The sequence below is a fragment of the Uloborus diversus genome, chromosome 3 (genome assembly GCF_026930045.1).
Source record: "Uloborus diversus isolate 005 chromosome 3, Udiv.v.3.1, whole genome shotgun sequence".
NCBI classification, from domain to species: Eukaryota; Metazoa; Arthropoda; class Arachnida; order Araneae; family Uloboridae; genus Uloborus; species Uloborus diversus.
In genome coordinates, this window is record NC_072733.1 from 127578571 (window position 1) to 127686220 (window position 107650).

At 32.7% G+C, this 107650-nt stretch overlaps 1 protein-coding gene across 1 annotated transcript; it reads left to right on the forward strand.

Moving 5' to 3' along the window:
• Window positions 1-48552: 48552 nt before the first annotated feature.
• LOC129218106 (MFS-type transporter SLC18B1-like) lies at window positions 48553-103835 on the forward strand. Its single transcript, XM_054852303.1, has 14 exons — window positions 48553-48646; window positions 72593-72839; window positions 74076-74171; window positions 85360-85433; window positions 87969-88116; window positions 88226-88294; window positions 88397-88484; window positions 89285-89424; window positions 91226-91324; window positions 93296-93387; window positions 94941-95036; window positions 95954-96028; window positions 97384-97477; window positions 100300-103835. The coding sequence occupies exons 2-14, from the start codon at window positions 72612-72614 to the stop codon at window positions 100627-100629; spliced, it is 1629 nt and encodes a 542-aa protein (XP_054708278.1). The 5' UTR covers window positions 48553-48646; window positions 72593-72611; the 3' UTR covers window positions 100630-103835.
• The last annotated feature ends 3815 nt before the right edge of the window (window positions 103836-107650 follow it).

A 107650-nucleotide genomic window follows, 5' to 3' on the forward strand; every position in this document is an offset into this window, starting at 1 on the left:
CACATCGAAAATCAGAATTCGAGAATTTAAAAAAATAAAATATCCTTTTATACATACCAGATATGGAAGAAAGTAAATATGATTTACGAAAAATTATTTAAACACCTTAAGAACAGACTGTTCTACTTCCAGCATCGAAAACTAACATCACTTAAAGTTTTAATAAAAATCATCTAATGATAAATTGAAAGAATCAGTTTAAAAATGGTAGAGAAGATGTAGTACAGTAAAAATAGGGGTCGGATCTAAACATCAAAAAAAAAAAAAAAGCTAAACCTAGTGTAAATTGTTTATTACCCTCCCAATAAGAACACGTAAAAAGTCCCACCCCATTGTGCGTCGGGTTTTGGAATGGGGGGGCATCTAAAAATTGCTGTTTGGGGTATTTTTCCAGAATTTTTAGAGTAAATTTAAAGTGAGAATATTATGTTTTACTAAATTTAAAAGCATGAAATTAGAGGTGTTTGACCCCCATGAGGGATGACATAACCCACCAATGCTACAGAGCCCCCCTATCCCCGTAAAACGAAGCAGTACCCCCGTAGCAGGTTCAGATCATAAATATATACCAGACAAACATGTATAAAAAGTTTTACGGAAATATATAAGAAACTTTCTGAGATATTATGCGCGCAAAACGAGAAAACCGAAGAAACCGGTACCTGAGAAAAAGAGGCTTGAACAGCTGCTATTAACATAAATCTCTATGGGAAAATTTTACGCATTTTTACGATAACTTGAAAAGTTTTTGGCGTATGGTAAAAAATAAGGTATCAAATTGTTCAGAATCAAATTATGCATAACATATATTTTTTCCAGAAAGTCGAAAATTTTGAAGGTTAAGGGTCCTTAGACCCCTTAAACGCGTTTTATTCAAAACTTGAAAATGTCCACTTACATCCCTTTGCTTCTCACTGCCTCATATATGACACCAGCTGTTTGTTCTGTGATGGTGGATGAACCTTTTGCTTCAGATAACAGCACTTTAACTATACAAGATTTCTTTCTCTCTGAAACCAGATTCATCGAATACTGATGGAGGATCAGCGCATAACTCGTACCAGAAGTTTTTAACAATTTGTTATTCCATCTTTACTCTTCATACCATTCGGTGTCAAAGATAGTTTCGGCTTACACATCTTTACAGATAGTAACTACTCTCGTAACAGAAGCTAAAGACATAACTGTTTACCTCCTTTACAAAGAAATGCCACAAAATTGTTTGCCTTCAATATCCTTTGATGTTACTACCCGATCGTTAAAGGTTTCATCGCAACTCACCTTATCATCAGCGAGGGAACCGGACATAACGTCCAGATCCATAACGTCCACGGACATAACATCCATGACCAAAACGTCCAACGGACAAAACATCCGAGGGACAAAACGTCCGACGGACATAACGTCCAACGGACATAACGTCCAACGGACACAATGTCCGACGGACAAAAGGTCCAAGGACAGAACGTCCACATTTTTGGACAGCTAGGACATAACGTCCAGTTTTCTGAGCAGACTGGACAAAACGTCCGGATTTTAAAGTTTTTCCTTTGTCTCAACCAATTTTAATGAATTTATTTGTGTTTGTGTGATATGTGATGCAATCACCAGCAAAAAACGAGTTTTTAATATAGAATGAGTCTGTATAGGCCCCCCAAGAGGGAAGAAACTTCTGGGGGCTTTAGAAACGGATTGTGATTTCCAAACTAGTAGACAAAAAGGTGTAAATATTTAGCATTCTATTGTTGTATTGCTCATTGCTCTCATCATGACTTGTTCTAACGTTGAATCACTACAGGTTCTAGACCACCTGAATTTGTCACTGCGTTAGATCGTTGGATAGCTGATGTTTTAGCTGATGTTTGATGTGATCAAATTTTTTTTTATCGCATAATGTACTCAAAAATTTGAGATAGTGTTGAAAGTATATGTCCGCATATTTAGCATAATTCACGTAACCAGCTGAATAAAAGAGAGATAGCTCGGTGTTTGCAAATGAGAACCCCCACCGACTTAGAGGGTGCAGAATTGCAGAATTGCCCGTTTCACTATTGGCAATTTCGGTTTGTCCCCCCTTACGGTGATGGCAAAAGATTGTAGAATAGTTGAAGTTTGTTAATCAAGAAGTAGGGAAACTTTGGTCAATTTGGACTTTTTTTTTATGCTGCACAGGAATTTTGTTTTCCAGCGCTCTAAACAGTTTAATAACTCTAGTCACACAAATAATTTGGTTACTGAGCTCGCTTAGATCTTTTAGAATTATCATTCTGACATTACCATATCATTGTGTGGCATTTTGTACTTCGGAAAAGTTTAAATCGGGGAAATTGTTTCGTGAACTTCACTGCAATTTTTGATTTTAGAATGTAAATTCAGGGTCCTCCCCCCTAAAAAGCGATGGCGCACCCCTTAAGTGTGACGGAGTATCCATCAAGAATAAAAGCCCTCAAAGAAGAAAGAAATACCCCTTGAAAAAACTGCCTTAAAAATTCCAATGACGCAAAGCTGCTCCATGACCCCCCCCCATCCTCCCCCCCGCCTGTGTACCCCTGTTAATTAGAATTTTTTTCTGTGAGAGTTTGTTATTTTGCTATTATAGAGTGGTTTCTGCGAGGTTTGAGAATTTTTTTCTAAGTAATAGAAATTATTTTTATTTAAATAGAGGATTATTTCGTCCCCTCCCTTCCCCCCAAAACCCGACGCGCAAAGTGCTGGACTTTTTACCCCTTTTTGCTGGGAGGGTAAGAAGTAATTTGCAACAGGTTTCACCTTTTTTTTGGATGTTTGGGTTTGCCCATTTTTTGGCCTAATTTTACTGTACTAATGGGAGTAAAGTGAAATGAGAGAGCGAGAGAAATACTTCATAAGCTTAAGCTAGTTATAGTGATGCGTGTGTTCAAATAATAACATTGTGTCAAAGTATACGTATCATTTTTATTCCACTTATATATCAAAAATCTTATACTATAGAATAACATTCATATGTATGCTCAACGGCATGTTTGGTCATATAGGCTCGTGAATAATTGCGGTATGATTAAAGGTAATTGCATAACCTAGGCGATTGGATGAATGATGGAGCACCCGTTCAAAATCAACAACTCACCATGATCCATGGACACTCGAACACAACGCCTGACACCCAATTCTCAGTGGGGCATTTCAGAATTCTTCACATTGACGAACGGACTCGTCCCGGGTCCATATTTGAACAACATCATTGACGACGCAAGATCCGAGATCCGCATGCAACTGCGACTGCAAGAAATATGCCAATTAGGCGACGAAAACAATCTTTAAATACACCACATGGCAACCTAGCACAACCTCCACAATGAAACGGAACAGGTCCAGAGTCGCAATGAGCAGAACTCCTTCACCATTCGATAAACCTGCCAAAAGCTCGCCAAGGAAAACGGCGCCAAGAGCATGAAAGTTTAACGGAAACGTATGATGAAAACAAAGATAAACATAATTAAAACACCGCCGGGAAAAACAGAATAACAGCCCATCGAACGGGAACGATAAAATAGACCTTAGGCACAAAATAGAACAACGTGCCGGGATGGGAACATAACTAAAATGCGAAATATTACGGATATTCGAAAACACGTGGTCCATACGTAAAAATCTAGATTAACAAATATTGCACATAATTACATACACAAAACATAAACTAAAACATGCACAGATACATTGTTAACGTTCCACAATCAAAATTATACACTTGTATGCAATTTTAGTAGAAAAAAATAACATAAGAACACAAATTCAAAGCATTCCGTTACACGGACACAACAGTTAAACAAGGGCAAAAACTAAGTTCCCGGACGGTGAAAAGCGCAAATAGGGTATCAAAATATAGAATACAATGTGCAGTTTACGAAAACACCACTAATAAATCAATAAAATACAGACAAACCCATTAAAATTCCAGGCGAAGATCAAACATAAGCAAACGCCACAGGAGTGACGTGTTGCCAAACATAAACGCTGGAGCGGAAACTTTTGAAATATGAGGCAAGGAGAAGTAACAAACGTGGAGTTGCGCGCCATGTGTTGCGACGGAAGAGTGCCCTGGCGTGCAAATCGGCAAACACCAGAAGACTGTAAAAGGAGAACGTCAAGCGTTGTGCGGCGGCACAACATTCGATGCGTGTGTGTTTAAATAATAACATTGTGTCAAAGTATACGTATCATTTTTATTCCATTTGTATATCAAAAATCTTATATAAGATAACATTCATATCTATGCTCAACAGCATGTTTGGTCGTATAGGCTCGTGAATAATTGCGGTATGATTAGAGGTCGTTGCATAACCCAGGCGATTGGATGAATGATGGAGCACCCGTTCAAAATCAACAACTCACCATGATCCATGGACACTCGAACGCAACGCCTGACACCCAATTCTCAGTGGGGCATTTCACCACTCTTCACATTGACGAACGGACACGTCCCGGGTCCATATTTGAACAACATCATTGACGACGCAAGATCCGAGATCCGCATGCAACTGCGACTGCAAGAAATATGCCAATTAGGCGACGAAAACAATCTTTAAATACACCACATGGCAACCTAGCACAACCTCCACAATGAAACGGAACAGGTCCAGAGTCGCAATGAGCAGAACTCCTTCACCATTCGATAAACCTGCCAAAAGCTCGCCAAGGAAAACGGCGCCAAGAGCATGAAAGTTTAACGGAAACGTATGATGAAAACAAAGATAAACATAATTAAAACACCGCCGGGAAAAACAGAATAACAGCCCATCGAACGGGAACGATAAAATAGACCTTAGGCACAAAATAGAACAACGTGCCGGGATGGGAACATAACTAAAATGCGAAATATTACGGATATTCGAAAACACGTGGTCCATACGTAAAAATCTAGATTAACAAATATTGCACATAATTACATACACAAAACATAAACTAAAACATGCACAGATACATTGTTAACGTTCCACAATCAAAATTATACACTTGTATGCAATTTTAGTAGAAAAAAATAACATAAGAACACAAATTCAAAGCATTCCGTTACACGGACACAACAGTTAAACAAGGGCAAAAACTAAGTTCCCGGACGGTGAAAAGCGCAAATAGGGTATCAAAATATAGAATACAATGTGCAGTTTACGAAAACACCACTAGTAAATCAATAAAATACAGACAAACCCATTAAAATTCCAGGCGAAGATCAAACATAAGCAAACGCCACAGGAGTGACGTGTTGCCAAACATAAACGCTGGAGCGGAAACTTTTGAAATATGAGGCAAGGAGAAGTAACAAACGTGGAGTTGCGCGCCATGTGTTGCGACGGAAGAGTGCCCTGGCGTGCAAATCGGCAAACACCAGAAGACTGTAAAAGGAGAACGTCAAGCGTTGTGCGGCGGCACAACATTCGATGCGTGTGTGTTTAAATAATAACATTGTGTCAAAGTATACGTATCATTTTTATTCCATTTGTATATCAAAAATCTTATATAAGATAACATTCATATTTATGCTCAACAGCATGTTTGGTCGTATAGGCTCGTGAATAATTGCGGTATGATTAGAGGTCGTTGCATAACCCAGGCGATTGGATGAATGATGGAGCACCCGTTCAAAATCAACAACTCACCATGATCCATGGACACTCGAACGCAACGCCTGACACCCAATTCTCAGTGGGGCATTTCACCACTCTTCACATTGACGAACGGACACGTCCCGGGTCCATATTTGAACAACATCATTGACGACGCAAGATCCGAGATCCGCATACAACTGCGACCATTAAAATTCCAGGCGAAGATCAAACATAAGCAAACGCCACAGGAGTGACGTGTTGCCAAACGTAAACGCTGGAGCGGAAACTTTTGAAATATGAGGCAAGGAGAAGTAACAAACGTGGAGTTGCGCGCCATGTGTTGCGACGGAAGAGTGCCCTGGCGTGCAAATCGGCAAACACCAGAAGACTGTAAAAGGAGAACGTCAAGCGTTGTGCGGCGGCACATGTACAGTATTTGTTTGCCTTCCCATGTTTAAAAAATTTGATCAACTGTTTTGAGGATATGTGTCAAATAAATCAGTAAGGTGTCATGGACTTAACATAATATAAATATGAATTAAACAAGGGTGTAATAATATCATATACAATGATATCTTACACTGAAGATCTTGCATTTCAATAGCATAAAACAAAACATTGTAATATTACCATAAGGGATAGTAAATTACTGATTTTTCAATTTCAATAAAATTTTCTTCGCATTCCTTCAAATGTCCAATATATTATTTCATAAAATTTTGGAATCAACAATATTCATAAAATTAAAAGAGTGAGTGCTCCATCCTTATTTTCTTAATGCTCAAGGCACTGGTCGACGGCACCACATATAGTGATGCGTGTGTTCAAATAATAACATTGTGTCAAAGTATACGTATCATTTTTATTCCACTTATATATCAAAAATCTTATACTATAGAATAACATTCATATGTATGCTCAACGGCATGTTTGGTCATATAGGCTCGTGAATAATTGCGGTATGATTAAAGGTAATTGCATAACCTAGGCGATTGGATGAATGATGGAGCACCCGTTCAAAATCAACAACTCACCATGATCCATGGACACTCGAACACAACGCCTGACACCCAATTCTCAGTGGGGCATTTCAGAATTCTTCACATTGACGAACGGACTCGTCCCGGGTCCATATTTGAACAACATCATTGACGACGCAAGATCCGAGATCCGCATGCAACTGCGACTGCAAGAAATATGCCAATTAGGCGACGAAAACAATCTTTAAATACACCACATGGCAACCTAGCACAACCTCCACAATGAAACGGAACAGGTCCAGAGTCGCAATGAGCAGAACTCCTTCACCATTCGATAAACCTGCCAAAAGCTCGCCAAGGAAAACGGCGCCAAGAGCATGAAAGTTTAACGGAAACGTATGATGAAAACAAAGATAAACATAATTAAAACACCGCCGGGAAAAACAGAATAACAGCCCATCGAACGGGAACGATAAAATAGACCTTAGGCACAAAATAGAACAACGTGCCGGGATGGGAACATAACTAAAATGCGAAATATTACGGATATTCGAAAACACGTGGTCCATACGTAAAAATCTAGATTAACAAATATTGCACATAATTACATACACAAAACATAAACTAAAACATGCACAGATACATTGTTAACGTTCCACAATCAAAATTATACACTTGTATGCAATTTTAGTAGAAAAAAATAACATAAGAACACAAATTCAAAGCATTCCGTTACACGGACACAACAGTTAAACAAGGGCAAAAACTAAGTTCCCGGACGGTGAAAAGCGCAAATAGGGTATCAAAATATAGAATACAATGTGCAGTTTACGAAAACACCACTAATAAATCAATAAAATACAGACAAACCCATTAAAATTCCAGGCGAAGATCAAACATAAGCAAACGCCACAGGAGTGACGTGTTGCCAAACATAAACGCTGGAGCGGAAACTTTTGAAATATGAGGCAAGGAGAAGTAACAAACGTGGAGTTGCGCGCCATGTGTTGCGACGGAAGAGTGCCCTGGCGTGCAAATCGGCAAACACCAGAAGACTGTAAAAGGAGAACGTCAAGCGTTGTGCGGCGGCACAACACTAGTTAATGAAGAAAATATATTAATTGTCGATTAGAGGGATAAAAAATAAATTCGCAAACTTCAAAACTGGTTCTTAACGATTGTCAAGGTGCGAATGAATCAATGAAAGACTAGAGCATACTGATCAGAATTATTACAAACACCAAAACATTTTTGTCCTCTCTCCCTCTGATCACTGTCACACGTATGCATCATGCAAAATTGTGCTACTTCCAGAAAATTTATAAAAAATTGAAAAGAAATCAAATCGTCTAATCCAGCGCGATGTTCCCTTCATGGGGGGGGGGGAAGGGGGTTACGCTTTTGGAGACCCCTTAATTGTTTCAAACGCATGTTTCAATATGCAGAGAGAAAGAGAGATGATTTGGCTTATGGTTTAGTAGGGATAGTCATATTGTTAGACCTTAGTACTAGCAATATAACTTTAAAATATTCAATCAGAATTAGGGGCTGTCGGAGGGCTACCTTCTTGCATTATTTCAAAATTGAAGACATAAAAACGCAGATTTGGACTATATTTTAAGTTTGGGAGGAAGGCTAGAGGAGGTCCAGGATAGCATCTCCCGATAATTTTTCCAAACTTAAGTTCCCATTACAATCGTACGTTACATTTAATTATGTTCAGAAGAGGGGCTCCGGGGGCTCTCCCCCGGGAATTTTCAAGATAGTTATTCGAAAAACACAGTTTTAGACCATCTATGGTGATGTTAAGGGAGGAAGAGACTCTGGGTCTTCGTTCCATAATTTTTCAAAATGCAAACTTCAAGCACGCATTCTCAATTGTGAATTATTTCTGATTGTGACACGTAAAGGGGTCCGGGGGAAAAATTTGAAAATTGTAGTTCGAAAAATGCAGTTTTAGACGATCTATGGTAATATTAAGGGAAATAGAAATTTAGAAGCTACCCTCCTCCAACATTTTTTGAAATTTTGAAGCTTTAAAAACGTGATTGTAGACTGTTTTTCGTTAAAATTTAGTACACCGTCAGTTTCTTGAAATTAAAGCTCCAAAAACGTAATTTAAGCCACCCTTCGATGAAAGGGGGGAGGGAGGGAGTTTTGAAGGGGCTCGCGACCTGAAATGAAAAAGACATTTTTCGATGATGTTGGCAAAAGAGAGAGGGGGGGGGGGGGCATTCTCTCGAAAAACTTTCGATTTGTAGAAACCGCAATTTCAGAAGATTTTTGGTAATGTTAATGGGTGGAGATACTTGGAGTCCTCCCCTGGCAAATTTTTAAAATTGAAATTCAATTAAAGCAATCGTAGACAATTTTCAATATTGTTGAGTACACTGTTAAAAAAAACCTGAAAGTTCAGGTAGTTTTCTGACTGATTTTAACAGAATATTTCCGTAATGCTTCAAAACGTATTTTTTCCTTCCAAAAACAGAAATATCACGAAAGGAAGTAACGAAAACAGAATTTTTCCATTTCTAGGGTTGCCGCTGTGCTGTACTTTGTTAGTATCCTGATTAGCCTTCAAGTTATGATAAACATCGCTTTTTGATAGTGCTTATTAAATCGCACTGTTATATTTTTTAATTAAAAGCTTATTTAGAATAACAACTCAGATGTCGAAGACAAAATAGATAGCTTGCTATTTCATGCCTGGAAAGTAATATACTCGTATGTCGAAATTGTTTTTACGCCTTTGGATTTTGTAAGTTTTGAAAAATGTTTGCGCCATTTTCAGACAGGCAGCTGTGTTTTGATCGCCCTGGTGATTTGATGTGAGTTTTACTGAGTCAGTATTAGAATATTATTGCGGTGTATTATTTTGCTCAATACTTCGAACAATTCTGTTCGTTAGTCATAGTGTGTGTTCTAGCGGTGAGAATAGTTTCAGAATCTCGTGTTATCCATTTAAAATAAAGGCTATTGGATTACTTTTGTACAGACGCAATGGAGACACTTAAACTTAGCACCGCTGGTCACATGTAAGTATTGTAGAATATCTTTGAACATGTTAATATACAAATGTATTTTTCTTGTTAATATGCATTTGATAGAATTCCGATGGTAGCTGATTTAGAATTTATAGAACTATTATAAAGTTACTGTTTTTGCTCTAACGCGGAAATCACCGGGGGGGGGGGGGGGTATACATCATCTGAGCAAAAAATTCTTCACGTGTATGTCAATGATTCTGTTTTTAAACACAGTAAATTGGTATGCGGTACCCTCCATCAGGTATATTATTCCAAGATAAAGTCAACCGGTTTTTAATGGTATTTTATTTGACTCATTCTGCAAAAAAAAATTCTATTTTTCATGTATGCTTTTCCATGCCATGCCAGAATATGTACGAGGAGATGTGGAAGAAAATATCGAGCAGTATCAGCATCAAAAATTGGTGTTATATTCAAATCCACTAATTTCCTTGCTGGTACTTTTCGATTATTTTTATTCATCTGAAGGTGCAAATTTCAAGATAGATGCTTGAAAGGTAAGTTATCAAGCAAAAATTTCACTTAAAATATATTTAAGTAATAAATACAAATTAAAAAATAATAGTTTTTGAATGGTTAACTATTTTTATAATATATATTATTTTAAACATAGGATAGAAAAACGAGAGTGAAATTTCAGTAAAATATGTAAAAATGAGAAACGAAAAAATAGCGCAACGAAAAATCAAGAACTGAAAGTTCTGTAAAGATACAGAAAATTTAAAAACGGAAAAATAGATGAACGAAAAATTTAAAAACGGAAAAATAGATCAACGGAAAGAAGAGAAATGGAATTTTCGTTAAATCACGGAAAATTTATAAATGGAAGAACAGAACTAAACGGAGAAATGAGAAATGGAACTTCTGTTAATTCACGGAAAATAATTTAACGGAAACGTAATATTTACGGCAACTTTGCTGCCGGTACTTTATTCGTTATTTTCAGGAAATTTTTTTAACAGTGTACATTAAATGCAGCAGACGAATTCATAACCTCCTTTGAAGTCGGTTGAAAAAAAAAAAAGAATCGTCAGCAAATTTTTCTTAATAAGGAATTTTTTGGGAGAGTACTGTGACCTCCCATCGGAATGCCTCTGAAGTTGAAACGTCATCATTTCTGAATAAACTTGACAGTTTAAATTTCTGGAACAACTTTTTTTTTTTGAGTCAAGGAAATTTTGCTTCTTTTTTTTTGGGGGGGGGGGGGGGAAGTGCCCCTGGGTAGATTTCAAATCAGTTTTCTGAATTGAAGCCTTAACAGTGAAATTTGAGGATCTTTGGTAATATTTGGAGGACGACAGTTTTGGGACACCTCAGGGTTTTCTCTTTATAGTAAATAAAAGTAAGGTTTCAAAGAAATTCTGGAGGGAAGTCTGTGGTGGACGTGCGTCCAGGACGCCCCATAGCATCTACAGCCTTGAAATTTTGTATAAAATTACTTCGAGCCCCGGGGGTGTGCACCTGCGATTTTATTTTTTAAAATTCGAATTAGTTTTTTTGTAATTAAATTTTTAAACTCAAATTTCGCGTAAATTTCCTTTGCACATATTAATATTATATATCGTTCGAAAGGGTAAAATTTTCTGCGTTCTACGTAATTTGTTTTAATGCTCAAACTTGAATACGGCGAGAGTTATTTGCGTTTTTATCTCGAACTTTTAGGCACTGTATTCTTCATTAAATTTATAAGTAAAAAGCGAAGGTATTGTCCTGCAGTTTTCTTTTTGACACCAATGGAAATAGCGGCTTTTTTTTACTTCAGATCTAACTCGACCAATGGTCGAAAAACTGAGCTTCTATCTCCAAAGGGAGCTTCTATCTCTTGCTATACAAGCGTTTGCTGCCTTAGAAAAAGGACTTTTAACATTTTGAACGGATGTGGTAATTTTCTGCGATACCTTAGGTCTCTATTCCACTTCATTTTATTTTAAATATGTTACCTGCATCTCTTGATCAAGCTTTGATTTACTTACGATTTTTACATTCTAACATTTAGAACTTTTGATTATCTTTGCATTTAACTGTTTTTTTTTTAATTTCTATTTCAAATTTATTTTGGCAACCCATATATTTTTCTCCAATTAGCAATGATTTTCAAAACAATATTTTTCATCAAAAGAAAAAATAATTATTGTTTCGGCCACCCCTATTCTTTGGGCTGTTCTAATGAAGCTGTCCTATTTATTTATGTATTTTTTTTTTCAAACTGAAGAACCATGAAGCATGGTTTTGTATAACCAGCCGAGAGACAAGGCGTGCACCATGTTAGTTTTGTCGTCAGTCCTCCCTCCCATTATGATAATTTTACTCTATGCACAATAGGGTGTCCCGAAAATTTTTTTTTTTCCGTTTTTCTTAATGCAAGACTTCTCAAAATTTGCGAAATCGTTCGTAAATTACAAAAATAATTTAAAAAATAGAATAAAACTATATCTTCAGGGCTCTACCGATCGTCAAAGTTTTGAAAAATTGTCACTTTTATGGCAACTGAAAAAGAAGTACTGTGAATAAAGTTATAAATTTACTGTGAAATAAAAGCTCGACAGCTGAAATAAAAAGATCGTCATTCGTAATATCAACACGAACAGAAAAAAAAAAAAAAAAAACATATGGTGATTACTACTGTAAATGCCTATATGGGAATAACCCCCATTTCCGCAGTAGAATCGTCCACGAAGCTTGGCGCCACGTCTCGATTTACTTGCAACGATATGTTACTGACGACTTCGACTTTGTTTGGTTTCAACTTGCTAATTCCTTTTACTTGTTTCGAGGGCTTTCTTGGCTTGACTCACGGGTGTTTTCTTCGTAGCCAAAGTAATTTTAATGCTATAAAAGTACAGTTGCAATTGTTAGTGTTATATGCCGATTCTGTTAGTTTTAAGTAATGAGTTCGAGACGTAGTGAGACTACTTGTGCTATACTGGGACCCTACAAGGAACTTGATGATCGGCAGCTACCTACTGTAAAAGACGTCATAAAATTTATTTTATTTGTCAGGAGCGAACAGAAATGTATGCATAATGGAAAGGACCCTTCCAGTTCAGATATATATACAATTGTTTCTGAAAAAATCAACAGTATTTGGTCAAAAGCTTCAATTCCAATCGTAACTAAGGAACGAGTAATTCAATTATTAAAATTCTATTTCGAAAAGTACGTCAATTTGAAACGATACCCCAGAAGCAAACGAAGTGATAGTTTTGAAAATAAACTGAAGTGCTTTTTAGAGTCATCTGAGAAGCTCTTCGACGTTGCGACTTGTAAGTGCCCTGTATTTGAGTCTTGTTCGTGTTTAAAACCTAAAAAAGTTCCCATCAATGAGAGAAGTTTCTTGTTGGATCAAAGAAATGACAGGAAAATGGTGATAAGAGGTGTCGATAAGAAAGAAACAGCTAGATTAATGAAACAACAGCAGAGAAAACTTGAAAGGGCAGGAAAAAAAATCTTCTACTGAAAATAACGATTCTGTCTCATCAAATTTTGATGACGATTCGATGCGTGAATTTTCTCCAGAAACGTATCCCATAACAGAGACGAATACGGCCTCTACAGGGACACCATCAACTTCAACGACAAATAGGAATACACTGATCTTGCCAACAGTTGCTAAGGTCTGTGATAGATACGGTTTGTCGACGCGATCTGCTGCTGCTGTTGCTTCTGCAGTTTTAGCTGATGTCGGCCTGGTTTCAAAAACAGATTTAACTCTAGTTGTTGATAAAAACAAAATCCACAGAGCTTTAGCTAAAGCTCGGAAAGAAGCTTCCAAAGATATTGGAAGTATTTTTATAAAAAGCATTTACTTTGATGGACGTAAAGACAAGACTCTGATAAATGAGAAAATAGGAGCTCGTTACCATCGCAAAGAAATTTTAGAAGAGCACATCTCAATTTTAGCAGAACCCGGATCAATTTATTTGGGACACACAACGCCAAGTCGTGGCACTGCAAAGGTTATTCTAACTTCGATTACAGCTCTATTAGAAGGTCAATGCTTGAATTTAGAAGAGTGATTTGCGTTGGATGTGACGGAACTGCAATAAACACCGGTTGGAAGGGTGGCGTGATTCAATATTTAGAGGAGTATTTGGAAAGACCAATGGTGTGTGTGTATGTTTCATGCCAACGAATTACCCCTTCGTCATGACATTGTCTTTTTGCTCGGTGGATGGTAATTTGCCTAATTTGCCGAAAAATGTGGTTGATGAACTAAGCACGGATCAAAAATATCTTTATGAGATTTGTCAAGCTGTATCAACTGGTTTCTGTAGTCCTGAGCTGGCAAATAGCCAACCTGGAAAAATGGCGCACTCGAGATGGCTTACTTCTGCTAATCGTATACTCAGACTTTATGTAAGTACTCTTAATCCAACAGAAAATTTGCGATTACTTGTTAACTACGTGGTTAAAGTGTACGCTCCAGTTTGGTTCTTAATCAAGCAAAAGTCATCTTTTAAGGAAGCAGCCAAACATCTTTTTCAAATGATTGTGTGCTCTCGATTTTTACCCGAAAACTTGAAATCTGTTGTGTATTCTGTTATCGAAAGAAATGCTTTTTTTGCGCACCCAGAAAACCTGCTGGTCAGTATGTTTGATGATAGGGAGCCCATTCGGGAGTTAGCATTACGAAGAATAAAAAAAGCTAGAGAGGCTGAAAGTAGCACTAAACGCAGAATATTTAAAACACCAAAAATTAACTTCTCTGCTAAAGATTATACGGAAATAATTGTCTGGCAAGAGTGTCAGGTTACAGCACCACCGGTTCTTCGACATATTTCTAACGAGAACCTTCAAATTATGGCAAAAGATAATAGCTTGGAAATCGTTGACTTTCCTTGCCACTCACAATCTGTGGAAAGATGTGTTAAACTAATAACACAGGCTTCACAAAGTGTTACTAACGCTACTTCTAGAGATGGCTTTGTTAGAACCAGGTTGCAATCTCGCGCAGAAATGCCAAATTTTGGACACAAAAATAAGTTTAAATTCTAAACTTTTGTCATTATTTATAAACTGTAGTTTGTTTATTTTGTTTTATTGTGCTTTGTTTCATTAGTTTCTTAAATAAAATGCTTTCTAAACTTTATTTTTGTATTTTTTAAATCATATCGTTTAGGTCTGTCAAAAATGTAAAATATGCAAAACTTCAAAGAGCGGTAGAGCCCTCAAGATGACACGCAATTCCATTTTTTTTAACCTTTTTCGTGATCTGTGAAAAATTTCGCAAATTTTGACACCTCTTGTGATAGTGTAGCTCAATTTTTTTTTTCTCATATATGGACGGGACACCCTAATGCACAAGCCTTTAATTTGAGCCGAACCCATAGTTTCCGACAAGGCAGACATACCCACTCTGTGGCCTAGTGAAGAGTGTACTGTACTGAATACTTTTTTCTGCGTTAATAAAAATGCTTGAAGCGTAAATTTCCGCTGCCCTTACTTAGATACTTTAAATAAAAGAGCACCATGAATGTTCGTAAATTGCATTTCAAGATTACAATTTCTATTCAAATTTTACAGAAAAAATACTTTTTGTCGCTATTATTTTAATTGTTCATATATAATAACTATTTTATTTTTTTAAAACAACGAAGAGTTTCCTTTTTTCTTCGTTAGTTGCATCGCTAAAATGTAATTTTCGGTCCCACTTCTGAAAAACGGGGGGGGGGGGGGGTTAATTTTTTTTTTCAAAATTGAAAAAAAAATTAATGATTTAATGAAAAAAAAAACTTTCTGGAAAAAAAATCCCCCCCCAAAACTTTTGGTGGCACAACTTGCGCCATAATCCCCCTGTGGGCACCCCTGTCGCCAAGGAACGATGTCGCAGTCCCTAAAACCTACGGAACCATCCCCCAAGTGCCCGAGTTAGATGTCCCTCCTCTAAAAATTCAGTGGGCAAACTGCACAATACCTCCCCCCCCCAGAGAGCTAATGAGACATATGGGCCTGGGGCACCGCTGATTAAACACAAACATACGTTTATACATGACCAATATCGGTTACAGCGTTTGGAGGCATTTATTTCTCCTGCTCTTCCGTAGAGGGCAGCACCAGTATTCGTCTGATAGTGGTTTTTTTTTTAAATTCTGTTCCTTTAGTAGATAAGAATTAAAGGGAAACGAAACATGATTTTCTAAAAGAGCGTTCTTTGAATCGCGTATCTTTAAATTCATTACCTATTGAGCATTGAGAGACATTTATCAAAATACTAGCTTACTACCCGGCGTTGCCCGGGTGCTTCTCAATGCAACATATCTTTTGGATAATCAAATGAATGAATTCTATCTAAATAAGCGTAACAAATTACATTCACACCGCTTTCTAGGCTCAAATCTTCAAAATACTTTAAATAACGCAAAAAATCAAGCATTTGCCGAAAAGGTAGCATCAACTTAACGCAAAAAAGTATGAGGAATACTGTTTCGGCTTTGTAGTGTCCACTGGTACGTTGTCTGAGGTTAAATCAGACGGGCGGTACGTAAATTGTCTTAATGCAAAGACAAATGATTGTCTTTTGCACATCTTGTGGGACAATCTTTTACGTGATGCTTCCAAAGAAAAGCGTTGTGCCGCCTTTGTAGGTTTTGTTTTCCCCAATACATCAAAAAATGCAACAGTACTTTTCACATACATTTTATTCGGGAATAAATCATTGAATGTTTCCTTAGAAAGAGTCGTGAGCTTACCAAAAAATAAAAGTCAATCCCTATTATCAGGCACAAATATCTACAAAATAGTCTTCTTGGACACAGTTACAATATTTTCAGATTAATTTAAAATCATCCTCAATGTCCAAAAGCTAAACAGATAACCCATCGTACAGAAAATAAAAAATTTAGTCTGTGTTGTTAATAAACAATAACACTCGGTGTTACGGATTTTTTGGCAGTGTTTTTCGAATGAAGGTTTCAAGTGATAGGTTATTTTGTATGCTTTCAGGCAAACACATTTCGCAGAAAAAGTTTGCTAAATATAAAAAAAAACTTTACCAAATGTGTCTGCTCGCTCTTGCCATGGTGATTTAGTGGCATGCCATAGAGTAAAATTGGATAAGTGTAACTTGCCTAAAAAGACGCACGTCAGCTACTTTTTTTTTTATTGACGTCGAATTTCTATTTTGTAGGTAAAAATGATAGTTAAACAGTAATATTAATGTCTTGTAACGATTTGAAATTTGTCAAGATTTAAGTTCTAGTTCAAATTTTTAAAACCTAATATTTGCCGTAAATGTTATGCATGATATTTTACACTGATGCAGGTAGAGAGAGCACGTATTTAAGTTTTGTTGCTTTAGACAGAGTATTCCTTAGAGAGCACCAAAATTTTAATTTATAGAGAGACAGTGGTCGTGAGAGGTGGAAGTGGGTCCACTGACTACATTACAGTCATTATTTTAAGGTATGTAAAACATTAAAAATGGAAGTAGTTGGACGTGAAGTTATTGAACGAACTATTTAAAAACCGTGAATTAAACTGCGTTATAAGAGAAAAAAGTAGGCGTGTGCATTTTGGTCACTATCCGTGTTATATTTTGTTTTTTAATTATATGCAGGCCGTGAAATGTTTTGAAAAATAAATGTCTTGTTTGTACTTACAACTGTATAATAGACAAATATTTTGTTTACAGTTTACAGAATCATGATGCATATTTTGTTCCCCTGATCCACAGCTTAAAAGCAAACGAAATGTATTTCACGTTTCGAAACATAGTTTAAAAACTACAAACTTAAATGATTCAAATTTTTCTAATCCATAAATTTAATTCAAAACTTTCTCCCAAATATTGTTTTTAGTCCCCCTCCCAGTAGCAAGATGAAATTACAATTGTGAGTGAAACCAACCTTGAGCTAGTAACATTAAGCTATTTATATTCGAAAATAGTTATATCTCACATACATTTACAGCACTTAATCGTTCAATGTGGTTACATGAGATACAAAGCGTTTCACCTTATCCCTATACTGTTTAAAAGAATTTAAGCTATTTTAGTGAAAATTTTCCATTCATACCTCACAGCACTTCTTCAATGACGGTTGAAATGCTTAATGGTAGCTACAAACTTCCAATATTTTTCAAATGTTTACAATAGCAGTTTTTGAACTTAGCTTTTTAATTGGGAATGCAGCTTTTTTCAACTTATTTCACGATGAAGAAAAAACTTCATATTATGGAGTAATATTTCATCATGCCTTTAATTAGTAATATCTGTGTGTCAAAAGTTGCATCATACCTGCTATACAGATATAAAATTATTGCTAGTCGGCGAAGATGCTTCATCAGATGTACTATTACTCGAGCGTTAAGGTAATATAAAATTTCAAATGGAAAAGTTTGTTTATATAAAAAACGTAGCACTCTTTTGCAGTTTAAAACAGTTTAAGTATAAATTAATATTTATTTGCATTTTTTCCAAACTTAAAACTCCAACCCTCCCAAAGTGTATGAATTCCGCCAAATTTTATTTCCGTGTAGTTTTGCGGGTAAAAATGTGCACAACCTTAAATTTTAGCACACATTGGCAATCCTAGTATGGTAGCTTATGTGCATGTAAGAAACGTCATGCCATCCCCCTCCCCCTTGAAAAACAAATTCCAGATACGCTACTATGCACAAATATGATTATTTTGCAATTTATTTGCGAAATTAGTATTTTTTACTCTTGCTCTTTGATAGCCTTCAGCGGTTAAACTTAGTTGAACCGAATTAGGTAAAGATTCGACGTAAATCATGGAATAGAGTAAAGAACATATGCAGATTGGTTTTGAGGACCATCCAACATTAAATTTATTCAAACTTGTACATGGATAATGAATGAATTATTGATACCGAGCTGGTTTTGATATTTTCTGGGCTGTTCATGTGGGAAATACTGATCTATAATTTCGTTCTACCATTACTGCAACGGAAATACCAAAAGAAATCATACAAAATAAGTAAAACCGTCGAAGACTGCAATGCATTCCTGCTTTACAAGATGCTTTTCAAAAAACCCTTAATAGGAGCATTTTGATTTCGTTCGGTTTCCTTGCCAAACATGCTTTACTGTAGTCGCGAGTCGGCATTAACGGCCAACGTTGAGAATACCTTTAGTTTTGATTGCATTTAAAATATTTCCTGGTGGTTATAAGTTACAAATCATTTTTATTATCTTGGAATCAAAGTTCCTAAATTTAATGATAGTAGTTAATCTGTGAAGAAACTTCATCTAGGGCAGTTTATTACAGTCTTTTCATTAAGACTGAATTAATAACTATACACAAATTCGTTCGTGTAGAAAAGAGCAGTTTTATGACTCAAAATAAGAATTTAGACCATTTTGGGTCTTTTTAAAATTTCAAAAACCCGTCTATATGAACTCCTGAGCAACAATTTACCTTTGTGCTAAATTTGGAAGAAATCCGACAAAAACTGGATTTGTAGAAGGAACATACACTCCCACACACCCACAAACATACATATTCTTTGATAGCCTGGAGCGACTTCTATTTAACCTAATTAGGTTGTTAGTTATAGTTGAACTGAATTACTTTAAGAATCTACGTAAATCAAGGAATAGTGTACAGAAAAGTTACACATTGCAAATTGATTTGGTAAGGATCATATGAAGGAAATAGATGTGGTTTTAATAAAAGTATTCTAATGCTGAAACAGTCGAAGATAGTACGTCAAACTTAAATGTAATATTAATATCTTACTAATGTTTGTATTTTCTCTGCTATTAACGTGGAAAGCACTGATAAAAATTTACACGCAACCCTTACTGTTGTGGATTTTTTAATTGAACATAATAAAAAATTACAATTTAACAGTAGCATTCAAATTAAGTAGAACCATGGGTAGCATCAATGGATCCCTGGGGCTACGAAACGATGTGCAGCATTGTTTCGTATATCTACGGCTCTTTTACCAAACATGCGTTTTTCTTGCCGCTGAAAGACATAAACGGCCGTTGTTTATGATACTTTTTGTGTTGATTGTGTTTAAAATATTTCCTGGTGGTTATAAGTTGCAAATCATTTTTATTAGCTTAGAATCAAAGTTCCTAAATTTAACGATTAAAGTTAATCTTTGAAGAAACTTCATCTAGGGCAGTTTTTTACGGGCTTTTCATTTAGACTAAATTCATAGCTGTACAAAAATTTGTTCGTGTCGAAAAGAGCAATTTATGATTAAAAATATAAACTTGAACCTCTTCCGATCTTTTTTAAATTCCAAAAACCCGCCTATATAAATTCCTGAGTAACAATTTACCTCTGTGCCAAATTTGGAAGAAATCCGACGAAAACTGTGGATTTGCATAAGGAACATACACACAAACCCACACACCCACAAACATACATCCATTTTTATATATATAGATAATTTCAAAAAAAAAATTTGTTCTGAATATTTTTGAACTAAAAAATGGCAATTCTTCTCTTCAGCATTTATTAGATACATAGCTGGTTTATATAAATTTAATAAATAACTTACACACACACACACACACATACACACACACACACATATATATATATATATATATATATATATATATATATATATATATATATATATATATATATATATATATATATATATATATATATATATATATATATATATATATATATATATATATATATATATATATATATATATATATATATATATATATATATATATTTATTTATTTATTTATTTATTTATTTTTAACCTTTCTTTAAGTGAAGTTTTCTAAAACTAATACAATTCTTTTTATTCTAAACAGCTGATAATGATATATTTCAATTGTAAAATTTTTGGATCTAAACATTCATGAAGTTAAAGAAAGTATTTTCAATTTTAAAAATATTTATGGTCATTTAAAATTCATATTCTTCTGTCTTTAGAAACATGAAACTAAACAACTTTTCTTCATAAAGGGGCATTTAGCTTAAATTATGAGTGAAATAAGATTATTTATATTACAAGCAGTATTTCAACTTATTATTTTTATACACTAGAATTTATTGAAGAGGAATTCCCACTCTTCTTGCTCACATGCTTGTCGTCAATCAAATTGGAAATTGAAGTGAAAGAACAAAGAGAATTGAACTGACAATATTCATTACAAACAATTTTATCATTCCACACAGTGATACAGTTTTACAGGATGGTCAGCCAATTTGGCCTTTCTCCCGAATAGCGGCCAAGATATATTCCATAAAATTGTTATCCTGCTATTCGTTCAGGAGTACTCGTCCTCTTTAGACGATTGCCTATAGCCTTATGACCTCAGGCGCTCTCTGGCATCTGCGCAGTAGGCATTCGCAGAAAGCCCCATTATGCAATTATAGAAATCCCAGTTATAAATCATGGAATCCCTTGTAAGCGTTACGCAATCTAACCTAAGTTTCTTACTGTTTTTCTGTTTAAAAATGTAAATTATTTTTAACGCTATTTTCAACTTTTTATGGTTATTTTTCTTTCGATGTTACGAAAGAGTTAGTAAAAAACGGAGAAGTTCATCTCTAGAAAAGTTTGAGTTCTAGATTTTATTCTTTATTATTTTTATACACACAGACATTTTCAACGTCTCTAAACGTATTTAAGAAATTGAAAATCGGATACATGCCTTAAAAATTTAGTCGAAGCGTATTTTTCAATCCTTAATAAGTGTTAAATAAAAACCTCCTTCTCAACAAAATAAGTAATTTAATTTCTTATTCCTAACATCAATCAGAAAATTTTTCCCTTAAAAGTTCTTTAATTTATCAATATATCTTTCCTGAAACTTTATACGTTGCTTTTAAAGTTTTTTTTCTTCGATAGTTCATAAAAATCGAAATATTCCAAAGAAGACCGAAAGTGCTACAAATCTGAAGAAATCTCTTCTTCTCTATTGAAGATGCTCTTTTGTCTACCTTTTGCTTATCGGCTATCAAAATAACTTTTGAAATTATTCCTACATGTTTCGGGAGAAGAGCTATCAGTTTTCCTTGTATCAATCTGTGCTTTTTAGATCTAATGACTGGTTATTTCTTTCAATCTTTTTAACTATAAAATCAGACTGGCAGTGGAAGTATGTAAATACAGTTGAACCCGTCTTTCTTGAATTTCACGGGACAAAAGGAAAATTCGAGATATGGAGGTTCCGAGATTGAGAGGTTTTGCTAAGAGTTACAAAAATAAGCAATTTCTTTCAATGATTGTGGTTCAAAAATATTGAGATTTTTACTTTTTCCTCAATCAAAATAATTTAAACATTAGAAGGGGATAAACCCAGAAAACATAAAATAACTTCTTCATGACGCGAAAGAAAAACTCGGGAAGCTTTTCACCTCTTCAACAATGCTTCTCCACTTTCCGAATGGATGAAATTCCAAGAAAACCTGCACCTTATACTTAGTGGCGTACCTAGCATGGGTCACACCCGGGGCCGTAACTTGTGGTGTCAACTCCTCCCCTTTCTCAAAAGGAAAAAAAAAGTTTTAATTTTTATACATAAAAAAAATGAAATTCTTAAATCCATTTTTGTTTCTGCCCCCTCCAAAGGGGGTCTCCCAACGCAAGCGCGTTTGATAAAGTAAATATAGTTTTTAAAAAGGTGGGGGGGGATTCTGAATTTAAGCATTTATATTTCTCAAAAGTTAGCAATTCCACTTAGGGTGTCACCGGGGCCACCGTGAAATAACTCTTTCGCGGCGGCCCCGGTGACACACAGGGCGGACCGCCCCTCCGCCCTCTGGTAGTGACGCCACTGCCTTATAAATATATTTTCCTTGGGCTACGTAACTCATAAGACTTGAAGGGCTCTATGACTGCTGTGTAAAATATAAAGAATCCTTTTATTTCCAAGTTATAATATTGATGAAGATTGCTCTGAAGTTAAAAAAATTTCGACAAAGAGAGTATTTCGGGATAGGCAGGTTCGAGCGAAACAGTTTCGATACAACTTCATGCTCACATTCACTTTTTGAAATAGCAGATAAAATTGAGTCACAGAATAATGATTTAAGACTAAGTGCCCAAAAGCTGACACTCAAAGACAAATTTAAAGCTGGTATCTTTCAGCAAAACAAATATTTTAAGCATCATCAATTTTCTAAAGTAATTCAGAACGAGTTTTTCTTCTTTCTTCAAATATAAAAACTCGTTCAAAGCTACTTTTTAAAATCTGGCAATGCTTTAAAAATTTGTTTTATTTAAAGATGTCAGCAATAGAAACTTTGCATAAGGCGTCATCTGTGGGACACTTTTACTGCAATAGTTTTGCTAATGCAGAAAAGTTATTGAAATCACCTAAACCAGTGATTCTCAACCTGTGGGGCGCGAGCACTCTCAAGGGTGGGGGGGAGCGAAAATATCAAAGAGAAAATATAATTTAAAAGAATTGATTAACTGACCGAAAGGAAAAGCTGACATACAAATAGAAAAGAAAATGCATTTCAACATATTTAATAACTATCTTATTAAAGTAAACAACTTCTGAATCAAAATTTACTTAATAAAAACATACCGTAAATAAAGAAAATTTCGTAATTATTAGTGACTTCCTTGGGCCTGTCTAGAAGAACAAAGTTTTTCGAAGATTAGAAATAGCGACTCTCAGTTCTGTTTCTATATTTAACTGAGATCTATATTTTGTGTTCAATGGTAATAGAATGCGAAATGCCGTTGTTTTTAGTGCGGAAAAAGAATCCTCTACTCCTGACCAAAATTCAAATAGTGATTTATTATTAAATTGTCTTTTGGTTTTCCCACTTGTAGTAAAGTCTATGAATTTTTCTTCCTCATCAATGGAGAGTCCTTCGGGAATATTATGAAATGGATCTCTAACCCACTCGTAACTTGCTATCCGTTTGTCGTCAGTAAGAAAATACTTTTAAATTGCTTTGCCAGCATGGCTAAATGATTTTCTATGGTTACAAAAAGAACTTTTACGTGTTCTTCTCCAGTTTTGTAAATTTTAGTAATGTTAGAGGTTGATAATCAACCTCATCTGGGTCCAAGATTGCTTCCAATTTATTTGCATTCAGTTCTTTAATTTCCTGTGTTCTTATAAGACTGCTCAAAACAAAGTTATGCGTAGTATGTAATATTAAATTTGTTTACGAAATTATCAATAGTTGTATTTAATAACCTGCTTCAGCTATCCCAACTAGCTTCAGTTTCAAATTTTGACTGTGCCCTCGTATTGACGAATAGGGAGGGGGAGGGTGAACTCCCGTCAGCAAGGTCCGACTAACTAAAAGTGAGGCCCAAAGCCCACAATAATTTGGAGGCTCCCTGAAGGCTATTATTTTAAAAATGTGTGTATTTTTTTGTATAGTTGTAATGCTATGCATAATTTTTTAAGTAATTTGGGGCCCCTTAGGAAGAAGGGGCCCCAGGCCCAGTCCTAGTAGACCTGTGCGGTAATCAGGCCCTGCCCGTCAGTGTTCAAAGGGGGGCCCAGAGCCTAAAAGGTGTAGAACCCCTGACCTAAACGATGGAGAAGAGAAAAGTTACTTAAACTAATGCCATAAATGTTCTAATAGGGTTGAGCTTAAAAGCTGTGAAATTTTTTTTCTTCTGATTTTTGCATGTTTTACCCTTTTATTTGGTTCTATTTACTATAGAAATGATATATGAGAAGTTTGAGCACTGTACTAAAATATTAAGAAGTAGCTCAAGGGCCTCAAAATTTAGAAAATATAGCAAAAATTACGATTTTTTGAAACTTAACAAATGCTTTGAAACTAACAAAAGTTTTTTACATTTTTGTACACATTTATTTTAACTTTTGAAATTACGAATGTATCATCATTGCAAAAACTAAGACTTCTGTTCGTGCTACGTAGTAGGATACCTTGACTTTCAATAGCTTGAACCAGGGCAACGCACTATGAGCACCGCTGTCTTCTTTAAGAGCAGTTTCACATTTGGTATGATCATTTACTACTTGTACGACTTAAATTGTAACCTTTATCTGTTTAAAGCCACCCTTCCATCCAATTTTTTTTTCATAAAAAGGTACCAAATTAGGGAGTGAGAAGATCATATTTTCATACTTCAAAAACAAGCTAATGTTCTAAGTGAATCTGTGTGACGTATTTATTATTATCTTGGGAGTAAGGTTGAAAATAAGCTATTTTTATGCAATGTTGAAAGAAATCATTTCATAAGAAAGTAATTGTTCTACAAAATTATCAGGCGCTCACGTATGCGATAAAAGCCATTTTCTACCCGACAAATTAGTGTTCTTGCCATCTATCGCTTTCTTCTGAGCTTTGATCGAGATTCTGCTGGGCGATAAATATTTGTTTACGCGCGTGTCTCATTCATGATTTCACTGGTTAGGGGCCGAACTTACTGCACGTAATCAATCTGATTTTCATAGACACACGTGGATCTGCTGGTGTGTTTATTTTGCTTTCATTGGCCGTGTTTAAGCTGTACAGAGCAAGCAAATAAAATTGTGAGTAAAATTGGTTAAATAGTATTCTGCTCTCATTGCTGCGTAATTGTAAAGAGTGTTCAACGCAAGCCTTAAAAAAATGTGAGTACAATTTTGTATACAATTTGTTTAATTTTATTTCGTTGCTGCAGTAACCGTTGAGAGTTTTCAACACTAGCCTGAAGAAAAAACAAATCGGAGTAAAATTTGATATGCTGTCTTTAAGTTCATTTTTAAATTGTTCAATTGCTTCTTGGCTGTGAACTTCTGTAAGTGCAAAAAATAGTCTGATCATGAGCTAGTATCAATCCACTGCTAGAGGATGACCTTAACTTATTTTTTTTGCAACGATCAACTGGTTTTAATTTTGACAACAATGAATGTCCTTAGTCTTTCGGACCTTTGACAATTTCGGACACTTTGAACGCTTTCTGGAGTTATTGATGAAGAGAGAGAAAAGAAAAAAAAAGTAATGTGTGTGTGTGTGTGCGTTTGGATATGTATGTATACATAAACACCGACAAAAATTGTAATCGTTTTGAAGCTAGGAAAAAAAAAAAAAAAAAAAAAAAAAGGCGCCAGGCAAACTATTTCTCAGAGTTTACAGGACAACTCACTGTATCTTGGCTTCTGAAAGAACTAGTCACCAAGATAATTTTTCAACCTCCCGAGTGATCTGGCACCCGGAATTTGTCGGACTCAGTGAGTTATATACAGCGTGTCACCCTTTTAACTGCAAGACCTCTATTCTCTTAGCCGTTAGTCCTAGATTCATACTTCAATCGCAAAAATGTTCAAAATAAGATGCTGAGTTAAGATATTGAAAGCTTGAAGCGATAAAAAAAAAAATGTAAAGCAAATACGAAATCTGACTTATCATATAGCCCCGGATCCCTAAAATTGCATTTAGGAAAATCATATGCGTTAAAAATAATCTACATAAATGAAACAAAGTACATATATGTATGTGTGTATGTTCCCTATACAAATCCATTAGTTTACGTCGGATCTCTACCAAATTTGGCAGGTAGGTACTTGACCGGCACCCGAGAAGTAACGTTGGGGGTTTTCGAACGCCAAAAATGTACCGAACCGTTCGAACTTTATTTTTAGGAAATTAAATAGCATTAAGTGGCTCTTTCTTACCGAAATAATTTTGCGATTTTCTTGATTTCGGCCTCATCCAAAAGCCCGCGAAAAATTCTTTCGGAGTAGATTTTCTTCTTTCGGATTTCCAAACCACCAAGGCTGTAAAACCACCAGGTGAATAAAAATAAATAAAGAAGAAAAATCTGTTCCCGGTTTTTTCTCAACTGTGAAAAAATAAAATTTTTGCTTTTGTTTTGAAGCTTTTCCTGTGATCGTGGGGGATTTTAAAATTTTCCTTTTCGGTTATTTTTCCGCGATCTGTTGCGAAATTTAACAGATTATTTTTTGTTCAAGCCACAAGCCTGATTGTTGAAGATGCGTCACTTGACGTAACTTTTATTTTCGAGGTAGACTGTGCAAAGCCAAGCGACACAGCTAGTTGAAAAAAAAAAGACATTAGTACAATCAACATTCATCGAGATATGAAACGCTGCGTTTTAACTTATACAACTTTACACTTCCAGTTTTAAGGGCCCATACAGTAGCTTAATATATATATTTCCCCAAACTGTATGAAATTTTGTAGTTTTTTTTTCACGTATTAAAGTGTAGCATTTCTTTTTATTTTTCGTTAGCAATGAAAGGAAAGGGATAAATACATACCTTTTTTTTTGCTTCAATCATTATAATCTGTGTTCTTTAGGTAGGGCAATATATTTCAATCTCATTTTCAGCTTTAGAATTTTGAACTTGAATTTTGGTCATATATGTTTCGATTTTGTTTTGTTATTATTATTTATTAATGGTTGTGATTTTTCTAAATGTAACTTTAGGAATCTGGAGGCAATATACAAAGTTGAATTTTGTCTCTTATACGATTAACACTTTTACTTTAATCAAAAATTAGAACTAAAATGAAAAGATCTCTTCCCATTGAAGCTATCATGGAAGCAGTTCTTACTTCAAAAATACAAATTCTGAACTTTTATGATACAATGAATGAATGTAGTGATTAAAACAAATTCTTGTGCATTACAAAAAATAAAATAAAATAAAAGATATCGCCTGCAAGTAAGTCCCATTATAGCCCAAGAGCTGGTGACATATTTTGGGAAGGTATTTAAGGCACTTAGAAACTGGAAAAATTGAACACTTTGAATGATAGGGAATCTGGAATCGAGAGTCTGCAAGGCCGTTTGCGGTTATTTTGCTACTGCGCAGGTAGTTGAAGTTGCGAAGTAGCAAAAAGAATCCATCCTCTAGGCACCATGGAACTGTTTAAATGTCTGATTTTGGAGCTTGATGAATGCAAAAATAACACTCCCAGACAGTGTGTAGACGATTACAAAATGCTCCCAGACATTCGCGAGCATGCGAAAAACTATTCTAAAAACAAATCCTATAGGCATTTGCAAAAAAACCAATAAAAAACCCCACCTTATTGGCAAATTGGAAACACTTTATGTTATCAGTTTAGCTCTTGCAGAATACATATATAACGCTTCCAGACTGTGTTAACGGTTATATAATGCTTCTAGATGTCTTTAAACTTGCGAAAAATCTTTTAAAAAGCAAATCCTTTAGGAATTTGCAAAAAAAATCAATAAAGAAACCCATCTTTCAGCAAATTGGAAATACTTTATTTTATCAGTTTTGTTCTTACAGAATGCAAAAATTAGACTCCTAGACAGTTTGGACGGCTCAAAATACTTCTAGACTGCCTTAAACTTTTGAAAAATCAACGACAAAACCAGACCTTCAGGTACTTGCAAAAATCCATCAAAAAACCAATCCTTTAGACGAATGGGAAATATTTTAGTTTCTTAGTTTACTTCTTACAGAGCCAGAACTCCCACGTTATTTAGACGGCCTTAAAGTACTGCCAGACTGCCCCGGACATGAAAAAAAACATATTTAAAAAACCTATGGGAATGTTTTTAGTGTCTTAGTTTCGGCTTTTACAGAATAAAGAAATATCATTCTCGAATTGTTTGGTTGGCCATAAAACAAACCCCTGCTGCCTCGAACTTGTGAAAAATCAACCAAAATCCCGTCCTTTGGCTTAAAAAAAATCGATCAAAAAACTCATTCTTTTGGCTTCTTGCAATGATTTCAATGTCTTATTTTAACTCTTACAGAGGATAGAAATAGCACTTCCTGACTGTTTGAATGATTATAAAACACCCCCACATGGCCCCTCGAACTTCCAAAAAATCAACTAAAACACCCATACTTTGGGCATTTACAACAAAAATAAATAAATAATTAATTAAAAACACATGGTTCAGGCAAATTAGAAATGTTTCAGTTTCTCAGTTTAGCTCTTAAGGAATGCAGAAATTGCACTCTGACTCTTTGGTCGGATATAAAATACTCCGAAACCGCATCGACTTGCAAAATAGCATTGACAAATCCCATTGGACTTATTTTAGTGTCTTATTTTCGCTCTTACAAGCAGACTGTTTGGTTGCTTAAAAAATACCTCCCTCCCATGCCCCCCAACGGCTTCGAACATGCGATAAATCAACCAATAAACCCATCCTCTGGGCACTTACAAAAAAAAAAAAAAAAAAAACATTCGAAAAAAAAAAACAATCTTCTAGGTAAGTTGGAGATATTGGAATTTCTTATTTTAGCTCTTACAGAATACAAAATAATTTTTGTGTGATCAGGTTACTCCGAAGAAATAAATTGCTGCAAAACGCTCAGTAAACCACCGGAACTCCAGCGGGCCGGCATCGTTACATTTTTATTGTACCCGATATCAAAGAAAAGGTTCTTTTTTTGATTCATTCATTTAAAACCTCTATTCGTGTCAAGTCAATATTTAAAGCAGTCACATGCGTCTTGAACTGTTACACAAATTTTTGACATTAACTAATAAATGTAGTCCAAATATTTATGAGAGCCTAAAACATATTTTTTGGGTATCTAATTAAAAGCATATTGGTGTTAATGTGGGATGTCTCACAACCGCCAAACAGTATAGGAGTGCAATGTCTGTATTCTGTAAAAATTAAATTGAAAAACTACAATTACTCCAAGGTTTCGGTTTATTTTTCGATGAATCGGGGTTGTTTGATAGTGTTTCATAACCGTCCAAACCGTCTGAAAGTGCAGTTTCTGTCTTTTGTTACAGATAAACTGAGATACTCGAAGTGCTATTTTTTTCGCAAGTTCAAAGCCGTATGGGGGTGATTGATTGCCGTCCAATCAATCTGGAAGAGATATTTCTTTAATCTGTAAGAGGTAAAATAAAGCACTAAAATAGTAACAAAAGTGCCTAAAGGTTGGGGTTTTGGTTGATTTTTTGGAAGTTCAAGGCCGTATTTGAGTGTTTTGTAATCATCCAAACAGTCAGGGAGTGTTATTTCTTCTTTCTGTAAAAAAATGTTAAAATAAGACACTGAAATAATTGCAAGGAGCCTAAAGAATGGGTGTTTTGAATTTTTTTAATGCCTAAACAACGGGTTTTTTGGTTGATTTTTCACAAGTTCGAGGCCGTATGTAGTTGTTTTATAGCTATTCAAACAGTCTGGGAGTGATACTTCTTTATTCTGTAAGAGCGAAAATAAGACACTGAAAACATTCCCAAGTTTTTTTTTTTTTAATTGATTTTTTTTTTATGTCCGGGGCAGTCTGGCAGTACTTTACGGCCGTCTAAACAACGTGGGGGTTCTAGTTCTGTATTCTGTAAGAAGTAAACTAAGAAACTAAAATATTTCCAATTCGCCTAAAAAACTGGTTTTTTGATTGATTTTTGCAAATGCCTGAAGGTCTGGTTTTTCCGTTGATTTTTCGAAAGTTTAGGGCAGTCTGAAAGTATTTTTGAACCGTCCAAACTGTCTGTGTGTCCAATTTTCGCATTCTGTAAGAGCAAAACTGATAAAATAAAGTATTTCCAATTTGCTAAAGGATGGGTTTTTGATTGATTTCTTTTTTGCAAATGCCCAAAGGATTCGTTTTTTAAATTTGGTTTTCGCAAGTTAGAGGATATCTGGAAGTATTTTGTAATTGTTCCAACAGTCTGGGAGTGGAATTTCGGCATTGTGTGGGAGCTAAATTGATAATATAAAGTATTTGCAATTTGCCTAAAAGATGGGGTTTTATTGATTTTTCGGAAAATTCCAAAAAAATTTGCTTTTTAAAAGGTTTTTCACAAGTTCGATTACATCTAGGAGCATTATATAACCGTTCACACAGTCTGGGAGCGTTATATATGTATTCTGCAAGAGCTAAACTGATAACATAGTTTTTCCAATTTGCCAAAGAGATGGGTTTTTGATTTTTTTTTTGCAAATCCCTATAGGATTTGTTATTAAAATGGTTTTCCGCATACTTGAGGATGTCTGGGAGTATTTTGTAATCGTGTACACAGTATGGGAGTGTTATTTTTGCATTCATCAAGCTCCAAAATCAAAAATTTAAAAAGTTCAAAGGAGCCTAGAGGATGGATTCTTTTTGCTACTATGCAGCTTTAACTAGCTGCGCAGTAGCAAAATAACCGCAAACGGCTTTGCAGACTCTCGATTCCAGATTCCCTAACATCCAATGGTTCAATTTTTCCAGTTTTTAAGTACCTAAAATACCTTCCCAAAATATGTTACCAGCTCTCCTACTATTAGTATTAGACCGGATCTTATCTTGTATGAGACACGGTAACAGTCATCTAAGATAAAAGAAAGAGAAAAGGATGAAACGGAATAAAAATCTTCAAAAAAAAAAAAAAAAAAAAAAAAAAACTAGGCACGAAAGAAAACAATAAGAGCATTTTTTTTAAAACTACTCACGGACACGGATCAGCAGTTAAAAGACACAAAGAATCATTTTTACAACTTGCAAAGCGCTAAAGCTAACAGATGGAAAGCTTTTGATATTGGATTGGTGATATTCAGGGTGCTAAAGATTTAAAATCTGTTTCATGCTCTAATTTGCTGTTTTTTTAAAACTGAAACACAAAACGATATTTATAAATACTCTATATTTAATTATGCGCAATTTTTCCTGGGGGGGAGGGGAGTTGGCCCATCCGGCCCATAGTGAGGAGTCACCACTGACAGAAAAATGATTTTAGTCTTAGGTTTTCATTAGAGCTTTCTGTAAACATTGCTGGACGACTGATTTATAGAGAAATAAAAATAACAAAAATCAAATGTATAAAGTAAAAATAAAAATCGATGCAATAAGATGTTTGAAAGAGAAATTATTTTTTCTAGAAAAACAGTACCGAAACATATAGTGTGCACTCAGGAAGTTTTCCTGGGAGGGGCTAGAAATTGATTAGGGATCTCTGATACGTGAGGGCAAAATCAGTGAAATTTCTACTGTCTTCCCTCTAGCAGACTTATGTTAATTTTTTTTTAATTTCGTATTGATAAAGTTTATTTTAATTATGGACCAAATTTATGGAATTTCTGGGAAGAATCAAACAGTGTTCCTTCCTGTTCTCAGTGCTTTCTTCCTCTTTCCCTCTATCAAACAAAATAATTCAGTTAGAATTTGTAAATGATAAAAGACACACAACAACCTTAATTATGCTCAAATTAAGAAAAAAGCTTGAATTAAGGAAGCTGCAGAAAATTATATATTTTCAGAGAAGAAAAAGCGGAACTTCAGTAGTGGATAAGAGCAAGTCTCTTAGAAAAATTTTTTTGCAACTGCCGTATTTCAAGAGAAGTTATTTTCAATCATTTTGTAAAACTTCCTATATTAAGGGCCGAAAAACGCAATTTTTGCCTTTTCTTTGGTCTTGTCAAGGGCTCTTTCTCTTTCCGCATTCTTTCTTGTCTTGGGAGGTGATTCAGTCTCTTAGTCCCCTCCATGGGTGCGCCACTGCTGGAACGGCTTTCCAGTATTTCTTCGTGTTGATCTTTCATTGAATCTTTACTTGTAGCTCTGATAAAATTTTGTTTTGATGCTGCCATCTACTAGCGAATTGTGAAACTATTTCCAAAAGTCATATTTCAGCAAGGAAATTACGCAGAGGGCAATGCAATACTAACCTGTGAAGCAGGCAGGGGTGCCGGTGCCCCCCCTAAGAGGAAGAGCGCACCCCCTAAATATCGCGAAGACCCCCTCTCAAAAGCAAGTGCCCCCCAAAAGGTGAAAATACCCCTCAAAACCCCCCTAAAAATTTCAACGACACAGTCTGCGCCATGACCCCCCCCCCCCAGGTGGGCACCCCTGGAAGCCCGGATCTGAGTGCCCGCAGACCCCGCTGTGCGGAAGGGCCCACGTCCTTTAGGGACCCAGCATCCCAAGAAATTGAAACATTTTTTGAAAACAAACTAGCACTAAGTCCTATTAAGGGGACACTGGACCTTGAAAACAAACTTTTTTAGTTATTGATGGATTTGCATGAAATTGTAACCATATACTATAAACACTGGTACAAGCTTAATTATAAAATTTCATTAAAAAATTTTCATTCGAAGACCAATTATTTAAAAAAATGTAAATAACCTTAACAATAATTAACAAAACTTTGAAAAGTCCCTTGCGTAATTATTTTGATTTCACAACACTGAAACTTATTTTAAGTCATTCTCTATACTATAATAAATAAAACAAAACTCACAAAATTGTCCTTAGATTCAAATAAATTCAAAAATAAAAATGTCAAAAATTTGACTAACATTTCTTCCTTTTGAACGTCCAGTGTCCCCTTAACGTTGCAAATATACACTGCTTGTCTCTGGGGAGAGGACAGAAGATCTTTATCCCTCTACAGATTTTGTTGCGGGGGCGGGGGGGGGGGGGGCAAAACTGGCACTATCCAAGTCTGTTGCGAAAGTTCAAGGTTGTGTTCATCATATTTCGTTAGTTGATTCACGCTGAATCTGGAATGATCTTCATTTCCTTCTATCAAATTAAGTTTTTTTTTTTTGGATAAAAGTAAATTTAAAAATTTGCATTTTGCAACAAAATAAAAAAAAATATATAAATTTTTTTTCTGATACTCCGTTCATTATTATAGAAAAGTAACGAATATAGTTAAAAGAAAAGTGCATTACAAACAACTCAAAAAGAAAAAAGAAAAAGAAAGAAAGAAAATGAAAACTGCATTTTTTTTTCAAATGCATTTTTTTTAAAATAATATATTCAAATATTTCATATGAGACAGTTCATGCCTACATTTCCCATTCCCCTTCTTCACTCACGCTTGATAAAAAAGTAGGTAAAATATTTACAATTTTACTCCATGGCGTCTGTATTTTGCCGCTTGTCCTGACATGTTTAAATGGGCTTTTTCAGCGAGTCATCACCCTCGCTGATTATCACACTTTCTTAAAAACGAGGAATTTGATTTCTGATTCCCAAGTAATGTGGGACTCTAGTGACATAAAATTACAAAAATAAAAGCAATAAATTAAAAAATAGATACAAAACTAGACCCCCACCATCAGATTCAGCACCCTCGATTCATATATGAAAAATGTTTCAATTTTTTTTTCTGGAAAAACTAGTTCATACCGTCTCCTGTAAGGTTTAGTCTTTCAAAACAAGTTAAGCTCTGAGATTAAAGTTGTACCTTTACACTGAGCTCGAAATTATTCTCTTATGATAACTAACTGAATACTTAAACATTAACGTTTTTTAAGAAGCGCTACGTGCGTCCAGCTATAATTGCAGTTAGTTTTTATTTTGTTCTGCTGCAACGTGCTTGTTTCAACTTATCATAGAACTGACCATGACCTATTGATTTCATTCTAGATCGAAATTCTCAGATAAAAAGCAGACTTTGTTTAGAAAGTAAGTGTATTTGCAATGTAAAAAATATCTTTTTGTGATTACATTTTTTTCAAATAGAAATTTTGAAAATGGATTTAAATATCAGTGCTTTTTTTTTACATTTCAAATACACACACACACACACACTAGTTAAAAATAATGAAGTACGTTAAAGAAAGTAAGTTAAAAAGCATATTATCTAACTTAAAGCACAGTAGCAACTATGGGTAATTGGTTTTTAAAAAATGAGCAAATAAAAAATAAAGAATAAATGAATAAATAATACAGCATTAAAAAAAAATGAAACTGTGTCTGACAAATAAAAGTTTTCGCTGTCAGGGATTTCAGCCAGGTTTTAATGCATTATTTCACATGTATATATTTTAATTTTTTTTTTTTTCAAATTTCTACAGTTGATTATTCCGTGTTTCTAAAAGTTATAACTAACTCAAGATATTAGAGAGGACCTGAATATAAATTTAATTTTTTTTACCAGTTGAAAACTATATAATGAGCAAGAAATTTTCCCTCAAGTTTTCTGTGTGGGCAAAACGATATCCAGACTTTTTGAAATTCAAAACTTTTTAAATTGTAAAAAACTGTAACATTTTTTATATAAATGATTTTTGTAATGCATTTTTTATTTTAAAAGCAACATCATTATTACTATTGATATTTTTGTGTTAATACTGTTTGCTTGCTACATTGTTCAGTTTATTTCTTAAATCTTGTGTAATGAATGATTAAATATCATAAGCAGTACTGTGACTGTTGACCAAAAACCATGCTGTTGATGTACAGGAAAGTAAGTTGGTGGAGTTAGAGATAAATGTCTTACTTATAATATTTTTTTCATGTAACTGCATGAAATTAAACACAGCTATTAAACACTGGAAACTTTCTTTTTTTATATATCAGCAATTTAAATTATTTTAAATGCACTACATGTGAACTTAAACTCAAATTTCGCGGTTTAAGAAATTTATGTTTCAGTCTAAATGCATTTTATGAAAAATGAAGTTTCTTAAACTGCCTTGAATGAGTTGAGCTCCTTAGAGTACAGTAAAGGCACTTATTTTCGTGAGCCGTAACTTTCGTGAAAATGAAATTATCCGTGATTTCACGAGCTGAAAATTTCAATAATTTTATGCAGACAGAACCAAAAGCTGAAAAATTCTTCTTAAATAGTGAAACAGTGCAATGCTACCAGATTATCAAAAACGTTTCTTATTTATCTCATATATCGATACGATGTTTGTATTCATTAATTTTATTTTGCATTCTATTATTATTATTATTATTATTATTATTATTATTATTATTATTATTATTATTATTATTATTATTATTATTATTATTATTATTATTATTTTAACATCAACAGAACTGTAGCTTAGAATCCTGGGATGAGTTTAGATTGTATATTTATGGAAGTTTGGATCAGAAATTTGCCGAAGAAAATAAATTATCAAAACGAAAATTTTCGGGTCATGGCGAGTCAAAATCGCGCCCTTCACATTACGTACGAGTATTACCACTACGTTCTATCTAACTGAGCAATGAGTTTGCGATGCTATGCATTGAAGCAAAGCGTAGAAAATTCCAGAATAAATCGTGTGCTTTGATAAAATAACCAAAATGTGAGTTGCCTCTTTATTTTTCGCCGAAAGCGGTGAAAAAATCTTTAAAATTATGCCTTACTTTTGAAGTTTGGTAAAGTATTGAGCAAGTTATGGCGTTATCACAGAAAAACACCTTTGAAAAATAATATATGATGATGATGATGATGATGATAATAATAATAATAAAATTATTATTATTATTACTATTTTTTATTATTATTATATTATCAATAATTGTTATTATTACTATTTTTTTAATATTATTGTTATTATTATTATTATTTTATTTTCATTATTATTATTATTATCATATATATTATTTCTCAAAGGTGTTTTTGAGTAGTAACGCCATAATTTGCTCAATAATTTACCAAACTTCATAAGTAATAATAATAATAATTATTATTATTATATATGATATATATGATAATATATATGATAATAATAATAATAATAATTATTATTATAATCATATATATTATTTCTCAAAGGTGCTTTTCTGTAATAACGACATAATTTGCTCAGTAATTTACCAAACTTCATAAGTAATAATAATAATTATTATTATTACTTTTTTTTATTATTATTGTTGTTATTAATAATAATAATAATAATAATAATAATTATTATTATTATATTATTATTATTACTGAGATTTCTCCCTGTCCTTACTTCATAGGTTTGAAAATTTGTTTCTTGCCATTACAATATGTTTTATTTTCAGTATAATTTTGCAGTAAATTATTATTATTGAAGTTATAAATGTAGTGAATGTAATTAAAACACTTTGTTTTCTTATCACCCTTTCCCCGATTCAAATCAGTAATTTTATTTGGAAGCACATTCTAACAAAATGAGAAGTTCTTATTAGCTGATAAAGTAACCCAGAAAAAATTTCTAACACAGGTAACGAAGAGTATGCGATTTTTTTAAAAATATTTTTTTTTCAACTGCTTCCGAAGATCTGTGCTGCGCAATACCATTTAAAATAAACATTGTAAATTTCTTAGAGCAGCTTGATTATCCCTTATCCCATACACCCGACACCATTATTTTACTCCCCCCCCCATTTTACTACTCCGGTTTTTCTTCTTATTGTTCTTAGTTTTAGTGATCATTTATTATTATTATTAGAGCTGTAAATTTTCGAATTTCTGAGAACAGAATTAATACTAAGAAAATCAGTTGAATATATAAACACAAGGGAATTTTTTTCCCGAGCTCGTAGCGTAGAAGTGCTTTTTTATATTGATTTGTGAGAAAAGATATGTTTGACTTGGTTTTTCCATTTTATTATTGTAATATTTGTAAGACACCTAATTCAATTTTATAGAGATTAGTTATAGATTCCCGACGATTTTTTTTTTTTGTTTTCGAAAAAGTTGTTCTACTGTAAAATTTCTAAAAATGAAACTATTTTTTCTTGCATTAAATATTCATAAATTTTAAATGAAAACACTTTCAAAAGTGTTTTGTACTTAAATATAAGTTAAACAAAAAATCATCGTGAATAAAGCTCAAATCGTTAAGAAAACATTGCGGTTTTTTTCTTGATAACTTGCGCTTATTTTCGTTGATTTGTCATTTTACTGACTCATAAAATTTGCTTCTATTAATTGTTCATCAATTTACACCTTAAAATATTAAAAGGAAGAAGCGTCCTTGAAATTTTTCTTTTGTGTTATCTTTTACAGCACTTCTAAAATTTTGCTTCTATTAAATGCTCATGAGTTTACACCATAAAATATTGAAAAGAAGAAACGCGTTTGAAAATTTTCTTTTCTGTTATCTTTTACAGCATTTTTAAAAATAACATGCTTAAAAGTTGCTACAAAGGACAGTTATCAACTGTTAAACCATTCAGTTCAAACTGGATGAGCATGCCCCTGTAAGATAACATTAGTCTGACTTCATCTTTTGTTTGTAACCTATTCAAGAAGGATTTCTCATTATGCACTTTGTTTGGTGTTGTGCTTCAGGTGGCAAGATATGCCAGAGTAAACAAGATAACTACAAATATCTGTTTTATAAGTATAATCATAATACAAAGACCAATTTAATACGTTTGACTTTAATTTATTGTTTCGCCGCGAAACTTCTTTTCTCCGTGTAATCCGAATGTTTGATCTAAGAAAAAAAAAAGTATAAGCTAAAGTAGTGGCTTTTTGAGATTAAAAAAAAAAATAAATAAAATAAATGAAACAACAATTAAAAAAAAAATAGATAAGAAGAGCGAAATAAAATATTTTTTATTTGTGGGTTATGTAGGGGTATAATGGGTGTTATATAGAAAAAAGTGCATTTCGTCATATATTTTTTACATACAAAGGCCAAACTTTCAAATTTAATGCACAGTGTTAAATTTGACTTTCATTTTGGGACAAGAATTAGAAAAAGAATGTCTAACAAGCATATTAATACCAGCCAAGCGTAGATGAAATTTCTAGACTAATTCCAGAATATGAATCTTTTTGATAAAAAATTGGGGGAAAAAAAGTTTCTTATTGAATATGCGTAATTTAGTGTACTTAATTTCTACTGTTCAGTGAAAAAAAAAAAAAAAAATCTGTAATGACCTTATAATAAATGCGTTCAATTTATTTAACCAATCCTTGACATAACTTTATTGGTCACATACTTTACAATTATATCTCAGTTAAGTTACACATTTTTGACTTTTTCTGTTTAAGAATAAAGTTGCTAATATTGATTGAGAAAAACTTTTATGTTGCAACGTTTATGTTGTATAATGAATCGATGAATGGTAAAAAATTTACCCGTCCAAAATCAACCATTTTCGATTCAAAAAGTTAGAAGTAGAACCATAATAAGTCGATAGTTTCTGTTTTATGGTCTCCCTTGTGCACAGTTTGTGCACAAAGTTCAGCGTATGCGGCACAGGATCTTATTCTCCACCTTCAGTATCTTTAGTCCTATTAAAGCCAATTAAGTCCTATAATATTAATAAGTCCTTATAAGACTTATTGGGCAACAATTTACTTCTCTAAGGTAATCAGATCACAGGAAAGAATGACGGTACGCAGCGACATTTTTCTTTTTAAATTCGCTAATGACATACATTAGGCTTTCTAGAACAATTGACAACTTTTTTGTTCTAGTAAACTACAGTGAATCATGAAGCAACATAATTTACTGTAAAATAAGATAAGACAATTTTTCTGTAATAACGTTCGCAACTTTTTTGCCTGTTGACAGCAAACTGCTTATTGATAACGTTTTATCAACAACTAAGCTTTCTAATGACAATTAAACCACGATCTAGAGAATTTTTACTATCCTACATAGAAAAATGGGGAGTTGGTCTTGTTCGTCTACGAGGCCGTATTTGGTACACACTACCTAAGATGTATCATAATGAACATTATTATAAACATATATACTGTAAACTCCTGATTATCGGCGGTCGGATTATCCGCACGGGTCTTTTCACATTTTTTTCAATGGTGATGATTTACAACTAACCGACTTTTTTTTAATAAAAATTTAAGATATGTACTAATATTATAGTCATTAAATGTTTTTTTTAACTTATGATTGTATGATTGTAATACTGTTCGTTTTTAGCTTTTGCATAGCTTTTCAAATTCAATTCTATTGTTTTTAGGTATAATTAAAATGTATGTATGAGTGTTCTTTATATTTTTAGCCATTACATACACTAGTATCTTTTCTTACCTGTTATTTGGATTATATATATATATATATATATATATATATATATATATATATATATATATATATATATATATATAGGGTGGTCCTTATTTATATGGGAAATTTTTTTTTCGGAATTCAACAAGCGACGCTCCCTAGTTTTGTGACACTATAATAAAAAGTAATATGTGCAAAATTTGAACTCGATCGGTCAATAATAACACGTGCCCTAGGAAGTTGAACTTTAACATTTTTGATAATTTTCTCACAAATCTTCGAGTTTTTACTTCAGACCCCGTACATCGTTTCTCCTAGGTTTGCGAAATATTTTTACAGTGAGGTAACACTAAAATTAATCTTTTTAATTACTTCATATCATCTAATGATTTTACATTGAATAAGAAAGTGCTTTACAGACTTTACCTTAATCGTACACTTTTCTCATAAATCTCAATCATATGCATTTTTTTCCGATAGTCTTGGACTGTATGTAAAATAAATTGCTTTTGTGACTCATATTTGGTAAATTGATTGTGAAATTTTTCGATTAATTGTGCTCCTCTTTCAGTTGTATCATTCACAACATTCAGCAATTTAACGATACCTCTTCCCTTCAAATAGCTTCCTTCATTTTGCCATGAAACTTGTAACAGGATCAAATAGGAAAACATCTTTGGTGTTTATAACTTATCAAACAGTTTTATTGACCTGTAATTGATTCTATAAAGAGAAAGATCTTTACTAAGAAAGTATTCCAAATCACATCTACTGTTATCTGAAATTTTTTATACAGTCATCAGACATGTCTTCTTTATCAGCTAGCATTTTTTGGAGTAGTCTTTTCCTATCTTCAAAGTTAATTCCTTCATCCAATGCGGACAAAGCTACTACTTCATCCCCTAAATACCATAAGTCATTTATGAATTTTCCAATCACTGCTTCTGCTGCATGTTTATCATCATTTTGCACGCTGCTAGTTTTTTAGAGACATTATATTATTTAAAGGAGCCTAGATTGGGTTGCTGCGAAAAACCAAATCTTCATACCGCATTTAACTGTAAAACAGCGTTTACGCGCTTTCTCTTCATGTAAAGTCAATTTAAATTGTTTCCTAAACATATAAATTTTCAGACAATAAATTCCTTTTGCCACCCATCTGGCTCAGGGATAAGCTCCAGGTTACCGAACACATATCCCTACAGGAGGGACTTCACCAGGAAATGTTATTACAAGTTATGAGAATTCTCTGTAATTTTCTCAATTCCGCTTTTTACGAACAATAATATGTCATCAACTTCGTCTTTTAGAACTTAAGTGGTATGTGTACTTGATTGTAATGTTATAAGTTCTGAATAATGGAGATAATTCCAAAACATTTTGAAGCGCTTAAATAATGGAGTATTGGGTCTAGAACTGATAAAGGCGAAAATTTCTTTAAAGACACACTCTAGTGCATGATGATGGCAATCCAAATGTAATGTATCACCGTTCAGTTTTTGCTCTAAAAAATTGCGTGCACAACTATACGGCCGGTATTGCAAGCTGTTGTATCAAACATTACAGCTTGAACAGTTAGCAATAAAGAGCAATCATCTAAGATATCATATACAACTGAAGAAATATCTCAGGAATTCCGAGTAGCTGTTTAACATTGGGACCTGAAGTATCACGGTGAACCTATCGGCAATTTTTCCTAGTTACATCTGAATCTAGCTTTGTATCCCAGTGAATAACTAAAAAATCTAAATTTAAACTCATGAATTTTGATTTTACCTCTTGAAGATTTGCTCTTACTCTCTTAAGGGATGTACAATTGATCACAAGGTCATTTGGATTTAAATTTACTGCATAGGCTGTTAATAAATGAACAGCATCTTTGTCCCTAATTTGGCATTTGTCTAACAGTGATGAAAGGCGAGCAGATATCAATACAGTTGTCAACCTTTTTTTCGTTGTGGTAGACCAGATTGAAAAAAAAAGTTCAATAGGTTAGGATAGATACGCATTTCGGTTTCTAAATCTTGTGAATTGCAAGAAGAATTTGATGATAATAAAGGACTATGTGCTGAAATAAAAGAAAATTAGTTTAAAGTATAGATTTTTACATTATTCCGACCAGAAATGTTTTAAAATTTATATTTTAGATGTGGAAAATACAGTATATTTTTATGGTAGAATAATCGAGGATATTTCAAAATTTATATTTTAAGAATTAAAAATTGCATAAACATTTAAGTATATTTATAACTAAAGAACAGCAAATTAAAACATAATTGCCAATACTTATATTTATAGCAATGAAACCTAGCGACCCTATTTGCCACTCCTATTACATACACAGGAAATTTTGTAAATCCACACCCCAAAGCCTGGAGGATGCAATTTGTTGTTGTCAAAGATCATTCATTAATGGCTTAGGCCATTAATTAATGGCCTTTAGAATCCCTTGTGTCCATCTTGGTGGAAAGAAATGTTCCCCTGCCGCTTGGTTTGAAACGAGCGTAGAATAGCGGTATGCTTGACACAAGGCCATTGGTGTACATGTACCCTCTGCAACATGTAAAATTTTACAGAATGAAAGTGAGAGAATGGTTGATCTGGAAGTAGCAACATCTATTGAAGTTCAAAATTACTTTAAATATGAAACGTAAGAATACTTTTACATAAAATAAGAAAATCCGCAATTTTTTCTTCGAAACTGGAAAAGTGGGGCCCTAGGGGCACGGGTTAATATTCATTGATTGACTTAAATTTTTGCAACGATCATTTGTTTGTATAATGGAACAAATTGAAAGGGTGTCGTGTAAAATATCTACAACTTCAAAAATAAGGTCCACCCTAATATATATATACTAGTCGACCCGTGCGGAACTCGGCACTGTACTTCGAATTGTTTCATAAGGCATTTCGCTCTTTGAAAATTTCAAAGAAAGAATATTATGAAGAAAAACCGAAAAAAGTAAACTTAAAAAAGTAAGCGCACAAGAGAAGGCATGTAATTTGAAGACATCAGTAACAAAACCTCGTTAAATACAACGTTGTGATAATTTGATCATCGCTCCCCTTTTGGTTGTACGTATTTTCAATGCAAATATAAATATCATTAAAAGTGTGGCTGAGTGACACGTGAAAAATCAGTAATTTTGCATGTGAAAAAACAGGTTGTGGCAAATACAGTCCTGCCCATGTGAGCATCTGACGGAAAAAAGGAAACATTAAAGAGATATTTAGTGGCACGGATTCGAACTGGCGCCATTCTGATTAACAGTACGACGCTCCAACAAACCTAGCAACTGTGCCTTCCTTTTCGAATGCTATTCGTTGAAGGAATGCGTAATAAAACACAGTAAAAAAAGTTTTTTGCCGAAAAAAAATAAGAAATAAGATCAGGCGTCTATGTTTTGTCATTAGCCAGCATGATACGATTTAAAATTATTTGTAAAACATGGAATTTGATTAAAGAATGAGGAAGATCTCACGTAGCGATTGAAACAAACATTCTAGAGAAGTAATAAATTCGGTTGAAAAAATAAGTGTTTTTATTTTTGAATATTCAACAATTTCCCATAGCAGGCTTCTTTAACCTGTACGGCCCTAAAGCCCACACTTGTTTTTTTTTTTAATCGAACACTTAAAATTCAAAACCAAAACCAGTTGAACTGAGTCCGTTTTTTAAGTGTATTTTTTCGAACGTAGACAAAGGAGTAGAAAATGGTTTCTAATAATGAAGTTGATAATAATGTTAATGTTTTTTATCGTATTCGAATAAATGATTAAAGGTTTACTGGTTGAAACTCTTAGTTTTAATTTGGCTTAGTATTTTTTCATTTGTACAAAAGTTCGAACACTGCTATTAGAAAAATCTACATTTCAGCATACAATGAAAATGTTTTTCTGCACAAAAAAGATTCCCTTGAGGTATATCTAATACTTTTTTTTATGCTCACATTATGCTCAATGGTCTGGACGGAGTCAAAGCTTAAAAAAAAAAAAAAAAGGGAAGAACACCCTTCGATTGGCAGTCAACTTATCTGAATGATAACTGTAGAGTGCATAAAGGAGTCCAAACACCAAATAGCATTCTCACTGCATTTATTTTATTACGTGTGTTATCTGTTGTATGTTATGAGTACATGTAATGCGTAATATTACTGTAAATTTGCTATTATGTCGGATAGCCCGAACTGGCCCCAAGTTCAGACAGTTTATAGCCGAACGCTCTACCGAAAAAAAAAAAAAAAACCACACGAAATTTGAATTTTTTTTTCTTGCCGAGAAGTGTTTTTATTTTTGAAAATTTTTACAAATTGTTATCGCAGGCTGTTTGAACCGTTATGACTTAGATGGCAGCACGTGTTCATTATTTAACAGCACGGTTAAAATACAAAATAATTTGAACTAAGTTCTTTTCTAAGCGTAGCTTTTCGAATGTAGTAAAAATGTGATAGGCTATTTGTTTTTTTTTTCGAAAAGAAGAAAAATATATATATTACCCTTTAAATTGAGGTAGTATTTTTTTTATTTGTAAAAAGAGTCAAAAACTCATTAGAAGAATCTATATTTCAACATACGATTTATTATGTTTTACTGAACAAAAAACAATTCCAATGTAGTCTGAAATTTTAAACCTGATACTTATATTTTCGCTTACATTATGCTGTAATTTTCTTCCCGGAGCCAAAGCTTTAAAAAAAAAAAAAACCTTACAATTGAATATTAACTTAGCTCCGTGTTGCATCAAGTTTTCACAACAACTATGAGCGTTTCCATCTCAGGTATTCTATTCCCTCATATTTGTTATTCATTGTTCATGTAATGCGCGATATTTTTCTAATTTTTTTGATGCAGATTGTCCGGACGTGGGCCCGAACACGCATTCTCCGGGTTACCAGTCGAACGCTCTGCCGATCAAGCTATTCAGCTCTGTCGGTAACAGTGCAAGTTAAAGTTATAAATTTAACCGAAAACCTCATTCTGGTTCTTTAAAACAGGTTTTTTTTGCCCGAAAAAACAATTTTTAGACCGTGGGTCTATTTTTCGTCAGTAGCCTGCACGATAAGCTTTAAAATGAGGTGTAAATCAAAGAAATCGATCAAGAATTGAGGAAAATCTCGCGCAGAAACCAAACGACAGGCTACAGAAATAATATATAAGGATATTAATAAGATCATGCTTCTATGTTTTGTCATTAACCAGCATGATACGATTTAAAATTATTCGTAAAGCATGGAATTTGATTAAAGAATGACGAAGATCTCATGTAGCGATTGAAACAAACATTCTGGAGAAGAAATAAATTAGATGGAAAATAAGTGTTTTTTATCTTTGAATATTGAACTATTTCCTATAGAAGGTTGCTTTAACCGTTACGGCTTAAAGGCCCGCTTATGTTTCTCTTTTAATCGAACACTTAAAATTCAAAACCAAAACCAGTTGAACTGAGTCCGTTTTTTAGGTGTAATTTTTCGAACGTAGACAAAATGTTTTTTTTTTTTTTCAGCAGAAAGCAGAGGAGTAGAAAATGATTTCTTGCTAATGAAGTTGATAATAATTTTAATGCTTTATATCGTATTCGCGCGAATAAAAAAATAAAGGTTTACTGGGTGAAACTCGTAGTTTTAATTTGGTTTAGTATTTTTTCATTTGTACAAAAGGTCGAACACTGCTATTAGAAACATCAACATTTCAGCAAACAATGAAAGGTGAAAATGATAAAGAAGTGTTAGATTACCTTTAGGTAAATCTAACACTTTTTTATGCTTACATTATGCTGAGTGGTCCGGATGTAGTCAAAGCTTAAAAAAAGGAAGAACACTCTTCGATTAACAGTGAACTTATCCGAATGACAACTGTAGCCTGCATGAATGAGTCGAAACACCAAGTGGTATTCCCACTGCATTTATTTTATTACGTGTGTATGTTATGAGTACATGTAATGCGTAATACTAATAAAAATTTAATATTATGTCGGACAGCCCAAGCTTGCCCGAAGTTCAGATAGTTTATAGCCGAACGCTTTACCGAAAAAAAACATAACAATTTAACCGAAAAACTAAGCCCAGTTCTTTTAAGCTTTATTAAAATATGAACACACCCCCACAGGCTTTTTTTTTTTTTGCCGAAAGCGACGTAAAAAATTGGAACTGCATTATAACTTTGTTTTAAAAAAATGCATTAGAACTACAGGCTCCATCAAGGTTTTGAAACAGCTAGGGGCGTTTTCGAAAACTTGATTTTTCGACCGTAAGTCTATTTTTTGTCATTAGCCAGACTGATAAGTTTTAAAATGAGAGGGGAATAATATATAAGATAAGATATTGAAGAAACATTTTTTTATTCTTGAAAATTTTTACAATTTGTTACCGCAAGCTGCTTGAACCGTTATAACTTAGATGGCAGCACGTGTTCATCATTTAACAGCACGGTTAAAATACAAAATAAATTGAACTATGCTCTTTTTTAAGCGTAGCTTTTGGAATGTAGTAAAAATGTGATAAGCCATTTGTTTTTTTGCAAAAAGAAGAAAAAATATATACTTTACCCTTCAAATTGAGGTAGTAATTTTTTTATTTGTACGAAGAGTCAAAAACTTATTAGAAGAATACATATTTCAGTATACGACTTATTATATTTTCTGAACAAAAAACAATTCTATATTGTAGTCTGAAATCTTAAACCTATTACTTATATTTTCACTTACATTATGCTTGACTTTCTTACCAGAGTCAAAGCTTTAAAAAAAGAAAAAACCGTACAATTCAGAAGTAATTTAGCACAAAGTCACATCACGTTTTCATAACAGCAAGGAGCGTTTCCTTATCATTTCGTCTATTCCCTCATATTTGTTATTCACTTCATTAAGTGTTCATGCATAGCGCGATATTTCTCTATTTTTTTGATGCAGATTGTCCGGACGTGGGCCCGAACACGCATTCTCCTGGTTACGAAGAGAACGCTCTGCCGATCAAGCTATTCAGCTCTGTCGGTCATAGTGCAAATTAAGTTATAAGTTTAACCGAAAACCTCATTCTGGTTCTTAAAACAGGTTTTTCGGCCGAGAAAAACAATTTTTAGACCGTGGGTCTATTTTTCGTCAATAGTCAGCACCATAAGCTTTAAAATAAGGTGTTAATCAAAGAAATCGATCAAGAATTGAGGAAAATCTGGCGTAGAAACCAAAAATAGGCTACAGAAATAATATATATATATATATATATATATATATATATATATATATATATATCTTCTGTGCCGACGTTTGTCACCATAAGGCTTTTTAACGACTGGATCGATTTTGATCAAATTTTTTGTATGTAATTAAGTTGTGGCAAGCATGGTTTCGAAGCGCAATGGATCGAATCGGAAAAGTTTTTGTTAATTAATTAATTAATTTAAACATTAGATGGTTATATCTCCCAAGTGATTAATATTTATTTTAACCTATTGTTGAGCGAGAATTGAAATAAATATTCAACCCGTTGCCAAAGGACAATACGAAAGCCAGTTCCGCTTATTGTAATGAAATTTCCTTCTGTGATTTGATGTCAACTGAGAATAGATAAAACGTAGAGAGTGAGGGTGAAGCTTCCATTTCTTGAAAGCAACGATTTTAGGTCCAGTGATATATTTTAAAGTAAAGTACTGCAAGGTTCAAGCAAAACGTGTATTCTGTCGTCGTTTGAACCATGTGACCGGATCGGTGCCTTAGGTTTTCCTAACCAAATGATCAGAAAGTAACGTACCTAGCAACATTTGTTTCTCAGCTGAAATCCATCTGAGTTTTGGCACCAATGTCAGGAATACTTCAAAGATTATCTAACTAATCAGTACATAATTAAAGGAAAAAGTGATGGATTTTAAACACGAAACAAATTTTATTTTCGTCCAGATAAATTACAACAGGGTAGTTCTGTACACAAAAGATCAGTGCAGTGTAAGATCTTTATCTTTGGTGGAAAGAACAAATTCGGCAATATTACAATAAAATAAATAAGCAATACTAAAAGCAGTATTAGGCAAGCTTAAAAAGTTTTGGTTCAAAAGATCGGACCACTAATCGGTCGTAGTTGGCTTCTCTTACTGATCGACTGAATTACAGTAACGTGGTGGCGTGGCGCCTTTGGCTATAAACAATAGTGTTTGCGATCATTTGTTTACATTTTAAAGCTACTGTTAATGTAATTTATTGTATTTTTTGTTTATTTGGGGAAATATTTCAAATTGCAAAGAATTGTTTTTCGTTTTTAAAGAGTTTTTAGTCATTTTATTTGAAGAATGTGTTTATCTCAGATCGGGAGGGGGGGGGGGAGGGATGAGTGATTTTCGCTTATTCAGAGAACTGTTTTTACCTTTATCATTTCTCTAAACGATATCTTTTTCATATGGGGGATGTTGCAGCGGGATTTCCCGTTTGTTCTAGATGGGTAGTTAATTTTTACACTTAATATCTGAGGACGCTTTTTATCTTTTGAGTATGGCTGAAAGAACAAACCATCAAGTACGAGAGAAAAAATAGTTAATAAAACAACTGCTCATTTTTCTTTAGATAAACCAAGTTGTAGTAAATATAGGCATTCTGACACCAAGCAACTTAAAACAATTTCTTTTTACTTATTGTTTTCGACAAAGCGGTTCAAACACTTGATAGTTCATTGAAATTTTTTAACTTTTCAATTTATGAAGTTTGAACAGAACAACGTCTGTCGGGTCTTCTAATATATATATATATATATATATATATATATATATATATATATATATAATATATATATATATATTATATATATATATATATATATATTATATATATATATATATATATAAAATGTTCATCAATATCTTAAAATTTTAAATCTTATTTGCTTTTACTAAATTCAGTGATCGTTTTTACGGTTTTAAATCATTTCTTTTCTGTTGTTCTGATTTAGGCACCTTAAATTCGCTCTCTTTATAAAATTTTCTCTCACAGTTTAATAGTTTTCATACGTTCAATTCTTTTACAAAAGAAATACTCCAAAGAAGTGATTCTTAGTTGATACCATTATTTTCTTATCTATCCGTAAATAATCAGATGAAAAATACTCATTGAAACTTCTTTTAAGATGTATTGACCTTTATCAGGAGTCTCGGGGTGTGAAGAAGTTATACGTAACGTGATCTCCAGAACTTGAAAATAAAACAATGGAGAAGTTTCAAAATTTCACTTATTTGATAAAATGTTAGCTGACTAAAACAATAAGAAAGTTGTTTGCATCTTACTTCGTAAGCTTTCTTAAAAGCTCTAGCTCATTCCTTCTTGTCTTATATGATAAAGACAAAAGCGTCATTTCAGGAAAATAGATAACCATCAAATCTCTACTGTAGATTAATGTTCATTAAGTTTTGTAGTTTTAGTATTATATTTGGTTTTCAAACGTGTTGCGTCGCTATTTTGTTCCTTGCTATTTTTTCATTTAAGAATCGTTTATTTCAAACCTAAAAAGGAATTAATTCAAGAAGATTGAATCGTTCTCAGGTATGTAAGTTAAAGGAGGAGACTATGTGTATATAGCGGTGAAAAAATAATGCTTAAAACTTTAAAAAACGTTTTATGGTTGAAGTATTCTGTGTTAAAAGCAATTTTTGAAGATTTTGATATATATATATATATATATAGTATATATATATATATATATATATATATATATATATATATATATATATATATATATTATATATATATATATATATCTTTTTGAACTTCTTTTGTTAAAGAAAATTTTTATCACTTCCAAAAGGCAGTTAGCTGAAGACATTTTCAATAATTTAGAACGTTAAGTTCAGTATTTTTTGTTATTAGTGTATGTTATATACTTAAAGTTAAATATTTTAAATGCTTTTGTTTCAGATTTAATCAAAGCAGATATGAATTTATTTTTTTAGATAAACAACAAATATACCGTGCGCTCCTTAACCTTTTTAGTGTTATAAAACGTATGTGACAGCTAAGTCCAAAATTTATTTTATAAATTATCGAATAAAAATACAGTAAAAACTCCTTCTCGAACAGAAATCCTTCAAATGTGAACTCCTCTCTTATGCAGACAGTTTTTTTTTCCACGACACTAAGGCATTAAGTACTAAGACACTAAGGCATTGTGTGGAAGCGGAATTATTTTTTCTGTAAAAGTAACGGTGTTGCAGTAAGACCAAACATGAATTCACCCCTGGTTTTAACGTATCTCGCACAACTGAAGTACTGTATGCCGTAATAAGTTAAAATTTTGTATGTAGACTGAGTGGAGTCTGGTTTGTGCATCTCCGTTTTTGGTGTGCACAGAGGTTCCAAAAGAAGCGTTTACACTTTTTCTTTTTTGAAACCAAATCGGTGTAGTTTTCAATGACGACCTAAGAAGCATATTTTTCTCGATTATGTTCGATTTGATCGAATTCTATGTACCAGTCACGTAGCGAGACATTTTCTTCTGAGTAGAGTAAAGGAAATTTCTGGATTTCACTTATGGTTGATAAAATTCGTTCGAATCGAATCATCAATTATGTTAGGTTGAATGTGCCTCTGAAATGATGTTATACATGGACGCGCACTTGGTGAAAAACTGAGCTACAAATATTTCACTAGTTACTACTTCTAAAGTGTTATTTCAGTATGATTTTTTGGAAAAATTACTTCTGGAATAAAATTTTTTGAAAATCCAATTATTAGGTTGATCAAAAGTTATTAAACGTAACTTGCTTTCTATTAATGGCACATTCAACTCGATTGTGTTCAATTCGATGGAATGCTACCTACCAGTAGCGTAGTGAGAAATTTTAATTGGATGAGGCAATGCAAATTTTTTGGCTGTGTTATTGGTAGATACAATCTTATTCGATTGGATCGAATTATGTTTGAGTTGAATGGGCCACTTCAACTAAAAAAGTTTCAGTTGTACTTGATTTTTTGCAATTGTGCGGTTTTCTTTAAATAAAAACACTAGTTCACAGAAATTCTTGGTCAAAGTCGCTTAATTATACTTGGAAATACAGAGTGCTGTTTAAAAAGTTTAATTGTTTCAAGGAAGAAATAAGTTCCCTCACGCAGCTAAAAATTAAAATACGTATTTAATTAACATTTTAAACTGATGCACTTAGAATCTCTGAACTCCTATTTTGCAGTTTACTAAACACATCTTGCCGTAAAAACAAAATATTTTTAAAGTTAACCTAATTGACATAAATACACATTTTAAAATTTACATCACATTACTGAAAGTAGTATTGCGGAATCCTTATCGTCTTTGGGCAAAAGTTTAATTAATTGAGTGTTGGTCAACTTTGACTTACTTTGTTTCAGTCGAACGTTTAATTAAATTTAGTGTGGTAAGTTCATTGTTTCAAAGCTTTTTAAAATACGAAAAAACATGAATTTCAGTTTCAAATGTCTGGAAATTTAAATACAAACGACGTCAGGAAAAAGTCTTACATAACTGAAGCGTTGAACAGAAGTATGTTCATTTCTTTTCAACAAAAGGAAATCTTGAAACGCATCTGCAGAAATCGTTTGCAGTTTTACTACTCAAACGGTCATTTAACTCAATATTTTTTAAATTAATTTATTTGACACATGTACAGATTTTAAAGTTTTCATCACATTGCTGGACAGTTGTATTGCAGACTCCTCGTTTTTACATGCAAGTCGATTCTACTGTAAAATTCCATAAAAATTTAATTTATAAAAGCAATTTTTTTAAAATTTATAAACTTCATCAGTTAGACACAAATAATACATATCACCTTTAATACTAAATTCTCTTGGATAATATTTTTCTAGAATTAGACCCCCCCCCTCCTCCTTTCCCTTTTATCATCAAATATAGCTGAAATGTTTTTAAGATATTTTTTTTTTTTTTAATTTACGGCGAGATTCTCTGAGTCTCCTTCCTTTAACGTCTTTAAGTTCAGCTTAAAACTATACTTTCAAAATTAAAATTTTGAAACATTGAGGTTGGATATCCCCTTAAGTCCCCTAAAAATGTTCTTAATTCTTCACCTCTGAATCGTTTTCGGAGGGGGATCACTCATGGAAACTCTTACCCTTATATTCAGTAAATTACCGCCCATTAGCCAGGGCTAAAGCAGAAATACGTGAAATACACCGCCAGCTCAGTCATTTCCAGCCGAGGACTGCAGTTTCGTGCTTGCTTTAGCCCTGGCTAATGGGCTGGTAATTTACTGAATATACCTTGCCTTGTGTTCAATCTTCGAGTTGAACCGAACCATTGCTTCGGTCACTCGTCTGGCTGCTAATTCTACATTGGCTACCAGTTTGTTTCGCACTCTTGGCTTCCTTAAGAGGTTTTCCATCTCCAGCTCAGTCACTTTCCTATGCCGGGCTGATGAGGTGCTAATAAGCACGAAACTGCAGTCCTCGGCTGGAAATGACTGAGCTGGCGGTGTATTTCACGTCTTACCCTTATAGTTTACTAAAGACCAATCTAAAATTGCAATTTTAAAACTCCAGTTTAATTCATTTTTCTAGACCCCACCTCCCTCGTTTTCTCACCTTTACGTCACCCCAAAGACACCTTAAACGTTATTTGAAAAACATCAGCTTCAACAAATATCTCGGGAAAGTATCCCTACACCTTTTTTCCGAACATTAAAAATATGGCCTAAAATTGCGTTATTAAAGCTAAAATTAGAATTTTTTTTAATTAAAAGCCCTGAAAATTCCGAGTATTCCAGTATGTGGCCCCCCTGAGCCTCTCTTTCATAATGTTAAATAGTTTGCATGAAATATATGTATAATATTGAAATATTTCTTTCATATCTGCAACAGAATGAACTTTTTACTTATCCAATACTTAAACGTTTTTCTTCAAAATTTTTCATCATGTTATTTAATTTTATTTCATCAAGTTGTACCATTTTCTTAAATAGGACATGGTCATTTTTCAAAATATAAATTTTTTTTTTATTAACGTGTCGAACAGCAAGCTAAAAAGTTGATTTAAATAAGGCAAAAAAAAAAAAAAAAAAAAAAAAAAAAAAAAAAAAAAAGATAAATTTCTCAGAACTATCTTCTAAACCAGTGGTTTTAAACCTTTTGTTTCCCAGTCCTAATTTTGAACAATTCCAGACCCGATATATGTGCTGAGACACACATACATTTATACAAGCTATATAAGCTTTAACAGTTTCAGAAATCAGATCAAGATAGCTGATATAACTTTTTTGCATATATATTTCGAGCCTAGAGTAGAAATTTTAAACATCATTTTTTGCTTTACTATGCATTTGTGTTAAATTTAAATGGTGAGACTCAAATTTCATACATTTATAAAGTGTAACAAATAACAATAAAGGTTAGTGATGGTCAAACATCTGGATTACAATTGTATAATTTTAAAATTTAGTTATTTAAATTATTCTACAACTTAAACAGTATGATGAATAAAAAGTTTATTTAAAACAAAATGTGAATGCTCAGAGATGTACAAGCGCTTAATGTACAAATGCTAACGCATAATGTACACAAAATATAAAGCTCAACTATCTGCTAGTGCTAAGTCAATTTTCAAACGTTTTAAGCATCATGTAAAGAATAATAATGGAAATAAGTAACTTTCATTAAATTATTCCAAACCAGACCAAAAACAGTTACAGATGAAAATTCTGAAATCGACATCAATGTTTACTAATACTTTCTGCGTAGCTTCGCAGAATTTGGCACACGTGATGAAATACGTCACAATTTCGTAGCAAAAAGTTCTTTCAATTAAGTTTATAAGTGAGAGTATTGAAAAAATGTAACAAAATTTACAGTAAAAATAACGTCATTTAATTTAATAGTGTATACATACAGTATATAGTACAACCAACCAATCTTCATCTAGCCATTCTCATTGCAACAAAGAAAGCAATGATTTTACAAGTTGTGCCCAAATATATTTTCAAATGTGTTGACGAACCATCTGCTGCCTGGGACTCGTGTGTTTGGCACTTAGAGGTTCAGTATCCAGAACACATTCGGAACACTTTCCTTCTGACGGAGCTTATTCAGAATACTTCACAGCGCACATTCCCATATTAGGATAACTTTTTCTGAAACAAAGTGTTCCAAATTGTGCAGGTTTATTTGCAGTGTAGTCTAATGCACAATTTGCGGAGAATCCCTTACGGTTTGTCACGTATACGAGAATCATTTAAATACAGCTCATTAAATCAACGATATATTTAAAATATTCAACTGGAATTTTGTTTAAACTTGGCATGTACACCACCCTGCAAAATTATGAATGTTATAAATTGTTATCTTTAGCGCATGCGCACTGAAAATTTATTGCTTTACATGTTCAAATTTCAAAAAAATTTCAATACTTCTGTTTCAAATTTTAGTATAATAATTCTCTTGTACGCAGTCAAGTTTTCAGAAAGTATGAAAAAATGTGATGGAAAACTCTGTATTTTGAGCCAAAATCATGCGGACAGAAAAAAAGAAAATTTTTGAAAGAAATGCTTATGTCTTAATGAATATTCGTGATACTTTTGCAAAAAAATATTAAAAAAAATATTGCATGTAGTGAATGCTCTAATTGCTGACATTTGCAGCTTATTCTTAGCTTTTTACGATGAAGGATATTTAAAGAAACGTTTTTGGTTTCTTCAATTTTTTGCTGATCCCCTAAATTCATGGGAGATTAAGTTAGTATTGAAACATGTCTGCTGAAGCATCACTTTTATATGACAAAAGTTAGAGAGCAATTTTTTCTTATTTCTCGAGAAATTTCTTAAAATGTAAATTCTTGCAAGTCTTGCAGTTTTTTGTTTGCCTCTGTATATATCTGTCTTTCAAATTCCAAAATATTGTGAAAAAATATTAGCGATTTTCTTTTTAAAATCAGTCTGAAAACCGAAGATTGGTGAATATGAAACAGTGTTCTGTTTGTATTTTGAAAATGTTTTCTTTGTAAGCATCATCAACTTAAAAATTAATTTAAAGCAAATGCTAAAGTTTGATGTGCACCTTTCAACTGTCCCTAATAGTTTTACACATTAGAAGGAGACACACACACACAGTGAGGGTGTTTTTTTCCCTTGACTCTTAAGCTTTTAGAATGTTTTGAAAGCTGAGAATCTTGAAGTTTTAGAACGCTAATTCTTTTTTAATAGATTTTTGACGCCTAAAATTAAAATAAAGTACTCTTTAAACAATAAGATAATTAGATGCTTTTGTTCATCAGTGATCATTTACACCACTGTAGTATGTTCAGTAGGCAGGAATCAAAATCACGACAGCTAATTTTCAAGGCATGTTGTTCATTTTTTAAACTTTGTGACAACAAATATTTTTAAATTAAAAGAACAAAAAATTAAACCGCGCAAAATTTTTATTACAAAGTTTATTTTTAAAAAGATACAAAATTGTTGCAAAACTTCAAAATGTATGTGATACACTTAAATATATCTATTGAATGTTGAATGCTTGAAAACAAATAATGTGTATGACATTCTTGGAAGAAAATATCTTCGAAATTTGCTTTAAAGCTTTCTAATATTCAGTGAAAATAGTATTAGTAGCTCATATATTTGTTACTAAGATACCAAAAATGGATGATGAAAAACGCCAAATACATATTGATTAATATATTGGTATATGAACATTTTACGGCAAACAAAATAAGCTTCTAGTAGCAGTAATAAATGCTTAGGCAATTTAGCTCTCGAAACAGACCGTAGAGTATGCTGAATTAGCTTATCTGTAGAAAAGATCAACTGTATGATATTAAAGAAAATTAGTTAAATAGTCAATGCTTAGGTTCAAAAAGAAAACGTCTCAGTTTTATCTGAAGTACTTTTTAAAACATGCAATGGTTAATTGTTTAATTTATTTTAAATTTAATGGAAATCATAGAAAAATATCTTAAAATATTATTACTAATAATTTCTGGAAGTTATTTTGGAAATATTTTAATCAGGGGTCCCTGCAGGGGGATTTGCTCTTGGCGCAAACTGTGCCAGTGAAATTTCTAGGAGGGGGGAGGGGGAATAACCATAGAGGATTTTTAATCTAATTTTAGGGTTCTCATTTTTGTGGAGAAGGGGAGGGGGGTCTACGTAACAATTGAGGGGTGAGACATCGTTCTTTGGGAGGTATGGGTGCCCCTGTTTTAAGAAGTTCGAATATATTACGATGATATTACTTTTTTAACATACGAAAAATAAATTTCTGTCACACTTTTCTTTAATACTAAGCATTTATTTGTTAGATATTCAAAATCCTTTCAAAAGAAATGAAAACACATTATGACACATAAAATGCAGTAAATTTTACATATAAATATCAGCAAAAGTTATGTACATATGTAATAATGGCATACTAAGTCCTAAAAAGCAACATATAACGCAGTTAAATATACATAACAAAAATGTAATAAGAAATTAGCTACACCGTTCAATCGGTACGAAGATTAAAAAATGCGTGCTACGTTAAAATATACTTTCCTTTTCTAATATTAACATAGTGCATGTGGTTCTTTTACACCATTCCACCTTTAAAATCTAAACTATAAATCATAATCTATAATTTTCGAGCTCAATTCTTTAGTACGAGTACAAATAAGTTATACTGCATAACTACATAATTAATTCGAGCTCCCTTTCAGAAATTGCTAACAACTAAGATTTTATGGAAACTGATAGGTTTATTGGAATAGCAATACAATAAGTATAAGCATGAAAAGGAAAAAGAAAAATATCGCATAAATATAAACATCATGTTAAAATACAAATCATTTTTATACTGAAAATGATTTTACTAGTTTCCAGAATTCCACTTTCTAAACTAATTTGGCACAAACAGAAATACTTTGAGCATTATCGAGGCTACGAGGCTGGTACAAAAAACAGATGAACACATACATTATGACTCATTAAACTTATCAAATTGCACACATAAATAGCTCCTACAGTTAGGTACATAATTTTGGCCCATTAAGCACTAAAAAACAACACATAACACAGTTAAGCATACCAAACCAAAAGGTAATAAGCAAATTAGCTACACCGCTTAATCGGTACGAAGATTAAAATGCATGTTACGTTAAAATATATTCTTCTTTTCTAATATTGACGTATAGTGCATGTGATTTTTGCATACCCGCGTCCACTATTAGAATCTAAATTTAGTCATAATTTAAAAGTTTCGCGCTTAAAACTTTAGATGAATACAAATAAGTTTTATATTTTAAATTTTAGTTCTCCTACGGAAATTGCTAACAACTAAGATTTTCAGGAAACTAATTGTTTATTGAAATAGCAATAAAAAAATGTAAGCATGAAAAGGAAAAAAGAAAAAAACATCGCATAAATATAAATATCCTGTTTAAATACAAATGATTTGTATTTTGGAAATGAATTTATACAGTTCCTAGAATTCTACTTTCTAAACTAATTTGGCACAAGCAGAAGTATTTTCGGCAGTATCGAGGCTGATACAAAAAACAAATGATGACACATAAAATGTAGAAAACTGTACGAAGAAATAGCTACTACAGTTAGGTACATAATTATGGCGCACTAAGCACTAAAAAGCAACACATAACACACTTAAATATACATCACAAGAATGTAATGAGGAAATTACGAAGATTAAAATGGAAGCTACGTTAAAATATCTTTTTCTTTTCTAATATTGTCGTAGTGCATGTCTAGTTCTTTGACATTAGCATTAGAATCTAAACTTAATCACAATCTACAATTTTCGAGCTCAATTCTTTAGTATGAATACAAATAAGTTATGCATATGTTTAATTTGAGCTCTCTTTAGGAAATTGATAACAACTATGATTTCTAGGAAACTAATTGGTTTATTGAAATAGCAGTGAAATAAGTACAAGCATAAAAAGGGAAAGATAAATATTGCATAAATATAAACATCATGGTTAAATACAGGTGTTTTGTGTACTGGAAATGAATTTTATACAGTTTCTAGAACTCTCTACTTTCTAAACTAATTTGGCACGAACAGAAGTATTTTGAGCATTTATCGGGCTGATACAAAACAAAATGCTCTTTTTTGGAGAAAGTCATGTACATTATGTTTAGCACCATTGACTTTCAGTTTTATTGATAGTTTTAGTGATTTTATTTACGAATGAGGATGAGTAAATAAAATCACTTTTTCTTTTCTAATGAATAGATGAGTATAATGATGATCAGGCGTAAGACATTTTCACCGTTTATCAATCGCAAAAAAAAATATAAATAAATAAATAATAAAACATAACGGTTTTAATTTCTAATGAATCATTGAATATGATAGTGATGATTCAAATATTCAGATAAATAGTTACACAGTTGATTAGGCTCAATTGTCGTTAAAACACCCACTTAGAAAATTTAAGGAGAGAATAAATTAGATGCTGATGAGGTAAATATTCAATAAATTGCCATACCCTGTAGAAATGAATTTTATAAAATGTGTTCCTTTTAGAGACTCAAATAATTAGTACTTGAACTATTCACTCTTTTATAAAATTGGAATAAATAGTTTTTTTTATTGAATGCAGCACATTAAATGTATAAAAATAATGATATGATAAAGTAACATTAAAGATGCAGTCTGACTCCCTAAGCCAAAACTTTCATTGAGGTAAATTTGTGACAAAAATTTGAGTAACTCATTCTTGAACATTTTCACATAGAACAAAAGTAATGAAATGACATAATACAAATAGCGAAAATATCAAAAACAACACATTGCCAAAAAGCCATTAACAACCCTAAAACACTAAGAACTACACGTTTAGACTGAACATACAACCAATCCCATAGTTTAAAGAAATATATTATTCAAATTATATCTTTGCGCAATTCGTTTGTTTTATTTAAAATCTGCATTTCGTATAAATAAGAAAAAATGCATATTTTTATTTGCCATAATCCCACAGTAATTTCAAAAATATGCTTAATTATCACATTACCTAAAAGTTCAACACAACTTATTTTGAAGTATTGAATAAACATCATTAGCATCGTCAAATGAGCGTACAGTACTTCCATGATAAAGAAATAATCAAACACTTACAAAATGAAATCACTTCACAGTACATTCAACCCCACTAAACTATACAAAACAAAGATTTCTACTTTCCTGTATTAGAACATTTTGCTCTAATTTTTCTAAGAGTGGTCGGATTTTACTCACAATTATTAATTTCTAGATAACGGAAGAAGGGCAATCCTATGTTATATTTACCTTACTGATGAAAATGCTTTTCCTAGTGCTACCTTTAAAAATGACTCACATAAAAGTCTCTTTAATCATAAACTAGTAGAGTAGTACGGTAGAGTCCCGAAAACTCGGTGAGGCGAAAGAACTCCGCGTGCAAATCTGGTGGGCTCGCACTCCTGATAGCCTGCAATTTTTACAAGCTCGGATATCCTTTCCGTCCATATTAATTCGAGTCTTCGGAAACTCCACTGTATTCAGATAATGGCAAAAAACGTAACATCACTGAAACTGTTGAGATGAAATTAGAAAAAGAAAAAAGAAAAAGGGAGGGGGGACGCTGTGCAATAGCTACATGGGAGTTAACTTAAAAGACAGATTGGAAAGTGGTGAAGAGAGAGTCCCTTGTGTGATACGATAGCTAGGAGTTTATACATAAAATGAACTTTTGATTTTTGTCTCTGAACCATTCTTCAAACTGAAATTTCAAAATAAATAAACAAATAAATAAAATAAATAAAAACATGTTTTAAATAAAAGCGAAAATTTCTTGCAAATGATTTTTTGTGTAAAGCAATTGTACGACTTTATTTTATCCTTCTAATTCCTTTTTGACGCAGGTAGGTGAGCCAAATGTGGCCATGTTAAGCTTCAAAGATTTTTTTTTAAATTTTCTCAATTGGTACTCCTGGATTTTTTCCTAATAAATTTTACTTATCTCTAACATATATCAAGTATTCTTTCTTTTCACACAGAAAAAAAAGGTAAGTAATTTGTAATACGACTTCAAAATTATGGCTTGAAGGCCACTTTTGGCACAAAAGTAATCCACGTAAAAAGATGACTTTTAAAATGTAGGAGAGAGGGAACTAGAAAAGTTGTTTTTGATTGCAAAAAGTTAAACTAGGATCAATGGCCATCTTTGACTCAACAACATTAACTATATTTTTTAACCAAAAAATGCTTATGCTTTCAAGTATTTTAAAATGCGAAATCGATATCGTCTGAACAGTTACAATCGGTATTGTCCATGATATTATATATCTTCTTCGTTAGTATAATCTGTATCGTCTTCATTATTACAGTCTTTATTATTTAAGTCATTATGCACTAATTCTGGTGAGTGCAAATCCATGGCGTTGTGTTCTTGGGGAAATACCAAATCATAAAGTTTTGTCACAATTGAAGAACATGGAAGAATGCCCAAATAACTTGCGTAGCTGCTGTCTTGACGGAGTGGTTCCATTTTTATCTGCAGTAACGGTGAGTTGTCACCTGGGAACAAATGGATCCAATGGCCAAAAGCCATTACCTTTTTGTGGAGGTATTCTTGTCCAGTGTTCGGAGCAGACAAGGGTCGACCTTTATAGAACTCTGATTGAAAAAAAAAATATATATATATATATATTTATTTATTTATTTATTATTTTTTTTTAATGTTTAACTTTTTCCTCAGCGAGAAAGAGAGTATTTCAAAAGGGAATGAGGGTTTTCAAAATGGAAGTACAAGAGATTGATACTGATATTATAGTACTGATATTATATTCAGTTTTGTGGATATGAACCTGGTCAGTCAGGAATTTTTTGCAGTTCATTTTCGTTTGTAGTATACAATTCTGGTGATAGATGACGTTTCAGCTTCATATTGTTGAGTACGATGCATGTGCGGGAAAATCAATTCGTTCGTAGGTCAGTGGACACGACTGCTGCTATTTAGCATTCACAAAGCTTAAAAATGGGTTATCCTCTAGCGTAAAAGGGGTGTCTGCAGGCTCGTCATTTAAGGCGTTCGAGGGGGGAGAGGGGGCAGTTTCACTCCCCCCCCTCTAAGAAAATTTTATGTTTTTCATTTCAGACGGCGTGAATTTTTGCTGTCTTCCGATAAAATTTGCTTTGAGTATGCATCCTTTATCCCCCCCCCCCGTCAAAAAATTCGAAATGACAGGCCTGGTCGTCTATGATTAATGTGAAAAATATTCCAATAAATAAATAATGGTTACTGCAGAAGTTTGGGCACCTCGTAACCTCATAAGACTGTTAAATTGAATGTAAAAAAAATCCTGACTAGGTACGTTCATAATCAACAGGAAAGAATGGAATTACAAGAGGCAGAGCCGCGCCGTCCCTATGTGCAAGGTCGTGCGGCGCACGACGGCGCCAGAGTCAAGAAGGCGCCGAGCTCTACCGATCAAAAATGTTCCAAATAGGAGGGAAAATCTCCAATCGAAAAAATAAAATTGAACTTTTCATTATATAAATGGTGGTTGAAATTATACTGCTCATTGAAACAAGCAATCTGTCTCGCTGCCAACTACCTTAAAGGAAAACTTATTGCCTTGTTGTGTCAAAACATGCTAGTCCAAAGCGCAAACTTTTACACTGAAAACACTTGACGCGCTAACTAATGCATAAATTAGCATTTTTCTTCCTAATGTGCAGCCGTCAATGGTTTCACGCTCTGGGTGAGCATACGAGGCGGCGCGACGCGGCGCAACAAATTTGCTATTCCCCATTTTGATTACTGAACTCGAAATAACTTTGGGATATGAAATAAAAATGTATACTGTACTCCAAAGTTTAATATTTGCCATTCTCCGATTTTCGGACATACGGAAAACCAGAAGCAAATTTTTCATTCGTTTATTATGTCTTAAATCTATTCTTCAAATTAGATTAATTTTTTTAAATAAAAAATATAGAGAGTAACATCACCATCTTGAGCTACATTTGGTATGTACTAATAGTTCACATTTTTTATTTTAACGGTTTAAGATGTATTATAAATCCACAGTGTCAATAAAGGGTAGGGATGCGCCTCGCACTGATACCGAAGGGGATACTCGAAAATGATTTAAATGCAAATTAAAAATTTTAGAGAGTAGTATCAGTCAATTAATGAAGATTTTAACGTCCTGTATTTTCCAAATGGAATGTTTTATGATAGTCTTAATCACTTAAATAGGAAAATGTAGAAACATTTCATTTTTAGTGTTAAGATCTTCATACTTCAGCTTATAAATTGTCGAGGGGAAATTTTAGATCTTTTAAAAATATTTTTTTTAATTAAAAATTTCCATGTTGCAGATTATTTGTCAGTTAATTCCTATCCAACCACCTTTCTCTTTCTTTTATTACCCTTTTTTTATTTCACCTTTTTTATTCCGTATCGAGATGAAAATATTTTCAAAATGCCAAAACAACCCCTCCCCCTCCAAAAAAAAAAAAATATTACAGATCCTCCTCAATCTGAAGAGATCCACCCAACACGCCGTGCTCTAACGACATTGAAGATAGTTTCAGATTGCGTTTTTGGAGCTTCTATTTCTGATGATACCCTAAGGTTACTAGAAAATGGTCAACAACTGCGTTTTTAAGTCTTTAATTTCAAAAAATGTTCGTGGAGGGGTGTCGAAAACCCTGTTATATCACTAAAGGACGACGAAAATTGAACTTTTAAAATTACAATTTCGAAAAATTAAGAGGGAGAACCTCTGATAATTTCTTCTTAATGCCATTATGAACGTCTAAAATCTTCGTTTTGAGGATTTTAAATTTCGAAACATTGAGGGGACACTTAATGGAACTTCCTAAGTCTTTCCCTTCTGTAGCAAGAATAGTCTATAATCGCGTTTTTAAGACATCAATTTCGAAAAATATTGGAGAGATTTCGGTAACTTTTTCTCCCCTTTACATCTGAAAAGATCGTATAAAATTGTGTGTTTTGGCTGATGAAGCTAAGTTCATATGGAAAAAAATAAATAAATAAGTGTCGTCTCCCTTAGCCTGAAACTAATTTCTGGTTGCGTCGCTATTTTGTAACTCTTAACCGATAGTGTCAATAAGTTTATTTAGTACCAGCGGTACCCGCACGGCTTTGCCCGTAGTAGAAAATTAAAAGGTCATTTGTTTAGCTTGTATATTTACAAATAATGGATGATGAATTTTTCGCCAATTTGCTATGTTTATTTGCTCGCCCATGTTCCACTTTATGACAATTTGCTCGTCCACGTTATGGTAATTTGCTTGCCCACTTTATGATAATTTGCTCGGTAAAATGTTCTTAAAATTAGAATAGAAAAAGAACAAAATCGAATTTTCTAAAAATCGCTTCGAGGTGCTCACCCCCATGCTACAAACTAACTCTGTGAAAAGTTTCATGAAAATCGGCTAAAGGTCTAGGCGCTATGCGCGTTACAGACATCCAGACAGATATCCAGACTTTCAGCTTTATTATTAGTAAAGATAAGATATCTTCAGCATGTAATATACATATGTATAAATTTGATTTGCTTTCAATGCTATTTTAAAAATATATGTAAACTTATGTTTCGATAAATGTGTTTAAGTATACATTTTAACAAAGCACAAAATCTTTAGTGTTTTTTTCCCCACATTGTATTTGTCTACGAAGCCTCACTCCATGTGTTAACCATATTTTCACCGAACACCATTGAATGAATGCGTTCAAAAGACATTTGCACGACGGCGCCGATCAGACTTGGCGCGGCCCTGATAAGAGGTCACCGATCTCTTACGATTCCATTTTGAAAACCGTCATTCCCTTTTGGAAAACCCTATATATATATATATATATATATATATATATACACACACACACACACACACACACATATATATATATATAGAGTGTTCCGTTTTAAACTGCAAGACCTCTATTTTCGCAACCGTTAGTCCTAGATGCATACTTCCAATTGCAAAAATTTCAAAATCAAATGCAGGGTTGAGAGATTGAAAGTTTGAAGCAAAAAAGAAAATGAGTCATAAAATAGAAAATTTAACTTTTTATACGGGCCCTAGGTCCCTAATTTATATTCAGGAAAATAATCTCCATTGAAAAATAATTCCAATACAAAAAGTTTGACATTAGTACAACCAATCTTCACCGAAATATAAAACACAGCGTTTTGACTTACACCAATTTACACTCACCGTCAATAACACCTTTTGGGGGAAAATATAGCAGTTAACAGGGGTTTAAAATTATATGTGGCCATAGAGTGTAGTTTTTCAAACTAAATGAGGTTTTGTAGTGTGTTTTTTCGTACCATGGCATAACATTTGCATTTATTTTTGAATAGCAATGAAAAATATAAATACTTTGTTTTTTTTACTTCGACAAACTGTCATTCTTTTGAAAGGGAGATAAGTTCCAATCTCATCTTCCATATGGTCCCTTAAAACTTTAAACTCGAATAGCTCCTGGAGTTTTTGTCACACAAGTGTCAATTTTTTTGTGTTAGTAATATCTTTCAATGGAGATTGTTTGCCTAAACATAAGTTGGGGGACCTGGGGCCCGAATAAAAAGTTAAATTTTGTATTTTTTGACTCATTTTTATTTTTGCTTCAAACTTTCAATATCTTAACTCTGCATCTGATTTTGAATATTTTTTAAATTGGAAGTATGCATCTAGGACTAACGGTTGTGAAAATAAAGGTCTTGCAGGTTACAACGGAACACCTTGTATATATGTTTAAGGTTAAATTAATTATTTCTTCAAAATTTCAGGTGACAAAGTACCCTGCCATGGGGATCTTTGTCCCACTTGAAGTGCTTAGGAAAAAACAAATTAATCCATATTTAGACATGTACTAAAAAGTTGATTGTTTTACTTGTACAAAGGTATGAACGAGTTATTTACGTATTTGTTTGGACTGAAATACTAACCAAAACCTGATAAAAAAAACCACAAGTGAAAACTGACAGAGCACCCCGCTCTCTCCTACCTACGTTTGCAGCTATACGCTTCATATAATAGAGTCATCATTAATTAAACAACTTTTTTTGTATATTTTTTTTCCTATCGCAAAAGAATTCTAGCGAAACGCGAAAATACGTAATGATGATTGAAATGGCTTATCAAGTCTCATGCTTATCAAGTCTTGGTGCAGGTTGGGGATGTATTGCAGTTTCATTTTGCAAAAACGGGACAAACGTACTGTGGAATTTAACTACGCATTTCAAGAAAGATCGAAGAAAAAAAAAGTTAACACAAGATTTTCAGTGTTGGAATTTCACCATTTTTTTTTGCAACCTTTTTGCCGATTAAATTTTAAAAATAATGATTGACATTTGTGTAAGAGTAGCGCAACATGCAAGTTAAAAAAAAATTTAAAAAAAAGTTTTTTTCTTTTCTGAATCGAAAACAAAGACTGGCTTTCACGATTTTTGAGAAGTAGGGGAATGTGGAACAAAGTGAAATAGCAGGGCAAAGTCCAAAGTGAAATGGTTAAATATAACATCTGTTTCTCGCGCCACCTATCAGGTAGAAGTTTAACTATGTAGTAGAACATGTAGTTTATTCCAGTAAGGAAGAAGTTGCCATTTTGAAAAATTGATACACTTAAAGTGTAATCTTTTGTTTTGAGTCAAAAATTATTTGTTACAAAAAATCAAAGTCCTTGTTATTTTCATTTTTAATATTAATTGAGACCTACTAATATTCTGTGCAATATTTATTAATTCAATATCAAGCTTATATTTATTTTAAATGTTTTGTACAACTAGTCGAGTGCATGCCTGGCAAAGTGGACGAAGCAAAGTTAAATAGTTTCGTTTTGTTTTCATGTTCATTCATTTATGAAATCACGTCATATCATAATATCATTAATTAATTCATTCATTTACATTCCTTCAGTTATTTTTTCGCTTATTTATTCATTCATTCATTTGTTTTACTCACTCATTTATTTTTTCTTGCGTATTAATTAATTAATTAACTTATTTATTCATTGTCTATTCAATTATTCATTAATCCTTTTATTTACTCATTAATTTGAACAAAACTATTTTTAACGTTCAAATATGAAATCTTTCATTAGAAACATACTTAATTTTTCATTTTGCCTGGTGGAAAGAAAAAAAAGAAGAAAGTTACCTACTTTTTTTGATGACAAAAATGAAAAATAATTTCCCAATGTAACTTCTTTTATAAAATACATTGCTCTTTCTTTATGTATTGTGATTTAAAAAAAAAAAAAACTGATTTGTTCAATTTGTAAAAGATAAGTTATCTTAACTATTTCACTTTGCCCCACATTCTGCTACATTCAGAGATTAGACGCAATATGTTAGCATCTCATTTGTGCATCGGAATGTAAAATGTCACACCGACTAATGAGCCACTGTTCATAATTCTAATTGTTAAGACTACACTCAAACCTGTTTTTGTGCGGTGGATACGGATCGCATTAAAAAAATCGTTCGTTTTAAACATAACTTCGTCCGTCTTATAAATAATTTGGTCATTTGAGTCCCAATCTGAATGAAATTTTTATATACCGCACAATAAATAAATAAATAAATAAATAAATAAATAAAATTTAAAAAAAAAATAAAAATAAAAAAGACCGCACAAAAACAGGTTTGAGTATATTGTTTTTTTTTCTTAATATTCTGAAATAATTTTATACTAATGCAGGTTTTTCGTGAAGGCAGTTCTTTTAAAATTTTAAAATTTATGCATAAGTTAATCTAGTATGAAAAAAATAATTTTCTTTATCACATATCTTTTGCTGCAAATATCAAAAATTACAATATCATCTCCTTACTTTCTAACTACCCAAACTTACCTTTACTGGGTAAAAATGGATGATTTTGATAAAAGGTAGCTGTTTGAGGACATTTCCAACGTCCTTTTTCTTGTCCTTTGTTGTAGTTTCTGTGAAGCGGAGGCGTTCTGTTGGATATCGCTGGTACATATCTCAAAATGCTTGCAAAACTACGGGCTCTGTACATTTTTCTGAAAGTAAAAGAGAAATTATTTCAGTTTTTCGACTCTACGAATTCCTGTGAATCGTTTTGACCGATGCAATTATAAATTAAATTTTGTTCTCACATTTTTTTTACTCGAACCGTTTTCAGTCGATGAGGGGAGAGGGGGGGAGGACTAGGAACATATATTTTCACATCGTAATACTGGGACACATAGCCCTCTAAAATCTCACATAGCGTTTTGAAAAACTTTCTTTATAAATTTTTAACACCATCTAGGTAAATAAAGAGGAAGCTTGAATAGAACTTAATTTTACGAATCAGACATAGATGCTCCATTTTTGTCCGAGGGATAAAAATATTGTCAACGCATTAAGCATCAATCGTAATCAGTATTTCTTACACAGTACACCCTCGTTTTACGCGGGGGTTACGTTCCACGGAAAGGCCGCGTAAATCAAAACCGCGTAAATTAAAACTTGAATTAACATAGGGTTTCGGTTCCATTGATGAAAAAAAAAGTACTTCATTTTAGTGATAGATCAATATTTATAGTAAGTTTAATGTGTATTTATTCCGATACATATGCACAACGTGCATACAGAAAACGGGAGTTAACTTAATGTTTACCAGAAAAAAAAGAGCTGTTATGGTATTATTTTGGTAGCTGTGAATTATTTTCCATGTAGTTCTTTGTGGGAAATTAATACTTCCACGATCACTCCCATGATTCCCATGACGGGATCTTCCTTCACTAACAAATCAGTGATTGTCAAGGAATGGCTCAAAGTGTTCAGTGTGAAAGCTTTTGGCTGTGTGTCATCGATGTCGGTATTCTCGTTGGTTTCGTTCTCTTTTGTCACTTCTAAAAGCTCTTCTTCCAGTGAACTCTGCATTGTGAGAGTTTAATTTTACTTCTGGAAAAAGCTGTGCAATCAATCGCAAAAAATGTCTCCGGTGGTCCGAGCTCGCTTATTAGCACTCCAAAATACAGTTTATTACTTGTTATATGCAATCTCAGGAGTTTGGATTTTGAAAGAGGTGAAAATTTAATCTGTTTGCAATGCCACATCCGCGTAAAATGAAAACTCATCCGCGTAAAATAAAATAAAGATGTCAAATCTTAAACCGCGTATAATCAAATCCGAGTAAAATGAACCCACGTAAAACGAGGGTTAAATGTTATTGGAAAGCAGAAAATTTTGTAATTTATTAATATGATAAATACACGTAAATTTGACCTTTTTTTTCATGGTTTACTTAAGGTTTTTCTATTTTATGAAATGATCGTAGTTAGCGATAATTTAAAAAATATTTTTGGTTCATTTTAGCGACAAAAATATTTTTGGATCAGTATTTTTTTTAATGCATAATTTTGATTTTCTATGTTTAAGAAGTGATTTTTAGGAAGTGTTAAAAGCTATTTTTTAAATGAATGCATTTAAAAACAACGACATTATATCGTAGTTTTTTTATTTTTCTATATTTCTTTTGTTTAGACTGATAAATGCAAAATATTTTTAGCTATACTTTATAATTTTCATTTCTAGCAAGTACAATGCAAATTCAACTTTACCTTAAAGGATTTCGAAATGATTTAGTGCTCCGTAACATGAAAACAAATTAAGTTTAGTTGCTTCATTACACATTATTTATTTTTTACATTTAACAGTAGCTAAGACTAGCATGCACACATTCTAGCAACAACACAGATAACATTTTTCAAACATAGAAAATACTTTCTCCCATTCCGTATCTAAGGTAAATAAAGAAAAATCTTTCCTTAAGTTTTCGGAAAAATCTCCGGTACCAAATACTTGAATTAAAATACAAAATTGACTTTTGGAATTTTTTTTTAACAATAAGTTGGTGCGGAAGTTTATTTTGAAGTGCAAGTGATTATGCAAAATATATCAGGAGCTTAAAATAGATAAAACAAATTGCGCTCATTTTGTTTAACATGTGATTTCTCGGCATTATAATGTTTTATCGCTTCTTTTTTAGAACAGTGTAAACGACATTTAAAAAGCCTTCATTGGTTCCACTTAAACTCAACTTTAAAACTTGCCGATTAAATATTTTTTACATCTTTGCATTTTTATGTGCTTTTAAAGTTTAAAAATTGAATCATTACAGAAGTTAAATATAAAATTTAAAAGAATATTTTTCAACATACTAATATTTTATAATTGTTTTCATGACTGTTCTCTTTCTATTCAGAATTAGAATGGCACACTATTTTTTAATCATTTACAATTCTCAAAAACATAAACACAAACTTATTTTAATTGCTATATTACTGTTATTTACTTTCTACGTTACATAATAAGATAAATTAAAACATTTGTACTAACAGGAGAATATTTTTATACATATTATTTTGTGCGTGCGGCATTTCTAAATCGAGAAACTATTCGTTCTGCACTCACTAATTATGCAGGGAAGAAACTTTCAGATTATGCCAAAGCTTCAGTTTTAGGTATCAATCCCCCCCCCCCGATTAAGCAAAAAACAGCTATTTCATGTTAATTTATGAAATTCTTATATGCATTAATTCGTGAATTGGTTTAACTAAAAAAAAATCCTATAAACGAAAGCGTAGTTTGCCATTAGTTACATTTAGAGACACTATTTTATAAATAAGGGATGTCATATCTATTGTAATGTATTACCTTCTATTAAAAAAACAAATGCTGAAAAATAAAACATGGAGGTTTTAAACAATTAGTTTTTTGTATACTGATTTTTTTAGATGTCAGAAATGAGGTAAGATATCTAAGTAGTAAAATAATCGAAACATTTGCGATATAAATAGATAACAGTGTTGATAGTCAATAATAATATTAATTCATTGTTGACGTCAAAACTTAAGGCACTGATAAGTATGTCGTTTTTTAGTCTCAAGTAATGTGTGTGAAATTCGAAACTCTTGAGCTGTGCTGAATAAACGAATTTTAATCAAACTATATATAATTTCGAGAACCTAAATTAAAAATTTTAAAAGTTTATAAAACGGATATAATTAAAATTATTACTAACACTCAACGAAATAATAGCTTTATAATTGCTTTATTTTTTAAACAAGCAATGTATTTAGATATTAAAAATGGATTATCTTTAACCAACGTACTTTAAGAGACATCTATTTCATTCTGCTTGATTACTTGAGCTTTAACACGTATTTTGCTACAAACCGGTTAAAAATTCTTTTTTAAAATAAGGTATTATTGCATATACATGATTGAAAAGCTCCTATGTAGTAAAAATATTATTAATTTGGAAAACTTACCACAGTTTGAGATGGCTGAATCGTTTGAGGCACTTGAGCATTGGACCAACAAATGTGGCTGGTGCGCTCACTAGTAGCCTTTTAAATTATTATTTCTGAAAAGAAAGTGAGAACGGTAAAAGTGAGTGAAAGAACTAGTTTCAACGTGGTTTTTCGTTCATGCGTTATTTTTTGCTAAAACATTATCAAAGGAAGCAATGATAAACTTCTAAAAACTACATCAATACCCTGCTCATTGAATGAAGTTTTGAACCCTATTCATTCTTCATCCAGCTTAAAGCAAAGCAAAACACTTATTTCAAATGCATAATTAAGCATTTACGACATAAAAATGATACTTAATAAGGAAAACTTACCATGGCCTGAATGAGTTTCAACAATGAGTTTTGGATCTCCGAAGGATACAGAAACTGAAGCAAGTTACTTTCCTGAAAGAAAATTGTGAGTAATAAAAGTACTGCTGGGAAAAATAATTTAGTAATGACATAATTTCCATTTATGAGTCATTATTTGCAGATAAATTATTAAAACAAGCAATACATGGACTTTCATTTTGAAAAACCACAAATATTACAAAGCAGACATCAGTAGTGCTCATTGGCAAATTATTTCAAACACCTTATTTAAAAATTACTATATATAAATGATACTTACTCCAAAAAACTTACCAAGGGCTTAGTAGTTGTTTTCTTTTCTAAAGCATATAAAAGTTTTATCTAAAAAACAAGTTGAAGTTTGGCCTTTTTAAGCGGTTCTTCTAAAGAAAAAAAAAATACATAAATAAACAAGCTCCTGAAATTCATTGGACGTTACTTCTCATTACAAGAAGATGATTGGACGACTGACTAATTTAACATGGAATAATTCATGAATGCACCTCTTGCTTCAGTCTCGTTTCGAACAGATTAAATCGCGGCTAAAATGTGTGGGAAAAATGTTAATGGACCAAGTTGTTGAAGGTCAGTGAAAGTTTTATTGACCTTTTTCTCAGTGAAACACGACTGCCATACTAAATGAGCTGATATAATAATGTTTCATGTGACTAACTTCTTCGGCATTTTGTGAAGTGTTTTTACCCACCGACATGTGATGTAGCTGACGTTGTTTTGCTATAGGTAGTTCTTTGACCTAATATTCATTGGGAGTATTTTTATACATAATGCATGTTGGGTGAAGGGCTCAGTTATGAAATGTGTTAACAGTTTTTCTTCTGTTGCTTAAGGGGCTGTATTTAGGGTTTTAAAAACAAAATAAATCAGAATGTTGTTAATAGTAAATGCGATACTGGACCAAAAATACAATACTGATAGTGGTTGTATTTTTAAACATGGTACCGGAATACAGGTATCGATACCATTGTGGGAAAATTTTCGAAAAATATTTAAAAAATACTCGTTTTATTACACACTTTTATACACAAAGGCATAAGCATAAAAATGTAAACAATTTTATCAAGAGCAAATAAAACATGACGGATCAAAAGTTACAATCAAATAATGATTAGAGCAATAATTGTTCTTGTATGAACATTTTTATCGCGTACTTTAAAGAAAAATAAAAATAAATTGAAATATCGCAGAACTACAATAAAATAAAGGGATAAAAGGTACAGCATCATTATGAAAGAAAGTAAATAGTAACACATAAACATTTTATCACGTGTCTGTGTGATTTTTTTTATTTTATTTACGTAAAAATGTGATTCATCACATAATATAATGATGAAAATGCCCGGTGCTTTTGTTCATTGATTTTCTATTAATTCGTGTTTTTGATGCCAAGTTTTGATATCAAATGATTGATTTCGATACTTTTTCATTGATGAAAAAGTGCACATTTAAACTAACAGTAGAGATCGAATAAGTTAAACTAGAGATATTTTAATTAAAAAAAATCTTTCTTTTTGGCTTATATATCGAAAATACCAGTACTTTTCCTTAAGAAATTGCAAAACATCAAATACTGGAATTCGGTATACTAGTATTGTAATCACTAGTTTTAAAATAAGTGCGTCACTACATTACAAAAATTATTTTTCCTCCCTTATTGTTACAGGTCATAAGGCATTTAGTTTATTCTGTGATTAAATAAATCCCTATTATTTCTTCTGATAATTATTTGTTTATACCTAATATTCCATATGGGACAGAGTCATACTTTTTGATAAATGCTGCTGTATACGAAATAAAATTAATTTCTATCCAGAAGTAGGAAATTATATTGAAAAAACAAAAAGAGTCGTAATTTGCCCCTTTCAAATGACATAGATTTATAAATTTATAAACTGCAATCAAACTAAATCAATAAAAAATACATTGATGAAGCAAACAAATTGCAAATTATTGAATTCATGTGTTTAGATTTGGTTTGGGCATTCTTTCATTTATTAGCTTCTTTTTCAGCATTGAAAAAATAATTCTTTGATGCCCCGAAGCACCAACTTTCCAACTAACTCCATTCTATTGCAAATACACACACTCCACAAAATGAACTTAAAAAAACTTTGAATAATAAGGTCTAGACATTATGTAAATTTTTATTTTTTTCAAACTTCATACTATCCCTTATTTAATAGAGTAAAAACACCAGCTCTAATATTTTTTTCCCGTAGGAATTTTTTGACTGAAATTAGAGGCGAAAATCGAAAGTAAATGAACTTTAATTAAGGAAATTAGAGCTTGTTATCTGATTGCATTTAATTATTACGTTGTTTCATCATTAGCTTTAAAATAATGGTTAAACTTATTTCGCTCACTAACATTTAGCTTCTACTCCAAATGAAACCATTTTTTACATCGATTTATTTCAGTTTTCTTCTGAACAATGAAATCTGGTCAATATGTGAACTTTTCAACGAAACTTCATACTATCATATTCTATACGGAGAAAATAGTATCTATCATGCTTCTTTATTTCAGACTTTTTGAAAAAAAAAATAATGTGTCAGGTTTAACTTTCAGAAGCAAACGAATTTCAACAAAGAGAATGATTTTTTTTTCATGTTTTATTTTTAACTATAATTTTTAGCAACTTTTTTAAACTATTTGTTGCAGTAGAGCATTTAAACTTATTTTTTACTCTAATAAATATTTAACTAATTTTATAAAACAAACCATTTGTTCAACTTTCTTGTGAGAAGTGAGATTTAGTCATTATCTAGATTTTTTAACTAACTTTATCTAACCTCATACTATATATTGTGAAAATACTAATGATTTCGGTTTTCAGTTTCAGATATTTTGCAAAAATGAGGGACGAAAATCAAAATACTAAAGCGCCCATCTTGAAATCCCAAACATCATTCTATGGCAGTTTGTCTGGAAGTTGTCATGTAGCAGTTGATAAATCACAAGATGGTTTGAAAAAGAAAGTTAAATATACGTACATTCAGTGGGTGACTTTAATCACATTAGCTTTTGCCAACTTCTGTGCAGGCGCATGCGTATCACTGCAAGCACCGTTTTTTCCTGCTGAGGTAAAATCAATATGTTTATTAATGCTGTATTACTGCAAAATTACTCGGAGTAATTGCGGAATGCATAACGTTCTAGTAATTCTGATCAAAACACAGTAAACTCTCAACTGTCATCACTTAAATCATACTTTTTGAGAGTTATTCCCTGTTTTTCGTAAGTTCGAGCACTCTTCCTCTGTTTTTTGGGATGATAATTTATGGATTGTAGAAAAAAACAACAACATTTGTTTGAAAAGTATGTTTGCATGTTTAAGTGATGATCATCATCAAGTGAAAAATCTTTTTTTTTTCCAACAACCAAAACACTAAGCATATATTTGCAGATACAAAACTTTTTGACAAGCTTTTGTTTGAGGGAACTTGAATCACAAATAAAGAAGATTAATTTTCCAATGAAAATCAGAGCAATTAATTAAATTTGCGGTCAAAGTTTAAAAGCACTATTAATAAAATCGCAACTTATTGTGTAGGTCTTATAGTTGAAAGAATATTTTAAATGCATTTTTAAGTTGATATTTTTCTCTTTATAGTAATTTTGCTTATTATACTGGGGAACAGTGATTTGACTGACTGTGACATGTTTTGAATAAATTTTGCCCCCTGAGTCCAAAAATGATCTCAGTTTTCGTTCACCATGCCAAGCTTTTAAGATACACAGGGCCCAAAGCTACCAATTTACAAAATGAAAGACTTCTTTTAAAACTATAAGACAAAAAAAAAAAAAAAAAAAAAGATTTTTATGTATGCAGCAATTACATCATGCATGAGATACACAATAAAAAAAAAGCCTTTTAGTGTTTTTAATGAACACGGAATTATTTTACATTCTTTACTGAACATTAACTCTATTGCTTTCACAATCAAGTGAACTAAAATTTGTCACAAATAATAAAAATATTAATGTGGAAAAGAAACAATTTATTTCAATTTAAAGAAGTATAAATCACCTAATTGAGAAGTGGTCACATTCACATAGGGGGTAGAGAAAAATCCTAATGTGGCAGAAGAAAACTAATTACTGCTCTGGAAATCAGCATGCCTATTTGACTCTAAAACAGTTCAAAAACTTAACTCACCAGAAATTTGGTTAAAAATTGTTCCCCTCTATTATTTGTGGAATTCTCTTATTCGCGGTTACCGCACAATCTTATTCCGCGACAAACTGGAAGCTTAATGTACTTTAACGATTAATACTGTATAGATAAAAATGTTTTATTTCCCTTTTTTCTCCCGCAGGCTGAAGCAAAAGGAGCCACTCCAACTGAGTATGGATTTATATTTGGCATGTTCCAGTTGACGATCTTTGTAATGGCACCAATCATGGGAAAACTGGTAAAATAACCGCATTAAAGTGTTGATCTATTAAATTATAAGACATTGGCTAAACAAAAATAAAGACTAAGAACTAGACTAACTAAGACTAAACTAAGAACAAATTTCGACTATTCTTTTTCAGAAAGACTTTTTTAAACCTTTTTCTCTATTAGATTTATATGTGCGATGTCTTTTTGCGGAAATAATAACAGCTATTTCTCTCAACAGTTATAGTACGTAATTGATTTCTTCATTTGGTTCAGTTCATTGAGAAATATATCCGGTTTATATCTGATGAAACGAAATAAAAATAAGTTTTTGGCCTATCACGCGAACACTCGCTTAATGAGCAAAGCACTTAAGCTCCAGAAAAAAAAGTTCCACCAGAACTCGAACGATGAGGAAATACTCCCACTTTGCCTACATCTAGCAAGCCAGCCCTACCCCCCCCCCCTCCTGAAACAACCTGACAAAGACCTTCGAAACACCTCGGGCAAATATACAAGATAACAAGGAAAAGCTAGAGAGAGCAACACCTTTCACATATATAGAGTAGAGTACCATATGGTATACTCTTCTTCTTCTTTGGTGGGTATTTTGATAACAATCAGAGCCGAATTAAGCTTCACGCCGTCGCTAGGCAGATTTGAAATCGGCAGCTCCCCCACCCCACCCCCTCTCTCATAAAAAAAAAAAAAAGAAGCAAGATTTCCATGACTCATTCAACGCAAGAAATAGTGTTTTCTCGAATTTAAACTGTGAAACTAGTGAAGAAATTATGACGTTTTACATTCAGGGGCACCCCCTCCTCCGATTGGAGGTCACTGTGATTTCCCAAAAAATTCCTTTTTCGGCAAATTTTGCTGAGGATTCGGAAAATTTGGAGATAATATTGCAACATTAAGTTTGTTTTTTCTTTTTTTTTCAATTTTTAAAATTCTTTTTTAATGATGGCTGACATTTCTTCTTATTAGATGTCATGTATGTATGAAATGCGTGCATGCTTTTATTTTATCCTTCGGTAAAATTTAAACTTTATTCGGCAAGTCGAGAATTTTTCCCCATTTATTTAAAAATTTTTGTTCGGGACTACCCTGTTTAAATTTAATTTTATAAGTCGTTCAAGGTACAAGTTATATTCTAGAGTAGGTTATCAAAGAATTCACATAAGACCAGTTTACATAATACAGGGTTAGCATAAAAGAATATTCCGGTTTTAAAAATTTATATTTCATAAACTATTAAACTTAGCACTATAAATGATACATAAAAATAAACTGTCCAAGTTTTTTTTTCACTCACAAATGTTCTGTGTGTGCACCTTTCGCAACGCGACACCCATCTAACAGATATTTTGGGGTGTTTTACTGTCAATTTTTCGTAATGCTATTGTGCGTTCATGAGGAGAAGAGACTTCGGAACGCCTTCCCGTAAGCAAAGCTAAGTTTAGCGCGGGGGTGATCGCTACCGCTTTCAATTGAGACAACCCTAAATTTGGCGGTCATTTAAATTTGTAAAAATGTCTTTGTGTTCTTTCCTTTCGTTTCTAGCTTCGCGTAATTGTCGCCTACGGGGAATCGATACTTTTTAAACTGAAAATTTCAGAACAAAAATATTGTATTTATAAAAAAAAGTAAGGTATTTTGTTTTCCGAATGAAACATTTCTATTAAGGATAGGCTTTCTGAATTTTGAACGATATCTTTTTAAACACTAACGTTCTATATTCGAAATTGCAAGTGCGCTGATGAAAAAAAAAGGGGGGGGGGACAGGAAAACTTCATTGCCACACAGACTGTGGCATTGAAATGCTTAAGGGTTGCGTTCGTTTTGAAGACTGAATATCTCCCTCCATTTCCCTCTCCCTTTTCTTGAGGGGGGGGGGGGGTGACTCAGTAGTTCTTACGGGTTGGGTCTTTTTGATGCATCTGTATGGATTGTACAAAATTTCAGATCATATAGAGCGGATATACAGTCAGTAGATCTACAGTAGCAGTTATTTTTGAAAAATGATGAAAACATTATTCGAACAAAAGTTGCCCCCCCCCCCCCCAGAAAAAAAAACTTGGTTGAACCAAAGGCGGAGACTGGGCAATTGTTCCAGAAAGGATTTACATGTGAGAAATAAAAGTAAATGAGAAAACAATAAAAAATCAATCTGAAATATTTAAAGCAATTGACTATTAAAATCAAGGCTATTTCTCTAAGTGTTGCATGAATATTAATGTTTAGAAATATGTAATATTTTGCGATGCGATATAAAAAGTGTCTTTGGTTTGAATCCTGTGTTAAAATTATAGGTTCATCGGTTGGGCCGGCTTAAGAGATGACGACTACCCCCAGGACGTGTATTTTCAAGGCGGGGGGGGGGGGAGATAACCAACTTCGTTTCTGGGGGGGGGGGCAGAAACGAAGTTAGTTATAACACTTCAGTACACAGTAGCCTAACGTAAACACGGATTGTCCATAAAGGACGTTACATTTCACCTTAGCCTCTCCCCTCGTCACATCTCACGCAATGTTCGATGAACATATTGCTATAACGAACGCTTTTATTTGGATCAAAATATGTGAAGTCATATTTCTTATAATCCCCTCCTTCCCCCTTGAGACTAACTGTCCGAAGTTCATGAACCCCGAACCCTCTCTCCCTACCCCTTTCAAGCGTGACATCATTTGTGAACGACGCCTTAGGTTTGCTCTAAGTCACCAAAATCGCAGTAACAATTGTTTTAAGGGAAAAGACCGACTCCCCCCCCCCTCCTTCCTGGATAGCTCTAGTCACAATTTGTTTATGATCATGTATGTTTTTAATAAAGAATCATATCGCACTCCGGCAAGGAAAGTGACACAATTCAAAATCTGGGAAAACCGTACCGGTATTGATTTAAAATCTAAATTTAGTGCTTTTTCTCGACACAAAAACCGCAAAGTTAGCTCACCTAAATGGTGCGGGAGGGGGGGGGGGCGTAGAAACGATTTCATCAATAATGACACAACATTGAAATTTCATAATTTGGAAGAATATTTTTCGAGCTTAAAGTATGCATTATATGTATCTATACTTCCAAAACTAATTAATAAACATCACATAATAAGTTGACTGCGCATATTGTAATGTTTGAGACTTAATCACTTAAAATTACTATTGCGTCAAACCTCAATTTTCTCCATTGCTGTTTTTTTTTTTCCTTGTGGTTGAGTCAGTTTCCTTGCCAGTGTGGGATACGTTGAACAACTGAATAGGTTGACTATAGCAACGTTTCTTGATAAAAATAACGCACTTTACATTCAGAGCCAAAAGGACGGATCCAGAAACTATTCGAGGAGGGGGCGATTGATTTCACACCCTTACCCTTTTATAAATTCGCAAACCTCCGCCTCCCCCCCCCCCTTCCCAAACACCATGAAAGATCGTCTCATTTCAGTTATTTTGGGAAGGGGAGGGACTTCCTTTTCTACAAAATTGCGGAGGAGTGTACCAAACCCCATCCCTTACCTTAACGCCATCAAAGGTGTCCCATTAAAGTTCCTCTTTTTTTTTGGGGGGGGGGGGACTTCAATTTTCCAAACTTTCCTGAGAAGAGCCCTTGAACCCTATAACCCTATTTAATATCATCTAAAATCTTCTAAAATTGAGTTTTTGGAACTTTGAAATATTTCCTATACAAAGTTTAGATCTCTATCAGTAATGTGTTAAGAATAAGATATGTGCTACACTTTCATTTTCCAGACAGCAAGAGCTTCGTCAAACTATTGAAGATAGGCTAAAACAATTTTCAACTTCAGTATCAAAGACATGCCGTGGAAGAGTTCTGCATCTCGACTCAAGAAAGGGGCGGTCGCCCCATCGCCCCTCCCTTGTTCGGATCTGTATTAGAATACGGGCAACAAACTTTTGCCTATTTTTTGATCCCCACGCGTAACACTGTTCTGTAAAAGTACTGGAAGAACTGAATTACATTTAGAATAATCGAAAAAACTTGAATAAAAAAAGCATGTATATTTTTTCGTATTTACAAAAATAAATAGGTTAAAACAGTAACATAAAACGTTGTTTCAGGCACTTATTCAATTATTCTGTAGATAACCATATTGGCATGTGAAAAGCTTTAATTTTTGTTTTGTTCCTTTTTTCATTTCTGAAGAATAAAAGCCATATTGGAAAAAAAAAAAATAGTACTAAAGTATTGAAATGTGTCACACAGAGTGCAACTTACCTACTGAGGCTTCCAAAATTGTTCGTTGGCTTTAAATGTGTATGGTTAAAAATGGAGTGCCTAGGAATCGAAATAGTAGTTCAATACTTTTTCATACTGTCTCTACATGATTACATCAATTCAACATTTTTTTAAACAAAATATTGACTGTTTGAAATGGGCCAAAAATGAGGTGACAGAGAAATATTTTTAGAAAAATTCGAAATTAAAGTTATCGTCTGTCGTTTTCTTTCTTTCTTTCTTTCTTTTTTTTTTCTTATTGTTTCAATGCGGTGATAGTTAAAAAATCTTTTGGCATTAATTTTTGCTTGTTCACTTTACAAATCTACGTATTATTTTAAAAATGACTCGTATTCGCAAAGTAACAACAAACAAAATTCGAAAACGCATTAATTCTTCATTATATTCGAAGTAAAACAGTTCGAAATATTGCAAAAGTAGTTCATTTATCCCTAAGCACTGTATAATATTTAATAAACGCTTTAAAGAAGAAAATCGGATCGAAAATAAGGTGAGAAATGGTTGACCAGCAAAGTTAACAATATGCGATTAGAGATTTATAATTGGAATACCTATGAAAAACCCACGTTTGAGAGCTGTGAAAGTTTCAGCAGAATAGAAGGAAAAATTTTCTTTCCAATTTCACCTGCAACTGTTCACCGTGTTTTCAGAAAATGTTTACTTAGCGTGAAAGACAGAAAGTTTAGGATTTCCTTCGCAAAATCAATGATAAATTAACCCAAAACGTATAGAAATACACTGCAAATCTTAAAATACTTTTAAGTCGAACAAATGTCTCAGTAGCACACCTTTTTTTCGGGAAAGAAGGTGGGAGGTAATTTCTTAGAAAATTATAGAACACTTGTCTTCTTACAGCGCGATAACGATGGCCAATTGCAACCTTTCTCAGTATTGGTCTGAAGCCTCATCCCCAAAAGACGCATTTAGAATCTTCCGATACCACGTATTGGGGGCGTGGCCAAGTCTCAACTAGTGAAAAACGGACAATACACGTATGCGATCTTTCAGTTCTTGCAATGTTGTAGGCAATGGTGGTGTATAAACACTGTCTTTGACGAAACCCCATAAAAAAAGAATCACATGAGGTTTGCTTTGGGGATCTGGCTGGCCAGCGCATAAAGGGTAAATCATCATCACTTGCACGGCAAATTCTGCGTTGCGGGAGGTCAGTGTCTCAACACCCCTCAAAGGTCTTAGTTCTTGCCAATCCTAGTACAGTAGTTAATACACGTGTAAGGACTGTTGTGACCAAAGACACTCCTCCTGAAGGAATGCGCTAGAGCGGAACGTACACGCTTAAGTAATTACGTACGTTCAAAAAAAAAAAAAAAAAACTTAAACAGTTTATCTTTATTTTTATGTATCATTTATAGTGGTAAGTGTAATAGTTTATGAAATATAAATTTTAAAAACCGGAATATTCTTTTATGCCAACCCTGTATAGTGAAAACCAAGCCCAGTGGCGCAACAGTCACTCGAGGCCAAAGCCTACTGTACCCATTTCAGTTTTTCTGACCAAGGGTTGTGGGGTGCAATGCAGATGTTCCGCTTAGGAGGTCAGTCGAACGCGGAACCCCCAAAGCTTAGTTTCCCAAGTACGCTAGGTACTCATTTTATCGACCCAGTGAAGGTATGAAAGGCTGAGCCGACCCGGAACAGCCCGGGAATCGAACCAGGGCCTGCGGTGTGGGAGCGCTATCATTGAGCCGCTGGGCTTCGAATGACGCATTAACAATTTGTATATTTATTTACATATATCAATTAATAGATAATGATTATCATTTTATCACGGCCCTATAGATTCATGAAACTTGTTTTCCTTCATTCTTTGAAGTTTTAAAACATTTTCCTTATCATGACATTTCAAAACATTTTTTTATAATGACAACGCAGATGAATTATTGTAAAATGGTATAAACATGATTTAGACATGTACTACTGTGGGGAAGTAAACGACAGTATCTGCAGAAATGAGTTTTCGAGATATTTGAAGAAATGTGTGTTGTATTCAATACTAACTATAGAGAGACGTTGGAATTAGACTTTTTTTCGACGGAAACGAAATAATCAAGCTTGTACAATAAAGCTAACGTACAACAGATGACAAAAAAAAAAAAAAAAAAAAAAAAAAAAAAAAATTAAAAATTCGCATTTACTGCCCTCCAGCTGCCCACGGCAGTATAAGGGAAAATCTCATGATAGAAAACGTTGAAGTAAACAGTAACCGAGATTTGAGTCAAATACCACGCATAGTTCATTAAAGACAGCATTATTCAAAATAAATGAACTGTCTGCTTTGAGTTATTTCCTTACTCGTCATCTTTTGCTCAGAAAGTCATTTTGATTTATATATATATATATATATATATATATATATATATATATATATATATATATATATATATATCTATATCTATATATATATATATATAAAACGATTAAATTACGAATAAATTTTGGAATTTTTTTCAAAAGTACGTATTAACGCTAATTTGATGAAAAATCTCTAGCTTAATTATGCAATATCTACATAGCTGAATATTTCCTGAGCACTGAACTTTATTGTCTTGTGCGTTAAACATTTTATCAGATGCCATTTTTATTTATAATAGCATCTTTATCCTGTTAATTTGCTTTTATCTACGAATCAGCGATTTGAATTAATTCCTATGCGTCATCACGTTCACTCAATTGAGTTTTTTACCATTCCTTACAGTTCGATGATATTTCACTTGTAAATTGCAACTGGATTACACTTCAAAGAGTCCTATGTTTCCGCTTTTGAAAACAGCCTCTTTTAAAAATTTGTATCATGTTTAAAAAACTTATTGAATATCCTTTTTCTTCTTAGGTTTTTAAATTAGAATGTTTCATTTATTTAAAATCACTTAGCCTTTTCGCTCGTCACTTATTTGTATTTTTCTCCTGGACTAAATATTATCTAAAAGAAAAGTCTTTAATTATTAATACAGGGGTGCCCCCTAAGAGCAAGGGCGCACCCCCTTAAATATCGCAAAGACCCCCCAAAAGTGAAAAATACCTGTCAAAACACCCCCCTAAAAATTTCAATGGCGCAGTCTGCGCCATGAGCCCCCCCCCAGAAGGGCACCCCTGATTAATATTGTAAAAAAGAAAATAAACGTCAATCACTCAAGAAAGCACAATTGAATAAACTTTAGTATGGCACTAAAAATCTTAGTCAAACTCTTATCTTGTTGCGACTTCTGGCCAAACGCAATAACATCTGTTTTTCTTCCATTGACGCCCGCTTTTCCTCTTCACACTTATTATTTTACACTTATCTATTGCTATGCTTGATAAATATTTTATTTTTCTAAGATGTGTAAAAGTAAACATTATTAAAGTACAAAAAATAATGCTAATATTTCTATTTCAAGAATAATTTAAAAAAAAAAAGGCGTGGTTAAAGCAAAATTTCCTGCGCTTGAAAATTTGCCAACCTAGGCAACTGCCTACTTTTCCTATTGTGAAATTCGGTCTTGTTCACGACGCTAGGTTTGCAGGATTTAAAATAACGAGTGCATATTCTAGATTGGCTTACTTGTAAACATTAGGGTATAGAATGAAGTAAACGCTAAATATAGTAGCTTAATTGTTATCAAGTAATTCTTCTCAGACGTAAAATCATTGTTTGTGATAGTATCCAAAGAAGAGATTGTTCGCGCCCTCACTCTTTTAGCATGAAAAAAAAATAAAATAAACAAATAAATAAATAAATAAAATAATTAATTAATTAAAAAAAAGATCTACTTTAGATCGCAGCAATTTTAGGTTTTAACAACTCAAAAAGTATGGCTATTAATAACTGTAAGGGTAAAAACATGTTCCTTTTCTTGGGCAGGTAAACAGCAGTATTCGCAAATGTTCCGTTTTTCTTTTCTTTTCTTTTTTTTTTTTTTTCAATTTTGTCATCGATTTTACTTTAGCTTTATTCTACAAACTTGTTTATTTGGTTTCCGCTGAGTATAAAAGAACATTAAACTCCAACATTAAACGAATGTTATTGCGGAATCAAAACCGTGTTTCTTCAAACATCTCAAAAACTCATTTTTGTAGATACTGCAGTTTACCTGACTACATCAGTTCAAATGTTAATTTATAATCGTTACAAGTGAAAGTAACGTAAGTTTTACGCATACAAAATACGATTATTATAAAGGCTCTTTAAATGGGGTGTACATACAGCATTTCGCTGTTAAGTGTGGAATATACTTTCATGCTCAAAATTTAAGAGTTTCTTTTTCCCTCAGCTGCTCATTCCGTGACATTTTCTTTCAATCAAAAACTAGGAACAATTAGTGTTGTGAAAAAATTATATCACTTTAAATACCCAATTGAATTAGGAATGCATATGCTTAAAACCATGAAGCGAAATGTAAGAGCTAAACATTTGCTGATGCTGAGTAACAAATACTATTTTCATACTCTTTTTACTTAAACTAAAATACGTGATACAGAAAATTTATGTAGAAAAATCACACGTCTTCAAAGCTACATAATTTAAAACTTTATTATAAATTACTTATTTCTATTTTAAATGGAGCTGAAATGTTTTTATCGATTCATACACATAGGGGAACGCGGGGCAAAGTGAAATGGTGAAATACTTACTCTGATTTTAGCGGCACTTACTTGGCAATGTTTTAACTAAATAGTAGCAAATGTAATCTATTCCAGTCAGAAAAAAATACCATTGATGATTGAAACATATGATCATACAGGCATTTTTCAAAAATAGATACTCGTATTTTAATATTTTGTTGCACATCAAAAATTATTTTTGTTATTACAAAATGATAAAGCTCTTGTTATATTAACATTTTAAATATTAATTGAGACCTTCTAATACTCTGTGAAACATTTATTTAGTTAATATTAAGCTAGTTTGTAGTTTAAATATTTTCTACAATCAGTCAAGTACATGAGGGGCAAAGTGGATGAGGCAAAGTGAAATAGTTTATTTTGTTTGCTCGCTCAATCATTTACTAAATCACATACGTATTCATTTACTAATTCATTCATTTACATTCCTCCATTTAGTATTTCACTTATTTTTTCATTCATTCACGTACTTTCTTATTCATTCACTCTTTCACTTGTTCATTTAGTTTTCTTCATATATTAATTAACTAATTTAGTTTTCAGTTTATTATTTTAGTATATTTTCATTTGTGCATTAAACCTTTCATTTACTAATTCATTCACTGTTAAAACCAGGAGTTCCACAGGGGTAAAGAATTTCACCCAAGGGTGAAAAAACAGTGCCTCTGGGTGAAACAGAGGCTAGGAAGTGTCGTTAAGGTGCTTTTGGTTCCTTAGTGGGTGAACGACGTCAACAAAAGTGCCGAAAGACCATTCAATAGGAGAGCGACTCCTTGCGCATGCGCTCTGACTTATCGTCCAACGAAACTTCAGTTTGAATGGCGAACGAAGGAAGGTGCAACGAAATTTACTTTCACATTGAATGAAGTACAAAACTGAAAATTTCGTGGATTAATCTTCGAAATCTCGCGTAAGTAAAGGCATTTGATCATATTGTAGTTCTTAGAACTTTCGAACATATTTAAAGTGTTTAAAGTATGTTGACAACTCTTATTGTTCCGTTTACCTTATTAAACATTTAATGTCTTGTTATTTATATCCTGCAAAACTGTTACCTAAAACTATCTATCAGTACTATCTTGAACAACAACAACATTAAAAATAAAAACGTTTAAATCAGCTGATAATTGAATTGCTAATTCCGGAATAAAAATGCATCGACGTAAATAGCCTATATACCAATGTCTATTTCTTCTGAATGAAATAACTATGCAGTGGAAACGAACAGAGCAGCAAAGGCAGAGAAAAAAAAAAAAACTGCGTGAAAAGAAATCTCTCACTCAGCGTTTGACTCATGTTTCACATCGTGTTTTGGTTAACGTATCTTTCTCAGGCGTTATTGCATGAAGCTAATGTAGTTATCTGCTCGTTTTTATTTTTAATCTGACGGAAAACTTGACATTGGAAAGAAGGGCTTTTAAATTAGTATTTATCTTGTACGCATAAGGATACTCAAATATCGAATCTTATAATAAGTATTGATAAGTTACGCTCGATTAAAATTTTAAACGTTTATGAAACGCTTTTATTTTCCTATGATTCTAATCTAATGTTACCTAATATTTCTGGTTGTTCCGGCAAATGATTGATAAATACCTTCCCTGTTCATTTTCGGTACGGATTATAGTAAAAATTGTCAACATATTAATTACTGAGCAATTCAAGTGTGAGTATAAGAAAGTTAGTGCACGAACAGACAAATTTAAGTCATGAACACTTATTAACTATGTTCGAAAGTTGAAATGTGATCAAATGTCTTCTTATATATAAATCACAATAAATAAAACAATTGTATTCAAAAACATACAACACGGGGGGAGGAGGATTTCTATAGGAAGCAATAAAGGTGCCATTTTTCTCACCTAGGGTACCATCTTTTCACCTACGGTGCACGTTGGGTGAAGGGAGCCAGTTTTTCACCCTTGCTAAGGGTGCAATTTCGGCTCTTTTTCGGGTGTCGCTGGTGAACAAGCGTTTCACCCTTGACAGGTGCCAAACGCAACCTGTAGTTTTAACAGTGTTTGATCAAAAATATTTTCTGTAATTGAATAGAAAATATTTCATTAGAAAAATATTTTATTTTTCACTTTGCTCCATAGAAAAAAAAAGTGGAAAATTTCCACTCTTTTTTGAAGGCACAAATTTACTGCGAAAAAAAATGTTTCAATGCAAGTTTTATTATAAAATAAAATGTTCATCCTTTATGTACTGCAATTTTGAAAACAAATTTCCAATTTGTTTACTTTGAAAAAGCTCAGTCATCTTAACCATTTCACTTTGCTCCACATTCCCCTATTTGTTTTAAAATTCCCCTCTTTTTTTATAATATTAAATTGTTTGTAGGTTCCATATACATCACCAAAATTTCTTCTAAATTCTGGAGTTCTAGCTGTTGGAGGAACCTGTATTTTGTTCGGGTAAGTGAATGTGCATTCTTTGTTAAAAATGAAATTAAAATTTCAAATTTTCAAATTTTCTTGCTAAAACAAATTTTTTTTCGCATTTTTAGCTATAATTTTGCAATGCATTTGCATTTATAGTTTCAGAACTCTGATTGTATTTCTATCACTTTTTTCCTCTAAAGCAATAGGATTTTATATCCTCACCGTACAACGAAATTTTGCTAACTGTTCGTTGGACCAAAAATTATGATTTCTTAATTTAACGTCTCCAAATGATGGGGGGGGGGGGGGATGACTACCATTGTTTAATTTGATCCCTGCTTAACTTAGTTTCCCATAAGTATTAAAAACCATATTAATATAACATTAATAAAAGTAAGGGACATAACTGATATTCTTACTGTTTTCAAAAATTGTGACCCCTGCCCCCTTTGTTCTCTTGATATGATATCAAGATTTAAAAATGCTTAGAATGTATTCTTTCTTTGCTCTTTCTAAAAAACAGAAGAATCTTGACTTTTGTGAGGGATGCTTTCCAAGATCCCTCACATTAGTCAAAATTTCGTGGTATGGAAAAAAATATGTATTATACGAGTTTTTGGTAAACATACACTATTGTATGAGACACTTGTAAACACTATTTAATCTTAGACCATTCCTTCAGTATACGTATAATACAGTTTCATAAGGAATTGAATTTTTACTGTATAAAGAAAAGAAAAAAAAAAAAAAAAAAACGCTGTGTTACAAAAATACTGCTACAATGCACAAAATCTTTCTTTAACTGCAAGAATTTTTCTCTATCCCTCCCATTTAATTAGTTTGAGCCAGCGAGCTTAGGTGCCATAAGATTTAATTAAGTTAACAGTTTTAATGAAACGAATAAGTGAAAAATACGGAGTGGTTGTTCTTACACACTAACAAAACGAGGTTTAGACTACTACAGAGTGGGAACTTCCACCTTCAGTGATCCTAAAGGGATGAAAGTGCATCCACGAAGACAAAAATTTAGTAGCCAATAATGAAGTCAATACTCAAGCCGCATTTCTGAAAAACTCGTGATGCGGGCGTGGGAACCACATTAGCCTGAGATACATATATGAAAAACTCGCGATATATCCATTTCGCATAAGTTAAATCGCGTTGCAGAGCAAGTTTTCTGTACGATGATCAGTCGTCAGAATCGTCAATAAAATCTTGATGATATCAAATCGATTTTTAAAAATTAGAATGTAAGGGAAAAGGGGCACATGTGAGCACGGGGCACAAGTGAACATGGTATGCTTTACTAGAATAACGTCAAGCAAAATATCTTAAAAAAGTCTCAAGCAATGGCATTATCAGTCCTACTTTTAGAGCAAGAAGCCAGTTTATGACAAGGAGCCAGTGGTGACAGTTTTTTGTTTTAGCTAGCAGATGCTGATATAATTTTATCACTGTCTTCTTTATGTAAAAACATATTTCAAGCTAATCAATAAGTTAAAATTAATTATTTCAAAACATTATATGAACATTCAGGTAAATTTATGACAATGTTTATTATTTTCATTTTATGAAGAATTCTTTTTATTTGCACGTAAGTTCTAAAGTTGATGATGGGGCACTTGTGAACACAGCTTCAAGAGGCACATGTGAACAGTTTTCATATCCTTTCCGTAGTATTAATATTAATGTAATCATAAGCATTAAAAAATGTGTAAATATTTAGTTTGTCATAAATATATCATAATATAATCAGTTTGTAAATTTATTGTTAATTGTTATTATTATTATTATGAAATATTTATTGATTCGTTTTTATTATCATTTCATTTTTTAAAATTTACTTGTAACTTAATAGTTGGTCAAGAGTTCAGTGTTACATAATACTTACATTAAGTAAAAAAAAACCCAAAATATTTTTATTTAATTAAAAATTGAAGTTTAAAATAAATTTTTAATTCCTTATCATATTCTGAAGGTTCCCAAACGTTACACAATAAAATATTTTTTGTATTATGTAGTCTTATATGTTTTTTCTTCACTATCCACTGATTACAACATGCTACGAAACTTAATTTTACATTGAGCAGAATTATACATAGTTCGGGGAAAATATTTTCGCAATGACGCTTTCTGAGCAGTAGACCAACACAATCTATGTTACAAACACTTCAATGTAATTGGTATGTGCGTATATGTTTTATATTAAAGAGTTTTTCTTTGAAATATAATGCCTGTCTTGCTTTTCCAATCGTGTTCATGTGTGCCCCAGGCTGTGACATGTGCCTCCTTGAAGGGGAAGGGACACATGTCAACAATTCAGAATTTTTTTTTTTAAAATCCATAAGGGAAAGAAATTATTTTCTTAAAACTCTGAAAAAATATCATGGCAAAAAGAAAAAAAATTCAATCATGGGGACATCTTTACTCTGAAAAATTAATAATATTTTTTGAAAAATAAAGAAATGAAAAAAAAAAAAAAAAATCACGTCTGCTTCCATTTTCCCTTCTTTCCTTCCTTTTTTCTTAAAACTGAATGATTAAAAATGTTCATTAATATTCTGACAGGACACTTGACATGATATCAAATCGCACGTCGTTCGTTGCTTTGGCATTCATAATACGATGCGTTGAAGGCATCGGAGCAGCAGCAATGCGCACATCCTGTTATACAATCATAGCATCCCAATTTTGTGAAGGAATTGGAACTACATTTGTAAGTATGAAAAAGTTGATGAACATATTAATTAAACCATTTTTGAATCTTTTTTTTTACTAAGAAGATTTTGAAACATCGTGGTATTTCTCTTTCTTTTTTCCCAAAGGCTATTCTGGAAACTTTCCTTGGTATTGGTCTAATTACTGGTCCAACGTTAGGAGGCGCGTTATATGATGTAAGTAAAAGGAAACTAATTTACTTAATAGTTTGACTAGAAGCTATATTTGAACTCTATGTATCGAAGTAATTTTATATATATATGCATTTATCCTTCTAGCTTGGAGGATATGGCTTGCCGTTTTATGTCGTTGGTGCAGTGGTTGTAGTTGATGCTGTTGTTATATTTTTTGTTTTACCTGATGTTGGTGAGTATGAATTGTGGAAAATGGTATTTAATGTATAATTGTATTTTTTAATGTAATTAAGATTTAAATAACCTTTTGCATTTTGAATTAACATGCTTCGCTGTACAACAGTTTCTAAACAATCAGCTTACAAAAGTATTCTAACTACTTTTGCTTGATGTGCCGAATAATTAAGAAGTTGGAGGAATCACATTGTGCCCCGACTTCCCCTATTTGTCTTTTTTTAGTTTGTTTACTTAATTAATTTATTTGTTTTTATTTGAGGAATCTAAATTTATTTACGTAGCATTGACATTGTTGTTGTGTGCCAACGGGGTTGGAAAATTCGGGTGTGGTGTTTCACTTTTCCAACTGTACCATAATTTGGTGTGAAGTCCGACTTCTCCACAGTACACACATGCCACGTTTATAGGCTAAGCAACCATTCACAACACATTCACAGAAATTAAGGACAAGAGAGAGAAGTTACATCCATGCCCGAGCCGGGATTCGAACCCGGGACCTCCACATCACAGTCGACTCCTCTGACCACTAGACAGGGCGGTTGGAAGCATTGACATTTAAAAATATTTTTGAACTTGAAAGCAATAAAATATGTATCCGCAAAATGTTGTTTTAATTTGTGAATGATCTGTTCCAGTATTGCAAATTATTTTAACGAAGTTCATTCCGTTTAGTTTCTGATAAAATAATTATGTAAGAGTAGTTCGAGAGACATTAGTAAGTAAGATGTCCGTGACTTTCGCAATAAATACGTTATCGTCAGAAGAGTATAATTTTGCTTTTCCTTTTAATTTTAGAAAGGACATCTATTCCAAAGAAAGGGAGTTTGATCAAGTTCTGGATTCATCCCACAGTTCTCATCTATTCTCTGAGCGTATTTACATCGTTCAATTACATAGGTTTCAACCAAGCTACACTGGAGCCTCACATTCGAGAAGTTAGTTCAAATATTTTTCAACTCTTAACAAAAATAATAGTTATTAGATATCAGATATATTTTTCAGTGATTCTCATATTTTTATTTTTTGAACAGTTTGACTCAAAGCAAAAATGTTTACGAAAAATGAATTTTGAAAACTTTTAGACAAACTTTAAAATTACACAACTACACCTTAATACTTACAAGCCGTTAAATTTATTAGTACGATAATAATACTATCTGGATGTTTTTTTTAAGGAATACGTGTTTTTTAAGACAAGATTCATGTTCAATTATTTATTATACACAGAACAGCGTTATCAACGTCCAGTTTATGGGAACTATATCATGATATACACATACGTTTAAATTTCATACTTTAATAGTTCAAACCTAATTCTGAGGCTATTGTATGCAAGGATTTTTTTTTAAAACTAAAACAGTCAACGTGATTTATGGGAACAAAATTCAAATTTAAAAAATAAAATTTTTTTTTGTTAGTTTAGGACATGTGAATGTTTATCTCTCTTACCGTTAAGGGTACTTCGGATTGTATGACCGTAATAAAAGCACTTAACGGAGCTGAACAAATCAAAGATTGTAAATACATTCATTTACGGATTGCAGGGTACAGACTAAAAAAATCAAAAACGCTACCTTACACGTTTTTGAATGGAAGATATTTGAAAAACAGTTATAAATCATAGCTTAAAATATATAAGAATTATCTTTTCATAAAAATGATATTTTTTTTATATATAAGCGAAGTAGTATTGCATCCACGGAACTTAATTAAAAGCCTTGAATATTATTAGTATACATTTTGAAGTGTGCTTAGTGATTTTACAAATTATATATGCCTGTCCAGTTCTGTCGAAAAATTAAGTTTAAATACCATTCTAGAAATGAATTTGCTCTGTAATTAGCACCTTTAAAGGAACGACGAACCAAGTTCAAGGCGGGAGTAGGGATTTTTGATAACACCGGTTTACATAGCAACCTGCTGTCCACCAATACTATTTAGGACTACTCCGCTTTCCACCTGGTAACGAGCAGGCCGAAAATTATAGCAGCATAAATTAGGGTAAAAACGATCCACTTTTCCCCTAAATACTAGGAATTTTCTTTTCGCGGTTTGAAAGTATCTCCAATTAGCCGGTTTTGAGCCAATGTAAACGGGCTCACTGACAAAAATATTATAAGTTCACAAATAAAGTTTACAGAAAACACTCTGCGCTTCAGCCAGTGTTGTAAACATACACATAATCGAATCATTGTCACTTATGAAGCTTGGTGTAAATAATTATTATCCTCAAAAAATCTGCTTAACTGTTTCCAAAAACACGGAACCAGAAAATGTATAAGAAATTATGACTCAAAAAGCGTACAGCCTCCAACAGTATTTGCAATATTTTGCTACACTCAAGCAAGTATTTCGTAAATTTATTATAGCAAATGCATAGAAAGGCAAACTGCAAAATTCTTCATTTTATTCTAATATACAGTTTTTTAATGCAATTATGTCACCTAGTTGGACTTATTTTGGTCCATGGAACTCAGATAGTTCAAGATTTTTTTTTTTTTTTTAAAGAATCAAACCCATAAAAATAAGTGTTTTAAATATGTGCACTATTGTTGCATGTAAGCTTTCACTATCACTATATCAACAATCATTCAATATTCAGTATACATAAAATCCCAACAATAAGTAGTTTATCTACATCACAAATTATATAAATATAGATGAACTTTTTTGTGATTTTATTTTTTAAATTGATGTCTCCATACATTCACTTACACCTGAAGTATTTTATTTCAGTTTGATCTCTCTGGTTTCTTGTTGGGAATGATGTTTGCTTTAGCTGGTACTATATATGCTATCAGCGCTCCAGTATGGGGAAGACTTTGCGATAGAAAGGTAACATCTTTCATTTATAGAGTATAATTAAAAATATAATATGAGATTTTTTTTTTTTTTTTTGCAAAAGCAAAATTTAACTCAGGATAAATTCATCACATTCAATGTCGAACAGTATCGAAATTATAATATTGACATCATACATTATACTATTAACTACAAAATCTGAAGAAAGACTACTGCATTTGATTAACTTTTCCTGTTGATACTTCGGAAACTAATGAAGGAATGTTTACGTAGTTTAATGGTAGTTTTCTTGAATTTTAATGCTAAATATATGATACTAAATAGTAGAGGAATGTGGGGCAAAGTGAAATAGCGGAGCAAAATGAAATGGTGAAATATTTACTCTGCTTTTAGCCCCACCTATCTACACTCACTGCCAAAAGTAAAACACGGAGAGTTAAAATGCAAAAAAATTGACAAGTACTGCTTCGATTGACACGAAATGCGACAGGAAAGTGGCAAATATGTTTATGCAATTAGCAAAACAAAAAATTACATACTGAGATGAAAACAACGGTACATTTTCATAAATTAAAAGATGACGTCCTAAAAGAGTCATTTACAGATAAGTGTTTAAATTTAAACAAACAACGAAAACTGACTTTATAATAAAGTATGTGAGCACCTCTCATCTGCATACAAAGTTTACAGCATACAACCATGCATTTTATTAGGTGATCAACCACCACAGAGTCGAGTAATCCCCGTTCCTCCTGTAGAGCAGTTTCCAACTCTGTGAGAATGGCTACGGGTGGGAAATGTGTACATACAGCACGGCCGAGGGCATCCAAAAGAGTTTCAATGGGATAAAGGTCGGGCGAGTACGTCGGCCAGTCCATACGCGCAATACCCTCTCTCTCCATGTAGTCGTCAGCGATGGCACTTCTATGGGGACGTTCATTATCGTCAATGCAAACGAAAGCAGGACCCATTGCTGCAGCGTACAATCTCACAGTGGGGTCTAGGACATCATTCCGATACCATATGGTCCTCACAGAACCCCGTCTGTAAATATGCAGGTCGTTTCAATAACCCAACGAAGTCCCTGCCCAGACCATGAAACTTCCACCTCGGAATGCGTCACATTCGGTGATGTTCTGGAGCCGATAACATGTCTCTCGTTTTCTTTAGACCCTTACACGCCTGTCATCAAGTTACAGAACAAATCGTGACTCATCTGTGAAGATAACATTGCCCCAATCAGACACACTCCGACTGACATGTTGAGAGCACCACTTTACTCGTGCCAATCTGGATTGGACGGAGAGAGGAACACAAACTCGTGGTACGCGGGCATACAGCCTAATCATGTGTAGCCTTCGGCGCACAGTAGTGGCAGATATCGTCTTACCAATGGCCACTGCAACCATAGATGTCACACGTGTGGAGGTCGCCCTTGGCTACAACAGCTGTATATCGATCTTTCGCGGGGCACGTAACCCTTGGGTGACCGGTCACAGGTCTTCGGACAACTGTTTGGCACGTTAGAAATTGTTTCTATAATCGTTAAGTGACGGAGGGATGAACGCCAAAGAAAAGAGCACATCACAAATGAAAATAAAGACTTTCATTCGTGAATCAAAGATTCCAAGTCACGTGATAGATTTTAAAGCAAAGCATTGGAAGAAATCAGGTTTCTTTCGTTTGATTCACGCAAAACGTGTCAATCATTCGTAGTTGTTGGATCACGTAACTTGGGGTCTTTGCCTCAGCTTTTGCTGAGCCAATGATTAGACTTGCTCCCTCCATTTATTAATTCCTGCTACAAGGCTTATACTCTATGGTGTTAAAGTGAAATCAGACAAATAATTAAGGTGGTTAATGAGTATTGTTTGTATATTTTAAATGTGAAAGCATTTCAATGATGTCTCTAACCGCATCTCTTTTCACTTTTAAAAAAGTTGTTTGTTATGACTTTTTAAAAAGTAACTGGTATAAGCGCCACATCTTGTGCTATCTTTTCAGTGGAATACTGACTTCTTGAGTCTAATTGGATGCTTTATTAATATAACTTCTCTTCTTCTGATTGGCCCAGCACCTTTTTTTAATATGGAACCGTGAGTACTTTTAAAACTTTACATTATTTAAGCAGTGATTTCATGTCTGTTAATATGTTTATTCATAATTGTCTCTAATATTTGAGTCAAAATCATTTAATTATGTTATATTGTTCAAAAATCTGATTGGGTGAAAACATATAATTTAGAAATGAAAAAAGAAAAAAAAAATGATAATGAAATAAAATTTCTTTTTTATACCATCTTTTTTGAATCCCTTCTCGGGCACCAACTACTACACTTTTTGAGGTAATGTAAAACAAATGTAGATGAGACCGGATCTAATGGGCATAGATTGTAGGGTTTTCTTTTCTTTTCCTTTCCTTTCTTCCTTTCTTCTCAAAATTTTTTTCGTTAAATATTTGGAGAAAATCTGATGAGTGAGGCGGAAAGCTTACTATTTTATTACATAGTCATGTAAGACAGATGAAGTAAATCCTTAAAGTCCTTTCCTGAAATATTGCAATTATACCAACTTAACCCTGGATGCAAGGGGCTCAGGTCAGTTGACATACCCTTCCAGGTGAATTGGAAAACCCTGGTATAGATAGGGATACTTATGCCGAATCCAACAATTTGAGAAAAAATATTTTGTTTTGTTCAAATTAAGGGTATTTTCCTTTTCAAAAGAACAATATCCTTAAAAACAATAGCTCTCGTGAAAAGTAATGCTCTTTAAATAACACAATACTTGAACGAAGACGAATTATTTTTTAATTTGTAAAGAAACTAAACATAGAACGCATTACTCAACCAAGAAATTCTTCAAGAAAAAAAATCGGTTTATCTAAGCAAACTGACAATAGATCTAACTATGTCAACTAACCCCTCAGACCTCAATGATATCTGGGACAAGATTAATAAATAATCTGAGTGATATTGAAGAACTTTGAATCGATTTATGAACCATCTGATATCATGATTAGTGAAAGATAGATTTAACCTCTTTTGCGTAAAATTTCAATATTTACTCACAAGTGAGAAAAACGCAAAGAAGGGTTCTTTCTTCGTGAACTTCCAAATAAACCGAAGTCACGATGGTTGGTGCACTTTTGCATGCACTCCCCACTAGCAAGGTAAAATTGATAAAACGCTCTAGCTCCGTGGTAGCTGGAAACAAACTGCATGCCAACTAATCCTAGTCTCCCTTATTAGTGTACAAAAACAGCTAGTCCAGTAACTGCAAAATAATTCGTAGTGATTATCCAGTTTGCATACTATGAATTTTGATATTATTGATATAATATTATTGACATTCATCATAATTTGCGTGTTTAAAGTGCAAATAATGATGAAATGTTTCAATTCTTAGAATTTTTAACTTAGATCACGACTGTTAAAAATCTTTCTTTATTGAATTTTTACTGATGCCTTTTCACTGAAAAAAATATTGAAATGATAAATTGTTTCAGTATGATACATTACTTTTCGATGATTACTTCGTTTTCCAAAACTTAACGCTTCCGGTTATTACATATTCTGAAAAAAAAAAAAAGATTTCATTTTTGATGAGCTGTTGTCTTTATTTTTCACTTACTTGTGTATTCTTTCAGGAAACTGAGCGTAGTTATTACTTCTCTAGTGCTTTTGGGTTTTGGTCTTGGAGCTAAGCTCGTTTGTGCTTTCAGTGGTACATTACAGGACACAATGTAAGTAGGTTTGGTTCACAATAAAACATTTGCTACATTAAGTATTTTTTTTTAAAAAGCATTAAAAATGTTCAGTATCATTTGTTTTAAATTAATATATTTTTTTTTTGAAAGTGTCCATTCCTTTTTAACAATTCCATCATATAAACTACCTAGTTTTCATTATGTTTTTAATTCAACACCAAGTTTTAAATTCAAATTAGGGTATTCGACCGAAAATGTAAAACCATTTCACAATCAACAAACGACCATAAACCATTTCACAATTTCATCTTCAGAAATTCTTAACACCGTGGAAACTGTAGGTACTATTTGGTATATGGCATTAAAAATAATTTTATTGATGTGTGTAATTATTTTTAAAAAAGCTTTCTGAATTTCTATGGTTCTGCTTCCTTTCTTATTTTTTTACAGCAGCCCATTTAATAATTAACACGTTAACTAGTGGAAAAACACAAAATTTCCCAGTCATTTCGTTTTCGAAACTGTTTAGTAGAGAGTTACTCTTTTGAAAATATTTTTTTAAAACTACGAACAGTTCACTTAATGGAATATGTTTACTCTTTGGTTGCATTGACAGGAATGCTGTTATTTTTAGGCTAAAAATAAAGTAATTTCAACATTTCATTATTTATTTATTTGTTTGTTTGAAGTCTTGTTCGTGATGAATATTGTGAAAATACCTATACTTTAACGTAGTTTCCCTTCACTTTTTTTCTCAATTAGATAAAATTTTTTTAGTTTCGATTTAGTTTTATGCTTTCGCATATTTTATGAACAGATTACACTGAATTCACAATATTAAAATCCATTATAAACTACTTACTCTTTTTGATTTGGTATGGAAAAAAGTAACCTGAACTTTTTGTGTTACGTAATGTTGAAAATCGTGTTATTTAAGATCTGTTTCCTTTTAGTGATCGAGGTTTGCCTCCTGATTTGAGCACATACGGCCTTATATCTTCTATGATAGCTTCTTCACAGTCACTTGGGTAAGTTTTCCTCAATGATGCAATAACTGAAGATTTTGAAGCACTTTTTTTTTTTTTTTTGACTCTCTTCCTTAAAAGTTTCACTACACACTGTGGTATGCTTAATGCGCAAGCGCATAAAATTAATTATTCAATAGAAAAAAACGTATTCTTCTTTAGAAAATGCAAAAATACTCTCTATCACAAAAACATAAATAAATAAATAAATAAAATTGACACACGTAGAAGTAGCAGTCAGAATGAAACTAAATTTCACATTACGGAAGGACAACAGTAAGATAAGAAGTGATTACAAAATGAAAGCAAAATAATCGTTTATTACTAGAGAAAAGGAATCTCAAATGAAAAGAGGTTTTAGTAGCCTATTGAACCACCTCTAGTTTGAATGTAAGAAGAGATACAGGTAAGTATTGAAGAATAAGTCTCGTACGATATCCTATGTCATCTCGTACCACAGCTACTCTAAACGCGCCACTACATCTGCCACCATTTCGTTTGTTTAATATTCCCGACTGTTAGAATTTATAACATGGTTTAAAACTGCAGTCTCTGGATATCATAACTGAGCTGTGATTTATTATATCTGTTTATTGCAAGAATAAGCAATGTTTTATTCATGTGCATCAGACCCTATTCTCGTGGCAAAGTTTTAGTGAAAAGGTAAGATTTTTAATTTACGTTAGAGTGAAAACTCAATTCACAAACTCGATCTCTTCATCAGTATCATTATTTTCACTTACGTTAGCGATAGGTGTATCGTTACAAGATTGCTAAAACAATTTAAAAAAAAATATCGTGCAATTTAATACCCCAAGTTAATACCCAAAACTTTAAGTACATTAAAAATATATCTTTTTTTTGTTTGTTTGTTTTTGCTTGTCTCATATTGTTATTATTATTATTATTTATTTTTTTTAATGGTTTTTAATCCCTTTTTGACATAAAAACTTACTTGAGACTTAATTCTTTTCGGAAAAAAGCAGGAATTTTCCCCTTCATTTCCAATACGAATAAACTTTGTTAGGAACTTATACTTGTTGTAAATACATAGACATGTGCTGCTATCATTCCAACAAAAAGTTTTATTTTTCATGAAAATTTGGCCTAACGTCATTTGGAAACAAACTCTTCTATTGATTAAGAAAACATATGCATGGCAAAGCATTGATTAGGAAAACATATGCATGGCAAAGCATTGATTAGGAAAACATATGCATAACAACGCGTATGCATTTTACGTGGAAAAATGCATGAATTATAAGTTGGAAAGAGTGATATATTATGAGTACTTCTATGAACATAGCGTGTTAAAGTACAACATTCATCATTTTAATATTTTTTCTGATTCTTTTCAGAGCATTTGTTGGCCCTTCTCTTGGAGGTTACCTAATGGATAGCTTTGGTTTCCGAAATGCGTCAATGGCTCTTTTAATATTGGAGACGTTTTTGGTAAGTTCAAAAAATAATTGAATCATATTCATGGAGTAATGTCAACGTTTCCTTTTCGACACAGTATTAAATATTCACTTGGTAAAGTTACTCATAATTTGTTATTTCCTGGGCATGGCAAATATTATGAATTTAATTATTTTCTATAAATGTAACAGAAGCATGTAGATCTCTGATACTACTTTAAGGTTCATTTTGAGCAAAGTTTGCTTAAACATGAAAAAGAACCGGATAATATTCAAAAATAGTAAAAGTCAAGTTTTGGATTTTCTTTACCCAAAATGTAGACATTTCTTTCTATTTGAATTATTTATAATGATAAACAAGTCATCTCTTATAATTTGATATGTTTTCTAACTTGGCCATGTTGAAAAATGCGACATAGTGGCCAAAAAAAAAAAAAAAAAGTAACCTTTCAAGTTGGATGGTAGAAGGATGTGCGGAAGACGTATTGTCCCTCTATGTTCTGTATTATATAAGTAGTTACATTTAGGGTTACCATAATTTTTCGCCATAATTTTCCGCTTATTTAATATATTCTTCTAAATATGTTTAAGATGATTAATCGATAGCAATGTAGATGATGGATGCGTAATACATATGTATTTAAAATGTTTGTTAACGTATGCTGCATTAAAATCCATATTTCGCTCGTACATTTTTTAAAACTTTAACTGCTTTCATGGGGCGACACAAATTAACATCCACCTCGTGTGTTACCTATGCTAGTAACGCCGTTGAGGTAGGGAGGGATGTTATTTAGACAAATTTTACTGAGCTGCCTGGAAACGAAAGTGTGGCAAGCTAAGTCCTATCCAGGCCTATGAAGCAAGCAAAGAAGAAGACTGGACAGTCTAATAGAATCAGATGCTGATACCTCTGTCAAACACTGGTATTTTTATCCGATAATAATTTTAAATAAAAAGAAGTGAGTAAAATTCTTCTAAAAGCTAGATGATACGTTATGTTTTTCAGTGAATGCCTTTTACGAGTATTATCAACTTCTGAACTTAATTTATAAATATAAAACTATTTTATGTGCCAATAGTTAAGCATTAAAAAATCTACATAAATAAAAGTGTTTGTGAATAAGAAGATGAAACTATGAGAATAATCAAAAAAATCTTCTAAACGTATTTCAAACAGAAAGTTTTTTTTCGTGAAATGTTTTATATTGAAAATAAATCACTTTTTATATAAAGTACTAGCTGCGTGACCGGCGTTGCACGGGCTACTTAAAAAATGAAAGAGATGTCCAATTGATGTTTTTGTATTACTCTGACATCACTTTCTAAAGCGCTAAGGAGTAAATAAATACGCGTAATGCAAGGTTTGCAAAACACCAGTAGATCATATTTTTGGCAGAAATCTCTTTAACGTTAATCATAGTTATCAATGATACAAGTTATGAGTATTTTCAATTAGCACAAAAGAGGAAAATATATGCATTATCAACTATAATCTGTGCTCACGTTAAAATGAATTACATCCGATAAACTATATCTGGAATATTTATGTACAATTACAATCAACTTTTTAAATGAAATGACACACACGTTTTGGTTGATTACGTGAAACTAAAGCACCAAGACGAAATAAATACCAATAAACATTAATTTGATGCCAAGTCATCAGATTCTATTTAGCTTTAGTTAAAATCCTTAAAAACAATCTTTTTTGTTCAACTCTGTTTCACTTAAAGAAATCCAAACAATCTTAATTTAACATGTTCTTTTAACGATACAAACTGTATTTCAAAAATAGAAACAGGAAGGAAAAATAGAGTTATTACAATTCGAAAATTCACCCATGTGACGGGAAAACGTCCAACAAAATAAACATAATTAGTCGCACATCCTAGATGTACCAAAATATGAGGCCGGTGTATGATAAACTTACACTACAATCAATAAACATGGCTAAAGAAACAACTTTTATATGCTGAAAAGAGTTAAGAACGTTGAATGTAAAAAATAAAAAAAAGGACAGACGATAAAATAAAGGCTATGTCCGAGTAGAGCAACCAATTTTAAACTAATTTAAAATAAAATTTTAGATGGAAACGTTGTTTTAAGATTTGGACAGCAGCCAAAAAAATCTCTTTTAAAACAATTATTAGAATTTTACTTCATCACCCATATGCAAAATGGCAACAGGAAAGAAATAAAAATTCCTGAATAACGTTATGTTAATTAACATTTTAATTAATATATCCGCTAATTAAAGTCGCACAGTAACGAGATTGGTCCTATTGTTTTCTATGGAAAATTTCAAATTGATCGGTTTCTCGTTCGACTCTCAATTCGCAGTGATTCGCGAGAAGATGGATCTTCAGACAGACAGACAGACGGAGGCGAACAGATTTTAATATTATAGTGGATCTTGCTCTTCACAGGGCTCTATAGTTTGTAACTGCCGTGGGAAGGTAAATGACAGTATCTGCAATTTTTTCATTTTCATTTTTCTGCATTTTTGTCATCTGTTGCACTTTAGCTTTATTGTGCAATCTTGCTTATTTGGTTTCCGCGGAAGATAAAGCACGGAAAAACATCAAGTTTCTGCAATTCCTTTTTGTTAGAGTGGAATCCAAAACGCGTTCCTTCAAATGTAGTGTGTAATCCAAAACGCGTTCCTTCAAATGTAGTGTGTAATCCAAAACGCGTTCCTTCAAATGTCTCAAAAACTCATTTCTGCAGATATTGCTTTTTACCTTCCTACGGCAGATAAGTCCTATATTTCACTTACATGTAACAAATGGTAAGTTTCAGAATCTAAGTTTCTGAATCAGAGGACTATTATTCATTTTCTTTTTACTATTGCAGGTGTTTCTCTTGATAATATCTCTACTATCTGGCAAAAAACGACGAAAAACTACTAGTATTTCCGAAGTCATTGAAAAGAACCCAATTTGCAATGGATATAACATAATTGAATCAGGAGATAAGAAGGCCGTTTCCAACGGATATCCCAAAAGTATTATTTCAGAAGAAAATAAAGCTCTCTCCAACGGCCATTATCTTATAATTGAAAATAAAGAGAGAGTTGGTAATGGAGATGCCAACGGTTTACGCAAAAGTTTAATAAGAGAACTTGTTGACAGTCTCAGCTCTGCTCTAACGGATTCAGAGAGTAGTCAACGAACTCATCATTGATGTGAACTACGAACAGTTTTTATAAGTTTTTAATGGTTTTGTCGTGATATGTAATAGAATTCTGCGGAATCCTATGCTTTTGTAAAAACTATTGCTGTGCTAAGCACAAATGTCGTATCTACACTTTTTGTCAAAATTGAGTTATTATCACGAAGTGGTTCTTTATAACATGTTTTTCCTATTTTCAATGTTTTATTGTCCTTTGCGAAAGAGAAATATTTTTTTTTTTTTAAATTCTAAAAAAGAGGAATCTGAATCAAATATATAGCAACGTAAAACTTTAAATAGCACTTTTTCAGTTTGAGTTCTGCTGCAGATACGACGTTTGCGCTTAGCACGGCAGTGTACGTCATGAATTTTAAAGCATTGATGACACAGGTCTGAAAAGAAAAAAATTCACTATATCATGGGATATTTGTTTTTTTTTTTTTTTTTGGAACATGTTTTTACAGTGCTGACTCCAACAATCGTCTTTATTTCCCTTCCACACGCATTTTTTTTTTGCAAAACATTGAGGTTTAGATTGAAAACGCAACGATGAAAAAAAAAATCAGTGCACTTTAAAATTATTTATGCATATTTTTTCTTTCAGTATTTCAAAAAGAAAAAACAAACATTTTTCGATTATTATATACCACTACATGTTTACTTTTTCTCTATGTGAACCCTTTTATTTTTCTCTTTGATGCTCCCGTCAAACACACTCTCGTCTTTTCATCATTTGTTTACCGCCTAAGTAATCAGCTAGCATGATGACATCCCATGCATCATTGATATCGTCTCTCTATATTACAGACATCCTGGTGAAATTATTTTGATTTTCACTTTAGGCTCTTAACCTTTGGGAAAACATTGAATATAGGCATGTCAGATACGAACTTTAAAGCTCAACAAGAATTGTTTTGTAGAGACAATCTTATGTATTCCTCAAAAATCTGTGCGCCACATCTTTGAAGAGAAGATCCCTTTTTCTCCCTCTTTTTTCCTAAAGTGTATCAGAAAAAAGCGAATTGGATAACTACTTGTGTGCTCTGTGCCAGCAAAAACCCTTTCTATCAGTTTGACTGCTAACAGTTTGGGAGCGAGGAATGCAAATATCCGATGCTTTCTCAATCTTTAAGCTTTAATTAACTTATTTGAACTAAAAGCATGAGTTTTGCAAAAAAAAAAAAAAAAAAAACCTTGGCCGTAATGGATTTTTTTTTTTTTTTTGGTTTCAGCTTGTAAATAACTGTTAGAAACATTAAACACATCCTATTTAATTTTTGGCATCAGACATGTGTCATTTCTAAGTGAAAAACAACCAACATCTAAATATTTCAAGTACATAGTTAGAAAACCACTCCAAATGTTTAGAAACCACGTACATTTAATTTGAAAAAAATGTCTTCTATGGAAAAAATGTTGGGTAAAAGAGGCAGAGGTTGTAAGATTTTTTTTTTTTTTTTTGCTCCTATTTAATTCAAGAAACATGGCAACGTACACATGATGTTTCAAAGTTAAGAAAAATTGCGAACTCAATTTTAAAGAACTATCTGAAAAAAAAAAAAAAAAAAAAACCTCTAGCACCGTTTATGAAATCAAAAGTTAACAACGTTTAATATATTCCTGAATACAAGCAGCATACTTCTCAGTTAACATATTCCCATTCTGTATCAAATAATGTTTGATTTCAATGCAATAAAGTTGTTAAAATTATTAGTACTTATTTCTTCTTTTCGAACATTGTCAGCCAATATTAGTATTACATGGTTTGGCAAAAAGACACATTTATAAAATAATTATTTTTATAAATATCTTTTACAAACATATTTTGGGATTTATAAAAAATTAAATCTGGTCAGCTTTACAAGCAGTTGTGTGTGATACAAGACGTTGATTGAAATAATGTTTATTTGGTGACATGATTTTTCATTTAAAAATGGCATTATCGATGATTAGCCTACTTTTACGGGCTTATTCTTGCTTCATCGGAAGAACGTCGATGGGTATGCCTGCCGCTCCTGACGAACGTCCTTGGTTGACATTCTAAACTTGATTTTGGTTCGTAAAACGAACAATGATGCTCTTATCTATATCGATGACTCGTTGGGAGTGATGGAAATTAGATATTTCAGTAAGCCAGTCTTCCAGTCATATAGATTCTAAAAACCTGTTATTGCCTTTGACCACTAAACGAAATAGATAGTCAGCCCCGCTGAATCAGGTAACGGATAAACAAATGCATTACTTATAAGAAAAAAAAACCGAACCGAAGCCGACTATTTTCCCATAGACGTAAAGTTAAATATCCGCGTTTAATGGAATAACTTCCCTCTCCTATAAAACTGATGGACTTTCGTAAATATCTTGGTAAGGAAAATTTTGAATCTTTTAAAAAGGAAAAGTTAAAAGCAACATGAAAATACATTACATTATATTGAGCTTATTTCAAAATATTTTTACTACTAAAAATCATTACTTCCATTAAGTAGCTATTCATTTTAGTGCTATGTCTTTAGACAAGTGTTTGGTTTAGTAAGTTGGTTTAGTAAGTTTGATTTAGTAAAGAACATTTCCTCGCATAATTAAATGTCTCGCTTTAAATGAATATTATCTGTTGGAACTGACAGCATTTGTTAAAGCGGGACCAACAGTACTTATGACAACTATTTACTTTTAAATCAGCACAAGGCACATATTTTTAAAAAGAGAAAATTGAGATGTTTTAAGAAAATCAGAAACAGGTCATAAGCCCCTAACCCTTTAGCGTTTGCTACAAATTTCTTTAGATGTCCTCGATTTGTGAGTTATTCACATTGAAAGTTGATCAAATAAAGAATTTTAGTGTGAATTTATGTTTTATGACCATGTGTATAAGATCAATAAGCCCCATAACCGACAAACTACAAGATTTTGAAGAGCTTTTTAGATGTGAATGATAACTCAAATTTCTCTCTCTCTCTCTCTCTAAAAATTATAATACTTGTTAGGAAACTTGAATGAGCACTCCCCTTTCAGATTTGGTATTACTATTGTTCTAAAGCATTATTAATTTTTTTGCATTTACTACCTCAGTAGAAAACTGTATTTCAGTTGTTTTTAATGCGTTTCATACTATTTTCATATACTGTCTGTGAGAAAGTGAATGATACTTTAATTGCGTTTCTTAACGTACTCATGATTTGAATGCTGTAAAAATAGATTCTAATAAAATTTATGTTTTAAAAATTAAGTAATTTTGTGAAGCCTTTCATTCCTTACTTCATTGGTTTTACCAAATATTTTCTTTAGTTTCGTGTGCTTGAAGTAAATCTTTGTTCTTTTCTTTTGAAAGTAAATTCTTCAGAATATGCAACTACGTTGAAGTGATACTAGGTGAAAAACTTAGGGAATTTTCAATCGGGAGAGGGGGGGGGGCAGGTGAGAAATTAAGTTAAACTTCATCATCATTGCATGGAAGATCATATATACCAGGGGTTCACAACCTGCGGCGAAGTATTTCATATGGGGTCGAAACATTATCTCAACATTTAAAAATAATTCATTGCATAGTTTAAAAATAAAAATACATAGGGGAAAAAAGTCATTTTAAAGCAGCATCAATACTTGAACTGATTGGCGAATCCAGGAGAGGAGTTATGGGATGGCAGAACCCTCCCCCCTCATACCGGAGTAACTGATGCCCCAACATCCTGTAAGATTATCTTAAACGTTGGTTTATAGGCATTTAAACCTACAAATTTCAGTGAAAGGGTTCCGAATTCACCTCCCTCTAATATAATCTAAAACAGAGGTTCTCATTTTTTTTGACTTGTGGTGATCTTATAGGCATCAAACTTGTTCGTGGCCCACCTCGTATTTGTGTAAGTATATAGGGGCGAAAATTGAAATGATTTTTTGAGTAGATTATGTCTCCTTTTCAAGTATTTTGTTTGGTGCAATACTCAATTATTTGAAAGGAGTAAATGCAACAATATATTTTAAATATTGTAGCAGATTGTAAAAAAAAAAAAAAAAAAAAAAAAAAAACATATGATCATGGGTAAAGCTATTGATAAATTTCATTGTAATTGTTAGTTTTTATGAAACATTTTTGAGTCTTTAAATGGAGGGTGTCTCCCGCTTGAATTATATTCAAAGCGAATATCTGAGAAATATTGGCGGGAATCCTGTCTTCTAGTACGAGACTTATTTTAATGTTACAGAGAAAAATTATCAATATTAAAATAATAATAATAAATCAATTGTCCACAAAATTAAAAGTATGACACCAAAAATATGCTAAAAAGCAAGATTTTTTTTATGTATTTTAATATATGCATCTTTTTTACAAGTTATAAGTTCAATGAATCAAGATGACTTTGAGGCAGTCCAGGTATCTTTGCGCTACTTCATATTTTTATATTACTGTCCGTTCTCGAAAGCAAAGACTACCACTCAGGATAGATTCCAATTTAAAAAGGGGCGATAGTTTGAGGATGGGCACTTTCCGCTCGCACTTGCTATCTCTATCTTTTTAGACGCTACTTTGGAAGAACTGCTGAACGCGTAATTTTGCACCTCTTACTTCCGGGCTTCCCTCCCTATTTTGATAAAATCAGAGCAGACCTGATGAATGCTCAAATTGGCGCTAGGTCTCGACTAAGGAAAATAGACTTTTTTGTATAGTACATTTAAAAACTATAAGCAGCAGAAATCTTATTTGTTGTTCCTGCCAACAAGAATTGCACACAGTGACTTTTAATTTTTTTCCCAAGGCAAATCATCAAAAATTAATAAAATAAAATAAATTAATAAAAGGTGGCGCAAAATTATCTGAACTGGCTCAAATATACCCCTAATGACTATAATTCTTGTTTGATTCAGGTGTCGGCTAATGATTTAAGCTTTCGTTTTTTGATTAATTTTCCTTTTTCGTCACTGATGTATGACACATAAATATTCAGATCAAGCCAAATATGAATGGTGCAAATAATATACTTTTATGTAAATTGAACAGTAATATATAAACTTTAAATACATATATATATATATATATATATATATATATATATATATATATATATATATATATATATATATATTAAGGTCGTCCTTATTTTTAAAGTTACAGATATTTTACGCGACGCCCCCTCAATTTGTTCCATTTTACAAATAAATAATCCTTGCAAAATTTCAAGTCAATCCACGAATATTAACCCGTGCTCCTAGAGCCCCCTTTTTTGAGTTTCGAAGAAGAAATTGCGGATTTTTTCATTTTTATGTAAAAATATTCTTACGTTTCATATTTAAAGTAATTTTGAATCTCAATCGATACTGCTACTTACAGACCAACCATTCTCTCACTTTCATTCTGTACAATTTTACATGTTACAGAGGGTACATGTACACCAATGGTCTTGGGTTAGGCATACTGCTATTCTACTCTCGTTTGAAACCAAGCGGTAGGGGAACATTTCTTTCCACCAAGATGGACACAAAGGATTCTAAAGGACATCAATGAATGATTTTCGACAACAACAAATTGCCTCCTCCAATCTATGGGGGTGTTGATTTAAAAAAAATCCCGTGTATGTAATGGTGGTGACAAATAGGGTCGCTACGTTTCAATGCTATAAATATAAGTAATGGCAATTACATTTTAATTCATTGTTCTTTAGTTATAAATATACTTAAATGTTTATGCGGTTTTTAATTCTTATTATATAAGTTTTGAAAATTTCTTGATTACTCGAACGTAAAAATATACTGTATTTTCCATATCTAAAATATAAATTAAAAAAAATCCAGACCAGAATAATGTAAAAATCTATACTTTAAGTTAATTTTCTTTTAGTTCAGTACACAGTCAGTGGGCATCTATCCTAACCTGTTGAATCTTTTTTCTATATCTGGTCTACCACGACGCGGAAAAGCTTGACAACTAATGATATCTGCTCGCTATTCATCACAGCTAGACAAATGCCATATTAAGGACAAAGATGCTGTTCATTTATTAACAGCATATGTTGAAGCAGTACATTTAAATCTAAATGACCTTGTGATCAATCGTACATCCCTTAAGAGAGCAAAAGAAAATCTTCAAGAGGTAAAATCAAATTTCATGAATTTAAATTTAGATTTTTTAGTTATTCACTGGGATACAAAGCAACATCCAGATGTAACTGGAAAAAAAAAACCGCCAATAGGCTTACCGTGATAGCTTCGGATCCCAATGTTGGAACAGCTACTCTGAATTCCTGAGATATTTCTTCAGTGTATATGATGTTTTAGACGATTGCTCTTTATTGCAACTGTCTGTTCAAGCTGTGGTGTTTGATACAATGCTTGCAATACCAGCCGTATAAATTGTGCATGCAGTGTTTTAGAGCAAAAACTGAACGGTGATATATTACATTTGGATTACCATCATCATGCACTTGAAATCGTACTGCAGAGTGTGTCTTTAAAGAAACTCTTGCCTTTCTTAGTTCTATACCCAATATTCCATTATTTAGGCGCTTCAAAAATTTGTGGAAAGATCTCCATCATTCAGAACTTATAACATTTCAGTCAAGCACACATACAACTTAAATTCTAAAAGACGAAATTGATGACATATTATTGTTCGCAAAAAGCGAATTGAGATAGATTACATAGAATTCTCATAACTTGTAATAACATTTCCTGTGGTGAAGTCCCTCCTGTAAGGTCATGTTTTCGGCAACCTGGAGCTTATCCCTGAGCAAAATGGGCGGCAAAAGGAATTTATTGTTTGAAAATTTATATATTTAGGAAACGATTTAAATTGACCTTACATGAAGAGAAAGCCCGTAAAGGCTGTTTTACAGTTAATTGCGGTATGAAGATTTAGTTTTTCGCAGCAACCCAATCTAGGCTCCTTTAAATATGTGTCTAAAAAAACTAACAGCGTACAAAATGATGACAAACATGCAGCAGAGGCAGTGACTGGAAAATTCATAAATGACTTATGGTATTTAGGGGATGAACTAGTAGCTTTGTCCGTATTAGAAGAAGGAATCAACTTTGAAGATAGGAA

Coding starts and splice junctions, on each gene's coding strand:
- LOC129218106 (XM_054852303.1), top strand. CDS start 72,612: ATGAGGGACGAAAATCAAAATACTAAAGCGCCCATCTTGAAATCCCAA. Junction 88,117..88,225: donor AAGGAATTGGAACTACATTT/GTAAGTATGAAA, acceptor TTTTTCCCAAAG/GCTATTCTGGAAACTTTCCT. Junction 91,325..93,295: donor GAAGACTTTGCGATAGAAAG/GTAACATCTTTC, acceptor CTATCTTTTCAG/TGGAATACTGACTTCTTGAG.